General features: G+C 39.7%; 13 protein-coding genes and 1 pseudogene across 17 annotated transcripts; 5 read left to right on the forward strand and 9 right to left on the reverse strand.

Annotated features, from left to right (window-relative positions):
• Positions 1–16,540: 16,540 nt before the first annotated feature.
• On the forward strand, positions 16,541–19,770 carry LOC131334094 (14-3-3-like protein C). Its single transcript, XM_058368970.1, has 4 exons — positions 16,541–17,036; positions 18,458–18,580; positions 18,831–18,947; positions 19,520–19,770. Exons 1-4 carry the CDS (start codon positions 16,563–16,565, stop codon positions 19,571–19,573), a joined length of 768 nt encoding a protein of 255 aa, XP_058224953.1. The 5' UTR covers positions 16,541–16,562; the 3' UTR covers positions 19,574–19,770.
• Positions 19,771–21,686: 1,916 nt separating this feature from the next.
• Positions 21,687–25,530, forward strand: LOC131334095 (cytochrome c oxidase subunit 6b-1-like). The gene is made up of 5 exons (XM_058368971.1): positions 21,687–21,941; positions 23,696–24,034; positions 24,528–24,610; positions 24,704–24,785; positions 25,142–25,530. Exons 1-5 carry the CDS (start codon positions 21,900–21,902, stop codon positions 25,193–25,195), a joined length of 600 nt encoding a protein of 199 aa, XP_058224954.1. The 5' UTR covers positions 21,687–21,899; the 3' UTR covers positions 25,196–25,530.
• Positions 25,531–26,535: 1,005 nt separating this feature from the next.
• On the reverse strand, positions 26,536–40,274 carry LOC131333357 (histone H3.3-like). Its single transcript, XM_058367832.1, has 5 exons — positions 40,075–40,274; positions 39,536–39,616; positions 39,121–39,200; positions 27,193–27,283; positions 26,536–26,856 (listed from the first exon to the last, which is right to left on the reverse strand). The coding sequence occupies exons 2-5, from the start codon at positions 39,605–39,607 to the stop codon at positions 26,680–26,682; spliced, it is 420 nt and encodes a 139-aa protein (XP_058223815.1). The 5' UTR covers positions 39,608–39,616; positions 40,075–40,274; the 3' UTR covers positions 26,536–26,679.
• A 6,603-nt stretch (positions 40,275–46,877) lies between these two features.
• On the reverse strand, positions 46,878–48,054 carry LOC131333265 (histone H3.3-like). The gene is made up of 4 exons (XM_058367709.1): positions 47,969–48,054; positions 47,613–47,698; positions 47,430–47,520; positions 46,878–47,181 (listed from the first exon to the last, which is right to left on the reverse strand). Exons 1-4 carry the CDS (start codon positions 48,035–48,037, stop codon positions 47,011–47,013), a joined length of 417 nt encoding a protein of 138 aa, XP_058223692.1. The 5' UTR covers positions 48,038–48,054; the 3' UTR covers positions 46,878–47,010.
• Positions 48,055–51,416: 3,362 nt separating this feature from the next.
• LOC131333264 (probable serine/threonine-protein kinase PIX13) lies at positions 51,417–55,913 on the reverse strand. The gene is made up of 5 exons (XM_058367708.1): positions 55,716–55,913; positions 55,176–55,513; positions 53,064–53,199; positions 52,573–52,709; positions 51,417–52,007 (listed from the first exon to the last, which is right to left on the reverse strand). Exons 1-5 carry the CDS (start codon positions 55,780–55,782, stop codon positions 51,561–51,563), a joined length of 1,125 nt encoding a protein of 374 aa, XP_058223691.1. The 5' UTR covers positions 55,783–55,913; the 3' UTR covers positions 51,417–51,560.
• Positions 55,914–62,176: 6,263 nt separating this feature from the next.
• LOC131333267 (histone H3.3a-like) lies at positions 62,177–64,763 on the reverse strand. 2 transcript variants are annotated; one of them, XM_058367711.1, is made up of 5 exons: positions 64,624–64,735; positions 63,760–63,841; positions 63,387–63,463; positions 63,189–63,279; positions 62,177–62,599 (listed from the first exon to the last, which is right to left on the reverse strand). In XM_058367711.1, the coding sequence occupies exons 2-5, from the start codon at positions 63,829–63,831 to the stop codon at positions 62,429–62,431; spliced, it is 411 nt and encodes a 136-aa protein (XP_058223694.1). In that variant the 5' UTR covers positions 63,832–63,841; positions 64,624–64,735; the 3' UTR covers positions 62,177–62,428. The 2 variants fall into 2 exon arrangements, with proteins under 2 accessions (XP_058223694.1, XP_058223693.1); XM_058367710.1 differs by having other exon boundaries at positions 62,182–62,599; positions 63,760–63,838; positions 64,624–64,763.
• Positions 64,764–67,337: 2,574 nt separating this feature from the next.
• On the forward strand, positions 67,338–72,689 carry LOC131332964 (uncharacterized). The gene is made up of 9 exons (XM_058367269.1): positions 67,338–67,472; positions 67,793–67,878; positions 67,974–68,064; positions 68,592–68,761; positions 69,368–69,536; positions 71,306–71,389; positions 71,686–71,771; positions 71,870–71,960; positions 72,264–72,689. The coding sequence occupies exons 1-9, from the start codon at positions 67,401–67,403 to the stop codon at positions 72,432–72,434; spliced, it is 1,020 nt and encodes a 339-aa protein (XP_058223252.1). The 5' UTR covers positions 67,338–67,400; the 3' UTR covers positions 72,435–72,689.
• Positions 72,690–74,340: 1,651 nt separating this feature from the next.
• Positions 74,341–81,481, forward strand: LOC131332041 (serine--tRNA ligase, chloroplastic/mitochondrial-like). 2 transcript variants are annotated; one of them, XM_058366060.1, is made up of 10 exons: positions 74,341–74,562; positions 75,603–75,751; positions 77,013–77,106; positions 77,189–77,337; positions 77,430–77,522; positions 78,221–78,400; positions 78,867–79,033; positions 79,688–79,822; positions 79,930–80,023; positions 80,510–81,481. In XM_058366060.1, the coding sequence occupies exons 1-10, from the start codon at positions 74,364–74,366 to the stop codon at positions 80,780–80,782; spliced, it is 1,533 nt and encodes a 510-aa protein (XP_058222043.1). In that variant the 5' UTR covers positions 74,341–74,363; the 3' UTR covers positions 80,783–81,481. The 2 variants fall into 2 exon arrangements, with proteins under 2 accessions (XP_058222043.1, XP_058222044.1); XM_058366061.1 differs by lacking the exon at positions 74,341–74,562 and having other exon boundaries at positions 75,609–75,751; positions 77,006–77,106.
• LOC131332042 (thylakoid lumenal 29 kDa protein, chloroplastic) lies at positions 81,232–88,338 on the reverse strand. 2 transcript variants are annotated; one of them, XM_058366062.1, is made up of 11 exons: positions 88,100–88,338; positions 87,774–87,869; positions 86,592–86,676; positions 86,469–86,503; positions 86,274–86,339; positions 86,128–86,168; positions 85,558–85,688; positions 84,709–84,815; positions 84,437–84,574; positions 83,559–83,693; positions 81,232–81,795 (listed from the first exon to the last, which is right to left on the reverse strand). In XM_058366062.1, exons 1-11 carry the CDS (start codon positions 88,196–88,198, stop codon positions 81,685–81,687), a joined length of 1,044 nt encoding a protein of 347 aa, XP_058222045.1. In that variant the 5' UTR covers positions 88,199–88,338; the 3' UTR covers positions 81,232–81,684. The 2 variants fall into 2 exon arrangements, with proteins under 2 accessions (XP_058222045.1, XP_058222046.1); XM_058366063.1 differs by lacking the exons at positions 86,469–86,503; positions 86,592–86,676 and having other exon boundaries at positions 88,100–88,322.
• Positions 88,339–89,865: 1,527 nt separating this feature from the next.
• On the reverse strand, positions 89,866–97,811 carry LOC131332040 (O-fucosyltransferase 7-like). Of its 2 annotated transcripts, none has more exons than XM_058366058.1 (12): positions 97,301–97,811; positions 96,390–96,494; positions 95,733–95,841; positions 95,531–95,598; positions 94,369–94,457; positions 94,103–94,283; positions 93,364–93,492; positions 93,141–93,274; positions 92,787–93,000; positions 90,926–91,110; positions 90,724–90,819; positions 89,866–90,412 (listed from the first exon to the last, which is right to left on the reverse strand). In XM_058366058.1, exons 1-12 carry the CDS (start codon positions 97,451–97,453, stop codon positions 90,274–90,276), a joined length of 1,602 nt encoding a protein of 533 aa, XP_058222041.1. In that variant the 5' UTR covers positions 97,454–97,811; the 3' UTR covers positions 89,866–90,273. The 2 variants fall into 2 exon arrangements, with proteins under 2 accessions (XP_058222041.1, XP_058222042.1); XM_058366059.1 differs by having other exon boundaries at positions 95,733–95,832; positions 97,301–97,810.
• A 2,549-nt stretch (positions 97,812–100,360) lies between these two features.
• On the reverse strand, positions 100,361–104,757 carry LOC131334048 (homeobox-leucine zipper protein ATHB-6-like; annotated as a pseudogene).
• Positions 104,758–111,213: 6,456 nt separating this feature from the next.
• On the reverse strand, positions 111,214–112,542 carry LOC131332965 (uncharacterized). Its single transcript, XM_058367270.1, has 3 exons — positions 112,096–112,542; positions 111,772–112,006; positions 111,214–111,668 (listed from the first exon to the last, which is right to left on the reverse strand). Exons 1-3 carry the CDS (start codon positions 112,540–112,542, stop codon positions 111,214–111,216), a joined length of 1,137 nt encoding a protein of 378 aa, XP_058223253.1.
• A 22,146-nt stretch (positions 112,543–134,688) lies between these two features.
• Positions 134,689–135,090, forward strand: LOC131332966 (classical arabinogalactan protein 4-like). The gene has a single exon (XM_058367271.1). It carries the CDS (start codon positions 134,689–134,691, stop codon positions 135,088–135,090), a length of 402 nt encoding a protein of 133 aa, XP_058223254.1.
• A 1,475-nt stretch (positions 135,091–136,565) lies between these two features.
• LOC131332967 (uncharacterized) lies at positions 136,566–137,777 on the reverse strand. The gene is made up of 3 exons (XM_058367272.1): positions 137,706–137,777; positions 137,410–137,586; positions 136,566–136,643 (listed from the first exon to the last, which is right to left on the reverse strand). Exons 1-3 carry the CDS (start codon positions 137,775–137,777, stop codon positions 136,566–136,568), a joined length of 327 nt encoding a protein of 108 aa, XP_058223255.1.
• Positions 137,778–140,908: the final 3,131 nt, after the last annotated feature.

Raw genomic sequence — 140,908 nt, forward strand, 5'->3', positions numbered from 1 at the left:
CCTCTTGCACCCTCCGATAGCGGGTTGGAATCTCTTTCCGAAGAGGATCCATCAAAGGGAAATGCGGTATCCGGACATGGACATAGAAGGCTGGTATGAGTTCATGCAGCAAATGCAGCCTGATGAGATCGCTTGGAGGTGCCCTTGGCTGAACCTTCCGGATATGGCTGTTTCCTTCGATGGATTCGACAGGATGGTGATTGCTGGGCTGTCGAGCTTCACTTTCTACATTCCCGGCCGCGTCCTTCGACAGCTGGGTGCCTCTCAAGAAAACCACCGTGTCAGCATTGGTGATTTCCGTGTCCCGAATTTCAACGCTCAAACACTCAACGGTTATCAGAGGCGCTGGGGCCTTAGAGCCCTCCAGGCTGAGATGCCGGAGTTCACCACAGGGCTAAGGAATCGCTACAGACAGTGGCTGAGAGCAGATGTGAATGCAAGAGAAAATATTAACTGACTCCGGGCCACTTTGCTATGCTTAGAATAAACTGTGAGCCGTTAGGCTTCCTAAGCATTTTGTCCTGTTTTTCATGCTTCAACTGTTTTTTAAGGCTTTTATGCTCAGCTTATGTATTAGAAGTAGTAATTTACAATAAAGTTGAAAGATGATAGGTTTCCCCCTTCTGACCCACTTCAATGCATCCTTGACTCGAGCTCGACCTTCCCAAACTGTGACGTGTGCCCAGAATGCCAAACCTGGATCGAACTCTTGATGGAATGTGACCGAATCTCGAGGTGAGATTGCCTACGTATCCCTTTTCAAGGAATCAGGTCAGAACGTAGTTCAGGCTAAGGTTCGCTCGTGTATTTTACCTCTCCTTTTACGCTCTAACTTTTGCCTAGCGCCGCCTTTTCAGGTTTTCGGCCTAGCGAGCTTTCGACTTGTGCCTATTTATTTTTTGCCTAGAACCGCCTCCTTAGGTTTTCGGTCTAGCAGGCTGCTCTAACTTTTGCTTGGAATCGCCCACCCTTGTGGTTTTCGACCCAACGAGCATCTCTCAGGGATAGTAACGCTTAAGTTGATCCAGGTTGACCAGGGTGCTGAATTCGTTGCCATCGAGGTCAATAAGCTTAGCAGCGCCCCCGAATAGGATGGTCTTGATAATGTAAGGCCCGGATCGCTTCGGCCTGAATTTCCCGCGAGGATCGAACACTAGAGCCCAGATCTCCTTTGTAACCATGTCTCCTTCGACTAAGCCCCTGGACTTCACTTTCTTGTTGAACGCCCGAGCAATTCGACGCTGATACCCCTGAACATGATACAAGGCCCGGAGCCGTCTTTCATCGAACAACATTAGCTCGACAAACCTTCCACTCAACCATTCAGATTCTTCGAGACCGCTTTCGACCATGATTCTCAGTGACGGTATCTCCAGCTCGATGGGAAGTACTGCCTCCATCCCATAGACTAAGGAGAAAGGAGTTGCACCCGTTGACGTGCGGATGGACGTCCGATACCCCCAAAGGGCGAGAGGTAGCTGCTCGTGCCAATCCCTTGTAGACTCGGCAGTCTTCTTGATGATCATCTCGACATTCTTGTTCGCAGCTTCGACCGCTCCATTTGTTTGCGGGCGATAGGTCGTTGAGTGATGGATCTCGATACCGAATTCCTCGAAGAGCTCTAAAACCCTTCCTTTGAAATGACTTCCGTTATCTGATACAAATGCCTGAGGAACCCCGTACCGGTAGATGATATTCTTTCGAATGAACTGAGCAACCTGGACCGTTGTTAGTGTCTTGTAAGATTCAGCTTCGACCCACTTAGTGAAGTAGTCTATCGCTACCAGTATGAACTTGTGACCATTCGAAGCAGACGGCCTGATCATCCTAATAACATCGATGCCCCAGACAGAGAAAGGCCATGGCGAGGTCATGCCATATAGCTTAGATGGAGGGACATGCTGTAGGTTCGCATGGATTTGACACTTGTAGCAGCGCCGCACGTAGTCGATGCATTGTGATTCCATTGTAGACCAGAAGTAACCCTGCCTGAGGATCTTTCTAGCAAGCATGACGCCGCTCATGTGAGGCCCGCAGACTCCTTCGTGAATCTCCTCCATTATTCTCGTTGCTTCGACGCCGCTGACACAGAGCTTGTGCATCCCGCAGTGAGACCTTCGATACAGCTTCCCCCCGCAGATGATGTATTGAGAAGCTAACCTTTGCAAAGCAATCCGATCCTTCTTCGTGGCCTCAGTAGGAAATTCCCCGCGCTCCACAAAGTTCCAAATGTCATGGTACCATGGTAGGCCATCATCGACATCATCAATGGCGTTGATATACTCATAAGCAGGCAAGTCCCTCTGTTCAATCACAATCGGCCGCATCTTGACGCCTATTGGAAGTTCGATCATTGAAGCCAAAGTCGCCAAAGCATCGGCGAACTGATTCTTCAAGCGTGGGACATGGGTGAAAGTCACCTTATTGAAGCGAGGAATCAGTTCTTCCAAGTCTTGGTGATAAGGCTTCAGTTTTTCCTCACGAACCTTCCAATCTCCATTGGCCTGGGAAACCACCAAGTTCGAATCCCCAATTACTTCTAACTTCTCGACGCCTAAGGCAATAGCAGCTTCCATTCCGACGATGCAAGCTTCGTACTCAGCTTGATTGTTGGTGACATCGAAATTCAGCTTGAAAGCGAGCGGAATGTGAGCGCCGGCGGGCGTGATTAGCAACACTCCGATCCCAAATCCCTTCTGGTTAGCAGCCCCATCAAAATAGAGCGTCCATACTTCCTCGGCCACCGTTAGGACCTCCTCGTCGGGGAAAGTAAAATCCACATCTTCCGGGCCGTCGATCGGGTGATCGGCCAGAAATTTGGCCACAGCTCGTCCCTTTATAGACTTCCTCGTGACATGTTGGAGTTCGAACTCAGCCAGCAGAAGCAACCAACGTGCTAGCTTATGGGTGAGCGCAGGCTTCTCGAACAGGTACTTGATAGGATCCATCCGAGAAATCAGTCTCACCGAATAGGCTAGCATGTAGTGTCTAATCTTTCTGGTAGCCCAAACTAGCGCCCAACATGTCTTCTCGAGAGGGGTGTAACGCTCCTCGGATCCTACCATCTTCTTGCTCAGATAGTAAACGGCTTTCTCGACCCCATTGCTTCCTTCCTGTGCTAGCAAGCATCCCATGGCTGTTGAAGAAACGGACAGATAGAGAATCAAAGGTCGACCCGGCGTAGGTGGCATCAGAACCGGCGGGTTCTGCAAGTACCCCTGAATAGACTCGAAGGCGGCTTGACATTTATCTGTCCATTCGAACGGGACCCCCTTTTTGAGTAGACGGAACAACGGTTCGCAGGTGAGAGTTAGCTTGGCGATGAATCTGCTGATAAACTGGACCTTTCCTAAAAAACTTCGCACGCCCTTTTCAGACTTTGGCGGCTCCATCTCGAGGATTGCCTTGATTTTGGAAGGATCCACTTCAATTCCCCTTGCGGTGATCAGAAATCCCAACATTTTTCCTGACGTGACCCCGAACGTGCACTTTTGCGGATTCAGGCGTACATTGTACTTGCGAAGCCTTTCAAGAAACTGCCTGAGCGAGGGGAGATAGTCCTTTTCCTCCTTTGCCTTTACAATCATGTCATCGACGTAGATCTCAACAGTTTTGTGGATAAAATCATGAAACAGGGTCGTCTGAGCCCGTTGGAAAGTGCATCCGGCGTTCTTCAACCCAAACGTTATCTTCACGTAGCAGTAAGTTCCCCATTCCGTGACGAACGTCGTTTTCTCTTGGTCCTTGGGCGCCACAGAGATCTGGTTGTATCCGGAGAATCCGTCGACAAAAGAGAGCAAGGCATGCCCCGCCGTGTTGTCCACAAGCACGTCAATGTGAGGCAAGGGAAAACAATCTTTGGGGCTTGCTTTGTTTAAGTCCCTAAAGTCGACGCAGACTCGGATCTTTCCATCCTTCTTGGGAACAGGCACGATGTTGGCCACCCATTTGGGGTATTCTGCAACCCTGATGAATCCTGCGTCAATCTGCTTTGTAACCTCTTCCTTGATCTTCTGAACCCAATCCGGCCTCATCCTGCGGAGTTTCTGTTTGACGGGGACAGCCCCGGGCTCCAACGGGATTCGGTGTTGTACTATTTCAGGATCAATGCCGGGCATATCCTTGTGAGACCATGCAAAAACCTCGGGAAATTCTTTGAGGAGCTTGATTGTTCCGGCGTGGTTTTCCGGAGACAGATTTGCACCGATTTGCATCATACGGGGGTCATCCTTGTCTTTCAGATTTACACAAATTACTTCTTCTTTTAGAGGCTGAGCACGCCTTTCGTCTTCCTTTTCGATGAGGGAACGCAACTCAGCCGGGATGTCCCCGTCGAAGTCTGTTCCTTCATCGTCAGGGTCGACACAGTTTATATAGAAGCTAGCAAAGTAGTCAGAAGTAGGATCATGCATTTCATAAAACCCAACAGGGTTGCCAAGTACAACAGACTCGAACTCGAAGTAAAAGCTACGACGTGGAGGGCCAAGAGGCATAAACTCCGACTCTGAGCTAGACTTAGACTCGACAGACTCTGTGTCAGATTCAGACTCGTCGTCAATGCATGTTAGACGCGGAGTAAAAATGCAGTTATTAATACTTCCCTGCGCCTTGACTATGAGAGAGGTGGGATCCTCGGGAGCATTTGATGAGTCGGGCCCAAGCATCAGCACTTCAGCTTCCTCGCCCTTGCCAACCAAACCTACTTGGGAGAACAGCATCCCCAGACCCCCTTGATCAAAAGTCCTCAGCCAGTCAAACTCTTCCTTGGTCCGACCCAGCTGTTTCTCGAACTCTTTCCGAGCAAGCTTCTCTTCAGCTGTCTCTTCCTCACCGTCGGACCAGGTGTCCGTAGCAAAGATCTCGAATCCCGGCAGCCAGGTAGAAGTCTCCGGATCCCAAAACGGCTCTATCTGTCTCGAATAAGCAAGGCCTCCTCCTTCTCGCACAAAGTAGCTATCGGGGTTACCAAAAAGGGTTCGAGGCTTTCCCGTGTCTTTCCTCCTTTTGGCATCTTTGGTCGGTGGAGTGTAACCTAGGCCAAAGCGGCCTTCGGTGGAAGGAAAGACAGGGAACTCAGCAATCCCTTGTTGGTTGATCCCGAGTCCTAGGCCAGGCATGAATGACATTTTCCTCATCATTTCGAGGACGGTTGAGCTTATGGTGAAATCGTCATCCATGGCAATGGCGAGGACTGAGCCAGACGTGTCGAAAGAGAATCCTCCAAAGTCCGAGTCTTCCTCCCCGTGCATGATGCCCAAGACAGGCGTTCCATCATCTGTGAGCGGGCGGATTCCAGAATCCCCGCAAATTGTCAAGGTACCAGTAGGCAGCCCCAGCATGACCTTTTGATGAAGAGTTGAAGGCACCGCCATAATGTCGGCCCTATGCAGCCATGGCCTGCCCAGCAGCAGGTTGAAAGTAGCAGGGACATCGACCACATGAAACTCAACGTCCATCTCAAAGCCCTCAGCGTCAAGCTTCAGCATTAGAGTTCCCTCCACTGTACGGCGAGTACTGTCGTACGCCTTGACGGCCAAATTGGAAGGTGTTAGGTCACTCTTGGCGAGCCCCAAGCGGTAGGCAACCCTCATCGGGCAGACATTGATAGCAGAGCCATTGTCGATCAGCACGGTTGGCACCCAATGTCCTCGGCACTTGACGGTGATGTGGAGCGGGCGGTTATGAGCAGTTCCCTCGACAGGCAGATCCTTCTCGGTGAACGTGACAGAGTGCTTAGAGAGGAGTGGCAGCACCAAGGCAATCATGGCCTCGGGGGTGATGTCAATTGGTACTGTAAGCCGGGCCAAAGCAGAGGACAGCTTCTCACGATGCTCCTTTGATGACGATATCAGACCCCAAATAGACACAGCGGCCGGAATCCTTTCAAGCTGCTTCAGAATGGCGTCTTCTTCGGGGACTCCATTTAGAAAGAGCGGGTCGGCCCTTTGAGCAGTGGGAGCGGCGGTCTTCTGAGCAGGCGGATTGGACGAGCTTCCAGCCTGAAGGTTGGCTGGCTGAAACACTCGGCCACTCCTAGTGACGTTGGCCACATCCCACCAAGACGATGTGTCAATGGAATCCCACAGGTCGGCGGGCACTTCCTCCAACTTACGCTTTCCTTTGTCGGTTGCTGCCACCGTTGCAGACGAGTCTGTCTCCAAAGCAGTGTCCCAGTCCAAATCCTCCATTACTAGCCCTTCCTAGAAAGTTGGATCCTGTGCAGCCTCTTCTTCAAAGGGTGCCCCCGGGTTAGTGACGAACGGAACATCCCAGAACCCTCCATCGACCAGAGCAGCGTTTGACGGTCCACACTTCATTCCCCATGTCCAAGTCGACAATGCTATCCACATCCCAAATATCCGTGGGCGGCGGCGTCTTAACGGTTTCCCCTGCGTCCCAAAGGTCGGCGGGAGGTGCATCCAAAACCATGATAGAGCAATCATCTCCGGGAACCGAAACAAAAGGGCGAGGCTGCTCGGCAGAAATGATGTCCTGCGTAGGGTCAAACTCATGTGCGCAGCGGCTGATGGCGCCGTCAATTGAATCCACCAATGGCTGCATGGCGCCAAGCGGGCGGCGGATGTTGGGCACGAGTTCCCCTTCTTGAAATTGGTCCCAATACTCCTCACTGACGTCTCCTTGGTCCGAATCAGTCTTGAGACCTTGGCCCATTTGCCATCCATCGGGCTGCGGATCCCATGCATATTCCTCGACTTCTTGTTCGACTTGGCTAAGTTCGGGCTGGTAAAAGAGTGCGAACAAAGAGAGTCCGTCCAAAGGGTCGGCCTGCGCCGCATTCCATTCTTCGTCCCATTGAGCTAGCCACATCTGATTGACTTGGGGGTGCGCAGGAAACCCCATGTTATACTGTTCGATCCAGTCATTGCAAAGCTCGTCCCATTCTTTGGCTTTGTCCTCCATGGCCCAGCCGGCTGCCATCATGTTAATGCTTGGTTCAGAAGGGAAAGGTACGATCGGTTTAGGGTTGTCGGTTGAGGCAATATGGTCAGTGGGGTTGAATATAGTGGAGCTGATGTTTATCTGGTTCACTTAAGGGTTAGAGTCGTGTTTAGGAAGGGAGTTGGAGATGACGTTGGGCTTGGTAGGTGGAGTTGGAAGAGTACCATTATCCACCAAATCTTGTATCGCATGACGGAGGCGATACCAAGAGTCGGTGTAATGGTCGGGCATTTGGTGGTACGCACAGAAAGCGTTGGGGTTATGGCTAGGGGGTGGATTTTGAGGAAGTGGAGTCGGGGCTAAAGGCCTGAGATGCCCAGTTTTGATTAACTTCTCTAACACCGAGGAAAGTGGTGCCTCGAAATTGGCGAAGTTACGGGGCTGGTTGCGGTTTCGGGGTCTTTGAGGAGTTTGAACTTGGTTTATGTCGGCAATGTGGTTAGAGCTTTGGGCTGAGGGGTTGTTAGTAGAGTTTGCGTTGGCATAGCTGCTGCCACCGAACAAAGCAGTGTTGTTTCCGGTGTATGCACGAGGTTTGGATTTGGAGACTGAGGCAGAGGAGGAGATGTCACTCCTGGGCAGAACACCAGTTTGGAGGGCTTCCTCGATAGCCAGCCCGGAGTCGTAGAACGTTTCAAAGTTTGCCCCTTGAACCAAGACGAGGTTTTTGGCGAAGTCCGGTTGCAGATTACGGGAGATGATACGGATCTGATCCTTCTCGCTCGGGCGATCGGACATGAGAGCGGCCTTGGCTCTCCATCGCTGGATAAAGTCCGCAAAGGACTCCTTTGCTGTCATCTTGGTGGATTCCAATTCCCGAGTGGTCATTTTGAGCTGGGCATTGTAGCTATACTGAGCATTGAAAGCCGTGCCGATGTCCTCCCATGTCCGTCTCTTGGAGATGTCGAGTGATAAGAACCACTGGAAAGCGGGACCGGCAAGAGTTTGTAGAAACAACTGAGCCATAGCATCCTCCCCAACACCATGCAGTTTCATTGCGCCATGATAGGCCAACAAGTGAGTTTTCGGGTCTCCGGTACCGTCAAACTTTGCGAAGTCAGGCATTTTGAACCGATCGGGGAGCCTGGCGTTCGGGAACGGGCAGAGGCGGTCCATGTCTAGTACTCCCGACCCTTTTCTTTTGGATTTGGCAACAGCTTCCTCCAACTTGGCCATCTTGGCGACCAAAGCTGCCATTTCTGGGCTTGGAGCGGGATTTTCGACTAGTGGCTCCTCTTCGAAACCGGCTCCTTGTTCGCGCCTCCCGTTGCCTTCCCCTCCTGCTACAATGGGAAGTCGCTCTTCGATGAGGGTTCGAAGATTAGCCACAGAGGCGTCGGCCTGGTCGGCCCTTTGCTGCATGATGGCCAGGTTGTGCTGCAGATCGGCCAACAGAGTTGCAAGGTTCGGAGGTGGGACATCTGCCATGGTCAGCACTTCCACTTTAACACGCTTTGGAGATGCTGGTGGAGACGGAGAAGACGGAGGAGATTCGTGTGGAGTAGTCGGCGGCGAATCCTCCCGCGACACAGTGCAGGCCAGAGCTTCCGTTGCGGTTGACCGAGAGACGAACCCCAAATCAAACCCTCAAACGGACTCGGCAGACGGTCCCAAGTAGGTTTGGCTCTTGATTGCGGAGATCTGCTTTGATACCGGCATGACAAGACAGCAAAGCACAATAGCTCAATGATAGCCTGCAGTCATTTTATTTGAAAGAACTGACAAAAACGGAAAATGCGCATGCCAACGTCGTCGGTGTCCTCCTAGACTCTAAAACTAGAGGGAGTCTGCCTCACGGCGCTCGGACAATTGCCATGGAATCCTCGGATTTTCCTTTCGACGGTGTATCCTTGATTGAATCGAATGTTACTAAGGGATGCCAAAACAGTCTAAGCCTTTGTCTTTCACCCTTATCGAGGTTTCAAAGTTTTGATTTCGGAACAACTCGGTGTAGATGGCGTGATACCATAACCGGAGTGGCGTAAGCAGCACTGTGCCGGAGCCTGAGCGGTGTAAGTGATTAGCACTTTTAACCTGAGTGGTGTGAGCATCACGACATTCTCTCCGTTGTTCCCAATTTTTCAGTTTGAAACCTCGATCGGGCGTTAGGTAAAGACTTAGAAAGTATTGATTTCCCGAAGTCTCATTGATTAAGGACTTGAAAACTTTTGGTAACGTGCAACATCAAGATGCACGACTCGTCATCGGTCCAAAGCAATGCCGAACGGGCGCGAGACAGACTCGACGAAAGACCATCTAAAAGCCGCCCTAGCATGCTCCTACGCAAAAACGAGCATGGATGTATGTACAAGCATGCGATATGGAAAGCGGTAACACATAGACAGTATATGGGGTTAGAAACAAGTAATCCTACCCTGCGGGTTCCTGTCTTAGGTTGAAAGGTTCTAGTGCTTTGTAAGCGTTGTAGAGGCCGGTTTTGGCTAAAGGGGTTCCTCCGACTAGAGCCGCGATATACCTCCCACTGCGATGCATGGAGCAAAGCAATGGTCGAACGGTAGTACGACTCATCATCGTCCAAGGTTGTTGGGCGTTCGAGGACCCCGGGCGCCAATAAATTGTGCCGGTTACCAAAAACACCTCAACGGGGCTGACCAATCATCGAATACGAGCGGAGAATTGCGGAAAACAATTTGACGAGAGAGAAATGCAACGGTTTTGAAACAAAGTGCCTTTTGAAGCTTGGCTCACCTTTGTTAACTAATACTTGGAGGAAACTACATAAGTGAACAATAGCAAAAGCCCCAGTTCGGATTGGTCGGACGCTGAGATCCTGTTACGTTACCATCCCGTTCTTCAGCAGCGCGAAGCGTACTGTTTTGACAAGCTTTTGAGAATTGTTCAATTATGTATTAATCGCCTAATACCAATTAACGCAATGAGTCCCAGCAGAGTCGCCACTGTGGGCACGCGCCCCGAAAATCGCTCGATCTTGGGTTTAAAGAAAATCGGTGTGCGGCCCTCTTCGAAAAAGCGCGGCGAAACGCCTCGATTCAGAGTCGCCACTCGGGTTTTAGCGGTGGAAACACCCAAGGAACCGAACTCGAAAACGTTTGCCACGTTTGTTTGGATTTGAAAAAGGCGTAGACCAGTCCGTCGTCACCTTCGATATCTGAGGTTCGGGAGCCAGGTCACGAGAGGGTTATGGCACCCCCACTCGCCCAATCCGGAGATCGGTCTCTACTCGGGCATTTTGTAAAAACATTTGCATTTTTCTCTCATTTTATCATTTTTTTGACCAGTTAGGGCGGGGGAACAATTAATGGGGATGAAAGCGGTAACAGATTTCAGTTTGTATGACAAAATGTTTATGGATGATTTGATTGCAATGCTAAGTATAGATTGAGAACAAGCACTGAACAACCCGAGCAAACTGCAGTATGCTTGTCGCAAAGTGACGTGAGCAGATTCTGTCAGCATGCACTGGTCGAGCCACTACATGGAGATCAGACCTGCGCACGCCACCTATAAACTGGCGTACTCCACTTGTTTGATTCCTCAGTCCTTGTTTGCAACCCTCTGGGCTCTGGAAAAGGACCAGCGCACACCCAGGGCAAACCACGCAGTTTAATATAGCAGAATATACATAACCATAGGCAGAATAAATGGCTTTTGGCCATGAAAGAAAGCAGAACACCCCAAAACAGTGTGGGGACGGAAAACAAGCCTAGATTAAACTTAGATGCAAGGGCCAGCCACTGAACCCTGAGGCACACTGCCGTACGCCAGTTCATGAACGCCGTACGCCACTTTGCCTTTGATTTCTGTGTTTGGCTTTGCATCCTCTGGGCTCTGGAACATGACCAGAAGGATCCCAGGGGCCTTTATATTGACATAAATGAACAAGTATGGGACGCTTCCACTAAACAGTTCTAAATACAAAAAGCAGTAAGCTGATTATTAGCATGCAAAGGTGATTGACAGGAATGAAACTAAGTAAAAGGGACAATCCATGATCCCCACGCCAGTATTGCACGTGCTACCATAACTGGCGTACGGCACATAATGACTGGCGTGCGCCATGTGTCACTTCAAACGACTACTGTATTTTATCAGTTTAAGGCCAGGACTAGTATTATCTACTAGCCTGGGCCTTACTGACCCCCCTCAGGAGTTGAAAACAGAAAAGAACTCAAAGGTGGTATACCTCTTCTTATGGAGGTTTGAAGGTGGCTTTGGACTTTGGAGGTTGGAGATGAAGGCTGAGATAATGACTGAATGGTGGTGGGGTGTATGGAAGTGGGTTGCTCTCCTTGCTCTTTCAATGGAGGAAGAGAGATGGAGAGCTTGAAGGAATGAGAGAGAGAGAGAATACCCTTCTTAAATGTGGCTAACCCATTGCAAATGAATGCAAGGGGGGCATTTATAGAGGAGGGAGACTGAGATCAGTTAAGGCCAAAGGGCTGTTTGGCTGGTGGGAAGAGGAGGAGAGCCTTCCATGCATTAAATGCATGGGACTAGGCTTGATGGGGGATGTAGGAGAGAGAGGCAACGCCCCCGCCGAAAGCAATCATCAGGGATACTGTGGGCGACGTCAGGGTGGCACAAAAGTCCCGCCCAAGTGGCTGAATAAAGTTGATTTGACTGGGTTTTACTGGCGTGCGCCACTTATTAACTGGCGTGCGCCAGTGAATGCTGGGCCGATGGTCGATGACTGACACGTGGCAGATTACTGGCGTACGCCTCCAAGGCACTGGCGTATGCCTGTTGGGTTTTGCTGGGGCCGTTTGGCTCTGGTTTGAAGGGCTTGAAAATGGGTTTGAAAGGGGTTTGGGACGCTCAAGGCTTTAAACACACCTTTGTCCTCGATCTGTTTTCGACTATAATCATTATTGGGGAAGCAAAAGATCAACAAATAATGTTATCTGGACAGTCCAGAATGGGGTGTCTACAGAGAGAGATACCTCGTTCAATATTCTTCTTCTTCTCAGTACGTTGGATGTTGGATTCGAGGAGAGACAGAAGAAGAGAAAGATCGAGTGAGAGATACTAGAAATCTTTCTTCTTCGTCGATCGATCGAAGCTGAAAATTTGGAGTTCTCCGTTCTTGGTCTCTGTTCGTTCTTTTCTCTCTCTCTCTCTCTCTCTCTCTCTATGTTTTGACAGGCGTGAAAAGGGGAATATGGGTTTTGAATTTTCAGCTGACCCGCGTGAGGATTTTTACCCGGACCCGTGACCAATCCGGGTCTCATTTAACCCGCGAGTTGGCTTCTTTTTTCTCAGCCCTTGGATGAGATCTAAGGGCCGAAATTAAAAGTCCTTACATAAGCTATATAGGGGATCTCCTATAAGAAGCTAACTATATATATATATATATATATATATATATATATATATATATATATATATATATATATATATATATATATATATATATATATATATATATATGTATGTATATATGTATGTATGTTCAATAGTTACTTTTAGTATTTTTTTTGATTTTATTACTGTCAAATGTGATAACTAAGCGGAGATATATTATTCTCTTATTTGTTATATTTTTAAATAACTTTAAAACATAAAATTTATTTATTAAACCTCATTATCTTGCTGGTACAAAATTAGTATTTGTTCTAATACACATAGGAAAAAAACCCACACAATAAACAAAAAAAAATTAACTTACAATAAATTGTTTTTGACTAAATAATCAAAAATCCATTTATATTCGGACTTGGGTTTGGAAAAATGAGAAGAAATTTACCCATTATAAGCTGAGTTCTAGGTTTCTTTTTATTCTTTTCTATTCGTTTTGTTCGGTATAGGTCTATGAGGATCACTGTGTCTCTTAACTTGTATTAATTTTTTATGTGCAACCTTTCAATAAATTTTGCGGCATAAATTATATGTATTCATGAATAACATGGTAAGTTAATTGTGTAGCAAATAGTACACATTGGCGAAAAAATTAATTTCTTGTAACAAAATTGGCTACGAAATTACTTTTTAATCACCTTTTGGTAACCAAATTGTGACGAAATTACTTTTTCGTCACTTTTGTAACAAATTGGCGACGAAATTATAATTCCGTTTCATTTGGTAACCAAATTGGTGAAGAATTTACAATTTCATCGCCAATTTGTTACAAAAGGGGACGAAAAATAATTTCATCGCCAATTTGGTTACCAAAAAGGAGATGAAATTGTAATTTCGTCACCAATTTTGTTAAAAAAACGACGAAAAATAATTTCATCGCCAATTGGTTACCAAAGGAGTCAAAAATTGTAATTTCGTCACCAATTTTGTTAAAAAGACAACAAAAAACTAATTTCGTCGCCCTATTTGCGACGAAAATCAATTTCGTCACCTATTACCTGATTTCTTGTAGTTTATAATACGTGGAATGATCTGACAATTGCCCCAATCTAAAATTATTTCCTATTTTCTTTGTTCTCATTATGCGTTTGCGATTATTCGCGTTTTTTCTCTTTGAGAAAAGTTGAAAACAATGACATGGGAAAAGGTCGAAAAAGTAGTACTCCATTTGGAGAAATTATTCGTTGCCACAAGGGCAATGACAGGCGTTGCCTCCCATCTTTGTTTTTGTTTTTTTTATTTATCCGTAGGTGCGTCCCACTTAAATATCTATTGACTTGCGTTTTCTTCTTTCCTGTCCCACTAGATATAGCCTTTTCTCTAAAATTAATTGTTTCAAATTTCAATCCGTTTAAATAGGTGAGAAGATTTTATTTTTTTATCATTTAATTCTAAAGAGACATAATTAAATTTTGACTATAGGACTTTTATTGATTAACCCTAAAAAAGTCGTAGAATCAAATATCTCTTAGGACTAACCAACGAGAGCCCTAGAGTCAAAATTTAATTATGACCCTTTAGAATTAAATGATCAGATAAATAAAATCTTCTCACCCATTCAAACATATTGAAATTTGGAACACTTAATTTTTCAACCTTAAGTTTATATATTAAAAAATATGGTTAAAAAATTAAGTGCTTCAAATTTCAATCCATTTGAATGGGTGAGAAGATTTTATTTATCTGATCATTTAATTCTAAAGGGTCATAATTAAATTTTGACTCTAGGGCTCTCGTTGGTTAGTCTTAAGAGATATTTGATTCTACGACTTTCTTAGGGTTAATCAACGAGAGTTCTATAGTCAAAATTAAATTATGACCATTTAGAATTAAATGATAAAAAAATAAAATATTCTTACTCATTTAAACGTATTGAAATTTGAAACACTTAATTTTAGAGAAAAGGCTGTGTCTTGTGGGACAGGAGAGAAGAAAACGCGTGTCAGTAGATATTTAAGTGGGAGGCTCCTGCGGATAAAAAAAAAAAAAAAAAAAACAAAGGTGGGAGGCAACACCTGTCATTGTCCTTGGGGCAACGAAAAATTTCTCGCTTATACGGTGCAGTGGGGCCCACGTTTTGAACCCTCGGTAATAGATACTTTTATATAGTATAGTTGTAAAGAGAGAGAGAAAAAGGATGCTGCCCCAAGTTCTAATGGGACCCTTGCGGGGTGCGGGTATGTATCAGAGTGTTAAATTTATCTAATTTTCACATAACAAATTTGAGATATGAGTGCTGGGTGTGCTGGTATATATCAAAGTGTCAAGTTTATCTAATTTTTTCTTCCGGGAGAATTCCTTAATCTGATCACTATTTCTTAGGACATTGCATAACGTAAGCATTTCCCTCCTTATTGATAGGTTAAAACATAGAATTTAAAAATACGCTTGCTAGCTGAATTATGTCTACCCAGGGTTCATTCCACTTTGCATTCTTTTTTTAAAAGTTTTTTTTTTAATTTTTAAATTCAAATATAATGAAAATGAAAGTAATTTTTTGATTTTTTTGCACCGTATAAAAGATCACAATGAGATCTATCAAATAAGATCCATATTAGTAGAAAACTTATTTGCGTAAATACATGATTTTTGAGCTTGAAATTATCTTCTGTTTTTAAAAAAAATTGAGAATCCGAAACACCCGTCAATATGTTCGAGACGAATCTACTAATTGCACGTACAGGTACTTCAAAGAGCCATTGAAACACAGAATCAAAGGTCTTAGAACAACATAACCACGAAGCTTCACTCGATATGCAAATTAACAACAAAATGGACTAATTAAATACAAAAATGGACTAAGAAAGGAAAGAAAAAGAAGCACAGAGGAGACTCTGAAAAAGACAATAGCATATATAGTAGCTTTCTGACTCTTTGGAGGACTCATACATGCATGTGTATACGAACGTATACTTGGTGGTTAAACTGGAAGTAGGCGCCTTTCCGGCCGGTGTGGTCCACTCGGAAGACCGGCCATGATTTTCTCACGGAGCCAGCTCCACAGCACATCAAGTCTGTGACACATCATTTGTCGATTCGATAACAAGATGTACATAAAATAAAGAAGAAGCCAAACAGAGTCTTGGAGAAGAAGCGAGGCAAGAGATACGGAGAGAAGTGAACCGAACAAACCCATTCCACCACGAACAACTCGGGCATAATAAGCCGGTCTGACGCGGCTCGAGGAAAGTCTCCGTTCACTGTCATATGCCAAGCAGTACAAGAACAAACTAACGACGGCAACCCTCATGGTTTTCGGGTGTGTTTCGAATGGAGAGAAAACCTTCCCCTGGTACTGCAATTGGAGAAAATTAACGAGTACCGGCAAGAGAAAGGCGAGAATAGCGTGGGGCGGAGTGGGAATTGTTGGCATTTGTTGCAAGATGCAGCATCTTATGCTTACAAAATTGATGTTGATTCCTCCATGGATGGTCATACCAGCACTTGGTCTCAACATCTCATGAAAAAACTAGATAGAAAACACCGAGTTAGAATGCGATCATAAATTAAATGTGTAATTGCAAAGCGGAGAGAGAGAGAGAGCGGGGTTGGGGGGTGGGGGTGTTCGTTGGGAAGGAAAACAGAGGAGAAACAGAGAGCTCTGGCTTTCGAGGTTAGAAAACAGAGATGCAGCCAATTTTACTTAGAAAAGGGACTCAAAATGGGTCTGAGAGAGAGAGAGAGAGGGGATTGTGGGAAACATTGAGTCCCATATGGTTGTTTTATAGTAGTTGTAGAGAAAGAGAGAGAAGAAAGCATGCCCCAAGTTCTAGTGGGACCCTTACGGCGTTCCCCACGGAATCCCCCGTCTCCCTCTTATAAAATCCCCGTCCCCCCCCACTCGCTTTCTCATCCCTCTCTTCTCTCTCTAAAACTCTCCTCTCCCTCACCGCAAAAAAGGAAAAAAAAAAATCCACAGATCCGATCAGAGAACCGCACTCCGAATGGCGCGTGAGGAGTACGTGTACATGGCGAAGCTGGCCGAGCGCTACGAGGAGATGGTCGAGTTCATGGAGAAGGTCTCCGCGGCGGCCTCCGACTCCGAATGGCGCGTGAGGAGTACGTGTACATGGCGAAGCTGGCCGAGCAGGCCGAGCGCTACGAGGAGATGGTCGAGTTCATGGAGAAGGTCTCCGCGGCGGCCTCCGACTCCGAATGGCGCGTGAGGAGTACGTGTACATGGCGAAGCTGGCCGAGCAGGCCGAGCGCTACGAGGAGATGGTCGAGTTCATGGAGAAGGTCTCCGCGGCGGCCTCCGACCCCGAATGGCGCGTGAGGAGTACGTGTACATGGCGAAGCTGGCCGAGCAGGCCGAGCGCTACGAGGAGATGGTCGAGTTCATGGAGAAGGTCTCCGCGGCGGCCTCCGACTCCGAGGAGCTCACGGTCGAGGAGCGCAACCACCTCTCCGTCGCCTACAAGAACGTGATCGGGGCGCGCCGGGCCTCGTGGCGCATCATCTCCTCGATCGAGCAGAAGGAGGAGTCGCGCGGGAACGAGGACCACGTGACGGCCATCAAGGGGTACCGGTCCAAGATCGAGTCGGAGCTCTCGTCGATCTGCGACGGGATCCTGAAGTTGCTCGACTCGAGGCTGATACCGGCCGCCGCGGCCGGGGACTCCAAGGTCTTCTACTTGAAGATGAAGGGGGATTACCATAGGTACCTGGCGGAGTTCAAGACCGGGTCGGATCGGAAGGAGGCCGCCGAGAGTACCCTCACAGCTTACAAGGCGGCGCAGGTTTGTGATTTTGTTGCTCTATTTGTTTGATGGGTATGTGTATGTATTTAGATCTGTGTTGTGCGCTTATTAGGCCGGCCATCCACGCCGGAACTAGGGGATTTGAAAGAAATTTCTTTCTTGTGACGCCACCCAAGAATCGAATCCTGTCAATTGCGTGGGAGCAAGCCCACCAACCAACCAGACTAACCCCTTGGGCTTGTTCTGGTCTTTATTAGGGGATGTGTACGTGGATCTGCGCTGTGAGGTTATGTATGTGCGCAATCGGAAGAACATTTAGAGGATTTTTACCTTGTTTTTACTGAGTGTGCTCTGGATTTTACGTGGCTTTAGATCTACTTGATAAGTCTCATTAAATTGATTTTCTGGGGATCATATTAGTTATACTGGTTCAGATCTAACACAAAACGTTAATACAGTCGCGATTTATGATGTTTGTAACACAAGTTCCGAAACATGGGGCTAAACGTTCCGAAATCTGGTGGATTTAGCGCTCGGAAGAAATTGAATGTAATAACCGATAAATGAAAGATATAGAGAAAGTAGATTTTTTTAAAAAAACCCAGGTGTCCAGCTTACGCGTACTTCGACTAATCCTGGAGGCCCAACAATCCCACCGCCCGCATGCCAGGGAACCGTATTGAAGCTGGAGTAATTGCTCCATGTGGCCTGCTCCAAATTAGTTGATAGCACTTTTGTGGTTTTCGATCTTGAGAAGGAGCAAACCCCTAAGTCTCAAGCCTTGACAACCAGGCCAACCCCTTGGGGTTATGACAGAGTAGAGTTTTGGCCAGAGAAAATGTTAGATAATTGGTCTTTGTGCTCCTATGAATTTGTCTTACATTAATGGATTTGTTGTATTATTAGATCTTTTAGCTTAAGAAAAAAGTACATAGTAGTAATATTCATACAACATTTGTGTTAAGTGGAAGACTAATCATATTTTACTACAATATAGGGCTTAAGGCGTACCTGCTGTATCAAACCATTTAAAGATAACTTGGAATTTTTTGCAGTTAAGGTTAGATTGTAATCAAGATGAGGAGCCTAAGGAATTGAAACACTGAAGTTCATGCAACTACAATTCTGCATATACTTCTGAAAGTACTTAAAGAAAATGTTTCTAGTCCAAAGTCTGTTGTACACATTTTAACATTTTGTTGTCCTCCTAGCCTGTGTATTTGTATCTTGCTTGGTTTAGGCACAAGTTGTAACCTTTTCTTTTGTGCATTCGAAAGAAGTTATGGATGGTGGTATAGGAAAAGTATTGGGTCATTCTCGCATTGATAGGACTTGCAATTTGCTTCAAGTCGCAATGGAGTGTGGGATAAGTTGATCCATTCATTGGTTGCTTCTTTGTGTAAATTGTGCCTCTCTTCTTTTTTGTTCGGCATTATATTTATGGAGATCTTTGTTTTCAGGATATTGCGACTGCTGAACTTGCTCCAACGCATCCAATCCGGCTTGGGCTTGCTCTTAACTTTTCTGTATTTTACTATGAGATTCTAAATTCTCCTGACCGTGCTTGCAACCTTGCCAAACAGGTGAGCTCTTTTGAATTTGGCACTTCGTTTTCTTTTTCATAAGCGAGGTGGTGCAGTTTTAACAATGAAATTTGAAAAGATTTCCTTTCTGTATTTTTCTATTAAGATATCCCGAATCTATGCACCCTCTAGAGCCTAGAGGTCAGGAGACTTATTGGTTAACCATTTGTACAATTCCCACTGTTGCATATATCCTCTTATTTAACCATCTGTCGTTGGCTCATATCTGTTTCTATACTGCATTTATCAGGCTTTTGATGAAGCAATTGCTGAATTGGATACCTTGGGAGAGGAGTCTTACAAGGATAGCACCTTGATTATGCAACTTCTTAGGGACAACCTCACTCTGTGGACCTCAGACATGCAGGTTTGGCTCTGCTTCCATGCAATGTGCAATTTTAGCCTTGTGTCCATCTCATTTGTGATGCGCTTCTACCTGTCAATTGTTTTTTCCAACCTTTGTTTCTTGTCCTGTTCCTTTTATTTGTTGGGTAGTTGTTTTTGACTACTTTTGTTTCTTGTCCTGTTCCTTTTGTTTGTTGGGTAGATTTTTTTTTTTCATGCTTGCCTGAGCTGTTATTTTGCTGAGTGGAACATCTTTTTCTCTTTAAGGAAATAAACTAGAAGCCTATGTTTGTTATTTTGCATGGACTCGGATGCCCGTACCTGCCCAACCTCAAATTTCCTAAGCTTAAATCTTAGGGTATTGAGAATCTGAGATATGTATCCAAAAGTTGCATATGGGTATCAGGACAAGTCCTGAATGCTTGTCTGCATTTATCTTTACAGAATATATGCTTGGGCTGTTTGTTGCATATACTATAAAAGCATAGTTGGAAATTCATATACTTAAGGAAATTTTTGGAGTAAATCATTTTCATCGAGCATATTCCAATTTAACATGTTTGGTTAATTTTGAATTTCTGTTTCTTGCCGCAGGAGGACGGGGCAGACGAGATTAAAGAAGCCCCCAAGCCTGACGATGAATCGTAGTGTGGGGCACTCCTAAACTAGGGTCTCACTTCTCCCATGTTTGTTTTTGTTAGGAGAAGATGATTGTTTCTGATTTTCCTGTCATTCTGAAATTTAATCATTCTCGCTTCTAATAGGGATGAAACTCGAAGGTACTGATGTTGTTTACTTTGTTTGGTTATGAAGGGTTTATTTTCTCCAAGGAGATTGGAGCTTTATTTCGGTGGTGTGATAGTATTCCTATTAATTTTCCATATTTGGTTTTACCTTAGAGCAAGTCCATTAGATGAGCTTAAATACATTTTTTGCTATTTTATCTAAGAGAAATATAAAAAAATAGTCTACACTAGATGAGTTAAAAGAGTAGCTAAAATGCATTTATGAATAGTTGTTCTCTATTTTTACCTATGCACTATTCATACTCCTTTTCTTTTTTAATTATTTCTCTCTCTCTCTCCTCCCTCCTTTCTCCTCTTTTTAAACAATATAGATAATAAAAAATAAGTGAAAAATATATATTTTAATTGGAGTAAGATAAAATAGATAGTATTGGTGTAGTGTTGAGGAAGATGTGAATATGTAAAATGAAAAAAGTGCCCTATTGATCAATATTTTTACATTTTTATTGGTGTACATGCTCTTAGCTTCCGATCTCACGCCTGACAACTAGTATATCTGTCATACGGATGTGATAGGGATTGTGTATATCTACTAGCGTGACCTCACAAACTTTTAGTTGGCAGGCTTTTCTTTTCGTTCTTTTTGGGTAAAAAGGTATGCTTGTCCTTGACAGAGATTGGTCGAGAAAAACAGATTCACGTGGCCGACCTCGGTCTGGTTTGGAAAAATAGGCAGGCTTCTTCTTGTTCCTTGCCAAGTGGTGATTTTCGCCAGGTTTGAGTGCGCGTGCCTTGCCATAGTCCACTGTGTCTCGTAATCACCCGGTGTGGTTAAAGGCGTACTTCTAGCATGTTGGGGCAGTCTTCCCAAAGTCTCCTTCCTTCAAATCTCCTCCTTGTGCAAATTGATAGAAGAAAAAGGGTAACAAATGCATGAAGCCCCTGCTGTTACGTTGTTGTTTCTGGGAAGTGTATTTTCATACAGCAGTTGGTTTCTGCCTATGCTGTCGTTGCAAGGTTTTCCTTTTTGAGTGACAGGGTCGGCTTTGGGCATGCGCTGATGATACGCTTGCCTTGGGCCAAATTATTGGCTCGTTTGGACCTTTGAAGAATTTTGACGTCGTGTTTTTTTCCCGGCCTGCCTTTACAGACTCTCATCCCTCCACAATCCAGTCCTAACTTTATTTTTTTCCTTTTTTGGTTTTGTGTTTTTTTAATTTTAATTTTCAATTTTTATTAGATCCGCGCTATATTTGTTTTATCAATCATCGAGTCATCCTCTAAAGGAATCTGAAAAAATAAAAATATTATGAGCAAAATCATAAAAGTTTACGAACGACCAAAACAAATACCACAGCTGTTTTTTCCCCCTAAGGTGATGAACTTTTTAACATCGATCAACATTTATGTATTTTTTTTATTTCTCTTCTCGATATAAATGATTAATTCTAAAATTACGGTTAGAACATAAGCAAAGAGTAATAAAATATTAAAAATATTATCAAAAATATTATACTAGACAACAATATTTTCAGAAGAATGGAGCCTTATTAGATCAATTAGGAAACCAATTAGGGCTAAGCTCAATTGATCAGACTCTTGCACCTCACTAGAAGTTTAGAAGTTTGAATTTTTCACCTTCGTGTGACTGTGTGAGTGCTATTTCTTTAAAGGGATTTTTATTTCTTTCTTTATTTCTTTTCTATGATGTGCTTATTTCTTGTATTGATTAAGTTGTAGAGTTTGGTTATCTTATGAACTCTCATAATTGATGTAATATTTTGGATTTGTGTTTTACAGTTTATATATGATGTAAATGATCGCTTTTATCAATTGAAAAAAAAATAAAAAATTTCAACTAATAACCCAATCAAAAGTCCAACCGTTGGGAACCACTACCGAGTGCAATGGATTGTCTACCGCTCCCTTCCTTTAAGGAGACGGAGGTTCGAGCCCCTCCGTGCACGGTTTGAAATGAAGGTTATGGATAGTCCCAATACTCATTGTACTAACCTAACAAATCTCGCTAACTATACCGTTTGGTTAAAAAAAAAAAAAGGGGAGGGGAAAATGACGGAGTCCAAACTTTGATTAGCCTTTGACTCTTGCCGCTCACCACTGCAGTGGGGGTCGCCGTAAAACCTAACACCTCTCTCTCTCTCTCTCTCTCTCTCTCCCTCCTGTTGTTGGCCGCCTCTCCCAGCTTAAATCTTTCTCTCCTGTCATTCATGGCGGAAGCCGATTCCGCAAAAACCTTAACCTTATCCGAGGTACTATACCTACATTTACCTACATTTTTCTGTATTCATATACTCCTTCTGTACTCACTTACCAATTGGAATTTATTTATTTATGATAAATAAAAAAGGAATTCGTTTCCGTATCTGTTCTTGTCGTATTTATTATTATGCTCGTGGTTCATTGTTTGTAATTGTGAGTATTTCCTGCTTGTTTGAGTGCATTTCAAATTACTTCGAAATTGAGGATCAAACTTGGCTCTTCCTTTCGATCGGCTTTTACTTGAATGGATTGGGCTGCTGTAGATACGTTGATTAAATTGAACCCGAAGAAGGCACTTAGATTTCTGGAATTTTGACAAGACATTTAACAGCCTAAAAGTTGTACATTAGGTGTTAAAACCTAATAAAAGATGTCGGAGTATTGAGATTTTAGACAATACAGAACATTTTATACACCTACAAGGAATGAGAGACATTTGAGTAATATTTGATTCAGTTTAGAAGAATGCAATGTCAATGATAGCTTTTGGTAATTTGAGGGTGTCAATTCCGTTAGAGGTTGCACACAGGCCTGGTATTAGTTTATATTTGAGTTTTACACTACCTTATTCTCCTAAAAAATTATCTCTCTGGACAGTTAGCAGCATCTCAAATAAGATACCCTCCTAATTGTGGTGGTTCGGTAAAGAAATCGAGCCAATTTGTACCATGAAAATTTTGTGATCATGGGGGCCAATATTTATATAGCCCTAGCTCACTCTCAAATAGCTCCATATTCTGGAAGTAAACCCATTGCATTTTTAGGAGTGTTAAAGTATTAAAACGTTGAAAGTGATTCAGGTTCCTAGGAGGAATCTATAAAGGCAAGTTAACTAGTTACAGCTATGGTTGCTCCCCGTGGTTTAATTTCTGGGATCTCCCACCGTCTATGGAAGTATATGGGGTCTATTGCATTGAGATTCTGCGGAAGCTGGCTTGAATTTGGAGGTTTGTATGCTAATGGTTGAGGGGAATTTTTGTCTTTGAGGCTTGCTCATGTATTTATAGAACTGTTTTTGACAACAGACTAGGTTGTTGATCTTTTTTTCCTATATTTCTTTCTCCTATCTTGCTTTTCTATATATTCCTTGTCCTTTGAGTGTCCAGCGTATCTGGACCTTGTTTAGTTATTCAAAGTGTTACCGCTTTGCTTAAATTTTGGGGAAATATGTTTCGCAATCATGTCATATACTCCCAATTCTTTTTAATCTATCTCCTGTTTGATTAGCTCTATCTTGTGTAGGCTTACAAATGCTGTTGGGCCCCTCCCTCTGATTAATCCGTTGGTTTAGGCAGTCCCTTTGCTTTTATTGCAAATAGCTTCTGTCTAGGTTTCTGCTTAGTTCTTATTTAAATTCTTGCACGGAAAACTGCACATTCATTAAGACTGCTCGCATCTCCTGTATTATCTGAATTTTGCAGCTCAAATAAATACTGCCTAGTGGCTCTCGTCAATTATGTTAGGTTATTAGAACCCAGTCCTGTCGTCTAAGATGGTGCTGATACCGACTGGCAGCTGTGGTTAGCTGACGCTAACAAGATGTTTACGCTAACGAGGTCTCTTCGTCTTGGTCTAAGTTCAATCGTGTGCATGTATTGAACTTTATCTTGTACATACCCATATACAGTGTGATAACATGAGATGACCCTGTGCCTCTCAGCACGTGCTCTTTCATCTTTTCCTGTACGTTATCAGTAGTGGTTGCTCGTGGTAAAACCTTGTCTTTTGATGTTCTGAATTGCAGGAGTATATGTTGAAGGAGAAGGAAGAGAAGCTGGATATGGTTACAAAGCCTGCAGAAGAATCTGAGATGAAGAACACTGACAGTGCCGCCGCTGAAGAAGTGTCCAGTTCAATAACTGATGAAACCCCTGTTGTTGGCAGTAGTAACGATGTTGACTCTGCCGCTGCTGATGAAAGCAGTGCAGAATCTAGTGCTGCAGCTGAAGAAAGCAATGAAACCACTCCTAGTGCAGGGGAGGGTGACAGTGAAGCCACAGAGGCTGCTGCTGACAATAGCAGTGGAAATGCTGAACAAGAAGACTCTAGGGATCAAGAAGGTGAAGAGACACCGGAGATTAAGGTAAGCTTGATTGAATCATAATCTTGACTCTTATCCCGTCAGTGTATTCAGTGACGGTTGCATGGATGTCTTTCATTGCTGGAAACTTTTATTATTTTGAATATCATGAACAAGATGTACCATAAGACAACGGGTAGAATCAATGCCTTTTACAGAAGCAACTGAGAAAGGAAGGAGCCGGGTAGAACTATGGCGTACATGAATTTTTGGGTTGAGTAGTAAATAGTTTCTTGGTCTTCTGTTGGGTTGAAGTATTTGTAGTACTGAAAGTCAAGGTATCTTTTTTCTCTGAGCCTATATAAAAGACCCACTACGTACGAGTATTCTTTATTTTTTATGATGGTCAAAGTGTGGGAAACTTTGCTACATAATCTCTTTATTCCCACTTCAAGTTGTCCAAGTGACCTACCTCTCCTATATGTGGAGCACTATTTTCTTCTCCAGTTCGCCTTATGTTTCTCTGTTCCTTGTGTATTTTGTTGTTATCCACCAGCTTGAGACAGCACCAGCAGATTTCCGTTTCCCAACTACAAATCAATCTAGGCATTGCTTTACCCGATACATCGAGTATCATCGGTGAGTCAATCGAAATCCTATATACCTGAAAGTTTGTGTTTCTGAACTTGGGCACTGTTCCTTTTCCTCATAGCTATTTTCTTGGTCTCTCAGTTGTGTAGCTGCAAAAGGGGAAGGTGCTCCTGAATGCGACAAGTTTGCAAAATACTATCGCTCTCTTTGCCCTGGTGAATGGGTACGTACCTTATGTGCTTTTGCATGCCCTTAAGACCTTCTGTGTTGGAATTGTTTCTACCATCTTGCCAATTGATAGGACATTTAACTTGCATCTGCTCCACTCATTTTATTTTGAAAACGGGCAATTGATTCGGCTGTGATATATTACTTTTTTGGGAGCATAAAGGTGAACTTCATTACTAAATATTGAAGGAACAAGAATTAAAGATTCAAATTAACAACCCCATTAAAAGCATCAGGAAGGTTAACTTGAACAGCCAGAGCTAGAAACAAGTCAGTAAACAATGGTCACAATACTATGTAAAAGTCGATGAAAGTACTACTTGACTTCATTATATGGCTTTCCTAACGCAGGTAGATAGATGGAACGAGCAGAGGGAGAATGGTACCTTTCCAGGTCCACTGTAGAGGGTGCCTGCTGAAGAAAGTATATCTATGGTATTCAGATTTCTTGGATCTGTCAGATGAATTTCACAAAATGAGAAGCTCAATAATTTCCGGCAAACCTCTATTTAAAGTGGTTATTTATTTTTTCCGACTTTTCTTGGAACTAGTTTTGAGTACAGAAACACAAATGTTGCACTCGTGACGAAGATGGAACTCTCTTTCCATCAGTCTTTTAAAGTTCGATTTGTTGTGAAAGTTGTGACGACGACATGTCACCGAGAAGCAAATACGTAATCAGTGTCCTACATTTTCTATTCTTCACGTAATAAGAAGTTATTGCCGGCGGGATTATCATAGTCTGGTTTTAATTAGCTTGAGAAGTGGATGTGTGGTGTGTTGAATGACGATGTAGACGCGATGGTGGTATCTTACTTCATGAGTTACCTGGTAGGAAAGTGATGGTTTCAATGCCCGTCTTTGTGACCGTTTCCCTCCCCTGTTTAGGGTGATCCCTTGTTCTCTGTATCTTGTTTCAGCTGGTTTCCGCATTTGTAATGCATTGGAGTTCCCGTTTTTACAAAAAAAAAAAAATGCCCCGAATCAAATCATTGGCCCTGCCAAAAAGTCTTATAAATTCTGAATAGAAAATAAATTACTACTTTCTAATTGGAATTTAATCATGCAATTTTATGGCATCTAGGAGGAGCATTTTCAGTGAAATTTAAACTCTGACACATATTGAAGTTAAATTTGAAGTCTCAACAAACCAAAATTTGAGATTTTGTTACAAAAGTAATTTCACAGTTGCACAAAGAAATATAAATTTTTACCAAATTGCCCGCGTTTTTTGTTCTCCACCATAGATAATCCACATTATTATTATTTTTCTGATATCAGCAAGTTCCATCACTTCCCTTAATAGAATGTTCGATTCATATCATGTGAACTACGCTAGGAGTAATTATTCAACGCTCCTGAAGTATAACAAGGCATTGCCTACATGGTACTTTCAATCATTTACGTTGCGATAAACTATGCGGTAGAGACATTATCATTCACTTTAGTTAGGTGGTTGGGAGACAAGGAACGACCCACATTGTGTGGTGGCAAACTTTTATTCGTAGGCCAATTGGCATTACGCTAGTGCTTAAATCTGTAGAAAAAGAGAACAGAGGCCAACCACATAAGCCTAAACGTAGCATACAATTCCATGGGGCATTGACGAGTTACATCCTGGATTTAATTACCCATAACCACATAAACGAAGTTGAAAGGAAAAAAACCACCCACACAACAGAAAAAAATGTAGAAATACTGTCAAAAACATCAGATAGAGAAAACCCAAATTTTACTTCATAACACCACAATTTTACTTACTACTACTAATAACAATCATCCACCACCATACTACTACTTACTTTCAAAGCATCTAAACAAACCCTAAATCTACTTATGACTACTTCACTAGATTGGCCTCACAAAGCACCCAACCATTTCGGAAAAAACTAAGCCTTCTCAGCCTCACCCCTGATCCTCCTTGCAAGCTGAACATCTTTGGACATGATGGTGACGCGCTTGGCATGAATAGCACAAAGATTAGTATCTTCAAACAGCCCAACGAGGTATGCCTCTGCTGCCTCCTGCAATGCCAACACTGCATGGCTCTGGAACCTCAGATCCGCCTACATGCACCCGAAACACAAATTCAGTAATAACGTATTCGGTTCGAGCAATTTGGTGGGTAAGAAGGGAAAAGAAGGAAAAGTGTCTAAATGTGCGGTTGCTCAATGCGGCAAAATATGGTTTATAAAGGAGAGAAATTGACAAAATTGAACTCTAATGTTTTCAATGGTTCGCATTCTCATCGAAACAAGGCGGGATTTGGCAAGGAACAAAACTGACTCTATTCATTGTAAGACAACGATCTTCTTCATAAACTAACATGATAGAACTGGAGATGGTTTCCACAATTTGCAAACAATGAAACCATAACGAAATATAAAATGAAATCATCTCACCTTGAAGACCTGGGAAATCTCACGAACAAGCCTCTGGAATGGAAGCTTCCTAATCAGGAGATCGGTAGTCTTCTGGTACTTGCGAATTTCGCTGTACATCATACCACCAATATCACAAATTCAGCATGTAGCAGACCGAACCCAACTCTGGCTTCGCCAGGGTTCGGCTTCGCCAAGACACGTCAATCGTCGGCTTTTTCTTCACTTTGCATTCGGCAACAGAAAGAACCATGTCAAGCTCGGCCACCTTTGGGAGGTGGTCCCTTAGACCGTTTTTGCTTGGCTTAAAGTCCTATCAGGCTCGGCTACCCTTTTATGCTCGGCTCCCTTTTATGCTCGGATCCCCTTCAGGTTCGGCTACCCTGCGCGGCCAGTCGGGCTCGGCCACCTGCACACTCACGTGTCGCCCCGCATGTTGAGGCGGTTACGCCAAAGGATAATCATGAGCGCACGTGGGATGTGCCAGCTCATGCCAAACGGTTACCAGATTCGCCCCGGTGACGTCATGACGACGTCGCCTGACCCGTGCAAGGCACATGCCTGTGCTTGGAGAGCAAGTCAAGGAAACTCTATAAATATTGAAGGAGAACGCCTCTGGAGAGGTACGCACTCCCTAACGCGAATACTCACTCAAAACCCTAGTCTCTTTCCTCTCTTCCTACACATACTTATCCTCTCGCCGGAGGGCCTTGCCGGGCAACCCCCGGCCAGGTCTTAGTCGTGCGCTCACTGTGCAGGCGGCGTGGAGAAGGCTAGGTAACCACTGGACCAGCGGAGGAAGGACTCGAGCCAGAAGAGATCACGGGCCACACAATTGGTGAACCCGACGTGAAACTCCTCAGCCTCTGATCCAAACGGCTCAAACGCTCTTTCAAATCACCTTCCTCTCAAAAAGACGAACGAAAACTCAGCGGCGATGGGCGGAGATCCACCAAACGTTTCAGTTTCCGGAGCCAAAGACACCAGTGGAAACGCGATCCTCCCACCGTTTTCAGAAAGGCACATGTCCATCTCCCTACCACCAGAATCTGGGCTCTCGCCGGCCGCAGACGACATAACAACGGCCTACATCCGCCTTCTGCAACGGCGAGACGACGAAAGAGACAACGAACTCGCAGCACTGAGGGCGGAAGTGGCCCAGATGAAGCAACATATGCAGGACGCAACCCCAGCTGCCTCCAGATCCGCCGGAGGCGGACGACGAAAGCGAAGAAACTCTCTTCCCCTTCCTCCTCCTCCTCCTCCTCCGCCGCGGGAACACACCAACGAGGCGGGCCATCGCGTCTCCGTCAAAGACCGCCTAGGGTTTACGCCAGAAAAGGGAGACGCCCGGGAAATTATCCTCTACAAACGACCTGCAACATCTGGTACACACCATTCGAGGCCCCACCACGAGCGGACCCACACCAGGGACACCGAATCATTCACGAGCACGTATTCGACTGGTCGCGCGGAGTTCTCTCGCACAACGGCCTCGCGCCGTAGCCGAGACTCCAGGCGTCACGTCTCTGAACGCCTCGGGGGAATACCACCAGAAAACTTGGATAATGAAAACGACGATCGGCGGAATGGCAAAAGCGTGCGGATCGAAGGGGCGGAGGATGGGAACAAAACCTATTACGATAGAGAGAAGTCGGTTGACCACCCCCGTAGGGAAACAACAGACCTGCGGGACAAGCTTCGCAGCCGTGTACGCGAGAAAACCTCAGAAAGAGAGAAGCACCCAAAGAGGCCGCGGACGGAAGAGCTAGGCAAACCACCGCGCCCTGGATTCGAACGGCAACTAAAAGACCTCGGTATCTCACCCATCACCTCCCACATCATCAACACTATCGCCGAACCAAATTTCCACCTACCAAAATTCACCAAGTTCGACCCAAGCACCTGCGAAGCTTACACTCACCTCATTCACTTTCGCCAAACCATCGAGCTGTGCACTACAAAGGACGAGATTAAATGCAAAGCGTTCCCATCCAGCCTCGGCTCTCTTGGACTCCAGTGGTTCAACAAATTGCCCGCTGGATCCATACGGAACCTGGCTGACCTTGAACGCGCCTTCAATACCCGCTTTATCACCAGTAATAGAACGGCGAAGGAGCCTGAATCCTTGACCCAGATGAGGAAACTCCCAAATGAAACGCTCAGGCACTACGCGGAGCGATACTGGCAACTTTTCAATGAAATTCCCGGAATCGACGAGTATTGGGCCGCGCGCACCTTCAAAAATGGGTTGGAATCTGGGAGCAAAATACTCGACGAACTGGCTATTCGACCTCCACACGGCATGGGAGAATTGATGCGTGTTGTAGAACGATTTTGTGCCCTAGAAGAGTTCTACGCAGACCGGGCCGCTCAGGGGATCCCCAACTCAACAGCCTGTCTTCCAACGACAACCCCTCAGCTGCAGACGCCAATCGCAACTCAACAATCCCATCCAAAGAAGCACGTCAACAACATCAAGGAAGGGAAGAAACGCCAGCCAAAGGAGCACGACTATGTGGCTGAAACCACCCACTTCAAAGAACCCATCTGGTCCTTCCTAAAGGAAATCATGAGGCAACCATGGTTTGAGTGGCCGCAGGGCAAACTGGGCACGGACAACGGCCAGGCGGATCAGAACCCAAGAAAGAAGTGCTCATACCACAATGAGCTCGGCCACTACACAACGGCATGTGCTCCATACAAAGCATTGTTGGAACGACTGGCAGCCCAAGGCCATCTCGACCAATACATTGATCGCGCAAAGACGCCCGCCCACCCACCTGTCGGAAATCCCAACCCCAACGAACCGCGGCCGACGATACATGTCATCCACGGCCCAATGACAAAGGAATCGGAAGCACATCTCAAAGCTGACCTCGATCGCGCCTCCACTTCTACACAGGTGCTTGCGGTAAGACCCGGGTCAAAACGCCCGCGTCCAGACGAAACACCCAAGTGGACCATCACTTTCACGGAGCGCGACCTCGAGTTCGTACAAACCCCGCATTCCGACGCACTTGTCGTTACCGTGCAAATCGGAGTCCATGATGTTAAGCGAATCCTCATTGACCAGGGAAGTTCAGCAGAGGTGATGTACTATGATTTGTTCAAGAAACTCGACCTTCCAGAGTCGGCCCTACAACCCGCCGAAGTCCCTCTCATTGGATTCAACGGAACACCAGTCTGGCCACTCGGACGAATCTACCTTCCAGTCGTAGCAGGTTCAAAAACATTGACCGTCGAGTTCATCGTCGTCAACGTGCCAAGCCCGTACAACGCAATTCTTGGCCGAACCTGGCTTCACAACATGCAAGCAATCGCTTCAACCTACCACCAGGTTGTCCGCTTCATCGGCTCCGGCGGACGACAAGAAGATCTGAGAGGTGACCAAGTAGCCTCCAAAAAATGCTACGTCTCGGCCGTCCACAACTCAACAAAAGCCAAAGAAGTACAGTGGGTAGAGGTCCCCGACATGGCCGTGATCGACGACGTCGGCCAGAAGGCCGAAGACAAAGCAGAGGAGGACCTTGTCGAAATGCCAGTCAACGAGGATGGCTCCCGATTTTTCCTGATCAGCTCTTCCATCAGCGAGACCGACCGCGAAGAAATATTTCAGTATCTCAAGGAAAACATAGAAGTCTTCGCCTGGACCCCCAACGAAATGCCGGGGGTCGATCCAAATTTCATCAGCCACTCTCTCAACATCAAGAAGGACGCAAAACCAGTCGTCCAAAAGGCAAGGCGCTCCGCAGCCGAACACGCCGACGCCGTCATCGAAGAGGTCAAACGTCTGCTGGAAGCAAATGCAATTCAAGAAGTGCAATACCCAACATGGCTGTCCAACACCGTTGTCGTTAAGAAGAAAAACGGCAAATGGCGAGTCTGCGTGGATTATACCAATCTCAACGACGCGTGTCCAAAAGATTGGTTCCCACTTCCAAAGATCGACCAACTCGTGGATGCGACAGCAGGCCATGCTCGGCTAAGCTTTCTGGACGCCTATCGTGGCTACCACCAAATTGCCATGGACCCTGACGACATGGAGAAAACTGCTTTCATCACGCCTTATGGCATCTTCTGTTACCGCGTCATGCCCTTTGGACTCAAGAATTCTGGTGCAACGTTCAACAGAGCAATATTCAAGATGTTGCAAGAACAAATTGGCTACACCGTGGAGGCTTACATCGACGACTTGGTCGTCAAGAGCAAGCAGGAATCCAACCACTTGCGAGACTTGGCGGAAGTCTTCGAAATCCTCAAGCACCACAAGCTTCGACTAAACCCAGAAAAGTGCGCATTCGGAGTAAGCGCAGGAAAGTTCCTCGGGCACCTTGTCACTCGAAGAGGTATTGAAGCCGACCCTAACCAAATCAAGGCTGTTAAAGAATTGCGTCCACCAAGAACAATCAAGGAAGTACAAAGGCTCACCGGGATGGCAGCCGCTTTGAATCGATTCATTAGCAAATCCTCGGACAAGTGCCACACGTTCTTCCATGCCTTGAAAGGAAAAAGCCGGCGCAGCTTCGAATGGACCCCAGATTGCGAATCTGCTCTGACCGAACTCAAAGACTATCTAAATTCCGCCCCGCTGTTGGTGAAACCTAAAGAGTTCGAAACTCTTTATCTCTATCTTGCCGTGTCCGCCCACGCAACAAGTTCCGCGCTCATACGGAGGGAAGGCACCGAAGACGAACCCATCTACTTCACAAGCAAGACGCTCCTTCCAGCTCAAACACGCTACCTACCACTTGAAAAATTGGCACTTGCTCTCGTCACAGCGGCCAGGAAACTTCTGCCTTATTTCCAATCACATCCCATCGTCGTCTTAACGGAGTACCCGCTCAAAGCTATCTTTCGGAAGGCAGATCTCTCCAACCGCGTATCCAAATGGGCTGTCGAACTTGCAAACTTCGACATCAGCTTTGAGCCACGAACAGCAGTCAAGGGCCAGGTCTTGGCCGACTTCATAGCAGAACTCATCCCAGAAGACACAGTGGCACTCAGTGCCCCTACCCCGACGGAAGTTGCAGGTACCAGCCCATCAACCAAACAATGGCACCTTTTTCAAGGAGAAACTTGGCGGCTTAATGTCGATGGGGCTTCCAACAGCAACGGAGCAGGAGCTGGGGTAGTCTTGGTTTCACCTTGTGGAACACTTCATGAAAGCTCACTCACCATCAACTTCCCAGCCACCAACAACGAAGCAGAATATGAGGCACTCCTCGCCGGCTTACGCTCAGCCGTCGCAATGAATGTCACCAGCCTCGCTGTCTACTGCGATTCCCAGCTCATCGTCAATCAAGTACTTGGCGACTATGAAGCTCGGGACCCTCGAATGATGAAATACCAAGCTGCCACAGCCAAGCTCATCTCCCAGTTCCACAATTTCAGCATCGAACAGATCAACCGGGAGCACAACGCTCACGCGGACGCACTTGCAGGCCTCGCCTCGGCATCCACAGCCTCAGAATTCAGAACCATCAATTTTGGCAGCATCGACCGCCCTTCCTTTGAACCCACTTCAGAGGTACTCAATGTCGAACTCGGTCCCAGCTGGATGGATGAGATCGTTGCGTTTCTGAAGCACGACACTCTACCCACAGACAAGAAGGAAGCTTACCGTGTAAAAAATAAGGCCGCCTACTACTGGCTTTCTGAAAGTGGTCAACTTTACAGGAAATCCGTCTCCGGGCCGTACCTCCTCGTTGTACACCCCACCCAAGTACCTGAAATTCTTACAGAACTTCATTCAGGGAGTTACGGCTGTCACTCTGGCGGCCGCTCCCTATGTCAACGCGCCTTGAGCCAAGGCTACTTCTGGAAGAACATGAAGAAAGACTGCGAGGAAGTTGTCCGCAAATGTCGACCGTGCCAGCTGTTTTCACCTATCCCGAAAAAGCCGGCCCAGGACCTCTCACCCATCACCAGTCCTTGGCCTTTTGCCCAATGGGGGCTTGACATCGTGGGAAAGCTGCCTACGGCTCCTGGAGGCTTCAAGTTTCTGATTACGGCAACAGACTACTTCTCCAAATGGGTTGAAGCTGAACCTCTCGTCACAACAACAGAGGCTGATGTTCGACGATTCGTGTGGCGAAACATTGTTACCAGGTTCGGTGTTCCATACGCTATCGTCTCCGATAATGGAACTCAATTCGTCGGAAAGGACCTCACAAACCTGTGTGCGGAATTTGGGATCCGTTTCTTCAACTCCACCCCAGCCTACCCACAAGGAAATGGCCAAGCAGAGGCCACGAACAAAACCGTCTGTGCCGGTATCAAGCGTCGACTGAACTCCAAAAGAGGAAAATGGGCTGAAGAACTGCCACGCGTTCTATGGGCTTACCGATCAACACCAAGGCGATCAACGGGCCAAACACCATTTTCGATGGCATTTGGCATGGAAGCCGTCATCCCACTGGAGTCCAAGTTTCCAACTCTCCGGACAGAAACGTTTGACCCCAAAACAAACGACGACGCCATCGCACAGGAGCAAATTTTGGCAGAAGAGAAGCGTGATGACGCTCGCCTGCACCTTGATAATTACCAGCAACAGGTGGCCAAGGGATATAATCGTGGAGTACGGATCAAAAAGTTCAAGCCGGACGATTTGGTTTGGCGAAAGGTTGTACAAGCCAGCAAGAAAACAAAATTCAAGCCTAACTGGGAGGGACCTTTCCGTATCATCAAGATTGCTGGTGAAGGTGCCTACATGCTGGAGGACATGAATGGGAAAGTTCTCACTAACCCATGGAATGCACAGAATCTCAAAAAGGCGTACATGTAGTTGAAATCCCGAGCAGTGTGCCCCATGTTCGGCAACTGTCTATCCTATTTTCCTTTAAGCTGGCCTCGGCCAAAGTCTTTTTATTTCAACTTGTACTTGCATGATTAAGAAATCCAAGCAATTTTATCTCTGAGTATGTCATTTGCAAACACCAAACCAACTTTTTCTTGTAAAACTTTTTCCTCGGCAAATCTCAGCCGACCACAAACGTTGACCTCGGTCACACCCACAAACGGCTACTCTGCCTCTGCTTCGGCCACTATTACTGCCCAAGGAAGCAAAACGGACATCAGGTCCACCGAGCCCAAAGATCCAGTCTGGCTGGAATTCGGGCTTCGGCTCGGCTTGGCAAGACTTCGAGGTCGGCCAAAGCCTGGTTACACTCACCTTTCGCTGAGTAACCACCCCACACCTCAAGGACACTCAACTCTGATGGCAAACACAACAACATGATCGGCACATTCTCCACCACTCTTAAACTACTTTGGTCCAAGCTCGGCAAAAACCAATCAACCACAGGCATTGAACCAACATCCATATTATTTAGCCGAACATAAACCAAAGTGGAGGCTACGGATATGTAAGCAAAGACGGCCAAAATCTACCAAAGCATGAAGACATTCAAACAAAATCATTGCAAGATGAAACTTCACTTCCATTTCATACAAAGGTAAAGTACACACTTGGAAAAAAAAACACTGAAGGTACGGCCAAAGTTCCTACAACCATTGTACAAACTGAATAAACCCCAAGATCGAAAACCATTCATAACCAAAAAGTCCTTTAAACATCAAAAAACAAGTCAAGCTTGGGGAACATCCTCCTCAGCCATTGGAATGTCAGCCTCGGCAGCAGTCTCTGTTGCTTTCTCCAAATCAGGAGTCGGCTGCTCTGTGTCAACAACCACCTTCCCCCCACCGGAGTCCCCAAGACCACCAGCGTCAGTCTGAGTAAGATCTTCAACTTCATCATCACTATCGGGGAAGTCCTCGGGAGGTAGAGGCTCACACTCCTCGGCAGTATACGGAAGTTCAAGCTCGGGAACGACCGCCGCTGGAATTATAGACAAATCAAGCTCCATTTTCATCGCCTCACCGACGGCCTTCACGCCAGCCTTGTAACCCGCTCGGTATGCGATCGGGACCCTAGCCGTGACTTCATCATTTACCATCGATCTAGCCTCCCTTACGTACTGGAGACCAGCACGGTCGTACCCAGCTTGATAAGCTTTCTCGTCCACCTCCTTCATCCTCCTCTTCTCCCGCCTCTGGACTTGGCCAAGTTCGCGCTCGGCCTTCCTAAGTTTATCAGCCATCTCTTCTTTCTCCTTCTCAAGCTCGGCTATCTGAGCCTTCACCGTCTTAAGACTGCCTTTATAGCTTCGAGATTTCTCGCGCTCGGCTTTGAGATCATCATAAAAGCGACCGCGTTCGGCCGTCAGCAGCTCAGCCCTCTGAGAAGCTCGCAGAATTGCTTGGCCAGCCTGCATAATTTCGGGAAAAACAAACTTAACAAGCATTCTCGAATAACTTAAATAACAGAGGAAAAGATGAGCTCGGATACTAACCTGCACAACATAGGCACTTGCATGGACCAGGCTCGGCATGAGCTCATCTGGAACCTTTGCCATGTCATTTGGCAAAGCAAGGCCTTGGAGCACGGTAGGGGCTAAACCTGGCTCCAGCTTTACACTATCAATCACCGAGATAATCCGCCCCTCGGGCGTCGCATACGAAGGTGCAAATTCAGGCACAATTGCTCGGCCACCTGAACCCCCAGATCTGTCTGCTGTCTTCGACCCACCTGCAGCAGAAGACTCAGTCTGGTCCTTTTCCCTTGTGGTCGGCGTCGGCGGCCTGTTCAGAATTGCTGATGGGACAGTCTTTTGCTTCTTGGAAGCAGGCTCGGCAATAGAAGCTTCCTTTTGCCGAGCCAAGACTCCGTCCCTCAGGTTGATCTTCACAACATTCCTTCTACCCATGTCGTCGGCAAAGTCGGGTATGAGTGTTCGGAGAGGGGGAACGCTGGCGCCTTGTAAATCAAATGGCTGACTGTCTTGGAACCAGAAATCCGCGGATTTCTTCAAAGTTGGAAACTTCACCCTCGGCTCCTTTTTCTTCTTGCTCGGATTGGGAGCAACACCTTTACCTTCTCGTTCACCGGTGGCTGATTTCTTCCCCTTAGCTTTTGTGCTCGGCACTGCCTCTCTCTCCCTTCTCTTCAATTTCCCCTTATACGAAGGTATGTAGCCAAGAAGCGTCGGCGCGTCACGACAAATCTGAGCCTTCAGCGCTTCGATGTTCCCCTCTACAGCGAAGGATTGCTGCCTCTTGGTAATTGCTCGGTGATCTGTAAGGACATAAAGTTAGCCAAATAAAGCATCAATATCGCAGTGAAAGTTAAAATACGCTCGGCAAATGAAGGAGTAGTTAAATTGACCTCGAAAATCTTTTATCTTCGGCACAGAATGCAGCCTCATCGACTGATCGCCGAACTCATAATTTCCACTCACTTCGACGTAAAAATTTGCCCACTTATCAGTGTCGGGAAGTCCGTTTATCAAAGGATCTTTACCACTACGTGTCGACAAATACCTGCGGTCGGTCTTGCCGTGCCTAGACATGATATATGTATGGAAGAGATCGGCGACTGTAAACTCGAGATTATGGAGCTCCTTCAGTTTTATTGCCGACATCACTATCCTATAACTGTTTATGGCAAAAAAATGAGGAACAATACCGAACTTGGCCAGCAGCTCCCTCAGAAATGGGTGAAGAGGAAAACGGAGTCCTGCTTCACATATTGCCATGAGAGGAACCGTTATATGTTCGGGACGGTCTTCCTTCTTATCCCTGATTTTGTTACTGGCCACCTGGCTAATAACGACATCATCGGGAATATTGTACGTTCGGCAGAAGGCGTCGTACTCGTCAGGTTGGCCGCTGAAATAGTGGGCATAAGGACAAACCTGCCCTCGCTCATATAGATCAGCAACCTCCCTGTTCTCTGATGACGTTTCGGCCGGAACAGTTCGTGAAGAAGTTGTAGCCTCGGTCTGTGCTCGGAACCTGGACTCGGCCTCAGGACCGAGTTCATGCTCGGAAACGGACTCCGTACTTGTAGTAAAAGTTATCTCAGGCGCATTGTTGTACCCGCCGTCGTATTCGTAGTCGCGCTTGGCGTTGGAGTCACTAGATCCAGACATATTGGAGGCAATTGAAGAGGCCTGTCGTCGGCTTCTGTACCTCTCCACGTACGCTCGGATCACGAGGTCTGTGGAATCGTCCCCTGAACTTTCAGAGTCGGATGAAATGATGATAATCGAGTGAGCCAGACCTAACCAAGAAAAGAATGAAAATAATGAAAAATCCTCGTCGTCGGCTAGAAGACAGAAACCATCCTACGATCGGCTACCTAAAGCTGGCCCACCCTATTATCACAATCCATAGATCCATATTTGGAAAACAAGGATCCGTGTTGACATGCTCAGCCGAACACGTTGTCGGACAAACTTGTTAGACAGCAACTGAAGTTCGGCCAGACCTTGTCATCGGCCCAGATCTTCAATAACTAGAATTGGGGTTCGGTAAAACATGTTGGGGCTGAAGATGAACAGCTGCCATCTCCAGTAACCCACTGTTTACACGAAACGGGGCTCGGCATGTCTATACTGACAGACAAATCTATATCGATGGGCTCGATAAATCCTAAAGTCGGCTAAGCACAAGAACTCAGAGCAATCTGTGCTCGGAAGAACAGGTTGAAGATGAAGATGAACAGTGCGTTCATCTCCAGCGTTCATACTGCCCACTTAGAACCAGAAAGGCTTCAAAGGCCCAGAAGAACAAAAAGAATGCAGTGAAACCGTAAGAAAAGCATGGAGAAGCAAGGAACGAGTTCATACCTTGAATTTGGGATGAGATTTGGGGCTGAAACTGCTGGAAGACGATGGCAAAAGATGAACGGTTGAAGGAGGAAGCTCTGGCAATGGAATCGTAGAGAGAGAGGGAGCGTAGCTTCTCTCTCCTCGACTCACCCCTTTATATAGATCTAGGGTTTGGGATTTGAAACTCCCGCCCATCATTACACCGCCGAGCTTCTGACCATTCAGCGATTGACACGTGGCAAGAAGAGGACGACCTGCAAAGCCTGCCAACCGTCCTCTCCCTGGCCGTACCTAACCATGATGCGACACCTGGCATCCTTTCACTGAGGTTCTCCATCAACGGCTGATGTTGCTCCCCAAAAAAAAAAAAAAGAGAGGAAAAAATAGGATAAAGCACGGCTGAATCTGCCCGTTGACAAAGAAAAGCGAAGTTCGGTAGTCTTCGTGTTCGGCCAAGTCTTGATTTCAATCCCTACCTCACGCTCGGCATCAGTAGAGATTGAGGGGCTATTGTAGCAGACCGAACCCAACTCTGGCTTCGCCAGGGTTCGGCTTCGCCAAGACACGTCAATCGTCGGCTTTTTCATCACTTTGCATTCGGCAACAGAAAGAACCATGTCAAGCTCGGCCACCTTTGGGAGGTGGTCCCTTAGACCGTTTTTGCTTGGCTTAAAGTCCTATCAGGCTCGGCTACCCTTTTATGCTCGGCTCCCTTTTATGCTCGGATCCCCTTCAGGTTCGGCTACCCTGCGCGGCCAGTCGGGCTCGGCCACCTGCACACTCACGTGTCGCCCCGCATGTTGAGGCGGTTACGCCAAAGGATAATCATGAGCGCACGTGGGATGTGCCAGCTCATGCCAAACGGTTACCAGATTCGCCCCGGTGACGTCATGACGACGTCGCCTGACCCGTGCAAGGCACATGCCTGTGCTTGGAGAGCAAGTCAAGGAAACTCTATAAATATTGAAGGAGAACGCCTCTGGAGAGGTACGCACTCCCTAACGCGAATACTCACTCAAAACCCTAGTCTCTTTCCTCTCTTCCTACACATACTTATCCTCTCGCCGGAGGGCCTTGCCGGGCAACCCCCGGCCAGGTCTTAGTCGTGCGCTCACTGTGCAGGCGGCGTGGAGAAGGCTAGGTAACCACTGGACCAGCGGAGGAAGGACTCGAGCCAGAAGAGATCACGGGCCACACACAGCATTAGGAAACAAATCTACGTTGAATGAATTTATAGATAAAGCAAATTCGTTTGGACAGAAATTCCATCACTTACCGACGAGCAACAGTTCCGGCTCTGTATCGGTGGGGCTTCTTCACTCCTCCAAAAGCCGGCACAGTTTTTTTGCGCATTACCTTCAACCAAAAGAGAAAAAGAAGAAACATAGCATTTTAGGAAACCCAAATGAAGAAAACAAATTTCGGAATTGGCAAGTACAAGAAGCAAGGTTTTAAACATCGGTCCATATGTAAAGGTTTTCGAGCCTTCCAAGTTCCGATGCCATTCCACCGGAATATGTACGGTGAGATGGAAAATCGCCTTGTTATTGGCCGACTGCTTTTACGTATCAGTCCATTTCTGATACTCTCGATATTGTTATACCGCGACGGTTACCATTGACGCGAGAAGAACTAGAACTAGAACCATGTCGAAAACGATAGTTGGATAAACAAGAGAGTAGAATTAGAACCTTGGCCGCAATATGCTTCCTTAGCCGCTTTCCTCCACCAAAAGTGCGACAAGTTTGCTTTGTACGAGCCATCTGAAAATTCTGTTTTTCCATTAAATAAACAAACAAACAAACCACCAAACAGAATTCATGTCATAAAACAGAGCCACCTTAAGTCATCCTAAGGCCCCGTTCCGCTAATTGTAAAATAGCTACTAGTTATTTTTTTTTGGAAAAATGACAGCCAAGGAAGTGTTTAGATAATTAATATCCGCTAACGATATTTTTAGCATTAACAAATGTTCTTAGCATGATTAAACATTCGTTGGCTGCCATAAAACAGAGGTAACTTATAAGTCATCCTAAGGCCCGTTCTGCTAACTGTAAAATAGCTATTTATTTTTTTGAACTGAAGATGATGTATTGTAAGAGAATGACCTGTCTCGTTAAACAGGAAATAAATACTTAAAAAATAAGAACTTTAGCAGAACGGGGCTTAAACGGAGGGAAAATTTGAGCTCTAATGCAAAAAAGGTTTAGCAAATTATGAAATTTGATACCTTGTGTTGGAAGAATTGAAGGAACTCGAGAAAGAAAGAGCGAGAATGTTGCTGCTTCTTTTTTTTTTTTTTTCCCGAGAAACAAACAGAAGGAAGGAAGGAAGAGTGATTATGAAGAAGGTGGTAAGATTAGTGGCAGTATTTATAGGCTTCGTATGAGGCGGTTAGGGGCGGGTTTTTTTCCAGTTAACGTTGTGGTTGAATCGTACAGCCAGTAATGATTTACTTTGTGTTTCCTTGGTTTTAATTTGCAGAAATGATACACCCACCGAACCACACCCACCGCGCTGCCCACCGCACACTCGCCGGGCCCACTCCGGCCACCGGACGGTCGATCCGAACCGTCCAAAAATTCTAAAAAAAAAAACCGAGTGGGTTCGCGCGAGAATTAACGGCATCCGACATGTGTAAGTGCTCGATCTGAACTTCCATTTTTTAATGGCTCGGATCATCTGATTTTTGGAAGTTCAGATCGAGCACTTACACATGTCGGATGCCGTTAATTCTCGCGTAGACCCACTCGGTTTTTTTTTTAGAATTTTTGGACGGTTCGGATCGACCGTCCGATAGCCGGAATGGGTCCGGCGAGTGTGCGGTGGGCGGCGCGGTGGGTGAGGGTTCGGTGGGTGTATCATCTCTCTTTAATTTGACGGTTTGGATGTGTTCCATTAAGTTATTAGAGGATTGTGACACTAAAATTCTTGCTTTCTATTGGTCCATAATTGTGCGTTTCTAGGTAATGTATTTTGGTTTCAACTAAAATAACATTAATCGCTCATATTTTTTCAAAAGTGGTGGAGTCAATGTCGATCGTAGGGTTGACCATTATTCTTGATGTGTTTAATTTTCTGTAGCTTTATTCAACAGCTCGAATTTGCTATTTGAGGTAACTTGCAGATCGTGACACCAAAACTCTTACTTTCTATTGGTCCATAAGCATGCATTTGTATTTCTCTCTTCTTTATTATCTTAATTAAATTACCATAGATCACTCCTAATTTATAAAGTGATCCGAGTAAATCGTACGGTCAATAATTGTTTTCGATGTGCTTTCTGAAGCTTGGTTTATCGGTTTGGATGGTGCTTTCAGAGGACAATTACGGATCATGAGCCTAAAACACTCAGCTTTTTATAGGTCCAGAAGACTCAATACAAAACTCAGAGGCCAAAATAATCAAGTATTTGTATATAGCTTTTATCATAATATCATCAACTAATCCAATCTCCTAACATCCGGAGCAATAGTATGGTCCAAAGTAGTTTATAATGTGTCTTCTCCAACTTGATTTTTTGACGACCCAGATGTCCTTTCTGTTACGAAAAAAATCTAGGATCACAACTCGGGAAGCAATGGATAAAGGGCGGAGGTGCGGCGGTGAGGAGAGGGCCCTAACGGTGAAAGAGGTAAAGGGGTGGAGAGGTGAGAATTCGAGCGGTGGAGATCGGAGAAAAGGAAAAGAGAAATATTAGAATCTCACAAAAGAGATAGACAACCCTCACATTGCTCACAAAGGAGGGAGAAGATCAGTAAGGGGAGGGAGCTATTCAAAGCTGCCCATGCTGTCATAAAATCAAGTTTTTTTTTTTCTAATGTTAAAAAAATTTAACATAAATGTTCTCATCTTCTTCCTCGTACTACTTCCTTGAATCTAACTAATACTCCTATATGAAAGTTTTAATTTGATTAGTTTATAATATATTAATCAAATAGTAGAGTCTCTCTATAAAAAAAATTATGTTGATCAGGCATCGATAACTGAGTGATTAGAGAACATTATTCTTGTGAAAATGCAATGTTCTAAAAATCGCTAGGTGCTAGTCGGGCGGTCGGCTACCTTCGAGGCCTGGTAATCGGCGCATAGTAATTAATAATCGACGATTAATAGGTGCATGGCAATTAGTCAAATTCAGCCGGATAGACCTCCCAAGCGATTAATCGCCGATTAATTCAGATTTTTAGAACACTGTTAAAATGAAAGTGAAAATTTATATTTATATTTGCCTTCATAATATATTATAGTATTCGATTATGAATTGCTTCATAAAATGAATTTTGATTTGGATGTATTACTTGTCAAACTCTAGAATATGAATGGCTTGGATCTAATTTTTGGATCGGAATGAAACGCATATTAAGGGCATGGTAGGACCTGTTGTCCTTAAGTCAAAACTCTGTTAATATGGATGAAAGACATGACTATGCGCAAAAGTCCACAAATCAAAGGGTAGTTAAGTGCAACAAATTGAACGTTAGGGGATGCATCCGCATATAACCTAAACTACTTGAGTATAAATGAAGTTCACTCCCAACTACATATGACATTATAGAGAAGAGAAAATCTTCTTTACCGCTCTTCCGTAAAGAAAAAGTTACGGAGCTCAATTGCAACCATCCAAAGTATTTTTGGATGATCCAGATTGAAAACCAATTATGATCGGTAATAATTGATTGTAATTAACTTTTCTCTGAAGAAGTTATATTAAAATCTGGACCGTCCAAAACCAAAATAGACGCACAAGATTGAACATCACCATGGTAATAGAGTACTTTTGCATCAATCCATACTTCATAACACCACATTTTTACTTACTAATAACAACCATCCACCACCACCACCACCACTACTGCTAACAAAGCAACTAAACAAACCCTTAATCTACTTTAGTATTGTACTACTACTTCACTAGATTTGCCTCACAGAGACCCCAACCATTTCAGAAAAACTAACTAAACCTTCTCAGCCTCACCCCTGATCCTCCTTGCAAGCTGAATATCTTTGGACATGATGGTGACGCGCTTGGCATGAATCGCACAGAGATTAGTATCTTCAAACAGCCCAACAAGGTATGCCTCCGCTGCCTCCTGCAATGCCAACACCGCATGGCTCTGGAACCTCAGATCAGCCTACAAACATGCACCCAAAACACCAATTCAGTAACAACCTATTCTGTTCGAGCAATTTGGTGGGTAGGAAGGGAAAAGAAAGAAAACTGTCTAAATGCGTGGTTTCTCTCTATGCGGCGAAAATGGTTATAAAGGAGAGAAATTGAACTCTAATGTTTTCAATGGTTCGTATTCTTATCGAAACAAGGTGGGATTTGGCAAGGAACAAAACTGTCTCTGTCCATTGTAATAGCGATATCAAAACAGCAAGGAACAAGAGAAAAACAGTAAGAAAGAAAGCTCAAACGTATCGCAATCTCACATTCTTTTCTTTACTCCTCCAAACATTAATAGTATGAGAAAAAACTCAATCTACATGGCAGACCTGCAATTCTTCCGCATCTTTAATCACCTTGTTTACCAAACCGGTAGTAACGGAAACACGTCACAACAACAACAGAACCCACGTAGTTCTCAAAATATTTTCAGTTAGTTATTAGATAATTTGGTCACAAAACAAATTCGATCATCCGTTGATTCACTTGATTGTATTCCAGTAGGATATAAGATCGACAACGATCTTCATAAACTAACACGTTAGAACTGGAGATGGTTTCCACAATTTGCAAACAATGAAACCATAACGAAATATAAAATGAAATCATCTCATGCCTTGAAGACTTGGGAAATCTCACGAACAAGCCTCTGGAATGGAAGCTTCCTAATCAGGAGATCGGTAGTCTTCTGGTACTTTCGGATTTCGCTGCACATCAGACCACCAAAATCACAAATTCAGCATTAGGAAACAAATCTAAGTTGAATGAATATATAGATAAAGCAAATTCATTTGCTCAGAAATTCCATCACTTGCCGAAGAGCAACAGTTCCAGCTCTGTATCGGTGGGGCTTCTTCACTCCTCCGAAAGCCGGCACAGTTTTGCGCACCTTCAACCGAAAATGAAAAAGAAGAAACATGGCACATTTTGGAAACCCAAATGAAGAGAATGAATTTTGGAATTGGCAAGTACAAGAAGCAAAGGTTTTAGACAGATAAATCGGTGAGATGGAAAATCGCCTTGTTGTCGGTCGGCTTTTACATAACCGTAACAGTCCATTTCTGATACTCTCGATACTATTATTCGGCGACGGTTACCATTGACACGAGAAGAACTAGAACTAGAACCATGTTGAAAACGATAGTTGGATAAACAAGAGAGCAGAATTAGAACCTTGATCGCCAAATGCTTCCTTAGCCCCTTTCCTCCGTTCAAGTTGCGAGCAATTTGCTTTGTACGAGCCATCTGAAAATTCTGCTTTTTCCATTAAACAAACAAACCACCAAACAGAATTCATGTCATAAAACTTAGCCAGCCTTATAAGTCAACCTAAGGCCCCGTTCCGCTAACTGTAAAACAACTATTTATTTTTTTAACCAAAGTCATATATTGTGAGAGAGTGATCTGTTTCGTAAAACAGAAAATAAGTATTTAAGTAATAAGAACCATAGCGGAACGAGGTCTAAACAAAGGGAAAATTTGAGCTCTAATGCAAAAAAAGGTTTAGCAAATTGTGAAATTTGATACCTAGGGGTGTTGTGTTGGAAGATTAGAAGGAACTCGAGAAAGAAAGAGCGAGAAAATTGCTTCTTTTTTTCCCGAGAAACAAACGGAAGGAAGGAAGGAAGAGTGATTATGAAGAAGGTGGTGAGATTAGTGGGACGTTGGTGACTCTATTTATAGGTTTCTTATGAGGCGGTTAGGGGCGGGGTTTCCTTTAATGTGGTAAACAATCGTGCGGCCTGCAATTATTTATTTTGTGTTTTCTTGGTTTTAATTTGACGGTTTGGATGTGTTCTATTAAGTAATTAGAGGATTACGACACTAAAATTCTTGCTTTCTATTGGTTCATAATTGTGCCTCTACCGCCCCCGCGATTCTACCTGATCGATGTAGAGATATACCAATCATAAATGGTAAACAAGGAAATAAAATTGGTGAAATTTGGTTATTCTGAATTTTTAAAATTTTGAAATCCTCTTTTGTAATTATCTCTAATAATTATTGTGATTGAATTTCACTAAATTAGGAAATTGTTGAATCCCACTAATTAAGGAAGACAATATAGAGTGCAATACACACACATATGAATATTTTATGGGCAAATTTTCATAGTCGTCTCTCTAGTTTTACGGTTTTCTCAATTTCGTCCCTCTAGTTTCAATTGCTACCAAATAAACCCTGCAGTTTCTTTTACATTTCAAATTGGTAAAATCGTTAACACCATTAATGAAACTAACGGAAAAATATGATTAAAAAATTAAGTACTCCAATTTTCAATCTGGTTGAACTGATGCGAAGATCTTTTTTTTTTTTGGATCATTTTATCCTAGATGGTCGCAATAATTTTTGGCTCCAAAGCCTTTCAACGAGCACCCAAAGACTCTTTATTTAGTTTCAGGGCTCTCTTAGGATGCTTATTGAAAGGCCTTAGAGCCAAAAATCCATTATGACCATTAAAGATAAAAAGATCAGAAAAATAGGATTTTCTCAACAGTTCAAACAGATTAAAAATTGGAACATTTAATTTTTTAACTATATTTTTTAATATATAAACGGTGTAAAAAAATAAGTGTTCCAATTTTCAATCCGATTAAACCGGTGAGAAGATCTTATTTTTTTGATTATTTTATCTTAAATGGTCATAATGGATTTTTGGCTTTAAGACTTTTCAATGAGCACCCTAAGAGAACCCTAAAACTAAATAAGGAGTCTTCGGGTACTCGTTGAAAGGCCTTAAAGCCAAAAATTCATTACGACCATCTAGGATAAAATGATAAAAAAAATAAGATCTTCGCACCGGTTTAATCGGATTGAAAATTGGAGCACCTAATTTTTTAATCATATTTTTCTGTTAGTTCATTAACGTTGTTAACGATTTTACCAATTTGGAACGTAAAATAAAGTATAGGGTTTATTTGGTAGCAATTGAAACTAGACGGACGAAATTGAGACAACCATAAAACTAGATGGACGACTACGAAAATTTGCCCTTATTTTATTAAAACGGTAAGATAGGTAATCCACAATTTAAAAGGATGAAAACATAACCCTAAAAAGTGAACGGGATAAATACTTACGTGAGATAGCTTATTGAGAAGAATATTTAAAAACTACCATGTTTCTTTGTTCTTTTGTGGGTTATAAAAGCTATAATAGGCATATAAGAAAAGCACTCACTTGAAAGTTTATCTCAAATTGAAACAAATGTACCCTCATATTTAAAAAAACGTGATTGAGCTTGGTTTATATTTTTTTTAAATGAGTTTGAACAAGTTAAAAGCCGAGCCGAGCTCGAACTATTTGGTTCGTTTAGCGGTCCTAAGTAAAAGCATTGCTTTTTATAGGCCAAACAAACAAAAAGGAATTTAGAAATCTTTTAGTAGCAGATTTGCTTCCTTGCGCGCATGGTAAAAAGAGAGAGGTTGTTTTTGTCTGGTACTTAATTCCCCTAATGTGTATTTATTCATTAATTGATGTACACTACGATTTCAACCATCTTTTTCATGGCTAGCTGCAGCTTGCTTTGTGATTCACCATAAAACACATTAAAAAAAAAACTTGGAAGGAAGAATTAAACTACCAAACACACCTGCACACAAAAACAAAACTGAAAGTATTTCGCACCAGAGTAATAGAGTACTTTGATCAATCCACACTTCATAGCATCACAACTTTATTAAACAAATGCAATCACTAAAAGAGTACAATCACAAAGATGGGAGAGGATCAAAAGACACATAGGAGAATAACAGTATTATTTTCCCAAGTCTGAGTTTTACATTCAGAGGCCTGTCCTTTTTATAGACCAAAAGAGAAGGATCTATACAGAGCATACGACAAGCACTAACATTATGCAGCCCCTAAATCTTCCATAGGCTACCATAATCAAGAAGTACTACTAGCTTCTGTTTTTTTTTTTTGGTTTTGCAATCACCTACTACTATATGCTACTAGATTTGCTTCACACAGCAGCCCCCCACCATTTAAGAAAAACTAAGCCCTCTCACCCCTGATCCTCCTTGCAAGCTGAATATCTTTGGACATGATGGTGACGCGCTTGGCGTGAATCGCACAGAGATTAGTATCTTCAAACAGCCCAACAAGGTATGCCTCCGCTGCCTCCTGCAATGCCAACACTGCGTGGCTCTGGAACCTCAGATCAGCCTGCGCCCAACATTCAATAAGTACCTAAAACTCAATAATGACCTGTTCGGTTTGATAGCTTTCTCAAGTTTTGTTTGCTGTGTTTGGGTAGATCATGTGGTTAGGAAGGACAGAAAATGAGAAAATATAAGTCTCGTGTTCGGATTCTCAGATTCATATTACGAATTATCGATGTAACACTAACACGCATAACACCAAATAGACCATAACAAAATTTAGTTATTAGAGAGATAAAAAATCAGACCTGCCTTAAAGTCTTGAGCAATCTCCCGAATAAGCCTCTGGAATGGCAGTTTCCTGATCAGGAGATCGGTACTCTTCTGGTACTTGCGAATTTCGCTGTACCACCAAATCACAAACTCAGCATTACGGAAACAAATATGTCATTTGAATTCAGTAAAACCGTCGGAAGAGAAATTAGCAAGACGAACCGTAGAGCAACAGTTCCGGGCTTGAACCGGTGGGGCTTCTTCACTCCCCCAATAGCCGGGACAGATTTGCGAACACATTTAGCAACCTTCAACAAAAATTAAAAAAATTCAGGAAACAAAAACGGATAGGACAAATTCCCTAGTTGAAGAGTAGAAGCAGAATATTGAAAATCGAGAAACGAAACAGCAACGATGATAATAGCCATACATCGGCCAATATTAGAGTATCAATCGAGGTAAATACAGAATCTTGCTACGTAACGACTTAAACGATAAGTAACGACTTCTATCGAAAACCATGAGTTGAAGAACTAGAACCGCGTAAAAAGCGATAAACAAGAGAGTAGAACTAGAACCTTGGCCCCCAGATGCTTCCGAGGCACCATTCCTCCGGACTTGCGAGCAGTTTGCTTCGTACGAGCCATCTGAAAATTTTGCTTCCTTTTTTCCCGAGAAACAAACAGAAGGAAGGAAGATTGATTATGAAGAAGGTGGTGAGATTAGTGGGACGTTGGTGACTCTATTTATAGGTTCCTTGATGAGGCGGTTAGGGGGCGGGGTTTTTTTTCAGTTAACGTGGTGGTTGAATCGTACGGCCAGTAATTATTTACTTTGTGTTTTCTTGGTTTTAATTTGACGGTTTGGATGTGTTCTACTGAGTAATTAGAGGATCGTGACACTAAAATTCTTGCTTTCTATTGTTCCATAATTGTGCGTTTCTAGGTAATGTGTTTTGGTTTCAACTAAAATAATATCCATCGCTACTTTTTTTTCCAAAGTAATTGAGTCAATGTCGATCGTAGGGCTGACCATTATTTTTGATGTGTTTTCTTTAGCTTTGTTTAATGGCTTGGATGTGTTTTTCTAAGGTAACTTGTGGATCGTGACACCAAAACTCTCGCTTTTTATTGGTCCATAATTGTGTGTTTCAAGGTAATGTATTTTGGTGTCAACTTAAATAATTTTAATCTCTCATATATTTTCAAATGTATTGGAGTCAATGTCAATCACAGGGCTGACCATTATTTTTTATGTGTGTTTTTTATTTTATTTTAATATAGCTTTATTTAACGGCTTGGATGTGCTTTTTGGGGTAACTTGCGGATCGTGACACCAAGACTCTCGCTTTCTATTTGTCCATAAGCATGCATTTACATTTCATTTTTCTGTGACCTGAGTGAATTGTAGGGCACTAAATTGTACCGTCAATGCGGATCAAAAAAATTGTACTGTCAATGATTGTTCTGATGTGCTTTGTCAAGGTGTTTTAACGGTTATGATGTGCTTTCCAAAGCAAAATGTGGATTACGAGTCCAAAACACTCGCTTTTAATTGGTCCATATTATAGACCAAATGAAGGGATCCACAAATTAATCAGACTACTTGCAAATGAATTTATGTATGTATATCAGTGTATAGTTATGAAGCACGGGTACTTCAGAAATGTCACCGTACCCGTACCGGGTACGGGTACGGGTACGGCACCGGTACGGCAAAAACGTATCGGGTACGGCAAAATTTGATCGGGTACTTTTGATAATTTTGGGTACGGCATGGGTACGGCAAGGGTACGGCATGGGTACGGCAATGGGTACGTTTTAGCCAAAAATGATTTTTTTTTCAAAATTTCAGGGATTTTTTTGTAAATAATTTAAAATATGGGCTTATTGTGTAATTTTTTTGTCTTTTATATACACATACACGTTTACTGAGTCACTGAGAGAGGCAACGGTCTAGGGCTCCAAACCGGAACAGAAGACGTAAGTTCTCTCTCTTTTATATACACATACACGTTTACACTGAGTCAATGTTTGTAAGTACTGTTGGTATGTAAGGAACAAGGAACTCGTCTAGCTTTGATCTAGGCACGCTGAACTTGATGTATGAACTTCGAACTTTTATCTATGTTACTTTTTGTTGGTAAAATGGGTTTATATTTCATTTAAAGCAATAAAAAAATAGAAAAAAATTATATATCTATTCGCCGTTCCCCCGCCGTACCCGTACCCTACTTTTTTGGGGTTTTGCCGTTTCCCGTACCCGTATCCGTACCGTACCCGTACCGCGTACCGGTACCCGTGCTCCATAGGTGTATAGGGAGTACGTTGTACAACTTTTTTGGGCATTGAATAAATCGGAATCAACATGTACACCGTACCACAGATTTGGAGTAAAACGATATCCCTCTTGAATTCGATAAGACTAAGAGCCCTTATTTACATGAGAAAGCCGATTTGTCAAGCCTGCTTTTGTTCTTGATGGCATTTGGTTTGTTCCAATTGCATGCTGGAAAATTGAATCCTTTTGGTGAGAGGGAGGGGTTATGTTTGTGTCTATGTCTGCACATAATGTGAATATGCATATAGTTAAATTCCACGGACTCTGGTTGTTGTTGCTGTCGGCGATCTAGACGAAGAAGCTGCTGTGGGTGACGGTGGCATAGTGGGTAGAACCGACGGCGGTGAAGCCGAAGGGAGGCGTATAAGCGCGCGTAGTGGTAGTCTAGGTTGTTCTTTCAGTTGAGTTGTTGGAGGGCTATGTTTGTTCTTCTAAAGCAACTATATTTTCAAATGTGGTTGGAGAATATATGGCTAAAGAAATAGTAATACATTTCCCTTTGGTTCCCAACCTTCTAACTTTATCATCATCATCATCATCATTTATCGTAAGGCTATGATCTTTGGAGGATGTACAATCGTATGAGAAAAACGGAGAAATGTGATACCCTGTACATGATTCCACTGTATGGTGTTACTAGGAAATATATAAATGTGGTTTTTAATTACATACCCAAGCAAGAGTCCCTTTTTTCAGTCACTTAAGTGCAGTTTAGTGTGTGTGTGTGTGTGTGTGTGAGTTTTAAATGCAGTTTAACGACTGAAAATGTGCAAGGCAGATCAGTGTGGGTGAGAGTTTGAGGTGCAGTATGTTGAGATATCTTTTCGGAAAAAGGAAAGAAAAACTTGTATTTTTTTCTTCTTTTTTGTATGTTTAGTTGTGATGCCTTGGTGGCTGATTATCAATTTCAAAGGATTTGGAAGTGGTTCGCATTTTTTTCCTATTCTTTTGATGGTTGTTAGACTTACGATTTGATGCATATATAATGGAAAGACGGGAAATCTTTTCTTATTGATGAATATCATTTTTTTTAAAAACTTAGTCGTAGTTAACCGCATTTTTTCAAAATATATAAAATTTGGGGCATGACAGCTGTGGGAGGACCCCCCACCACTTCCATCCTAGTTACAAGTCAAAGTGGATAACGATTCTGACTATACTTATGAGAATTATCTACTCCCTCTGTCCGTCTTTGTTAGTCCGCAAACATACTTTTTTTCGTCCCTAAATGTTTGTCCATATTTGAATGTCAACGAACAAATTGTGTCACTTTTATCATTTACCCTTGTCTTCAAATACTGATTTTTAAAAAATCAAAAGCAATCATGATGTTTGTCATTTACTCCCTCCGTTCCAAAATGACTGACCTTTTTGGGATTCCGTGTCATTTTAAAATGCTTATATCTTCCGATTTATGAAGTTTTATGTTATTTTGAAAACTTTGTTTAATAGAACTAATTAAAATCTATCAAACAAGATCCATATTGCATATTTTTTAACACTCACATTGAAAGATATAAGCAATTGAAAATGACACGCTTTCCCAAAAAGGCCCCTCATTTTGGAACGGAGGGAGTATCATTTAAAAATTGGAATGCTCAATTTTGCAAGGGATCGAGAGTGGCGGCAAATTAAAAAACAAATGACTTTAAGTATTTGAAGGGTAAAACTGGAAAGATAAAAAAATTATTAAAAGCCATCATGATGTCTCCAAAAAACAAAAAATTGGAATCTCCAAAACAGACTAACAAACACGGACGAAGGGAGTAGGTTTTTGGTGGCGGCAATGGGCCACGGGATATTTTTTTGCCTGCTTCAGACTCCTTGGGATCAGTTGGGATTCACCATGATGGAGTTAATCTGTTGTAGTGTCACCAAGACTTCTTCCATGGACGGGCGGTGCTTTTGTTGTAATTTCAGGCATTTTAATACAAGCTTAGCTGCTTGGAATGCAGCTCTTGGAGGGTACTGATTCTCCAGCCTTGGGTCCATGATTTTCTTCAGCTTTCTTTTCTCAGCTAGGGAAGGCTTTGCCCACTCTATCAAGTTAAGAGCTCCATTGGGTCGTCTTACGTCAACCACCCTTAGGCCCGTTAATAGTTCGAGCAACATCACTCCAAAACCGTATACATCGCTCTTCACATACAAATGACCTGTGGCAATGTACTCGGGATCTGCGTAACCGTATGAACCGATAATGCGCGTTGAGACGTGTGATTTGTTGTCAGCAGGACCCAACCTTGCCACCCCAAAATCCGAAAGCTTTGCATTGAAATCCTGCAAAATTCACAGATGGGGTGTAAGAGGTTGGAATCATATATCTGTCCTCACAAATTCCTTTACCCATGTTCTAATGTAAGTATACAACCCTAGCTAGCTAGGACCATGATATGGCATGGGGATATCGAAATCCACAAATCTTGAGGAACAATCACGCTACGAAGAGTGCACTAGAACCAGGCACGATATGTGTGGAGACAGAGAACATCGTTCCAATATTAGATTCCTGTAAATGGCTCCAGAAATGGGACCACTCCACAGGAATGAGGCAGTCTTAGTAACACAGCTATAGGATTCTTTCGGTCCTTAAAAATTCATCAACCCATCGAATGGAAGTATGCAACTGGGTTTCCATTAGAACTCTAGCTTACATCTCTGGAGACGCAAGATCCGGTGCCAAGTTAAAGCCCATGCAAATGGCTGTAGAAACGAGGCCAAGAATCCAATTCCGATCGTATGTTCCATTGCAATTTTAGAGTCTCATTACGCAACTGAAAATCCTATGGGAGAGTGAAAAATATTACTACTAGTCCGCGTGCACAAAGAAAGAGTTAGAGTTTACCTTGTCGAGCAATATATTCGATGCCTTGAAATCACGGAAGATCACTTGATCCTCAGATGTGTGCAAGAAAGTGAGGCCTTGAGCCGTCCCGATCGCTATATTGAGCCTCGTATCCCATGGAATAGGATCTCCACCCTCTGGCGAACGGGCGCAGTAAGTAATTTAATTTTTCTTATTTGTTGAACATGATTTAGGCTTTTGAAAATGAGAAAAACTTTATTACAGATCTTTTCGTGAATAAACGTTTACGGAGCCAGATCGTGTGCATTCAAAGTGTATTGGACGGTCCGGATTTTAAAAAAACTATTCGTGCGAAGAGTTAAATTTTTCCGACGAATAATTTTTTTAAAATTCGGACCGTCCAATACCGAAACGGACGGCTGAGATCATGCAGCTCTACAAACGACTTAATCACGGCTGCTCCGTGAATAAGCAAACCTCTTTGAAAATACAACGCATGTGGTGATGTATGATTTTGGACATGTACTTACTTCTGAAGAGGTGGGTTTCTAAGCTTCCTCCCTCCATATATTCGTAGATTAGGATGAAATATTTCTCTTCCCGACAATAACCCAAGAGTTGAACTAGATTTGGATGGCTAAATTTCCCCAACAAGTCCACCTCCGCCTGCACCCCACAATTCTATGATCCATTAAAGATAATAGTAAATAAATTATCATATCAAAAAAAAGATAATTATAAACAAGGCTAATGCTAGGGTATTCCCTTCTTATGTGGGGATATACCGTATCCCCCTTTAATATAACCACTTGAAAGCATAACATTAAACGAGTTGAAGGCATACCACTTTTCCAAATGACAAAATGACATAACATGTTATGCCATTTGTGTGGATCATTTTTGAAAATGGCATAATATTTTATTATTATTATGATATTAGATCATAAACTTTTTTAAAAATGACACAACATAATTGCTCGAAGACATAACACTTTTTTAAAATGGCATAACGTAACCACACGAAGACATAACATTAAATTTTTGGGAGACATAACTGTGTCCCCTTTGGGTGGGGGACACCATGGTTTTTCCCATTATTCTAATTAGCAGAATCTCTACAATTGAAGCAACCATTACTTGTTCAGATTTTCTCGTGGCAGATGGAAACGAGGATACCAAAAATTTTAAAAATCTTTTGTTTTTTCTCTGCTAATTAGGAGAAATTTTCAACAGAAACATGTATAAATATACTCATCTGTTTAATGATTTGTATAAAATTTAAAATATTTTGTCATAATCAACCATTAACAAACGCTAATAGTAGTAGATGAGAACGGCTATAATAAACACCGTAAAAACTGAAGCAAGATATGCAATTCATATTTTGAGCTACAAAATTTCATATATCACCGCAAAATCTCATAATTGATTACCAAAAAAATTCGTGTATTGAACCACAAAAATTTATAAACACCACCACCAAAACTCATAAACAATAACACATAATCAGATATTTTTGGGCCACCATTTTTGACTTATGCACCGTCCTTTTGGACCAAAAATTTGTATACAATACCAAAATAATTCATTTCCAATACCACACAAATACATATACACCACCACAATAATTCATATATAAACAATCATAAAATCTCATACATTGAACCACAAGTCCACAACGATTCATAAAAGTAAGCCACAAAATTCATAAATGTGTACCGTACACACTTTCGTAAGATGAACTACAAAAATTCATAAAGTAAGCCACAAAAACTCATAAAAATCATCCGCAAAATTCGTATGTGGGGGTGTGTATTGGAGGAGTCATTTCCGTGGTAGATAAACAAGCTTGATCGAGTCAATAAGTGGCCTGTTCAAATTTAATTTTTAAAACTTAAACGAATTCTTAAATAATTTAAATTTTTATAATTAGCCAAACTGGTACGATCACTTGAGCATTAGTCTTAGTCAAGTTGATTATAAGCTGAGTTCGAGTAATTTATTTTATAGAAACTGGTACAACAAAAAATCTGTACCAGTGGGTACAAACCCCTCTTTGGACCCATTTTGGGTCTCAAAAAAATGATTGGAGTCGTTCATTTTGTTTAAAATACTTTGCTTATAGTCTCTATAAAAAATAAGCTTGATCCAGTATCGGTAAGAGTACTTACGAAACATCCAAACTTTGCTCTAAAATTCAATGGAGCAAAGTTTGGATGTTTCATAAATACTCTTTCCGATACCGGATTAAGCTCATTTTTTGCAGGGACCATAAGCAAAGTATTTTAAACAAAATGAGCGACTCTGATTATTTTTTTGAGATACAAAATGGGCCCAAAAAGAGGTTTGTACCTACTGGTACAGATTTTTTGTCTGTACCAGTAGCACCGTTCTTTATTTTATTCTTAAATTAAACAATGGTATAAGCGTACAATCAGATGGTTGAGTTGTTCAAGCTCAACAAATCCTGAAAATTTGTTCAAGATTCCCAAGAGTGACTAGAAATCAAAAATGGCAAAATCAGCTAAAGATTTGACAAAAAAAATTTCTTAAAAATAAAAAATAGTCACTAAACACTAAAGAATACCAACTGAATTAAAAAAAAAAATCATCTAATTTAATCAAAACACATACTAAATTACCTTCCACTCTTGGAGTCCTTGCCAACTATCAAGTTTAGATATCTTGATGGCGACCGGCATTCCGACGCCGGGCTTCGACGGCGCCAAGGTCTCCCTATCCACCCAACCCTTGAATACCGTCCCGAATCCTCCCTCTCCGACCACCGCCTCCGGCCTGAAGTTCCTTGTTGCACTCTGCAGTTCCGCGTAAGTAAAATTTTTCAAGTTCGGAGTTATAATTCTCCCGCTCGGCGGCACCACCGTACCTCCTCCTCCTGCCGCCGCTGAACCTCTGTTTTCAGCTCCGTGTCTGTTGTCACTGCTTTTGCTCTGCTTTATTGCCTTTTCTTTGCCGTCAACTAACAGAAACCAAGACGATGATGAAGTCAATGGATATTGGTCATTCATCGGAAACATGACTAAAGGAATGAATTGATTGGAGAAGAGATTTGGATTTCTGGGAAAGTATTCAAAATGAAAACCTGACGAAACATTCCAGTTCATCTAATTTTTAAATTATATAATAAAACGTATATGTATTGGGTTTAATAATGGTGATACCTGAGGTTGATGGTTGGGTGGCGATTGGGCTATGATTCTCCACCGGAGATGCCAAACAGTTTCCCATCTCTCTCTCTCTAGAAAGTAAGAAAGAAAGAAAGAAGGAAGAAGATTACTATTTTGATGCAGGCGTTGAAAAGGGTTTTCTGTCTCTTCTTGTTAATTCAGCGAAACAGAGGAGCCACAGCAGGGAAACAGTCCAGAGGAAGAAAACTCTTAACACCTACGCAAGATTTAGTCTTTTTCACGGAGGCTCTGTTCAGGAGCGGCACAATTTCAGTCATTTATTCACGCAATCAATAGTCGAAATTCGTTTTTAATTATGACCGATCACAATTAATTCTTTCTCAAATTTTTTTTTATTAATATCTTGACCTTCCAAAACACTCGTGGAAGGTCATTGAGTGCTCCGCGAAGTAGATTTTCTCCCTGCGCAAGAGATATAATGTAGGAAATAGTTGTGTATACTGATGCGGACTGGGTCCACACGTTACCTACCAACCATTCTGTTTTCTTACACACGACTTTTTCTTTTCTTTGTTAGTGCATTTCTCTGTTTTTTCCTCTCGGTGAAACTAGACACTGTTAGCATTGGCATAGCCAGGAACGAAGAGCTCTGGGGGCACTACAGAAACATCACCTTTAAAAAAAAAATTGTAACAAAATGATACGACAATTTATACAAACTTTCTTCGCTAAAAATACTAGCAAAAACCAACATATTCATCAACCCACATAAGAGTTAATAACATGTCTACAAAAACTATTGTAGTCACAAACAAAAGTTTGAAACGGTGGGGACTTGGATCCTCCGTCTGACTGGGCCTGTTCGAGTCCATTGTCCGACTCCTATACAACGTCATTTTGGGTGTTGAAACGGCAAGATAGAAACTTTCTCTTCATTTGGAACTATGGTTCTCTTAGGGCTCTTCAACGAGAGTCCGAGCTAGAAATTAATTATGACCATTCAGGATAAAATAATCAGAAAAATAAGATCTTAGCCCGACTCTATCGGTGGGGTGAGTCTTGGAAACTGGAAAGAGGACAAAAAGATAGGAACAATATTTTCTTAAAAAGTTAAAAGTCAAAATTTAAAATAAAATAAAATAAAATAAAATCCGGAATTTTACAGCAATGGGTACATATGCCCCCACTCATCCCTTCATAAATCCGCCGCTAAGTGTTAGTTGCGGAGATTTTAACTTCAGTCAAATGCATGAAAGTATACAGTGTCTGGAGTGGGCTACTTCCTATGAACTTCCTATGATCACGAACGATTTGGACCAGAAGAGGAAAAACTAGCAAAAGGGCTGAAGATAATGTTGTGTTGTGCCACTGAGCACATGATGTGAGATAATTACTAAAAAAAAAAGACTCCTATTGATTTGCATTCCTCCATTCTCTTTCGATAATGAATGCTGATAAAATGAATTTTCTTTTCATCAAAAGTGAGATGGTTGTATTGATACATTCGGTGGCACTTACAAAACAGAAATCATTATAAAGAATTTGGCAAAACTAACAACTCTCGTAAAATAAGAGACAAAACTCTTACATATCAGATGACAAATCGTTGATCTGGAGAGATGGAAGAAAAAAAAGGAAAAAACAAAGAAAGGGAGGCGGAATAGTACCATGACCTTCTCCTCCCACCGCCACGCATGGGTATGGAACCCATAGGGGGGTTGAGAGAGACAGGGTCGAGAAAAATGATACTATTTAAAATGAATTTCAAAACTACAAAAATGGAGAATAAAAAATGAGAAACTCCAGCTCCCAAACAACCGCGTCATTCGAAGGCCATCACTTTTCTCATGTTCTTTTATTAGGAGTACCAAGGCATGATTAAATTGAGGGATTAGAAAGGTCGTAAAGTGCGGATCAAAAAAAAAAGAAAGGTCGTAAAGTAATTGAGAGAGAGAGAGAGAGAGAGAGAGAGAGAGAGAGAGAGAGAGGACAAGCTGAAGGTTTGACCTGAATTAACTGACCCCATTCCTTCCATTAATAATTTAATATAGGGAAATTTTTAAAAATGGTCCCTCTAGTTTGGACGAGTTCTCATTTTCGTCCCTCTATTATTAATTGTATCAATTTTAACCCTGTAGTTTTCATTTCATCTCAATTTCGTCCTTCGCCCTGACGCCGTCCATGAAACAAACGGAATTGAAGGGCAAAATTGTCATTTTCTTTCACAGAGGGACCAAATTGAAATTTTATACAAACCAGAGGGATTATTTTTAAAATTTTACGTTTTACTTTCGTTTTTTGTAAATAAAATAAAAAAGACCATAAGTAATGTATTTGACAACGGAATTATTTTTTATTGGGTAATCAAACTATATTGAAAAATTTATATTTCATTACACATTACAAAAATATTAGAAAATGCACAAATCAACCCCTTAGCTAATGTCTTTGTATCATGTTCTTATAATCGTCTTATTTTTTCACCCAATAAAAAAAATGTTTAAAATTCGTGTTTATTTGTTATATGAGTGATCTTATGAGTGAATCCCAAAATAAATACACTTATACCCATATTTTAATGTATTTGATCTCTTAATATTTAATAGTGTTTCATTGCTTAATTAAACACAATTATCATAAGGGTTGTTTTTCGAATTTTCTCATATTTTTTGTGATGTATATAATAAAAACTTTACAAAATTTCAACATATTTTTTATTATTCAATATAAAATGAGATGAGAAATATATTATATATGATGTATTTTAAATTTATTTACAAAAACAAAAGTAAAAAATAAAATTATAGAAATAGTCCCTCTAGTTTACATGAAATCTCAATTTAGTCCATCTGTGAGGAGAAATGACAATTTTGTCCTCCAATTCTGTTTGTTTCATTAACGCCGTAAGCGAGAGGGACGAAATTGAGACAGAATGCAAATTATAAGACTAAAAGTAACACAATTGATACTAGAAGGACGAAAATAAAAATTCATACAAATTAGAGGGACCATTTATAAAAATTTCCCTTTAATATAGAGTATATGGACCATATGGTAGCCCCATTTGAAGTCTAACGGTTTTTTTTTCTTAAATAAGTCAATTGATTTTTTTTATTCTTATTCAATTTTTTTATTACATTTGTTAGTTTTTTATTGATTTTTGCGGATTATTTTATTGTCATGACGAGATAAATCTAAAAAATAAAAAAATTACAATCAGAACCCTGGAGAGATTTTGAACCAAAGAATTTAAGAAAGAACAAACGCCTAAGTTTGGGATTTGAAAGAAAGAAAAAAAAAACCTTATAAGTGTTCTGGAGCAAGAGTGTTTTAGAACCCTCCAACATGAGATTTTCAGTGTCAAGTGGGTATCACGTGGTATCTGCTCGGCGCATCAGGACCGTCTATTTAGGTTTTGGACGGCTTAGATTTGGAGAGAGGGTGTGGGGGTAGACCTGGGTAACAGGTCGTGTCGGGTCATGTTCGTGTCGTATCAGTCGGGTTCGTGTCACAAACCACCCAACTCGAACCCGACCCATTTAAAATTCGTGTTTCTCGAGTCGTGTCATTTTCGTGTCAGAAATGCTCAATCCTAACCCGTTAACTTCGTGTCCGATTCGTGTCGTGTTATTGTGTCCGTTGCCCAACTCTATATAGAATTACATATATACCATATTATATATATATATATATATATATATATATATATATATATATATATATATATATTCATGTTAATGGGTGATATAGGTTATTAACCGTGATAATCGTGTCAATTTCGTGTCTCACGTGTTCAGCCCGAACCTAACCCATTTAGAATTCGTATTCTCGAGTTGTGTCATTTTCATGTTTCGTGTAAAAAATGTTCAACCCTAACCCGCTAATTTCGTGTCGTGTTATCGTATTTCGTGTCCGTTACTCAGCTCTATGTGGGGGTGAGAGGAGAGATAGTATTTCAATCTGCGCCATTCAATATACTTTTGGACAGCTCGGATATACCTGTTCGAGCACTACTTCAGCCAGGTAACATAGTACCCACCTGGCATCCAAAAATTTATTATTTATCCTCCAACACCTCGTATTCACCGTTCAGATATAGTAACTGGCCGTCTCGAAGCAGCCTCTCAATTTCATTTTTGGGATTTTAATGCCTTGTTCGTTTTTAAAAAAGAAAAAAGAAAATTCAACTCAAAAAATATTCATTACCCATACTTTTAATCATTACTCTTTACTTATTACCCCTATCTCTAATCATTATTTTCATTTATCTTTCTATCTCTTTTCACTTATTATCCATATTTTCAATCATTATTCTCATAAAAAATTTCTCAAAAACTCATTCAAACACAACATTAAATGCTTTGAAAGTCACGTTAACAAATAGAGGCCTTTAGAGCATCCACAGTGGAATAATCAAAAGTTGCCACATCATCTTTTGGTTATGCATTTAAGAGGTTGCTAAGATTAACAATATAGAGGTCTACAATAGTACAATCAAAATTGAATAACCAAAACTTGCCATATCACTTTTTCAACTTATAAAAATCTAAAAATTGTGACATAAAAAACAAATTTTCCAAAACAGTTTTGAAAAAAAAAAAGTTTTAATAAAAAAACAGTTTTGAAATAAAGTGTTTTTGCAAAAAAAAAACATAGTTTTGGGAAAAACAGTTTTCGCAAAAAAAAAAAAAAACTGTTATTGCAAAAAAAAAAACTTTTTAAAAAACATTTTTCTTAGAAATATGTTGAAAATGGAAGAGAGAGAGAATGTTTTTGTGTAATGATGGTGTATTTGATTGCGGAAACATGGTGACAACTAAATTTGGTTATTGGCAAAAAGTAGCTAGTTTTGATTATCTAAGAGCCAAAATTTGATGAGTTGTTAAGAGGTTGCTAAGTTTGATTATTCCAATGTAAGCTCTTTTTTGAGAAAATGTTGCTAACCTTAACAATATTTTGGTTTTAATTATACCACTGTGGATGCTCTTACAACAGTACTATATTGTGGTTACTTTAACTAGGGTTGGTTAGAGCATCCACAATGTAATAATTAAAAGTGAAAAATCAAAACTTGCCACATCAAATTTTGATTATCTATTTAAAAGTTGTTAAAGTTAACAATATCAAGTCTCACATTGTTTATTTTTTGTCCATAATCAAAATGAGTTGGCAAAAAATCAAATCTAACGGTTAATTTTTTTTCTCAATCTAATAGTCTACATTGAATGACATTCTAGTAAAATAAGTGAAAGTAGAGAGCATTTGTTAAAATTCATAAAGTGACCAATATTGTTAAATATATAATCACTTATCAAAGTGGAGAGTGAGAAGATGTGAGGTCCAATAAATTTGATTATTGGCAAAAACTTGCTAGTTTTGGTTATCCAAATGCCCAAATTTGATGAGTTGCTAAGAGGTTATTAAGTTTGATTATTACAATATGTACTTTTTTGAACACACATTGCTTATTTTAGCAATTTTTTTGTTTTGATTATTACATTGTGAATGCTCTTAATTCTATTACTTTCCCATGTTTTTGAACGATATTCCTTTCCCTTTGTAACCGTTTCACTTAGATTTTTGGACTTTTGTCCTAATTCAATTTTTTTTCCGTATTTGTTAATTTTAAGTCTAATTTTTGTAAATTATTGATTCGTCTCGTCTAGACGAATCGGAAAGAGTAAAAAATTATGACTTTTATCCAAATTTGTTAATTTTAAGTCTAATTTTTGTAAATTATTGATTCATCTCGTTAAGATGAATCGAAAGAGTAAAAATTATGACTTTTATCCAAATTTGTTTTGAAATATTCAATACAAAGCTGGGTCCGGCTCTTTGCACTTTATCTTTAGATATTTTTTAAAATTATTTGAGTAAAAATTATAATTTTTTACTTTTCTAATTCCTTTTGTTGAGATGAATAAATAATTCATGAAAATTTGACATAATAAACAAAGTCGTACTGTTTCTTCCCATTGGAGTGTATGACTCGTAAAGAACACGATACTACAATAACAAATGCTCCCTCCGTCCCTTTTTAAGTGTCCTGCTTCGTAATTTCAACTTATTAAAAAGACATCATCATTATACTTTTCACATCAACTTTTTCTTCCGCTTTCCCTACTTGCCCATCATCATTACACTTTTACTCACTTACTTTTTAAAATAGAATATACTTTTAAGGACAAAATAGACAATTCATCAACTTTTACCAATTAACTTTACAAAATGGACACTTATTAAGAGACAGCCCAAAATGAAATACCGGACTATAAATAAGGGACGGAAGGAGCAACAAATAAACTTCTTTACCAAAAAAAAAAAAAAACTATTGATAATTTCATCAATTCCCACTGGACAATTCTATATGTGAAGAAATGGTTGTAGAAATTTCTTAAGAGAAGTGAGATTGTTTCTCTAAGAGTTGAGTTAGACATAAATTGATCCGAACATCTATTATAAAAATAAAATTAAAACTTGGAAGGAAGAAACCACCAAACAACAACAACAAAAACTAGAAGTATTTTTTTAGAAAAACATCGAAAGAGAATGTATACCAAAATGGAAATATAACACTGCACCAGTGTAACACAGTACTTTGCATCAATCCACAATCATCCACTACTACTAATACTAATAAACTTTCAAAGCAACAACTACTACTAATCCTTTTTTTTTGTTGGTTTTGTAATCAACTACTTGGTACTACTCTGCCTCACAGAATCCCACGCCATTTCAGAAAAAACCTAAGCCCTTTCACCCCTAATCCTCCTTGCAAGCTGAATATCTTTCGGCATGATGGTGACCCGCTTGGCATGAATTGCACAGAGATTGGTATCTTCAAACAGCCCAACAAGGTATGCCTCTGCTGCCTCTTGCAATGCCAACACCGCATGGCTCTGGAACCTCAGATCAGCCTGCACACAAAATTCAACATTCCCATAAGTACCTAAAAAGTCAGCAAACTCCAAAAACTTTACCATGAAAACATCAGTACATCCGTTCATGGGCAAATTTACTGCAAAGGACATATCCATTACCGACCTGTTTGGTTTGGTTTTAGCAATTCGGTGGGTAACCATAAGAAGGGAAAAGAAAGAAAGGTTTCACATGCTTTTGCTGATTTCTTTGGCGAGAAATGGTTAGATATTGAGAAAATCGCAAGGAACAAAACAGTAATCCAAAAACATTACGATGAGAAAAGCACAATCTACATGAGAGACCATTCTTCCTTTCTTTAATCATCTTGTTAAAGAAAATGGTACCAATTGAAGCACGTAATTCCGAACATGTTTTCAGTTACTGTTTCGTGACAAAGCAAGTTCAATAGGATATAAGACAACGATCTTCATAAACTAACATGATAGTATTAGAACTGGAGATGGTTTTCATAATCTCCATTTGTAATAAAACTGAGTAATTACATATTACGCATATAGCACCAAAGACATGATTGAAATATCCACCAAACAGACCATAAACAAAACAGAGCAGATCAGGTCTCACCTTAAAGTCCTGAGCAATCTCACGAACAAGCCTCTGAAATGGCAGTTTCCTGATCAGGAGATCGGTACTCTTTTGGTACTTGCGAATTTCACTGTACATAGTCATCATCATATCAGAAAATCACAAATTCAGAATACGGCAACAAAGCTGAGTTGAATTTAGTATTACTACTATAGAAAAAGAAATTGCGAGACGAACCGAAGAGCAACAGTTCCAGGCCTGAACCGGTGTGGCCTCTTCACTCCTCCAGTAGCCGGCACAGTTTTGCGAACCACCTTCAACCGAAAAAAACACACCAAGAAACACAACACATTTAGGAAACAGAAATGGAGAGAACAAATTCCCTAGTTGACAGAGTAGAAGCAGGGCATAAAAACCGCCGTATCCGCTAAAGTAACGGAATATCGGAGAGTATTGTTCACTAAAAAATGGTATCGGATGTCTAAAATCCCACAACAGCTGATACGATACATAGAATAACCCCGAGTAGAAGAACTAGAACCAACAAGGAGAGAACGGATTCCCCAATTTGAACCTCATCGAAAACGAGTAAACAGAGAAGAATAAGAACCTTGGTCGCCAGATGCTTCCTCGGCGCTTTTCCTCCGGTCGACTTGCGAGCGGTTTGCTTCGTGCGAGCCATCTCAGTTCTGCTTTTCCAAAAAAATAAACAAACGGAACACATGTCATTAAACAGAGCCAACCCTTGTAGGTTCAGTAATTCATTATAATCGCACATCAAAATCAACTTATTCATGAGGATTTCTAAGAATCCAACACGGATTTCGTCTCCACACCCTAACTAATCACCCGTGCTGGAATATTCGGAAAAACCACGTAACAGAATACACGTGACGTGAAAGAGAAAAAAAAAAAAAAACCGAGTCAATCTCATAGGTTCAATATTTCAGTATAAAAACAGAGGAAAATCTCTTGATTCATGAGAATCTCCGAGAATCATACTGATTTCGTTCGAAAACTACAAACCCTAACTAATCACCGGAGTCAGAATAGTATTCGTAAAAACCTCATAACAGAATATACTTGTAAAAACAAACAGAGTCAACTTCATAATTTCAATAATTCAGTATAACAATAGAGGAAAATGTCTTTATTCATGAGAACTCTTCAGAATCCATACAGATTTCATCACAAAACTCAAAACCCTAACTAATCGCTGGAGTCCGAACAGTATTCGTAAAAAACCTCACAGCCAGAAGGAAGAAAAATCCATCCAAACAGAAAACATGTAAAAGCAGAAACAACACAAAAACATCCTTTTATTCACGATAATTTCTCCGAGAATCCATACTTAGAGTCTTAGACTGAATGGCATTTCGTTAGAAAACTGAAGAAAAACCCTAAGTAGAACCGCCAGACTTGCAATGCTAATTGAGAAAACCTCATAACAAAAATATCGTTTCATTCACGATACCTTGGTGCGTCGGAAGGATTTGGAGGAAGTTGAGAGAGAAAGAGCGAGAAAGCTGTAATTTTCTCGAGAAACAAACAGGGAGGAGGGAAGGGAAGAAATGGTTATGGAGAACGTGGAGGGAAGTGGTAGTGGGAACGTTGTGAGTGGTTTTTATAGGTTTTTGTGATGAGGCGGTTAGGGGACGTGGTTTCAGTTAAAACGTGGGGGTTTTAATCGGACGGCGAGTAATTATTCTTGTTGTGTTTTCTTGGTTTAAATTTTGACGGTTTGGATGCGTTGTATGATGTAATTAGAGGATTGTGAAACTCAAATTCTGGCTTTCTATTGGTCCATAACACCATGTGAGATTAAAAAGAGAGAGAGAGAGAGAGAGCGAGAGAAAAAACTAAACTACTTATTTTCCAAAAAATGATTTCGAATGTGTTTTCTTGACCAATTTATTTAACGGCTTGGATGTGCTTTATGATGTGTTTTATGAGATAATTGGAGGATCATGACATTGAAATTCTTGCTTACCATTGGATGATGAACATGCATTTTTTTTTTAAGATTACAGACAATTTTATTGCTCAAAAATAACAGAAAACTGTCCGAAGGCTACAAAATCTCATAATCCAGAGCCTATCGTTGGGTACAAAGACCTTAACGACTGGGTTATCCAAGGACGAATCCACAAGGCATTGGGAGGGTACTCACCTGTGCACATGAAAATAAGCTCCACATGGGGATAATACGCGAACGGTAATGAGGACGGCAACAGTAATTTAACCACATGCACTATATTTCGTTTTTTGAATTTAAAGTTTTTAGCGGATCGTACCACTAAAATTCTCGCTCTTTTATTGGTCGAAGGTTGTGCATTTGTGTGTATTTTTTGTTCTAATTAAAAAACCATAAATCACTTTATATTTAATTTCAAAAATGTTTGGGTAGATCCAGCGGTTCATAATTATTTTCAATTTGCTTTTCTCAAGTTTATTAATTTAACGGCTTGAATGTGCTTTCTGAAGTAACTTGTGGATCGTGATATTGAACCTCTCACTTTCTATTGGTCCATAAGCATGCATTTGTATTTTGTTTTAACTTGAGTTTCATAAATCACTCCTACTTTATACAGTGATCCAAGTAAATTGTTTTGTCTATAATTAGTTCTGATGAATTTTTTTTTTTTAAAACTTGATTGAACGGCTTAGATGTGCTTTTCAAGATAAATTACGGATCATGGACCAATGTGAGCGTATAACTTGGGAGATTAATGGTTTCCACCATCCATTGTAGGTTCTATGGTGCGATCATTGTAATAATTTGAATAGTTCAGTGAGCTCTACAACATAAACAATTTAGATTACTGCTGTTAACGCACGGTGAAACCCACAAATGGTGGTGATGAAAACAGTGGGGAAGCAGCTCCTCTCTAGTAATGGGCGAGGAGATTACTCTTTAGTTCTGCCTTTTCTGGGCCCATACCGAGCCTACATTGATGATCGGAATCGTACATTATATAGATCTCGTCGAGTACTTCAACCATGCAAAATTTGATGTTGATCGAATGCCGTTCAAAGCCTCAGTTCTTTCTTGGAGAAAATTTAGTGGACACGCTGGATCGAAAATCACTTTCTGATGATTCAATGTGTCCATTACATTTTTTCCAAGAATAATGCTTTCTAATGAGGTATTGAACGGCATCCGATCAACACCAAATTTTGCATGGTTGAACTACTCGACAAGATCTACATAATGTACGATTCCGATCATCAATGTCGGCCCGGTGTGAGCCGAAAAAGACAGAACTATACGGGAAGCTCCCCTCCCATACCTCCTCTCTCCCATTACTGGAGAGGAGCTGCTTCCAAACTGTGGAATTTTTCCATCTAAGGTACTGTTATATGTAAGTAACTTCTGAAAGGACATCTAGCTAGGTCGTCAAAAAATCAAGTTGGATAAAACACATTATAAACAAATATGGACCATACGATTGCTGTAAATGTTAATTAGGAGATAGGATAAGTTGATGGTATTATGATAAAAGCAATACACAAATACTTGATTATTTTGGCCTCTCGCCGGGTTTTATGATATTTCATATGGAGTATGGCCCAATAAAAAACGAGTGTTTTAGACTCATGATCCGTATTTTGTTTTGGGAAGCATATCTAAACCGTTAAATCAAGCTTTAGAAAGCATGCATGTCAGAAACAATCACTGACCGTACAATTTACTCGGACCACTTTATAAATTAGGAGTGATTTTACGGTATTTCTATTAAAATTAAAAAAGAGAAATACAAATGCATGCTTACGGACCAATAGAAAGCGAGGGATTTAGTGTCACGATCCGCAACGCGTCAAAAAGCACATCCAAACTGTCAAATAAAGCTGGACAAAGCACATCAGAAGTAATAACTAACCGTACGATCCACTTTAACTTTTTTGAAAATACGAGCGATTATTATTATTTTAGTTGAAACCAAAATATATTGCCTACAATTGCACAATTATGGACCAATAGAAAGCAAGAATTTTAGTGTCGCAATCCTCTAATTACTTAATGGAACACATTCAAACCGTCAAATTAAAACCAAGAAAACACAAAATAAATAATTGCTGGCCGCACGATTAAACCACCACATTAACCGAAACCCCGCCCCTAACCGCCTCATAAGAAGCCTATAAATACTGTCACCAACGTGCCACTTCTCTCACCACCTTAATCATATCACTCTCTTCCTTCCTTTTCTGTTTGTTTCTTGAGAAAAAAAAAAAGAAGCAAAATTTCAGATGGCTCGTACGAAGCAAACTGCTCGCAAGTCCCACGGGGGAAAGGCACCAAGGAAGCATCTGGCGGTCAAGGTTCTCAATTCTACTCTCTTGTTTATCACTTTTTACGTGCGTCGTTCTAGTTCTTCTACTCACGGTTTTTAATAAAAGCCGGTACTTATTGTAACGCCATTACATAACAAGATTCTGTACCTCTCTAATACTGTTATTTACCTTGATTGATAGTCTAATATTGGCCGATATATATATGGCTATATCACCGTTACTGTTACGTTTTTCGATTTTTAATATGCTAGCTGCTTCTGCTCTTGAAGTAGGGAATTGGTTCTCTCCATTCTTGTTTCCTAAACGTGTGTTGTGTTTTATGCTTTTATTTTTTATTTTTGTTGAAGGTTGCTCAATGTGTTCGCAAATCGGTCCCGACTACTGGGGGAGTGAAGAAGCCCCACCGATTCAAGCCCGGAACTGTTGCTCTACGGTTCGTCCTGCTAATTTCTGTTCCGACAGTTTTACTCATGAATTCAAATACTAATACTTGTTTCCGTATGCTGAATTTGTGATTTGGTGGTACAGCGAAATTCGCAAGTACCAGAAGAGTACCGATCTCCTGATCCGGAAACTGCCATTCCAGAGGCTCATTCGTGAGATTGCTCAGGACTTTAAGGTCAGATTTTTGATCTACTAAAGTTTGTTATGGTCTATTTGGCGTTATGCCTGTTGTGTCTAATTTTCCATCTTATTTGTATAAGAATGTAAGATTCGGATACGTCTGAGCATAATTTCTTTTTGGTTCCTTACTGTTTTGATCTCACTATTACGGGAAAGACTACGATATACACCATTTATTTGAGTTAGTATCATATGCACCCCCAAAATGTTATGAATTATAGTGAAAATATTACGAATCGTATTGCTAAAAAGTTACAAATCGCATTTGAACCCTTTTAAGGGATGTGTATTGTAAACTTTCCCCACCATTACAGTTAATCCAATCCGTTTGTTCCCTGCCAAATCTCACCATCTTTCAAGTTTCACCGAGAAACAAACACGAGACTTCTATTTTCTCATTTTGTGTCCTTTCTAACCACATCTCCCCCAACACAGCAACCAAACTTGAGAAAGTTGCTCAAACCGAACAGGTCATTACCGAGTTTTAGGTACTTATGGAAGTGTATTGAATGTTGGGTGCAGGCTGATCTGAGGTTCCAGAGCCACGCAGTCTTGGCATTGCAGGAGGCAGCAGAAGCATACCTTGTTGGGCTGTTTGAAGATACTAATCTCTGTGCTATTCACGCCAAGCGTGTCACCATCATGCCTAAAGATATTCAGCTCGCAAGGAGGATTAGGAGTGAGAGGGCTTAGTTTTTCTTAAATGGTGCCATGGGGGGGCTACCATGTGAAGCAAATGTAGTCGTGCTTCTTGATGATGGTAGCCTATGGAAAATTCAGGGGTTTGTTTAGTTGCTTTGAAAGCTATTAGTAGTAATAAAACTGTGGTGCTATGAAGTATGGATTGATGCAAAGTACTCTTACTCTGGTGCAATGTTATGTTTCCATCTGGTTTTTTCAATTTCTGATGTTTTTAGAAATACTTAGTTTTGTTTTTCTGATGTTTAACGCTTGCGCAGTTTATCTTGTTTGGCTATGTCCTCTTTTTCTGCCATTAAAAGAACATGGGAAACGGAATTTTAAGAAGGCCGGACTTGAGGATATTAACTGAAGTTCAATTATTAATAGGCCGGGCTTGGGCCTGGGTATGTACCAATTGTTATTATCTAGTATAAGCTGAGAATATTAAATGAAATCCAATTATTAATTGGCCGGGCATGGACATGCACCAGTGTCATTATTATATAGTATAAGCCAGACCCCGACCCAGCCCGTGTATGTGCACCCCTAAGTACAATGCTCAATGGCCAAACCAAGCAATGGGGCTTCCCTATGTGGAGGTTGAATCTGATAACAAGCAAAGGTACGAGTGCATCTGAATTGATGCCTCTCCAGTCTCCGCCAGAGGTCTCAGCTCTGGTGTTTGACATTCGGGATCCCATTAGCGAGGGGAATTTCAAACTTTCGTGGGTTAGAAAATCGGCCAACATGGTGGATCAGGCTCAGGCTCACCAAGTTGCAGTTATGGTAGCCAAAGGAATTATCTCTAGATTGGATTTCTTCCGGTCCCCCTAGAGTCTTGTTGATTTTGGATTTAGTTTCTTAGGCTCAAGCATCTGCATTTTTTTCAGATCTAAAATAAAGGGAAAATCATAGCGGATTGTTGTCTACGTGATTTCTTAGGTTTTATTTAACAATTTGAATGTATTTTTGTTTAGTGACTTGAGAATCGGGAAATTCAGATGCGTAAATCATATTTATTCCGTATTTTTCATAAAATTTGGGAGCCAAAAGAATCAAGAATTTTTTTATTTCATACTTTATTTGAAGTACGATGATTTAATCCAATTTCTTAAATCAAATTACCGGGAACAATGATAATTATTTGAGTTTTTTTTTTCCGGACTTGATGTAACAGTTTGGATGTACTTTTATAAGTAAATTGTGAATGGTGACACTGAAACATAAGCTTTCTATTGGTCAAGATTATCCCTGAAAATTAGAAGTCAAAATTATCTCACCTTTTAATGTGTTTAGCTGAAGTACCATCAAGAACAATCAATTATCGATTTGAGTTATGAGCGAAATGCACATAGAAACCAATGCCATTTTTCCACGGGAAGGAATATTCGTAGTTAGGAAAACCTAAGGTCTGTTTATGAAATTTGTCCAAAAAAGGAAAAATTATCAAAACCATCCCCAAGGTTTCTAAAAATTGTAGATTACCCCCTCTCGTTTAGAAAATTATTAAATACCCCTTATCTCATAAGAGTCATAACAAACTACGCCCTTTACGTGATGTAGACACTAGAAAATTCGAACAAATTTGTCTGAAATCATCAAATTCTAATTACAGCAGACCAAAATATCTTTTTTAGAATGTGAAAGGCTATTTTCACGCTTTTGCAGCCTTTCAAAGGCTACAAACAAAAGGACAATGTGGTCTATTGTTACTGGAATCTGATGATGCCAGACAGATTCTGTTGCATTTCTAGTGGCTCCATGACAACAGCCGAGCAATTTGTCGAGGGACGAGGGATTTTGTATTTCCCAAACGAGAGGGGGTGAATGATTCAGTGTCACAAATACTTGATTAATTATTTTGGCTTCTGGGTTTTGTGATATTTTAATATGGAGTATGGACCAATAAAAACCGAGTGTTTTAGACTCATGATCCAATTTTGCCTTGGGAAGCACATCTAAACTGTTTAATCAAGCTTCAAAAAACACATCAGAAACAATCACTTATTGTACAATTTACTTGGATCACGTTATAAATTAGGAGTGATTTTATGGTATTTCTGTTAAAATTAAAAAAGAAGAATACAAATGCATGGTTATGGACCAATAGAAAGCAAGGGATTCAGCGTCACGATCCGCAAGTCGCCTCAAAAAGTGCATCCAAGCCGTCAAATAAAGTTGAACAAAGCACATTAGAAAAAGTTATTGACCGTACCATCCACTCTAACTTTTCCAAAACATGAGCAATTAGTATTATTTTAGCTGAAACCAAAATACATATTACCTACAAACTCACAATTATGGACCAATAGAAAGCAAGAATTTTAGTGTCTCAATCCTCTAATTACTTAATGGAGCACATCAAACTGTCAAATTAAAACCAAGAAAACACAAAATAAATAATTACTGGCCGCACGATTAAACCACCACATTAAAACTGAAAATCCCGCCCCTAACCGCCTCATAAGAAGCCTATAAATACTGCCACTAATCTTACCACCTTCTTCATAATCACTCTTCCTTCCTTCTGTTTGTTTCTCGGGAAAAAAAGCTAGCAAGATTTTCAGATGGCTCGTACGAAGCAAACTGCTCGCAAGTCCCACGGAGGAAAGGCGCCGCGGAAGCATCTGGCGGTCATGGTTCTAAATTCTACCTCTCTTGTTTATCACTTTTTACGTGCATGGTTCTAGTTCTTCTACTCATGGTTTTCAATAAAAAGCAAGTACTTATCGTATAAGCCGTTACGTAACAAGATTCTGTACCTCTGGGATACTGTTATTTACCTCGATTGATACTCTGATATTGGCCGATATATGGCTGTATTACCGTTACTGTTACGTTTTTTGGATTTTAATATTCTGCTTCTACTTTTCTTTGTTCTCTCCATTTTTGTTTCCTAAACGTGATGTGTTTTATGCTTTTATTTTTGTTGAAGGTTGGTCTAGGTGTTCGCAAATCAGTCCCGGCTACTGGGGGAGTGAAGAAGCCCCATCGATTCAAGCCTGGAACGGTTGCTCTTCGGTTCGTTGTGTTAATTTCTGCTCCTAAAGTTATACTAAATTCAAATTATTTTTTTGTTTCCGTATGCTGAGTTTGTGATTTGTTGGTATGATGTACAGCGAAATTCGCAAGTACCAGAAAAGTACCGATCTCCTGATCAGGAAACTGCCGTTCCAGAGGCTCATTCGTGAGATAGCTCAGGACTTTAAGGTCAGATTTTTGATATGTTAAATTTTGTTACGGTCTATTTGGTGTCCAGCGTGTTACTGTCTGTTTCGATCTCACGATTACCTTAAATCGAGTAGGGCTTTTTTCCTCGCGAAATCACACCATCTTTGAATGAGGATCCGATCCATAGAAAACACGAGACTTCTATTCTCTCTCCTTTCTAACCATATCTCCCCAAACACAGCAAACCAAACATGAGAAAGTTATCAAAGCGAACAGGTCATTAGACTCGTTACTACTAAAATTTAGGTACTTATGGAAGTGTTGAATTTTGGTTGCGTGCAGGCTGATCTGAGGTTCCAGAGCCATGCAGTGTTGGCATTGCAGGAGGCAGCAGAGGCATACCTTGTTGGACTGTTCGAAGATACCAATCTCTGTGCAATTCACGCCAAGCGTGTCACCATCATGCCCAAAGACATTCAGCTTGCAAGGAGGATTAGGAGTGAGAGGGCTTAGTTTTTGCTCATGAGCGTCTAGGCCGACTAGTCAGCGCCTCGAGATTAGTCGGTTTTTCATATTTTTTTTTTCCAAGTATTTTCCCGTTCCCCAAAGTTAGTAGTAGTAGTAGATGATTGTTCGTAATAAGCCAAACTTTGGTGCTATGAAGTATTGATTGACGCAAAAGTACTTTTCTACTCTGGTGTAGTGTTGTGTTAATTTCCATCTGGTTTTTTCTGTCTGATTTATAAAGTACTCCTTCCGTCCCAATTTGTTTGTTCACATTTCAACTTTCAAGTGTCCGAAAACATTTGTCCATTTGACTTCTAATGGAATCAGAGCACTACTTCTTCTTTTTTCCCTCGTGAGTGGTGGTTTCTTCCTTCGAAGTTTTTATAAGTGTTTTATGTTGAATTAAATCCAGGATGCAACTTTGTCAATGCCTCGTGGAACCGTATGCTAAACTCTCTCTGGCGGTATATAAATAGCTTATGCCTTCTAATTTTGATTCATAATTTAGCGCTGAAATACCCACAACGACTTTTATCTTTTGGAAAAATAAAAAATGAAGATCGATGCCTTGCTAGGTCGGGGGAACATACCAGAATATGTTGGACACCCAATAACTAATCTAACTCAAAATATACTGCATGTACGTCCGTAGATGATAACAAAGAACATTATGGAGATTTACAATCCGAAGGTTGTACGGAGATCCCAAGAAGCACAGGTATCTTAAACACTCAACAATATAATCTCTGTTAGAATACTTAGATTTTCTAGTTAATTATCATGAACAAATGACCAATGACCTTTATATAGTGGTCTAAAATCATCAAGAACATGGTGGCTCACCAAGTTGGAGTTATGGTAGCAAAAGGAAGTTCATCTCCAGATTGGATTTCTGTTCCTAGCTCTCCTGGCTTAGAGTCTTCGCTGATTTCGGATTTAGTTTCTTCTTCATATCCTTTTGGCATTTTTCTCTGATACAAAATAAAAAAGGTACTAAATGATATGGCCAACTGTGGTCTATGTGATTTCTTCGGTTTCATTTAACAATTTGAACGTGTTCTTGTTGACTTGGGAATCGTGAAAGTCAAACACTCGATTCATATTGTTCCGCATTTTTCATAAAATTTACGAGCCAAAAAAGTGAAGATTTTTATTTTATTTTATACTGTATATTTGAAGTACAATGATTTACTCCAATCTATTAAATCAAATTATATTGAGCAATGATAATCTTTTGGATGTATTTTCCGGTTTGATGTAATGGTTTGGATGTGCTTTTGAAAGTAAATTGTGAATTGTAACACTAAAACACAAGCTTCCTATTGTTCAAGATTGTCCCCGAAAATTTGAAGTCAAAATTATCTCACCGTTGAATTTATTTTTTCTATTTAATGTGTTTAGCTGAAGTACCATCAAGAACAATCAAATCAATCGTCGATTTGAGTTATCGGCGAAACGCACATAAAAATCAATGCCATCTTTCACACGTACGTAAAGAAATTTGTCAAAAAAAGAGAAGGGAAAATTACCAAAATCACCCCAAGGTTTCGCGATGTAGCCGCTAGAAAATTCGAATAAATTTGTCTAAAGTTATCAGATCCTAGTTACAGTAGGCCAAACTGTTTATTTTTCAATAGGTGAAAGGCTATTTTCATGCTTCCGCGGCCTTTCACAAGCTCCAAAGGACAATGTGATCTATTGTAATTAGAATTACTTTGTGTTTGACAGATTCTGTTGAATTTTCTAACGGCTACATCACGACAGGCGAGTAATTTGTCGTGAGACAGATGATATTTTATAATTTCCCAAACGTGAGGGAGAAATCTATATAATTTGCAGAGACATTGGGGGTAATTTCGGTAATTTACCCAAAACTGAGAGGATAAATTGGTTGAAGGTGGTGAAACAGCCTCTCTCTCTCCTCTCACTGAAGCTATGGGCTCGCAATGTTGCTTCGGAGGCCTCAAACTCGCTTCTTCCTCCATTCTCACACCCCTCCCCAGAACCCTAACCCTAGCCCTCCTCCTCCTCCATCGCCACCGCCCGTCCCGTAGACCCCCACTTCCACTCACCGTCAGAGCTCTCTCCTCTCCGGCTATCCAAACTGCTCCCTCCATGTTCCCCGACGAAAAAGGTCGCCCAAATTTCTCTCCAAATTCTGCGTTTGTATTGTTTTTTATTTGTTTTTCCGAGCAATTAAACCAAGGTTCTTGCTAATTGCCGCCCACTAGGCGATTGACGATTGACAATATGCATATAATTATAATGTCAAACAAATTACTCATTCATTCCAATTTGTTATTTGCTCATTACGGGAATTCTTCCTTTTATTGACCAAAAAGTTTTTGGATTGGAAAATGTTTAAATTTCCCTGAATACCCTTTTGCTTTTCTTTTTTTTTTTAAACTTAGTATTTCCTTCACCACAAAACTAAAGGGGTAAAATTGCTACTTTAGCCTTTTGGTGGTTGCTAATTTTGGAAAATTGCAAATAATTTGGGACAACTCAAAAAAGAAATATGAGCAAACAAAAAGGGATGGAGGGGGTAAAATTTTAAAATACATCTCACATATATCAAGGCACATTCAAACGGATATCAAAACACTTTTCTCGGATATCAATACACCTTTTGCACATTATCCACGGCTCAAAAAACTTTGGTGGGCATTTTCGTTAGACCAGAGTAGTTGTTATTGTTTGTTTGGGGCTTGACTTGGGGTTAGTGTTGGTGGCTATGATGCACGGACACGGACGCGGGGGACACGAGAATTCTAAAATAATGGGGATACGGACACTGCAGGAAACACGCTACGTGTATATTTTATTTATTTTTATTTTCAATTTTTTCAAGTTTAAATGGCAAAATGTGAACAAAACGAAAAATCCATAGTTCCAATACCATTCAAACAAAACAAGATATCCATAAGTTCAATACAACCCTATTGAAAAATTACACTTTGACCCCCGCTGTGTCCCCATCGATGTCTCCCCGTTTTCCCAGCCGTGTCCCTCTCAAAAATTTAAATTAAATTATGGGACACGCCACGTGGTGTGTCCCATACGTGTCCCCGTGTGTCCCCGCCGTGTCCCCGTGTCTGACACTGCAATACGTCGACCTCTAGAGGTGTCGGTGCTTCATAGGTTGGTGGTGTTTTTGTTGTTGTGTGGATGCAGTTGTTAAGCCTCAATGGAAAGCGTCGATAGATTTCAAGTGGATACGGGACAACAAGGTGGCGATGGCAGCCAACATTGAGAACCGGAATTCCAGTGCTAATTTGGAACTTGTTCTTGAACTCTATGAGAAAGTGCTAACTGTTCAGAAGGTTAGTGTTCTGTTATACCTATCGTCTCGAGGATATAGTATTCGCTACGTTGTTTGCTATGTTGATTCCTGCTGAATATCAATTCAGTGGTTAAAAATGTGGACTTGTGTGCTTGGAACAGAGAAATTGTTGAGAAAAGCGTCAATTTATCTTAGTGTTGCCAATGGGGTCTTGGGGAGCCAATTTTTTTTAGAAATTTTGAATTGTGCATTGTAGGTTATATTAGATTTTCAGATTATAATGAGAATCCTAAAAGTATTTTGATGATATGAGCAGAATAGATTTTATCGAAGGGTTTTATGAGTGAAAGTATAATCAGAATCTAAAAAGCTCCTCCAGTGGTGATTCTTAGATTCTGCATTCTTTAGTTCCTTCATTTTTTAGAATGCATTTTGACGTAATATATAATACATTCCTGAAATGTCAGCCAAACACCCACGAATGTGTTAATTCAAAGTAGAAAATTCAAAAGTTTGATTGCCAAACCCCTAAGTGGTTTAGAATGCAGAAGTTTTCTTTTATGAGGGGATTGGTCAGGAGTTGTTAAAGGTGCTAATGAGTAATCGCTTACGGGATGGGTTATGTAAGGTGCAAAGATTATTTGTTTGTTTGTTTGTTTTTTTTTTTGTAAATTCCAACTTTTATCACTTGATATGGGAGTTCAAGTCCATGCCTATGGAAATAAAATTTATTTTGTCAATGGGTAATAGTTTGTATAAGTTAATATATGCAGAATTTATTTCACATTGTGCATGAGTTATGAGACTCTGAGCATTACAAATTGACGGTACTATCCTTTCTTAAGCCTGCAATTGTTTTATAAACTTCAAAGAGGTCCAGCCTAATTTGCGCCTCCAAATCTCGAAATTATGTTTTAAATGCTGTACAATGAACACTGAAACCTAGTGCTTGGTCAATAAGAAGGGAACGGTGCTCTGTCTCTTCCCCCCACCTCCCCCCCTCCTTCCACCACCGCCACCACCAATCCCATCCCATCCCCGTCAGCATCGCCACATGCATGCGTGTTGTTCTGGTAGCCTTAGAAATGAAATATGAAGAAGAAATTCATGTTTTGGATTAGTTGCCTCAAGTGGATTGTGACACTGAATCTAAGAAAAGCATGTGGCCTTTTCAGTTGCAAGAGGATAATTCTCTTAAAAGAAGCAATGCTTTAGTTTAAATGATTTTGGTTTAACGCACCAATACCATAGAAAGTCTGGTTTATTGTCAAACATTGCTAACAATCACTCACAGATAGCAGGAAGTTGAACAGCTTCGTGCTGAAAGGAATGTGGTTGCAAATAAGATGAAAGGAAAACTGGAACCTGCTGAGCGTCAAAAGCTAATAGAAGAAGGTCTGGCAATTACTGTTGGCATTGTGCTTTCATCCATTTGGTTTAGTTTGTCTTATTCTTTCCTTTGATACACTTTTTCCAGGAAAGAATTTGAAGGACAGACTTGTTTCTGTAGAAGAAGACTTGCTTAAACTTACAGATAAGCTTCAGCAGGAAGCACAGCGAATACCAAATATGAGCCATCCAGACGTTCCAGTAGGAGGGGAGGATTGTTTTGTGTTAAGAAAAATGGTAATGCTTCATCCCTCTCCCTATCGCTCTCTGTTGCCCGAGATGAGTGTGTTCTTATGGATTTATTTTCCATTCTACTTGTACATTTGAAGGTTGGTAGCCCTCGGGTGTATCACTTCCCTATTAAAGATCACCTTCAACTTGGGAAGGACCTTGATCTCATGGACTTTGATACTGCTGCAGAGGTATTTCTTCTATTTTGATGCAACAAAGTTTGGATTGTCTTTGTGGAGGCTTGAAAGTTGTTGTGAATTCTGTACTTTATGTATTAGTATCTCCCTATGAGTTGGCAATAGTGTTGCTCCATCGAAATGACGTGTCAGGTTCCCTTGGTGATAATCTACAAGCACCACAACATTAAGACTTTGTTTGGTTTTGGTTTTGGTTTTGAGGGAGGTTTTTGGGGTAACGAGTGGAGAGAGATAAAGATAGACATGAGACTAATAATAATAGGACAGAAACTTATTGGGGACTGTGCGCAGAGAGAGGGGTTGGTTTTAGAGACCCAAAAGCGAACACAGTTATAAACTTGACTACTTGAGTACAAGCACCACAAGTTTTCTCTCCTGATCTTACATCTTGATCCCTATGGTTGATAATGTATGCTTTCACAACATATAATGCCTATTGCTGACAGGTGGTTGTGCGGCCTTGAAACATGTCGAAAATCAAGTTGGATAATTTTGTGCCTCATTATTTACCCTCATACCTCTCCTAAGTAGTTTTGCTATAGCTCATGATATCGGATCGCTCTCTTTAGTCTTTACGACAAATTTTATTTGAGTCGGTTCAGGCCATGGTTTCCTTCCATATCAATGGAAATATACTGCTCTGGCTCCTACCTTATATAATTATATTTGATTTTGCTTCTTCATCGGTACAGGTCAGTGGGTCAAAATTTTACTACCTCAAGAATGCAGCAGTTCTACTAGAGATGGCCCTTGTCAACTGGACAATCTCGCAACTCATGCGAAGGGGATTTACACCTCTGACAACCCCAGAAATTGTGAGATCTTCCATTGTTGAAAAATGTGGCTTCCAGCCTCGTGGAGAAAATACCCAGGTTTGTTGGTATCTTACTATTTTCTCTTTCTCCCTGAGACGTAGGTTTGTCGAGATCATTCTCTGGTTAGTAACTGCCTCTTCTGAACATGAACTTGAGAGAATGGCTGTAGTTCATTTTTTATTCCATTTGTCATATTTTGTCTTTCACTTAAACTAATACTGGATTAATATTGTTCTGCTGATGGTGGATTAGACTCTTCAATTTTGTTCTGTATTTGAGTTTTTGTGTCTCAGAATGAGATCGGAATGAGAGTCCTTGAACTTTCAACCATGATATTCGAAATCCTTTTGATTGTGATATTTGGGCTTTTCCTCCCTCTACTATACTTTTTTGGATTGGCAAATGGGTTGGTTTTGGGATTAATACTTTGCATGAAGTTATTTGTTGTTTCAAGAACATTGGACAACCTAAGCTGATAGTGATTGGGTTAGCTCTTTCTTGATATTTTTACCAAACACTACAGGTTTATTCTATAGAGGGTAGTGATCAATGCCTCATTGGCACTGCAGAGATTCCGGTGGGAGGAATTCATATGGATTCTATTCTTGCAGAGACGTCATTACCTTTAAAGTATGTGGCTTTATCCCATTGCTTTCGTACTGAAGCTGGTGCTGCAGGCACAGCGACAAGGTAAATCAAACTGCAATTAATCATGTCTATGGAAGCTACTTGAATTTCATCTATTCCGTTTGTATGGGTGTCTCTATGTTCGAATTCCAATGCACTTGAACAATGGAAATCCTCTACAATAGGGTTTTCCTGTTGATGGATAAGGTTGAGCACTTGAACCTTTTCCAGAGTTTTCTAATCTTTCATGCTTCCTTTCCATTTTTTTCCAATTCTCCTGTTTATGGGGATACATGTAATTGCCCTTATGGTACATTGATCTGCAATTGCTACATATCTTTCGGGTAACTATATTGCTCAGAAATGCTTTATATACCTCTTGCATTGATCCGTGCCACAATGCCACATATAGGAATTATTAAACATCTTATATTGGGCCTATATACTGAAGGGTCACCCATCACTAAGCAGAGGCCATTTTTCCCTTTTAGGGTGGACTAATCTTTGATGTGTTATTTTTGTATTCACTTGCTAGTTGTTCCCTCAAAGACTGCTGATAGTCCTAAACTGAAAATGATTAAAGAAGTGACAACAATGAGAAAATTGAAAAAAAAGAAGCAGCATTTAATCCTAATGATAGTTATCAGTTACTATTTCTGTTTCTGCTTACTTTTGGTTCTCTTCCATATTGATATATTGGCCACCATCCTGGAGCAGGGGTCTTTATCGAGTCCACCAGTTCACCAAGGTAGAGATGTTTATCCTTTGCCGGCCTGAGGAAAGTGAATCTTACCATGAGGAGTTAATTGGAATTGAAGAGGACCTCTTCTCGTCACTAGGCTTCCATTTCAAGTAAGTATTCACACCCCTCTTACCACGTTTGTAATATTTAAATGGTCACCAGTAGCTTTGTTTTGGATCGATGCATTCATTGGCTGTAATGTTGAGCCTTCGGGCAGAACTTTGGATATGGCTTCAGGAGATTTAGGTGCACCTGCTTATCGAAAGTTTGATGTGGAGGCATGGATGCCGGGATTAGGACGTTTTGGTGAGGTATGAAGCAGTAATTTTTGTGTATTTGGGGGGGGGGGGGGGGGGTTGTATATATGCATATCCCTGTATCCTTTGCTAATACACCTTTTTAAACGTGAATTCTTGTATTCTCATTATCCAGATTGTTTTGCAATTCAAGCATTACGTCACATCAAAATAGGCAAAAACAGTTTTGAATTTGTTGGTTGCGTCTGTTAACAAATTGCATGAATCATAACTATGTAATAGAATAGTGAATCGTAAGCTACTTCACGATTCTGTTCCATAAAGATTCTGCTGTAGATTCTATTAATTTTGCATGAATTATGGATGGTGCGATTTTGATGACTATGATGTAGAGCATGTTGTAGGGTTGTTGCGGGTCCAACAAGAGTTGATACCTTTTAACTATGTTGCGTAAGCAGTTACACAAACATTTCCCCACATCACGACGTTTTGGTTCAGTAAATCTTCTTATCTCATTTGTCGTATTATTTTTTGGAACAGATATCAAGTGCATCAAACTGTACAGACTACCAAAGTCGCAGACTTGGGATACGGTACCGTCCAGAAGCCATGTCAACAAATCCCAAAAAGGGTAAAGGCAATCTTCCTCCACCGGAGTTTGTGCATGCGTTAAATGCCACAGCCTGTGCTGTCCCGCGGATGATTGTATGTTTGCTCGAGAACTATCAAGAAGAAGATGGTTCTGTTGTTATCCCCGAGCCATTGAGGCCCTTTATGGGTGGGCTTGAGGTCATTAGGCCGAAGTCCCGATAGGGAAATCTGATACAAGATGCATTTTTAAAAAAAAAAAAGAGACTGAATTTGCGTTGTTACTTGAATGATTAGTTTTGGCAAATTCATGTGACTTAGTTCATCAAAGGGTTGCAGTTGGTGGGAAGTTGAGTTTGTTTACTGAATCACACATTGCTTTCAAATTTTGAGTTAAATTCAGTTGTCTTTTTCTTTTCCTTTGGGGGGTTTCTCGGATCTTGACATGAGCATGGACCGAATTTGTTAGATTTTATGAGAAATAGGGAACTAAGGATCAAAGGATTTTAAGAACCGAAGTACTAAACTGTAAAACCTATACGACTGTATAACCTATACGACTAACCAATCCAAACTTGTAGATAACAGTTCAGTTCCAACCTTTGAATTCCGGTTCTTTTTTCTAGTAAAGAAACTTGAACTTGGTTACAAACAAATCAAATTTGTGTAGAATCGAAAGAGAACTTATTTTATAGGGTTATCCCAGTTGAAATATAAAATCTGCTTACATCAAGATAACTGCAGCTCGGACGGATTCCAAATCGAAACTGTGCCATAAATTCGCTAACTAGACTGTTCAATTCGGTTCTCTCAATTTCTGGACTGGAATCAGATGGGACTACTAAAAAGCAAAAAAAAAAACGCAGTTTCAACGGTGTTTTGCTCACCTGTTCATGAATCTCAATACATTCCTTCTTTCTTTTTTTTGAAGAAAATACAGTAACACTTGGCTGTACCATAAGAAGATACTATTACTTGCCTTTAGAAACGATAACAAAACTAAAATCCTGAATGCTGTAACACTTGGATTTGATGCCGAATGCACTTATCTAAACCTTAAGAACTCCAAAGGGAAAACTCACATGAATGGTATAGAGTTGTTACTTCATGGGTACATGGTTTCATCTCTATAGTTTCAACTTGCTCAGATCAACTCTCTGAACAGGATATGTGTATGCCTCATAATCGATTTGTTGGCCCAAGGAACTCATCTTTGTAAGGGCAGTTATTAGATCAACCTGAAAAGAAAATAACCAAATCCGCTAGCATAATTAGATAACAGCAATGCAGCAGAAAAGAACATCATATCCTTAATTTAAAATTCGTGTATTACGCATTGAAAATTAGCTGTTTGATTATTCTACATGTCTGCCCGGTAGAACGGTTTTGGCAGAAGTTGATGCCAAAAATGGGCTGAAAGTAACATCAAAATTTTTTGAAATACCTATGTGTTAGTTGGTGAAGTTGAAGTCACTTGTTTTATTGTCTAAATATTGTTTTCAGAAAATGTCAAAAGTCTAAACAGGCATATGTTTAATAACTGCGCTCATTCAAAAAAATTTCAAAATTTGTCGAAACGAAAAAGGTGGTTTCCCTTGTTTTCAAATAAAGCTTTCTTATCTCCTCCTTTATCCACCACCTTCGGCCACCCCCACTTCTTGCTACCACCCCCAGCCACAGCCTTTGGCTACCCCACATCCAGCCAGGGTCGGCCCCGATTTTTGGGTTGCCCAAGCCTGACCCCTAGCTTGGTTGCCCACTTACTATTAAGTCATAAAAAATAAAGACATACAAGTAAAACGAAAATAAAATTAAGGTTACACTACTTTTAGCTTGAATTATGTCAAAAATACCACAATTTTTAATGTTGTTATCGTACTTTAACTTATTCAAGAAATCATTTTTAATTGAGATTATAGATAGTCAATCCATGCTTAATCTCTCTCGTGGCAACGTAGTATGAAGGTAAGTTTTTATCAATTTCATCTTAGAAAACTCCAATCCGCAAAGCAATTGTAATGGGCAGTGCGGCCTTAACATTTTTAGGGGCCTGAAGCAAACTCTTTGTATTGGGCTCCCTCCATCTTCAAGAGTTCTTTTAAGAAAATTAGAAAAATTCAAGCTAAAAGGATACAACTATAAAAGATAAAATAAACTCAAAAAGATATGATTGTAATATTTTTGTTTTTTAAGAACATAAGAAAGTATCCTCAAAATTTAACTATGATTTGGGTGAAAAAACTAATTAAACATGTTAGCTCACTTGATTCTTTTCAATTTTCACTATTGGGATTTTCTTTTTAATCAAATGTAAGAACATATCACTTGTACAATCGTAATATTATTGATTGCGAAGGCGAAAAAATGTAGCCAGAAATAACAAAAATAGAGAGAAAAAAAGGGAAAGAAGGGCTTGTTGAGAGAGAGAAAAAAGAGAGGAAAAGTGGGCGGCTGCCTGGGAGTCAAACTCGGTTCACTCAAAACTTAGCAAGCAGGCGCTGACAACCAAACCAAAATAACTCTTCGAATTACTTGTGGAAACTTTTTATTTATTTATACATAACATACGTTTCTTTTCTTTTTCTTTTTCTTTTTCTTTTTCTTGTTCGGCGGTTGCCCAGCCCGGAAGCCCGGGGGCTTGCTGGGCTTACCTCTGGGCCGGCCCTGCATCCAGCCACCACCTACGGCCACTGGCTGCAACCTCCCGCTTCCGCATCCGGCTGCTCTTCATCAACCATGTCAAGCCAATCACCTCCGTCCACCCCCAATTGATTTCGGCACAAGTCTTTCAACGTGGCATTTTTCTTTTTGAGAAAAACAAAAGAAAGCTTGATTCTGTTTTTTGTACATGTAAAATTTAAACTGAAAATTTTACCGATCCCACATAAAATCCCTTTCCATTGTGCACAAAATTGTTAGTTTTATTTCCTTGTCCATTTCTTTATCCATCTCACCTATGCTTCACAAAAGCAGAAAAGAGAAATGGTGGCATGGTATTAACCTCGTAGTCAGTTTCGGAGACTGTTTCTCGGCTTCGTTGGTATTTCGTAACCCATGGAGCAACAGCTGGATCGGCAGCCAATAATGCCTCAGTGGCTAGTTGATCAGGACCCAAGAATGCAGACATAACAGCAAGCTGCCCAGCCAAAAAATTGCACAAGTAAAAGGAAAGCACAAGGTTAGTGAGATGCACAACCGAAAGTTAGAAATAACCGAAAGTTAAAAACCGGATATGCTGAAATGATATTCTTCTTGATTATGCCTTTTTAAGAAACTAGCTAGATTGTACTACTTACAACCATTCTGAAATGATATTCTTCTTGATTATGCCTTTTTAAGAAACTAGCTAGATTGTACTACTTACAACCATTGCTACAAAATGGTAAAATCAACCATTTTTGGTATAAACCAATTTTGATAGACAAAACTGATCAATAGAAATCTTCAACACTAAGGACAAAAATTGGTTTATTAAAAGTTGGTTTATCCCAACATGCAGTTTAGAATCATTTTTCTCCTCTTCTTTGAACTTTCTTCAGCTTACACTAAAAAATTCTTACTTTTCTCGTTTGCCTTGACTAGAGGAACTAGAAAACAGAAAAATACGTTAACCAAATTCGTAAAAGGCCACTAATGACAAAAATAAGTTGTGATATTAGTGACAAATTTTGTACCGAAACAAGGCCATACCATGCTAGTTTGACGTCACTGTAACTAAAAGGGTAGGGGATCTATCCAGTACGTATCTGAGATAGTCCAAAGGCATGTGAGAAAAGTTGTGGGTCTGAGGGGCCAACAATGGGATCTGTGACCTGTCACACATTTTTCTACCGTTCCCGATGCTTACAGCAGAGAATCCATTTCCTACTTGCAAAATACCTGACGAGGACCGAAGCCAACGGCTGCAAATTTGTCTTTCATTTCCTGAACGCTTGCTTTCTCCCACTGGGGAACCCTCCCCTCTGGATCTGCGTCTGGGGCATCTGACCTCCCAAACTGCCTATCAAACAAGCCCCACTGTTGGCACACACACACACACACACACACACACAAAATTTGTATGCATTAAATCAATAGCTCCACCATATTCTTTTGTAAGTGAGGTAAAGATGTATTAATCCCACAGAGAATTGGATGTACAAGGAACTAACCTGCCCATTTGAACCATATGCTGTGTATAGTAAGTTTCCTTTCTCTTCATTCCCACCACATTTACGAATTGCAGAAGCTAGAAAGGTAGACTTTACGGCACTTTGTGCTGCATTGAACGAAGCAAATTGGGTCAGGAGCTCTCAAATGCCAAATGCAAACAAAAGCATTCGCCGTCTTTCACAGACATTACTTTCCGCAACAGAAGCTAAATGAGGTCATCGTAGCTTTATAATTTATCACATTCACATTTTCATTTGATGTACCATGTTCGGATTTGGATCCACATGAAAAAAGAGCAACATTTGTGACCTGGTCTGTCATCGTTTCTCAGCATCTGAAAAGTCCTTTGAAATACAACGATGTTTCGATGATATCATTTCAACCTAATACTAAAAGGGTGTCCCCAGATGTCGTTTCAGAAAAATGGTGATAGATGTGCACAGGACATGCAGGGTTGAATTTTGCATCCTAGGCCCTAGCCTATAGATTGGTCTCCATAAATCCTGTGAAATTGTGAATTGATCGGAAACTCATTAGTCATCATTACTAATTAGTTAACAGTGAACCACCTCTCAGATAAGACACTACGCTTCTAGGGATTATTCCAGATACAGTCATTAATTAAATCTTATTGTAGTTTCATTTACGATAATCAGTTTAATAAATTTCTGTTAGTTTGGGTTGATTTTTGGTGAATTATCTATTTTCAGTAATGATTTTTCATCAATGGATTCCTGTAAACATATGGATGATATATATGCCCACACCAAATGCATCAACCGAACTAGACCAATTTCATCCCTGAAATATAGGTACTGTATAGGAAATCTTGGAGATTAGTATCGGACCTGCACATTGGATGAGATCCGCATATGAAACAGGACCACCCTTTGAATACGAATCTATTTCCTTCTTTGCATCGTCTAACAAGTACAACGCGGCAGTGAGCACCTTATTCTCCGGTCTGTTAATCTCTGAGCTTCAAGCAAGAAAGGATAAAGGACACGAGGAATAAAAATCGAGGTAGCATTTGAGCGAGGAGTTAAAACTTAGCAAGAAACATTAAACAAAATAACATGGAGCTCAAACTGTTAAGCCAAAGGATGCAATTATAAAAACTTAAAGGAAAATCTGGCTCCTCAACCAAACTAAGTCCATCATCCGAACTGACAATTCATTACAAGTTCATAACCTCAACTGTTTTCTCATCCACATTGAATACAACCAAACTGAAACTGTTGGATTGTTTTGGAATTGGCATTTACCGGCCCTAAAGCCATCTGGATCAAGGATTTAAAACATATCAACACTAAGCTTGTGCATGAAATGCTGGCAAAGGCAGGTAGAATGCACAGTTCCATGATTTTATTTAGTCAAATACATTGGAGAATGCACGGAAATGCTGAATTGACAAGTACCTGAACCGTATGGATCCATTTGGGCCCCCAGATTTTGTAGCCTACAAACTTAATGAGAACCAGATCAGCTTGCTAAATCAATATAGGGAAAAAAAAAAACTAATTCTATTTAAAGCTTGGATTTCCAACAGGTAAAACTCTCTCACCTTATCATAGGTCATGATATCATTCAATGCTAAAGTCAGTAAGGATGGAATAAGATATTGGTTTTCCTGAAATAGACACATCAAGTAAGAGCACTTTTGAGGTTGAAATCCCGATGAATTTAATCAACTCTACATAAATGGGCGATTACGCAACAGATCAAGACCAATATAACTAAGCATTACGGTTGGTTTTACCTTTATAGCTGTATAAAGCGTATTCTTGATACTTGCTGTCAAAAAAATTATGTTAGTTCAATTCACTTGACAACAAGTACTCTTAGTGTCCAAAAGAAGTCGAGTGTATGGAGGAGACCTTACACTGAAACTCAGAACGCTGTCTGCGCTGTATCAGATCAGCAGCATTAGCTTCTTTAACAAACGAGCTGGAGCTTGCTATTATTTCCTATGGAGAGACAACAACTGGTAAAAACTCGCCATTACATCACTTCCACTCATGACCAAGATATGGATCTATGAATAACACATCCGTTTACATGGCACTGGTTTGAATGAGTGAAAGAGCATATGTTGTACTCAACCCATCGGGTTTTTTTTCTTCTTCGTATTACTAGGTTTTGGCAGGAATCTTGTTCCAAATCTTTGTGAGTCTACGTAGTTCACTATAATCGTCATAAGAAGGATTTCTTTAGGAATATTAAATCTCAATGTGCATTAAGAATTGGTAAGTTAAGTAACAATAGTAAAGTAAAAATACGGGCATCTAGCGTTGTGGGATGTCTTGGAATCGCGGAAATTAGTCACTCCACAAAAAGGACAGACTGTTTAACTACCATCTCTCATAAATCCCATTGTCTTTTGAAAGTAGGAGATAAGTACACTAGGTAAGACGTGGTATCCAATGTTCAAGCTACACATTGACCTTACCTATCTTGGATTTAGTTTTCATACAAATAGTACAATATCCTAATATAGATAAACTTGGTAGATAGTAATTTCGAGTTCATTTTTGCCGTGTACTTATAATGCCACTCTAGGACTAAAATATGTAACCTTTGTGAGTGATCTATTTATTTCTCGTACATGAATTCAATTAGTTTGCAATTTGGATTATATCATCTAGTTATTCAATTAGCTATTGGGGGTGATCGGTATTCAATCCGAGGCAACAAATGTGATTAGCGGGCGAGTTGTTGTCACTTCCAAGTGGTTTGTGTAGGTTGTTTCGTTTATTGTGGTCGGTTCCCAGGGTAGTCAGAGGCATGTGATTAGCGGGCGGGTTGGGTATTGATTGGGATGCGTTTCGTTCGTTATGATGCCTTGTACTTTCTATCCTTTTAATCATAGTAATTTTACTCTGGTAAATAAAATATTCTCTGTGGTTCGAAAAAAAAGAATATAGCCATCATGTTCAATAAATAACCTAAAAGTCCTAATTGCATAATGGGAAATACTAACAGCATCTTTCACAGGTATTAAGAGGCCAAAAAGTGTAAAAAAGAAAGGGGAAAAAAGAGAGAGAAAGGAATGAATTGGTCTTACCATGCCAATGGTAGCCCCAAAGCATTTAAGAATGTCCCTTCTACCAAATTGATCTTCACTATCATTATCAGCTTCAATCTTGCAGCAAATTTTACTCTGATTACACGAGAGAAATACAGAAAATCATTACCCATTGCCCATTTTCTCGAGAATTAAAAAAAATAAAAAAATAAAAACTCCCGTATGAGTTGGTGGGACAGTATTTTAAAAAAAAAAAAAAAATTGATCGAACAAGAACCAGAAACAAGTTATTTAACATATAAACAATGGTACCCAGAACTTCAAACATATGTATCTACGTTTGAAGCTAAAGACAATGGACTTACAGAAGGAATTGGGTATCTGGAGATAGCAGGAGAAGTGGTGGCGGGAGCTGGGAGAGGAAGCAGAGAAGGGATTGTTGAGATGAAAGAGACCATCCCCATTTCCTCTGCTTCTTGAAAATTAGAGAGAGAGAGAGAGAGAGAGAGAGAGAGTGATCTTTGTGTGTGGGGTGTGGAGATGATGAGCAGGTGATTTGTGTTATCCAATTCCTATCTCAAACCAAAAGTTGGTTTGTTCAAAGAGAGAAACTTACTGTATTTACGTGTTTTGCAGTAGCAATCAATCGTGATCGTGATTGTCCAAAAGTATTGTAAATGGTTCAGATTTTAATGAAACTCTAGGAAAAGTTCAACTCTTTTTCAAAATAATTTTATTTACATCTAAATCGTTCAATATAATTTTGGACGGCAAAAATTGAGTGCTGCAAACGTTTACAACACCTTTGTAAACAAGATTTCCTCTCGTCAGAAAGTTCAAAATAGGTCCCATTTAATGGGTTCTTGAGACTTCAATTGGATTTTTGCACCCGACACAAGAAGACATCCATTTTAAGGCTGTCCACAGTTTGAATTGGATCGAATTCCTATGAATCCAATCATAATTCGTGAGTCACGGATTTTAAAAAATGCAATCCATGTCCGAACGAAAAGTCCTACAGTTCGATTCCAATCTAATTCGTAAGTCACGGTTCGATCTCGATTTTATTCACGATTACCTTCCAAAAAGATAAAATGATGCTACTACCATCCCATTACATATCGCATTCCAACTAGAAATACAAACACTAAATCCCATAAACATCCATAACAATTACATCAAGTCATTAGCAACCAACAAATGCAACCTTACTGCCATTAGTTAAGCAAGGCAGCAAGTCATCAGCAAATATTCCGGATTGCATTCCATAAAAACCAAACATTTTGTAGAGCAAATTAGTTTCTCAAATTACTAATTACATTCCCTAATAAGTTTTATATATTATCACATTATTGTAAAATTGTTAAAAAAACCTTCATATCAATTAGTAAAATTATACTTACTTATAAATATTACACACACATATATATTTTTATTTTTTTAAATATCTCACGGTCCGATTTGGTTAATCCATAGTTTTGAAATCCTAATCGTGTCTCACGATTTTTTAATTTTTGAATCTGTGTCCGGACCATTAATCCAATGACAAAATTCGAAAGGCACGGATCGGTTCGATTCGGTTTGGTCCGGACCGATTTCACGATTTTTCTTGGACGGCCCTAATCCATTTGGAATTTTGGATGAAGCGTTTTTACCGGCAGAAATTGAGTGTTGCAAACGTTTACAACACCTTTGTAAACAAGATTTCCACTTGCAGAAAGCTTCAAAATGGGTCCCATTTAACGGGTTCTTGAGACTTCAATTGGATTTTTGCACACGACACTAGAAGACATCCATTTGGAATTTTGGATAACTCGAACTTCAACACTTCTAAGACTTGGTCACATAAATCCTTCAAAATGTCATGCTCTTCCGCTTCTGCTTGTGCTTTCAATCCTCGCTCTCGTGAATTTTGGGAATGCATTTCAAAGACACTTTCACGCTCGAGCTCCATGCACGCGCACGCTGATTATGTGACTTAGATCGATTCGATTAAAAATAAACAGTCCGATCACATCTTTTAAGTTGCTTTCAAAAGTCGCAATCACCCACCATTCGATTTGTCTCCATTTAAAACTCGATCTACTTCGAATATACAACTGAGTTTACCAGAAAAAGGTAAGATCACGGAAGGCGAAAAAATGGAGTCTCACTCTCTTCTATTTATTAAAATGCACATGAATGGAATGGAATTGGATACACGAACAAAGCTATAACAAAACTACAAATACAGTATCGTATCCCCCTTCCCAAAACTTGACCAATTTCCAGGCGACAATCCCACCTTCATAGTTGAAGGGGAAGCCTCGCATCAGTCAACCGTCTTCCCCAGCATGATCCCTAAACTTTTTCAGCAAAATATATACATGAAGCCAGCAATCTATTCTCTGGATTCCAACAATTGCAACCGTAGCTCAGATAGTGGCAGCACCAACTTAATAAATGAAGCATGCCATCGATCAACTGGCCTGGAGGCATTTTCCCACAAGGATTTGTACCGGCAGTGCTACTCTAACCTACCTAATAATGACAGAGGTGTTCACAGAATTACAGTCGATGTTTCCTTTTGACATAAACAATCGGGTAAAGGATTGACATAAAACGCTTCTTCTGATCGAAACCTATCTGTGCCCTTTGTTCCTGAAATGGGGCCTTTTCTCTTCCTTGGGGACCCTTGCCTGAACAACCAACAAAAGAAAAAATCAAACGCGGATATAGCAACGATCCAAAATAAAACCTCTCAATAGAACTAGACGTAACTTGCCCAAAAACAATTTTCCCAAGAAATGACAATTAGAACATTACACCTTCAGTGTTTGGATCAAGGTCAAGGCTTTGGGTACCGTCTAAACCTGTTCCTTCAACTTTTGCAGTTCCTTTCCCTTATCCTTAACAAAATACTTTTGCAAATACAGCTTGAAGAACCATGTGTAATCGGCGTATATTATGCAAAGTACATTAAACACACAGCACAATGATAATCACATACCGTCTTTTGTGGATTTCAGCAACACGAGTTGAAACTTTTTTGCCTTCTTTCAAAGTTCCCCGCTGTATTTTGTCAACAAGATGGACAAGGGCTTTCCTGAAGATGAAGAAATAAAAAAGAAGTGCTTTCAGAACTGTTTATTGGAATGAACAGAAGTTACTGAAACCCAGATGTGCTGTGAAAGATCAATTAGTTCTCTTGCCTGTCAGGAGAAATGGTCTTCCTATGTCCCAGAAACCGACGATGACCTTCAACGGCCCTTGCCATGTTTCCAGAGTATGAGGGAATGAATATATCACTCTCAACTGACACTATGAAGTCCAGTGCTGCCATTTGAGATGCGTGATTGATAAAAGGCTCTAGCTCCTCTGCGGATGCCAGTTTTTCCTGCAGAATCAACCATCATCAGAATAAACACAATAGCCAACTATCAAAAACATCTAGAACTTCTGATTTCATTAGGCCTCACTTCATAAACCTCAAATCTCACAAACAGAAACAATAAACTGATAAATATTATGACACACTGCCAAAATGGGCGCTCGTGGAGAGAGAGAGAGAGAGAGAGAGAGAGAGAGAGAGAGAGAGAGAGAGAGAGAGAGAGAGAGAGAGTGGCAGTACTTGTTACTTATAAAAGGTTGCCTTTTAACTTCAATCTGCCATTCTGCCCTATTCAAAAGTTAAAAAGAAGCTTCTAACTAGAGAGAGAGAGAGAGAGAGATGGATGGCAGTACTTATTACTTATAAAAGGTTGCCTTTTAACTTCAATCTGCCATTCTGCCCTATTCAAAAATTAAAAAGAAGCTTCTAACTGCATTTCAAGTAACAGAGTCCCAAAAGTTCAACTGGTTGTCATCCTAATGATTGGGATCTCGTCATTGACTCTTATTCTGTTTGGCATTTGGACAAGGGAAATGATATTGGCACTCCAAAAATTGATGGAGGCACTCCAAAAAAACAAAGGAAATTGGCTTTGGAATTACACTGATTTTGGAGTGCCTGCATCAATTTTTGGAGTGCCAATATCATTTTCCTTTGGACAATTGAACTTTTGGCTTGTATGTTTAGAAACAATGAAGTACTTTAGGGGCACTTCGCAATTTGCATGGTTAATGACCAATCATCTATTCATTGAAGTGAAAATTTTATTTGCAGAATTTAACGAAGAATTACTCATTTTCAACCCACACTCAAAAAGGACACACAATGAAATGACAAAGAAAACTAGGAACACATTTTGCACCAATCCCTCCATTATGGAAGAACCCAAGATCCAAACATAGCCTAATATGTTACCTAGGCGATCCAAGTGAAATGTCTGACACAAATGGCATGGCCCTATGCAAGTGATGAGTGTTGGACGTGGGTACTTCACACATTTAAAAGAGTTCATGTCATGGGTACTTCACACATTTAAAAGAGTTCATGTCACATAGCTGACAGATCCTGTGTTCTACTTGTCCCACATACAAGATTCCAGAGCATATCTTGACCTACAAACCATAGATTGAGCATATTTGATGTAGCATGCTGCAGGTATTCATGTAACTTAATCATAAGACCACAACTGCCCAATTCTTTGACCTACGAACCACATCCTGTAAGGCATAGGATATGCAACTCCATCCAACTAAAAGGGACGGAATTAAAAGTACCACATCCCCAACTGTATTGTATAATATCTCATGAATTTGAGGGATTTTACATCCAGCTGAAATGTCGGATCTGTGGTGCCCTTGGATAAAAGTCTAAGTCGGTGTACAAATCCAGGCAAACAAAGGGGCCCGGAGTTGGTACCAGAGATGGTTCAGGGTGTACATACTGCCAACAGATACCACAAAGTGCCAACATATGACATCACTAATATTGTGTAAGTCAGTCAAACAGTAACTTTATGCAACCGTCCGCACAATGTGCTTCTCTTTAATACTGAAACGCACGAGGCCATTTCCCGAAGTTGAATAATTTCATTGGAGGTAAGGAGATTCTTTGTAACAGCAAGATAATGTCTCTACTAGTGAAATGAAAAGAATCATCAAACAAGAGGGTGATTCACAGGATACCTTGTTCATTAACAAGGGATAGCGTGATTGCAGATCCACCACACGAGAATCCCCACCATATATCTCTCCAGCAGCAATATATATAGGGGTTTTTGACGGGAATCTCAGAGCAGTGAGAAATATTCCAATCTCCTTTGGAGTCAAAGGGCAATATCCTTTGGCTCTTTGTTCTGTGGAATTTATGTCCTTCACCTTCCAATAAGCAGTGTTCTCCCTACAAGTTGAAATAAAAAATGATAAAACAATTCATTGACAGGAAGCATACCGCTACAGGCTGTACAGTGAAATAAGTGTATAATGCAGAAAACAATACAATACTGGTTATCATACAAAAACTTAGAGGACATCACCCACCTGATTGTCTTTAGTTCATCGGCTTCCTCAGGGGATAAATCATGTGTGCACCCACTGAAGGCAAGCATGTCCTTTTCATATCGTAAATGCAAAGCAATGTATGGACCATAAGACCTCATCCGATCCACCAACAACTAAAAAATCAACAAAGAAACGGTGCTGCATTAGCCCCAACAAATTGTATTCTTACTTAAAAAGTCAAGACTGGCATTTGAGATGTTACTTTTCCCATTGCTTCAATGCACGGTGAAAAGCGAAGGGCTTCATAACAAGCACGACAGCGCAGCTTCTGAATTTCTGGAGGCAGATCATTGTTTGCCAGTCGAGAATCAGACTTAGCTGCTCGAATAACCTATGGAAAGATGGGAAAATTGAAATTTATCATCATATCTTAGTACAATATTACATTTAACAAGTGAAATACATTCAAAAGGAACGTTCCTGCCAAGCACGGACACTCCTATAGTTTGCTGCATCCGTGTCTGACATCCCGGAAACACGGGACATGCCATGGGGGAAACAGCAAAAAACATATGGGAAACGTCATGTGTCCATTAAGTTTTGACCAAAACTTTTCAACAAGGCACGGGGAGACACATATGGGGATACAACATAGGTTAAAATATGCAATTGCTAAAACTTTTGGGGGGTAAATTTGCATTACTTCAAATATTTAGGGTTACATGCATATTGATACTTCATGGCTCCTGCATATGAGTCTATGACCATGTTTCCACCGTTGTATAATAAAATTGTATATTTATTTGTTTATTTTCGTGGTGTCTCCTGCTGTGTCCCCATTTTCTAAAAGTTCTGGTATCCATGTCTGTATCTTTGATACATAGGTTCCTACTTATGACCCAACAGAAAGATGGGAAAATCGAAACATTCATATTGTTTCAGTTCAGAATTACATATGCAAAATTGAGTAACATTCCCAAGGAACGTTCCGGACCATATACCTGATAATCCGCCCACATGCTCGCAATCTCATCCTGGTAATAGTCAATGCCAGACCAACTTCTGAAGTGCTTAACCGCTCTAGTAGCATTTGCCAATTCCTTAGGAAGCTTTTTTATTATACTTACGTCATTGGCCAAGGAACTGATAAAATGATCTTCGTCAAATACATCAGAAAAATTGCTGCAGTTTAAACAAATGATATCAACAATAGTTTTGCAGATACACGAACTTTTACACAAATACCCGAATATGAAAAAAATGGCACCTAGTGTCCTGCCAAAATGAGCGTTTATCAAGCTCTGGAATCACAAGAGTAGCATTAATAAGGCGGGCAACAGCAACCATGTCACATATCTGCAAGTTGAAACTTGGAAGTAAGAGTGTGAGACATCTTCAGGACATCGTCATAGTAATAAAATGTATAAGGTCACCTTGGCAGCTTTACTGCTGAATGGCTGTTGTTACTTGTTAATACTTGGAAATTGTTCCGAACAACAGAAGTTCAATAAGTTAAGTCAAAAGTTTCTTATGATATGCAATCACAATAGACAGGAAAAGGAAAAGAACTCGTTATTAGACTCCTAATACAATGCAACCGTAGGCCAACTAATTTGTGAGGGCTAGACTATACTATCAAGATGAAAAAAGTAAGAACAGTGGATCAAACTGCGTCTTTTACACCTAGGAAACTGATTCAGAAAACATCATATTAAGCCAACTATATCAAAGGTGGTAATTACCATTCATAAGCTGAGTGGTCCCAAGTCAAATAGTCCAAAACCTACATGGTCTATCTTGATTGGCTAATCGCTCATATCTACACTTCTAAACATATAAAAGGTAAGCACCCTGAATACATTGCAACCCTTATAATGATTTATTGAGATAGTATAGTACCCTGTGGTAACCTAAATGCCTAAAACATATTGATATACAATTTCTTCATGAAAGAACTTTTTAAGTCCTCTATTTCATAGCTGAGAAGGGAACTACTCCATTCAGTCCATTGAGCTCTATGTTTTAACTATTACACCACCAAAATCCTATTCAGTACTTTCTTTCCACCTGAAAAAACTGTAATAAATAAGTCTCTTGAACTTAAATTATGTAAGATCATTTCCACCATGTTTCTACCATCTGGCGGTATTAGAAAGAGCATTTTGCCGATGAAACTTAAAGTCTCATAACAGGGTATGGCTGGAGTGGTCATAATGCCTTTTCAGGTCTAACTTATTCCCCAACTTATCGATGTGCAACACATGAGGCCAAAAAAAGAAAGATCTAATTTTACATGCTACGACCAGGATGGCTTGACAAGAGGTACAAGTAAAAGTTGGCCAAATAAAGGTTTTGCATGAGAGAGAGAGAGAGAGAGAGAGAGAGAGAGAGAGAGAGAGAGAGAGAGAGAGAGAGAGAGAGAGATGTACCCCAGCTCGCATCTGATTCAGCCCGCCATTTGTGTGGACAAGAAGGTAACCTCGAGGCTCTTCAGTTACTGATGGAACAACAACGAAATAAATAAACATATATAGCAGTAACGAATGAATTTCTTTCTTTTTTTTGGTAAATCGGAAATGAGTAATGAATGAATTTCATACATACAATGGATGCAAAAACAGAACTTCTTACATGTGTAGGTTCGACTTGGCTCAACACACGGAACATAATCTCGATTTGGTGGTGGCTTCCACAGCTTGTCTAACTCCAAAACAGCAGCTGCACCATCCAACTGTAAAATCTAAAAGAGTGAAAACGTGATAGAACAAGATTATTTTGCATCAATACACATATACACAGTTATGTATTTATAGATGTATCACAGTATCGGCATTCTTCTTGGTCAGCACCTAGCTACTGTAGCTACATATACTTTTCAAAAATGTATGAGGTACAAATGTTGGAAACTGCAACACTTGGTTAAGGGTATGAGACACATGTTCGACAAATTTCAATTTAAAAATTCACCTAGGAAGCATATTTAGCGTTCATGGCCTCATGGGTACTTTTAGCTTAATACAAGAACTGGGTTATGCCACCCTGTATGCATAATTTCCACCAGAAAAATGAACTCATGACTATGAATATTTTGCAGTGTTCTCAGTGTCTTGGCATGACAATTAGACAAATCCAACATTAAGACAAACACACAATACCCTAATTCATGTGATAAAGAGCAGTACCAAATAAAAACACCAGAAACTAAACATCAAATCGCCTAAAAAGGACACAAAAATAATGAAATCAGAGGCCAAAAAATAAGCAAATGTACCAAGAGAAGCAGAAAACCTTGCAAGCGGGTAGAGGAGTTCTTGACAAATGGGGTGGCAGTGGCACCAATTCAATCTTCAGGCTTCGTTCTCCTCCCAGTTTTTCGTATCCAATTTCTTGTTGCTATAAAATCAAGTCATCTCAAATCAGCAAACAATTATTAGGCCCCATTTTCTTATTTTTTAAGTACATATTTCTTGTTTGTCATTCTCTCACAATACATCACCTTTACGAACCAAGAAAGATGATACCACATTGTAACGAATTAGTCTAATGAACCAAGAAAGATAATTTAAAACCCTAACCCAAGAAAGTAGAGTGGTAATTGTTTCCAATAAAAACTAATTAACATACACCACATTCTATGCAAGAATGAACCAAGAAAGATGATCTCTCACGTAACCGAAAAACACGGCGGCTGTATGATTGTATATTTATTTAAAAGGAGCCTTGTGTTTTGAAAAACATTCGGAAAAAGTTTATATGCTAAAACAGCAACCAAACCAAATAGTTCATCTTTGACGCATTTCGAAAAAATCATTGTCAATGAATTTTCTTGAAAAAAGAACTGATCTTTGAAAAAAAATATGATTATTTTCCAAAACCCATTTCATAAAAAGCCACAAAAAAAAAAAAAAGTGCAGAAACCCAGAATTTTTCGGTTTTCAAAAATAGTTTCCTAAGCGCATAATTGAAAAGTCATTCTGATACAGAAACTGAAGTTGCAACCGTTAGGTACAACGTTCACAAACTTTTAAAATCAGAAAAAAAAAAAATCAGACAAACTATATGCTAAGAATTCATCAAATGGAAATTCATGTGTTTGAGGAACTTGAAACCCTAGAATTGAAAACTATTTCAAACAATCTGAAAAAGAGAAAGGAGAAGAAGACAGTAGAAATTGGTGATTAGAGAGAGAGAGAGAGTACCACGGGGAGCTTGTAAGAGTCAGGTAAGTTGGCCACTTGGGAGGAAGGGGACACGCCTACATGGGCATAGAGCAGAGCTAGTAGGCCTATTGCACCTATTGCGCACAACAGCAACCTCCTCACTAGTCCCAACGTACACCTTCGCCTATGCATCTCTCTCTGTCTCTCTCGCTCTCAAACACCCACATTCAAATACGACCCTCTCCACTACTCCATTTAAGAGTGATTCTTGTTGTTTTCTTGTTTATGAGGGGTTTAGCAATGCTTTGTTCAGTTTTCTTCAAAAGGCAAAACGAAGAGGCATCCCAAGTATTAATTGCTCAGCAAACAGTAGTAAAAGGGGGAGGGAGGAGAGAGAGGAATTCGATCAATTGGGTTGAGATTTGTTCAGAATGCCAGAGGAAAGAGAAGTGGGAAATAAAGTTTTTCCTTTGTTCGCTAATCAAACGGGGAAAAGAAAAGCTGAATTCCAGGGGAAGCTTTTTGTAGAGAGAGATTTACGGAAATATTCGAAAACAAGAATTACTCAAAAGTTATGATTTCAAGCTATACTCCCTCGTCCAAATTCAATGCCTATCATTTCTACCGTTGGTTCTATATTCTATTTACTTTACTAAACTTATATTTACTTGTGAAGAATCGCTTTTTAAAAAAACATTTCATCTTTTATTTAAAAAAAAAAAACCAATATTTTGAAACATCAAGAGTGAAATAATGGATTAGCAATTAGGAACAGAGAGAGGACGTTCCAAAATGGAACTATGTAGCTGGAACTTTATCCAAAACATTACTGAGAAATGGAAGGATGTTCCAAAATGTTGATCTTTTCTACTGCTAATTCTTACCTTTCGATTAAATAAGGATTTTGACCACACAGCCAATTGGAACTAGTTTTGCTGACATTTTTGTACAATCTGAACTCAGAGGTTAATGTTTATATATATATATATATATATATATAAGAATTTTCAAGTGAGAGATCGAGACTTTCATTTTCCGATCAAATTTTGAAAATTCAAACCGTTCAATGTGTGGAGAACGTAATTTTAAGTGTTCTTGCGAGAAATCAGCAAAAAAAATGACCGGAAAGGGCTTCATCCGAGCAGTTTTTTTTAACCGTTTAATGAAAACTGCTCGGATGAAGCCCTTCTCGGTCATTTTTTTTGCTGATTTCACACGGGATCCCTTAAAATCACGTTCTGATCACTTTGAGCGGCTCGGATCATCGAAATTCAATTGGGAAGGGGAGTCCCGCATTTTAATAAAATGAGGGATCCCTCACTGGAACTTAACTCATATATATATATATATATATATATATATATATATCCACTTGCCATGCGAGACTCTCTTTTTCCGAGCAAATTGCGACGATCCGAGCTGCTCAATATGTTCACAATATACAGAATATATCCACTTGCCGTGCGAGACTCCCCTTTCCCAAGCAAATTACGACGATCCGAGTCGCTCAATATATATTGTTGTGTGTGTGTGTGTGTGTGTGTGTGTGTGTGGGGGGGGGGGGGGGTGGAGTTGTGGTAAATATATAAACCGTTTCTTGAAATTTCTTTGAGAATATATAAACCGTTTCATAGAATTTCTTTGAGAACAAAACTTTCGGGCCCACCTGTTATATTTTTCAGAGTTTTTTTCTTTTATATTCCTCCAACTATCCACTATTTTTCTACTTAGCTCTCAAACTATTAAAACCGTTTACTTAGTCCTCCAACTATTGAATTGCAGTCTATGTAGTCCAAAAGTTAAACTTTTCTCACGGAAATTCCATATTTAATTTGTTATACTGTTTATATATATATATATATATATATATATATATATATATATATATATATATATATAGAGTCAGTCTCAAATAAGGGAGTCCTTATTTTAGTTAAAATATGAACCTCCTCATTTCTCCCATTTTCTGATCAAATTTCAATGATCCGAGCCGCTCAATGTGTTTAGAACGTGATTTTAAGGGTACCCGTGAGAAATTAGCCAAAAAAATGACCGGGAAGGGCTTTATCCGAGCAGTTTTTGATTGAACCGTTTGATAAAAAACAAACAAAAACTGCTCGGATGAAGTCCTTCCCGGTCATTTTTTTGGCTAATTTCTCACGGGTACCCTTAAAATCACGTTCTGAACACATTGAGCGGCTCGGATCATCGAAATTCAATCGAGAAAGAGAGGTCCGCATTTTATTAAAATGAGGTGGTCCTTACATATATATATATATATATATATATATATATATATATATATATATATATATATATATATATATATATTTATTTATTTAAAAAATATGATAAAAAACTAAATGCTCCAATTTTTAATCCGTTTGAACCTGTGCAAAGATCTTATTATTTTGATCATATTATTCTAAAGGGTCATAAATAATTTTTGTTATAGGGCTTTCATTTAGGATCCTATGAAGCAAATATTTGATTATTAAAGATCTACAGATAAAATTAAATTATGACCCTTTAGAATTATAGGATTAGAATAATAAGATCTTCGCAACGATTCAAGCGGATTGAAAATTGGAGTATTTAATTTTTGATACTATTTATATATTAAAAATGGTTTAAAAATCCGTTTAAATTAGCACGAAGATCTTATTATTCTGATCATATTATTTTAAATGGTCATAATTAATTTTTGTCTCTAAAATTTTCATAATCAAGTCTATACTCTACAGGATCCCAATAAGAATCAAGTCTATGCTTTACAAGATCTCTAATACCCCTAATAAGAGCCTTAGAGACAAAAATTAATTATGATATTTAGAATAATAAGATTTTCATATTGATTTAAACGGATTGAAAATCAGAGCCATTTATTAAATATAGGATTTTCCGTGAGAAAAATTAACAGAAGTTAACTTTTGGACTACATAGACTGCAGCCATTTATTAAATATAGGATTTTCCGTGAGAAAAATTAACAGAAGTTAACTTTTGGACTACATAGACTGCAATTGAATAGTTGGAAGACTAAGTAAACGTTTTTAATAGTTTGAGAACTAAGTAGAAAAATAGTGGATAGTTGGAGGGATATAAACGGAAAAAAACTCTATTTTTAACCTATGTAGTAATGACAACTCACATAATATCATAAACACAATCACCAAAGATGATCACCATAGCAGCTAAAATACCCAAACGGATTGGTTGCGTGTGACTTACTCGTGTACAGAAAGTAGAGTGTAGAGTTTATATTGAGAAAATTCCAAGCATGGAGACCAAAAGCGAAATCTAACTAAAGTTATAGGGACTGCTAGTGCAGTTAACCCATTAAAAAAAACTATTCACTAAAATAATAAAAAGCTTCACATTTTGCAAAAGCTCCATCATTATTTCTGCCATGGACGGTGCCACTAGACTTCTTCAGTGGTGCAAGTGGAGGGTTGGTTCTTGATCAGCTGAGAAAATATTGCTGGTGGAAGTCCTCTGTACTAAACAGAGTACTCTGTTCTTCAACCTTCACAAACTGGTGTTGGTAGTACCCTTTTGCTCTTGATTCCAATAACTGAAAATAACTCATCCACGGGGAAGACATAGAAGAGGAACACCCCTCATATATTACGGAAGACGGAGTCGACGGCGGTGTCAATAGTTGAGGATTTAGGGCATTTTCTTCATTCAAGAGTAGAGTGCAATTCATCAGAGACAACCCATCCCTGATCTCTAATGAATTTGCATTTCCTGGGATTTCATCACTTGGGTTGGTTTGCTTAGGTTTAGGACAGATTCTATGCTCTGAAATATTGTTGTCTGATTCCAAAAGTGGAGTTGCTTCTTGAACAGAGTGATTGCTCTTTGTGTTATCATCCTCTCCAAGCTTTGCTCTCAACTCTTTTACCTGCAATGAAGATACCCAAACTACAGTACAAAATATGATTTTATACTTTTGTCCATTCGTTTTGCGCAAATCTATTTTGCTAATGCAGCTATTGATGTTCGATGAATATAATTTTAACCTGAATAACTTAAATTACTTGACGAGTTTTTCAAAATAATTAATTTCGATTACTGTCCCACAATGATTCCAAATTAGGCTTGACTGGGCACTAAAGAAACTAGATGGGAACTTCCGCTTCATAGACCACACGCTAGGATGATGAACCTAGACGTGACAAGTGGGTTAAAAAAATCCCTTGTAATATTATTATGACATATTATTCGTCAAATTATATAACTTCATCCCATTATGGTCCTCCTAAACATTTGCTCTCTCCATTCCATTTCGTTCGCTTTAAACGGAAAACCTAACATTTTAAAGGAACATATAAGTATGTAACTAATGCCTATTTTTTAAGAAAATTTATTGACATTTTCAAGATTTTCGACATTACCTTTTGTTTTCCACCTTTAAAACTAATTTTGATCATTTATGGTTTTTTTTTTTTCTCCAAGGAGAACAAATAATTTGGGAACATTTCAAAATAGCATACTATGAGCAAACCAAAAAGATATAGGGAGATTGGAGCTTCAATAAATATTCAGTATCTCGTTTCTTTTTTGTTTTCATTTTCAGTATTTTTTTTGAAAACAAAGACATAGTACCATACCTCTGCAACTAAACCCTCTTTCTCCTTCCCAAGCTCATCAAACTTGACCTTCAGAGCTTCATAACTGGCTTTAAGAACGCCGTAATCTCTTTCCAATCGCTTCGCCTTCCAGCGGGCTCTTCGATTCTGAAACCAAATCGTGACTTGTCGCGGTTGGAGCCCCAATTCTTGTGCTACTTTCACCTTCTGCTCTGCCTCAAGCTTGTTGTCTTCCTCAAATACCTTCTCCAATGCTTTCACCTGATCCAAACTCAATCTCCTTTTCTTCTCTCCATTTCTGCTGCTTTCCTCTGTACAATCCTCGTTCTCTAAATTATCCAGCATTGCCTGGAACTCTGTACTGTATTCGAAACTGTGCCCATTATGCTGGTTCTTCTCTGTTTTTGCAAGAAGCATGTCATCTTTTCTTTTCTTTTTTCATTTTGTTAGACCTAATTTAGATGTTTAAATTGATAAGAAAAAAGGTGAAAACATTGAACAAGAAAGCACATTATGTTCTTCTTCTTTTTTTACCCCGGAAATAGGCACAACTTTTCGAATCAAGATCCTAAGTTCCTCTCGTGTGATCATCATGTGACATAAGATGAGCCTCATTACGATTTTTCTTGATGATTCAATCAGGTTGATTAGACATTAATAAGGAGCTGACCGAATTGTATTCGTCATTAAATAAATTGTGAGACACTGACGTTCCATTTCTCTTGTGACAATTATGCTTCATTCAAGTGGATGGTGATATCCACTCAATTTGATGCTTACATAGAAGAGGAACAGAATGAGGCCAGGCCAACGAAATAAATGGCTCGGAGTGTCAAGTGAGACCGCCGTTGACCCTATTTTTTTCATCACGTGAGAGGATCATCATCTAGGAGAATTCCACTTCGATTTCCGAAACATACTAGAATTACGAGAGAGAAAAGGAAAGGGAGTCACAACAAAAAAGGAAAAAAAAAGCGTGAAACAATCGAACAAAGCCGGAATTGAGAGATAAATTGAGAAATGAGAGTAACAAGCGGAGATAAATTTTATTGAAAAACCGCGCAGAATTTTGGGGTGGTTCTGGAAAATCCAAGTGAACAAAGCTTCCTGTCAAGTAATTGAGGAAGGCAAGGGAATCAATTCGATTCCTTTCGTTTTGTTTTGTCAACGAGAAAATTCAGAGCAATTAAAGAATGGGAAAATTTCAAAATGGCACCTGAACTTTCACTCTAATGTCACCGAAACATCTGAACTTCACTTTATTTCAATTAAACACCTGGACTTTCAAAATCCCCAAATTAAGGCACTTGTCGTTAGCCTCCATCCACTTTCTTCACAAATCGACTGATATGGCTCATTTCTGGCGTTAAAGGGCCCCACTAGAGATGTTAGAAAGTGAACTCAACGCACAATCACAACCCATGCCAACCCTACTTCACTTTTGGGTTGTGATTGTATGCATTGAATTCACTTTCTAACATCTCTAGTGAGGCCCTTTAACGCCAGAAATGAGTCACATCAGCCAATTTGTGAAGGAAGTGGATGGAGGCTAATGGCAGGTGCTTCAATTTGAAGATTTTGAAAGTCCAAGTGTTTAATTGAAATAAAGTAAAGTTCAGGTGTTTCGGTGACATTGGAGTGAAAGTTCAGGTGCCATTTTGAAATTTCCCTTTAAAGAATTGCTAAACAATTGAGTGTACGGGGGGGAAATTGATTCTTCTCCGTTTCAACAAGAGACAGAGATTGAATCCTTCTGTTTGGTTAGCAAGAAAATAGTATCCAAAGGACTAAAGAAGTTCCAGTAAAATGAATAACGCAAAGGATGTTGATTTCTTCAGTTTTGGTTAACTAGAAATAAAGAATGTGAAAAAAAAAAAGTCTCTGAATTTCCAACGGTGCCAGGAATTCTGTACTGTGAACGAAATAGTTCTTTTTAATTCTTTTTTTTTTCCCTCTTTCTGATTGAAAAAGAAAATATATAGAAGGAAAAGAGGAATGTGACGAGTCTCTCAGAATTTCCCTTCAAAATACCGAGACCCAAGACAGGTAGGAATTTGTAATTAAATGCACTTGGATTTCTATGGAATTTGTAATTTGAAAGAATCTGAAACAAATTTCTATGGAATTTCCTGCGAAAACAAGACACAATTGGATTGTGTTTGGATCACAATTGCGAGGAAGGTTTTTTTTCTTTGGGGGGAGGGAAGAAAAGGTAAAGAACAGCTCCGAGGGTTATTTCAGTTGGTCGGTCGGTTTGCTTCTGCACAATTAAATAGGGTTGGGCTCAGAGCGAAAGAACATAGTAATTTGTCACAAATTCCCTAAATTTAGGCGTGGATGTCCTGGCCTACCTTCAATCAGACCGAGGAGATAACTAGTTGAGGTTTGCGTAAGCTGAATCAGACACACCTAACTGTCTAACCAAAAAAAGACAAGGTAAAGAACAGAGACATTTTGAATTACATTCATTTTCCCCCTCAAGAATGTGAAACAGAAGTCTCCGGACATTTCCCATGAAAACAAGACCCATTGGACTGTAAAGAAAAGACACATTAATTTGTGAGGAGGAAAATCCCTTACCTTGAAATGGGTAAATCATGGCGTCCAAAGTTTCTGTGCTACTGAACCGTTTCATAGCTGAATTAAGCTTTCAGAGGGTGGGGAGATCTTGGATTTCTCTTCTTCTCATAGAATGGTTCTGTTCTGAAACTGCAATTGCCAAAATAAAATTACTCTCTCTTTCTAATTGCTAATTGCTAATAAGTCCAAGTCAGCTTTCAATAAAGCAGATGTGAAGGACTAGTTGGAAACAGAGGGAACACAAAACCCTTTCCCTGCAGCAACGCTAAACCATGAGAGAGAGAGAGAGAGAGAGAGAGAGAGAGAGAGAGAGAGAGAGAGAAGCTTCCTAGCGTATAAGATTCATGAGGCAAGATTATATATACTACTGTACATCCTAACTTATGAGGTGGGGCAAAAAATTAGAGGACGGGGATGCAGAATTTTCATTTTTCTTGCCTCCAAGAAACAAAAGAATTTACGGTTTTTTCAACGGATAATATGCAGTGGAATACTATTTAAATGCTAAGTAGAACCGATAAATTTTTTTTTTTTTGAAAAGCTAATTAGAACCGATAAAGACACACAATATGACTAGAATTTATTTTGTGCTCACCACCACGTGATGACCCAGCACTCCTTAACACTATCCATTTGTGTGGGATCTTCTATTGAGTATATGGACCTTAAGTGAATGCATGTAGTGTTGACACGATGCCAAAGTCTACCGAATAATCTTTTTGACACGATGCAGAGAATGTAGAAATTTTATGTCCATCTCAAAACCAATTGGTAATAAGTGGAAAGGTCTCAAATGTTATTAAGTGATCACCCGTTCCACTCCCAAGCAACGTGAGATTCATTTCCTTAACATCCCTCCTCACGTGCAGCCGCGTTTGAGGTCTGTCACGTGTGGCCACTTTTGGGTCCTATCATCGTGCAACCTTTTTGCTGGTCTGTCATCGTGGGGTGTGGATTGTGAATTTTTAAAATGTGGGGTGGAACGGACTCTGCTCTGATACCATGTAGAAACTTTATGTCCATCTCAAAACCAATTGGCAATGAGTGGAAATATCACAAATGTTATTAAGTGATCACTCATTCCACCCCCAAGTAATGTGAGATTCATTTCCTTTAACTTTATGTCCATCTATTGAAGATGCTGTACATGGAAAAAGTTGATAAAAAGTAGAATACATTGAGGCTCCATTTGTTTCGACGTAAAATGTTTTCCGATAAAATATTTTACCTATTTTTCGATGTCTGATTGTTTAAAAAATGAGAAAAATACTTTCCATCAACTGAATAAAAATAACTTATCCTTAAATCTTCCATAAGTTATTTTTCGAAATGAACATGTTGCATTCTACTGTAATTCTCACTGCTTAGTTTTCTCGATCGTCGAATCCTGAGATCCGGGGACTGTGCTGCGTAGCTCCGTGCACCGGTGTGGCCTTGCCGGCCTTGGTCCAACGATCGGAGACGTCCATTGAGTATAGCTTGTTGATTACTACAAGTATACCAAAAATCAACTCGATCAAATATCGTTAAGTGTATCATCGGATTACATATAACTCAAAAAAAAAAAAATGAATCCTAATGGATATGAAACACTGGATCAAAACTATTGAATCCATTTTTTTCAAGTTATATGTGTTCCGATGACGCACTTAACGATATTTGATCGAGTTGATTTTTGGGACACTTGTAGTACTCGACGAACTCTACGTAGTGGACGTCTCCGATCGTTGGAACGAAGCCGGCAGCTGCTCAGCACAGTCCCCGGATCCAAAATCCTGATTCATATTCAATTCCAATAATCTCCACTGTTTAAGCCCCCTCTCTCTATATTATTTTGTTGATTTCTGAAAATATTTTCAAGTGCCAACCAAATATCGAAAAATAAAAAATTTTAAATTTATTTTCTAAAAAAATATTTTATATAGTAAAATATTTTACATCGAAACAAACGGAGCCAGAATTTGAGTGTTAAGACGTATGTTTGATAAGCGTCTGTCGTCACCAATACGAGATCTCCGACAAAATACCCGTGCTACATAAATACTACTGATATACTCCAACAATCTATGCGTTCCTTATTGCTGGTTCAATGGGTGTTCAGTATTATTATTTACTTCTCTCCCCGTACCAAGGCAACAAATAATTATATGGTGTCCCCGGTCATTTTGAGGATATCGTAATTTTTGGCATAACAAAATCATTATGAGTATAACCAAAATTCATTATAAGCATAACAGAACCATAACAAAGCATAACCAAAACCACAGTAAGACATAGCTTGTTTGTTATACCTTAGTTGGGTTTGGTTATGCCTTGGTTGGTTTTTTGAATATTCCTTAATTATGCCTTATTTGAGTTCTGTTATACTTGTAATGGGTTTTAGTTATACTCATAATGGTAAAGTTATGCCAAAAATTACGGTGTCCCCAAAATGACCAGGGACACCACAGCATCATCCTAATAATAATACTACTTTAAATCTTTACAACTTTTTGTTTTTATTGTTGATCAAATTTTACTTTGATTTTTTCGATTTGTGTGTGCATGTGTCCTCACTTATAGGGTGGGAATAGGAGATATATCCGCGTAGAGCGGTCTCATCTCTTGGTAATCGACGGCTTGAATCTTAACCAAGAATGGACAATTCAAATTTGTATACTTTCAAATTCAATCTGAGCTGTGTCTCTGCTGAGATGAACGGTCGAATCGATCACTCTGCATCCGCTTGGCAACATCTTGGATACCACTTATGACTACATTCATCTCGCTTAAAAGGAATTAGGAAAATTCATGTTAAAAAGCCTTAGTTTGTATATATAAACCCTAGGATAAGCAACTCTTGCTCTCTTGCATGCACCAAATGCATGAGAGTACAAGGTTAATTATTCCTTGCATTGTACACACACACAAAAGTGAAAAACAACTCTTGCATGCACAAATTTAAGTGTAAGCCTTTGCTTTAGAGTTGATTAAAACCAATAAATGGAAATACTGTAAAGTATTATTCAAACTATATTTTACATTCAAAATAAATTATTACTCCATATAAAATGTCAATTTGTGCCTATTTTGTAACTTCAAGGTGCAATTTGCTCAATACGGACTCGATCAAATTCTTCCTTTTATGATTCGAGCAATTCATAATCCGAGGCTCGTAAATATATAGTATTCACATAAAAAATAAAAAATAAAAGGTTAACGAGACACTCGCAACAATTTAAAAACGCTTCTTCAAATGGAAGCGTAGATGAGCTGCATGTTGTCCTATTCTATCCTTTTAAAAAATGATTTTTTTATTAGTTTGTTAATAATGTCATATTCAACAGTTGACGTCCTATCACAGGCTGGTTATACATTAAAATGAGGACTTGTTCGGCTGTTACCTTCTTTACTTTTTTGAATTGTCCATTTTTTAAATTCAGAGTGTTTGAGAGCCAATACATGGATCAATTTTTCAAAACACAGTAATTGAAATGATCTTGAGAATACAGAATTGAAAAAAAAAAATCAATTACAAGGAAGCTTTTTGGATTTCCATCATAAGTTTTTTTTTTTTTTTTTCACAGAAAGAGATAAGGATTTTATTAAGAGGAAAGATGGCCCGAAGACCGCACATCATCAAGGACAAGGTTAGCCAAAAAATGGGGACAGGACCCCCACCCAATTCTCTAACCTAACACCTAATAGAGATTGTTTAGCCAATGAATGGGCTACCCTATTGAAAGAACGCTTAACATATTTAAAAAAACACATGCAAGAGGAAAACAAATGAGGCCCCGTTCCAGAAACCTTCTTAAAAAATAAGTAGCTTATTTCACATTTTCAAACTCAAAAATAATGTAAATGAAAAATATATTTTCAATTTTTTTTTGCAGCGTATAAAAGATCTCGATGAGTTCTTTCAAACAAGATCCATATTGCATATTTTTAGATTTCAACAAGTCCATAATATTTGAATTTGAAATTGTCTTCTTAAAAAATAAGAACTTTTTTTGCGTTCTGAAACGGGCTCTGAATAAGCTCTAAACAATCAGAAAGAAATAGAGCTACAATCGGAGAAAGATTTTTCAACTAGAGTAATATAAGAGCTTGCACAAATTGAATAGAATCACCTTCGACAATAATACTAGAGAAACCTTTGTTCGCTACAGTAACCAACGCTTCACGAAAGCCCAGTGCTTCCGCAGTTCTCGGGCAGGGCCGGCCAGGGGGTAAGCCCTGCAAGCCGGCCTGCTCGGGCAACCCCCCAGCAAGGGGCAACAAAAAAAAAAAAATTGTATGCATACAAAAAAAAATAGAAATCCAGCAAAAAATATATTTAGGGGCATCATCCAAAAAATTTTGTACAAAGTTTTTTAAAAAAGTAAATATGTATGGTTTCCACATACTTTAAAAAATTATGATACTTGAGAAAATTAGGAGGGTAAAAGAGATGTTTTTACATACTTGGGGTAAATAACAGATAAAAAAAAAATAGGAGGGCTATCAGATAAGAAGAAAAAAAGAAAAAGGGACGCTATAGCCAAATCGAGAAGGGACGGATGATGTAATTCAAGCTAAATGGATAATATAATCTTATTTTTATCCCTTTTTTTTGTTGTTGCTTGTTTGACTTTTTTTTATACTTAACACTAGTGGGCAACGAGCCATATTATTCGCAATAAAGATTTGCAGACAACCACATAAGGAAAAACTCGTTTAGGTCCATTCCAGGTCCCACAAAAATCTAGAAAAATATCCATAAAATTTTTAATATTATTTTATGGGGCCCTATAAAAAATCAGCTCTAACGGACATCAGTAAGTGTTACTTTTGAATTCATATGGGCGAATTGAGCAGTTTTGCTCCAACGAATCCAAAAGTAATACTTACCGATCGATATCCCTTGGAGCCAATTTTTTATAGGGCCCCATAAAATAATATTCAAATTTTTTTGGATATTTTTCTAGATTTTTGTGAGACCCGGAATGAACCCAAACACATTTTTCCTTGCGTGGTTCCCTGCAAATCTTCTTTGTGATTAGAATTTTCGAGTGGGCAACCAAGCGGAAGGTCGGGCTTGGGCAACCCAAATGTTGGGACCGGCACTGTTCTCAGGGAGAATAAAACAGGAAAAGGAAAGGATGTCGTTCCCAAAATTTGCCCTACATGATCTTGTGCTACTATCCCAACACCAACTAGACCACCACTCTTATCCACAGCACCATCAACATTAAGTTTAATGATACCAAGAGAGGGGAGACACCAATTAATAGGAGGGGAAGGAGTAGCATTATTAGAGGAAACACAAGTAGGAGCATTTGCATCCTTGAATTCAGAACAGATCACAAAACTTTCTTCCAAGATTCTGGAGCTATTCCATTTTTGATTTTCAAAGTGGGTTTTATTGCGAGCCTTCCATAAGAACCAGCAAATCAACGCAAGAAGTGCCCCATATCAGTACCACCAGCATATGACTAGGAGATGATAGCAAGACTAAACCACCAATTAATCTAAAAAATGAGTCGAATCCCAGGAACTAGAAACAGTATGAGCAAAGGGGGATTGACACCACACATCTCTCAAAAATTTACATTGAAAGAGCATATGTTCCAATGTTTCATGCTTGGAGTTGCACCTTTGACAATATGGGAAAATATCTATGTTCTTCCGATTTAAATTATTGAGAACCGCAACTGCATTATGGGAACAATGCCATAAAAACATATTAATTTTGTTTAGAACAGGTAAAGACCATAAAGCTTTCCAAAAAGAATCTGTAGGGTTACTTGAGCTAGGTCCCCCACATTCACGAGAATGGTTCGGAGCAGTACACTTTCTAGCCAGGTGGTAGGCCGACTTGACAGTAAAAGTCCCATTACCAGTAGAGTGCCATATTCCTTTATCACCAACACCTTGGGAGCTAATAGGGATTGAGACGAGAGATTCCTCATCAATCTTCAAGAAAAACGATTTAAGGAGAGGGATATTCCAGCTTATGGGTATTGCCATCATAAGTTCGCAGACTACTTTTCCGAAAAATCTATTCTGCACCTTATCATTTAAGCCCTTTAACGGATTCTGATTATGGGGGTGTTTGGGAGCCTACTTTTTGGCTTTTCATTTTCTGCTTTTTGGCTTTTTGACTTTTTGGATTATGGCCAGAATGTATTTTAAGTATGGTAGAGTGTTTGAGAGATTTGTGCAGAATGTATTTTGAAACTGTAGTAGTGTTTGGTAGATGATTGTTGAGAATGAATTATGGGTTGCATTTTTACCATATTGCCCTTTGTCTTCTTATAATAGGTCACTTCCGTTTTTTTGTTAATTTTTTTTTTACTTTATTATTGAATATTTTTTATGAGCTGTTTATTGAAGTCTATTATTCTAAAGTAATGTTATGTTTGCTTCTTCTTTTTTTTTCCCCCAGATATGCTGTTTGCCTATCGGCGTTATATTATTGTGGTAAAATAATTATTTTTGATGTGTAATTTTTTTCCTTTTTTAATTTAATGAAAACATTCGGTATTTTTATTTTGGTATTTTGAGACATAAAAAAATAAGACCAATGTTACAAGTAACACTTTAATTTAACGACAAACACATAACATAAATATGAAGAACAATAAAACAAACACAAACACTTTATTAATATTATAAGTCTGAAGCCAAAAAAAAAACTCCCCACACACACACACGCAAACCACACCTACAAGCAGAATGAAAAAAAAAAGCACAGCAAAAAAAATAAACACACAGGTTCAACAACATTACACAACCTCCAAAGTGTCGAGGTGACCTAACGTATATTGTTTTCCACAATGAAATCTCGCATAGATGCCCTTACAGTGTCCATGTTACGATCATCACGTTGGACCCTACTGCCATGGTTGCCATTAGGTGCTGTAGTTTCTACTCCTCGATCTGAAGGCAAGAAATTTGGTCGCCTATCATAGAAACCAAAAGGAATGTCAGGAAAGTTGTTCCTTCTCATAAAATTATGAATTGCCATCGTTGCGGACACAAGAGCTACTTGTGTTGTCATTGTGAAGCCAACAGGCATGTCACAAATCAGAGGCCAACGAGCTTTCCAAACGCCATATGTCCTTTCAATGGTGCACCGAAGAGAGGAGTGTATTTTGTTAAACCTTTCAAAGTTTGTCCTTGGTGCGCCTCCGTCATGCCATTCAGGAGGGTGATATCTACAACCTCTGTATGGTGCTAGATAACCACGAGTGTTTGGGTACCCGGCATCTACCAAATAAAATTGATCTGTACTGATTGTCCAATACGTTAGTTGTAAAATTTTAGTACAATTAGGGTGTAATATAAGTAAAGGAGAAATCGCAGGACTAACCTCCTTGTGGTGTTGGAAAATTTAACGCAGGATTCCTTATACAATCATAAAAAATTCTTGTGTCGTGCGCACTTCCTTCCCATCCCGATAACACAAACGTGAAGCACATATCAAAGTCACATACGGCCATAATATTTTGTGTTGGATATCCTTTCCGACCAATCCATTTCTGTATAGGGTCATCCGTAGGTGGGTGGACTTTTATGTGAGTGCCATCAATAGCCCCAATGCAGTCCTACATATAGAAAATTGAATGGTTAAAAGCCCCAAAGCTACGAATTGGCTGGGTACTCATAAAACGAATAAATCAATTACAAAAAATACCTTGAAATGTGGATAATATCTTGGATTGTTAGCTATTTTGCTATGCACTCCTTGTTGAGGCCATGGTCTAACCCAATCGATAGTCATGGCATTAAGGGCGTTTAGCACATTATGAAACTGCCTTGATATAGTCTCCCCCGAATGTTGAAAACGTTCTTGGGCATTTCTATTATTAGCTCGTTGGCCCATTATACAGAGAAAGATAGCTACTTGCTCAGCAACCGAGATTCGCTCGGATACTTGCAACCCATAATTATGCTCAAGTTGGTAAACAAGTGAAAAGAAATTCATCTTACTCATACGAAATGATTGATATATACGCTTTGGGTTTCCCTCTTCTAGCTCGGTGACCCAAGCTTGACCAGTTAAGGCGGAGGTACGACACGGTTCCTTGCACATGTACATATCATGGTGGATGTTACATATCCCAACAGCAGCTCGTCTCATTCTTGCATTTGCCCGACGAGGCGTAGGATGACTTGACCCTTCCCCGGTATCGTACGGATCTCCATCGTATGGATCTCCGCCATACGGATCGTCGTTGTCCCAATTTTCTTCATCGTAATATCATGATTGTAATCATCCGGATTGGTATAATTTGCCATACGGATTTGTAGGGATAAACATGCACAGTGGTAGAATATGGGCGGTTTTGTTGCAAATGGAGCTTTGTTTCATGTTTTAAAAAACACAGCCAAGTGTATGGGTATTTATACACATTCTTTGTTATTGTTTTGTAAAGCAAACCCCCCTAGCCAAGTTGCCGACAGATTTTCAAAAGTATTGGCACGATTCAAATTTTGTTGGGAACTAAAAATCAGTATTCACATTTGGAGCTATTTCATGCATTATTGGACTTTTTTCCATAAATGTAACTTGTCCATCATGCATTATTGTCCTCCCCCATTTGCCAAACAAATACACAGCCAAAGTGTCAGGAAAGTTGGAAATTCAGAATCTGCAAGGACTCGTGAAGTGCATTATTGCCCGCTTGAAAGCAAGAAAGCTTTGAATTATTGGGCTCCATCTGACTGCTAAAAGCTTTGAATTATTGCCCACAACCTTTCACTTTGCATTTAGAGATTGCAATAGTTATATAGAGATGGGAATTTATGGAAGGAAAAGAGAAAAAGGGAAACATAGTAGTAGTAGTTTTTTTCGCCGTTATACTTTCGCTCTCTCTATAACTCGTGGGGCGTGAGAAAAGGGAAGAGAAAATAATTAAGAACAAAAAATGTGGAAAAAAAAATGAAGCAAATTCTTTTTGTTTACTGTTTTTAGTGTTCCATTTTGCCATTTACACTTCACTTCTATCTCAGATCAAACAAGACGAGGGAAAGACTTTTAAACTTTCCATCCTCCCTCCTTTTTCTATTCTGTTCCCCTATTCCAAACAAACCCTTTGCTTGATTAGAAAAAGAAGAGACTAATGAATAAACGTCCATTTCAACTAAAAGAGTAAACAAGTAGAGTCTAAGGAAACTTCACTTCAGATAGAGGGAGGAAATGGTTGCTGCAATTTAATGACCAATGCGGCAATACGAGTTGTAATTGAAGAGAAGAAAAAGAATTTGGATGAGGAAGAAAAAAAAACAACTACTGGCGCATAACTGCAAGCCCTTTTCTTTGTTTTTTACAAAAACAATTCTCATTGATTTCAACAGCATAATATTTCCAAAGTCTGCACATACATATTAATATGAGTTAGTCGTTCATATGACACATCACAGAAAAGCAAAATTTGGTAAATAAAAAAAGAATCAACACAGGCAATGACAATACACAAGTTCTAAGAAACTGCCTAAACAGACGAAAAAGCCATCGTTTTTGTTCGTATGGCATACCGAACTTCGAATCAATTCGACTTCCAGTGCAGCAGCTTATCTGAGCCACAAATCATTCAACTTTTGTCAAGCTTGCAAACACCCTCAAACTCATGGCAACATTTTTCTGTTTTGCGTGGAACCTCAAAAATTAACCATTTAACTCCAAAAACAAACATCAATAACTCCAAATAGTACCATTAACTTCAAATACTACCATTAGTTCAGTAGTCCACCAGACACAAGGATCATCAGTCTAAAAGTACTACAATCACAGTCATACAAACACAGTCATACAAGTCTAATAAAGTCTCATCGAAAACCACACAAATAAAAAACACGCAAGTCTAGTAAACACCGCTTGAAAGAGGGCAAGACATGAACTGAGGTCGCCAGCCAGAAACTTACCGATTGTTGAACCAATTGCCACCACCCATTTTCTGCAACTCAGCTGCTTCCACCCTTTGCAATTCTTGGGTTATGAAGTGGTACCTCATAATTTCGTCTGGGCAAGTCATGAAAAGCGTTTGGGTCCTTGCATCTCTGAAAAGGTTATGGGCTTTTGCCCACAATGTTGGATCTATGTCAAACTCAGGTAGTAGCAATAGCTTCTCACCGCATTCTTTTATCGTTGGAATGTCAGAGGCAGCACGGTGGACGGAGGAGGGAGAACTTGCACTGTCAGTTGAGTCGCATATTTGTTGCATGCAAGCTTCAAGTCTTGAGCCCATGGTACCCTTTTTGCCTTTGCCTTTCTTCGTAGCCGATCCATCAACACGCCTCTTCTTGGAGACATCTTCCAATGGGTGCACCAATTCTTGAACCTCATCATCATTATCCAACAATGCATCAATGTCATCCACCTCCAAATTTATAGTACACTCTTTCGGGGCAGCTGGAATTGAGCCTGAACTAGGTGTGTGCATGTGCTCACCAGTAGTTGTGTTACTACTAAAAAGGATGCGCATTTCCTCCTCAAGTGGCAAAAGCTTTTCCTTGAACTTGATGCAATCAGGATGGCGCTGCAAATAAACATATCATTTAAGGAAATGATTTAAAAATAACCTCTGTATTTTGGCGAAAGAAAAATAAATTCAGAAGGCACAATACAGTGCTTGAAAGAAATTGGGAGGAAGGAATACCATCAGCTTGAGATCCCACCACTCCTCTGATGCTGTAAGAAATTGGGAGGAAGGAATACCATCAGCTTGAGATCCCACCACTCCTCTGATGCTGTAATAGCACCCGTGTCCTCTGATGCTGTAATAGCACCCGTGTCCGGATCCCTACCTAGTCCGGTTTCACCTAAAACCAAGTGTTGCCATAGCTGCCACTCCTTTTCAAAACACCCCATTGATTCTTCAGTTGGCTTCTGTCATAATCCTTTCCCCTTCGTTCATTAAACTTCTTCAGAACATTGGCCCACCCAATCTTGGTAAGTTGGGTTCCTTCTTTGTATCCAGCACCTCCCAACTCTTCCACACATGCTTGGATGAAGCACTCTTTGGACTGTGCATCCCAAACTGCTTTCGTAGCTGCAGTTGCCACTTTTTTTCCTCTCGAAGATGTTGTTTGAGTGGAAGACATGTCTACAGTAGTGGAAAAACATAATTATACGTTCTGAATTAAAGGAAAGTACAACTGTCCACCAATCGAAACGTCCAACCAAATGATTCCTTCAATGACCACCAATGACAAAAAGAAGTGCAATTGGAAGCAACCTATGCGAATATTACATATCTGTGCGCATGTATTACTTCTTTCATCTACTATTTCACATAGTATTGCAGGTAGACAACATTCATATACTATCATCGCAAATAATTGCCTTACAACAATTCCAGGTAACGAAAATGGTACTCAGGTTCAACACATAGGTCATAAGTACGACTAAACAAGCCAACATTTATACTCCGAATTAAATTAACTACAATAAGGTTCTGCTACATCTTGCCAATTCCCAATACAACATAACAATGACAAAAAGTTGGGAAATTACAAAATAACATGGGCATCAGTACTTGGCTAACACATAGCCATACTAGAATCTGAATTTAATAACATCTCCCATATTCATTTGAACACGATGACCCCCATCACGATAACGAGACATATGGCCAAAAACTTTGTCAACATCTTTGAATACTCCAATTGTTGTCGAATGATCATAACCTCTTTCTCAAGTGCTACAACTTCATCAATGACCTTGGTAGCACAGACATTGAAAGCACAGACATTGGTATATTCAGTTGATCTCTAACCGCCAATTTGACTACTGCTTGTCCATTCCACAGGGAGGCACCAGTCAAAGAACCCACACCGAGCTGCCCTCTCCTTACGACATATAAAATACAATTCTCCTTTCGACTTCTCACTCTTTTCAACAACCTTAATTTCAGCCCTTGTCCCACAATAATAATTTCTTGGCTTATACAGAAGTTTGGGGGTGTTGGTAACCCCTTTCTTGGTCTCACTCTCCGCTCGGTAATAACTACTGCTCGATGACATTTGCCTTTAACAAACAGGTATATTACTACAGATTAGTGCAAAATAATTACTATAGATTTTCTTTTTTAAGAACTGAACGCAAGGTAGAATTTTTTTCAACAAAATCTGCAAACATTAACCAGTACCGTAAACCCTAAATGTTGATGAACTAAAACAGTAGGACATTCTTTCATCTTCTTCTTCCCCTAAAGAATAAACTGGGGATGCTTTGGTAACTAATAACTGTAATTTACTTTGCTGTTGAGACTGGAACTCAGATATAAAATTTGCTGCTCCAATAGTTAGAATCAACTGCAGGCATTGAGAGTGGGTTTGGAAGGATTTGTCGTAGTGGACATAACCCAACCTCAAAGCTCATTCCTGTTTGTATTTTTTTTTTTTTTCGGCCTGTTTAATTGGGGGTTTAAGATTAGATCTTGTTGACGGATATTAGCTACTATTATCAAGGTTAACGGATATACCATGCAATATCTAAAACAAAAGGGGAATTATGAACATCCTAATACAAGCAAAGATCTGCTTGGGCTATTGCCTAATCAAAGAATAATTCCTTGTCAAAACAAATTATACTAGTTGCATTCTACTCTTGACGGAAAACTGAACAGTTGCATTTTAAAAAACTAGGAATTAATGTTTGGAACTAATGAAATCACAAAACAGTAGTACAAAAGAAGTTTTGACAGAGAGAACTGCTGCTGATGCCCAGGTCACTTATCTTGTTCAATCACAAGAGGGTGATCTACTTTTGGTGGAAAGGTTTTGGCTAAAACCTGATTGTGAAACCTGGAAAACTTGGAGATTCATGGTTTTTAAGTTGCTACACTCCACTGGGGAGACAGGCGCTACATGGGTACCAATTAAGAGCTTAGGCAGTCAAGCCTTATTTCTGGGCGACAATCATTCTGCTTGTGTTTCAACATTAGAGTTTCCCGAGTGCCTACCCAACTGCATATACTACACGGCACAATATCACATCGATGTTCCACCATACGTTTGTCAGGGGATCGATGAGGACTCGAGCATGGAGGGATTATATTACTGGGACACAGAACAAGAGAGAGAAAGGACTCAATACTCTGTAAAATCGGAAAAAATAAAATCCTTGTCAAATCTCTCTCTCACTTGCTCTAATCTAACAGATCTTTCAACCTACACACAGAAACCCTAACCTCAAGCCGAAGAACAATCCTTAGCCGAAGAACAAGAAGAATACCTGAAGATTGGGTACAAAAAGTTGATGAAAGGTGTGGTGTAGATTTGCTCCGGTTGCCTAACCGTGTACGACGACGACCGTTCTTCTCGTTTCTCCTCTCTGCTCTTCTTTCTCTGGTCTCTCTCTCTCTTCTCTCTTTTCTCTGGGTGACCTGACGGTTGTGTGGTGAGCAGATGAGATGGGAGTGGATAAGGAGAAGGGGCAAATTTGGTAAAATGAGGGAGTATTATGGGTATATTTGTAATAGACACTCAAAATCCGAAAATGAGAATCCAAAAAACTCCTCAAACCCAGATTTTAGTTTTTGGCTCCTAAACCCAAAATCCAAAAACCTATTCTCCCAAAATCCATTCTCAACTTCAGTTGCCAAACACTCAAAATCTGAAAATGAGAATCCAAAAATCCAAAAATTTGCTTGCCAAACACCCCCTATAACTAAAACAATTACAATAACTTAGGCCCCATTTCCACCAACGAATTAAAATCACTAAAAACTTAACGCATTTTATCATTTCGTTTCTGCAAACAAAAAACTTTCAAACATTTTATCATCTCGTTTTCACTAATAAAAAAGTTATCAACAAACATTGATTTTGCTACATTAACTCTATTGATCATAAACCTATCAACAACTTATTCACTACCGAAAACAACTTGAGATTTCTCAATAACTTATTCACTACCTAAAATACCTAACAACTTCTCGACCATAAATAAAAATCAACAAATTTTTCACTACCGAAAACACCCCTTAGCGATCTAAAATTCTGAGTTGTGTTTTCAAAAAAATTAGCTGTCAAAGAGACAAAGACCCCTAATCGCCTAAACAGAGGGCTTGCATCTGAATGGCTTTGATCAACCAAACTTTGTGTGTGTGTATGAGAGAGAGAGAGAGAGAGAGAGAGAGTGGAAAAAAGAGAGTGGTGGAAGCTGAGTCCAGGCTGTAGGCAGTAGAGAGCCGGTGGGTGAGAACAGAAGACAAACGTAAACATAGTGAAAACGTTACAGTTACCTAATCCACATGTTGTGCTACGACATTTGATATCTGCATATGTACAATGTATTCGTCTTCATTTCCTTAATTTCCAACTTTAGATTGATCACCATAGTGGACGTCCCCCGCACGTGTTTTGTCAGTGTAGTTTACTTACCTACAACTGAATCTAAACACAGTGCCGAGGAAACTGCGTGTTTCCTTTGATATGGATTTTGACTTTTGACAGAGGTTTTTAGAGTAATAAAAAGAGATGGATGGATTGAGAAATGAAAATAATATAATAACTGAAAGAAAATTTTATTAGGAATCGTGTGCATGTTTTTAGCTTGGTGTGTGTGTATATATATATATATTACTTGATTTGAAAAACAAAAAAAAAAGGTGGTGTTACTTGTTGTGGTATAAAAAAAAAAAAACAATTTTACGTACGAATTCCTCTCATGAAAGAATTGTAAGTTAGCACACGGGTTAATTAGTTCAGAGGGTTGGTAGGTTTGCATTCTACACAATTGACCAGAGTTCAATCTTGAGATCTGATCGCAATAAAAAAATTTCTTTGTGATCATTCTTTAGTCCCGGCATGAATGACCCGTTTGACCAAACTGTGGAGGGCATTAGTCGAGAACCCGAAATGCGTGTAAGTTAGTCCGAACACCCCTGACTGTCAAAACAAAAAAGGGAAGAAGAATTGTAAACGTTTGCCGATACAAAATAAAAAAAATTATGAAGACAAATAAATCTTTCCATTTCCACATTAGACAATCTAAAATGTTTGGACAGTTTAGATTAAAGTGGAGTATTTTTAACGACAACAGATACTTTTGGTGCTGGTGAATTTCTTTTACCTTTTCTTTAAAATATTCGAGATCAATTACTGTCTCGAGATAAAAGATCATTAAAATATTAAGAAGAAATTAAATAGGCATCCAATATGGAAGACTTATTTAGGTGTCCATCCATATAAGTTTGGATAGTTAAGTTGAAAAAAATCAAAGTTGAAATAAAAAAACAGAAAAGACGAACAAATGTTCTAATTTTTTCGCCTTTAATTAAGTTTTTGTAACTCCTTATTCCACATCGGAAGTTTGCATCAGTGATTTTGGGTATATAAGGAACCGTAGCTACTACGTTCTAGTAACTTGGGCTTAAGTATTTAAGGAAAGGATTCATGCTCTAAATGACTTGGAGGAAGAGTTTGTTTCGGAGGAAGAAGTTGATTTCGAGGATGGTGCCTCTCTTTATATGGTTTTTTAATATCTAGGTTTGGTGGTTTTGGGTTGTAGTCCTAGTTTCGGTTTGCTCCCTTGAGTTTTCAGATTTTTTCTTTTGGTCTTAGGTGTTCTGGCTGTTTTGGGTTTTTTCAGCGGTTGTTTCGGATTTGTTTTTTGTAGGGTTTTGGTTGGCTCCTTGACTTCTTTTAGGTTTGGTTCTCGGGTGGTGTTTCGCCGGTGTGCACTTGATCCGTTAAATCTTTATAATCCTTTTCAAAGACTTATAAATTTATTTTTTGCTGATCAAAAAAAATTTGACTTAAGTATATTGGATAATGTGGTTAGACACTCCAATAAGTTACTGGGTCAATGGTCTCCATGAGGTGTTACATATTTTTTATTTTGCTTTTAGTCATAATATTTCCCTAAAGGAAAAAGATATTAACGGAATTTAAGGTCGAGTTCAACCTTAACCTAATGATCGTTAACCTTAAATTTTTTTCTTCCATTTCCCCTCGTATTTTACGAACCCGGGGATGGTGTTGTGCAGGTGGTGCACAGTATTGTGCTGTGCACCTTCCGAGCCGTCCGTTTGACAATCTAATAATCCAGATCTCATCTCAGCAATAAACGACTCGAATTGCCGAACGGACGGCTCGAATGACACAGCACGGTGCTGTGCACCACCAGCATAGCACCATCAAACATGCATGCTTTGAGTAGAAGATTGGTCCCAATTCTGATAGGGGGCTCTGTACCAAACAATTGACTTATCAAGACCTGTGCTCTCACTCTCTCTCTCTCTCACTTTCCATTTTCCAATAATGGCTTCCCTTTCTTGAATCCCAACAAACAGAGATCTCACATCACGTGAAACACAATTGAACAAAAGTAGCCATTCCTTGACTTGAAGAATGCTTAAATTTCCTCCTTTTTCGGCTCATATTGGACTTTAATGCACGTACTCATGCATGACTCCTCCCATCACACACGTTATGAATGGATATGTCTTGCCTTTAGTGACCACATAATCAATGCGGGTGCGTGAACACAAACCAAAGCGAGAGCGGGAGTTGGAGCGTGAAATATGATTAGTGTTGATAAAAAAAAGATAAGATGATAAGTGGGCCATCGCGTGCATGGTGATTACTGATTAATTAGGGTATTTTATTTTCCTAAAGGAGGAGACAGAGATATCAAGCTCTGTAGATGTCTCAAATGAGGAGAAAAGGGCAAGAGAAAACTTGCACGCAACCATTGCCTATAAAGTTGGAACTAAGGGCACGTTTGGATGGGTTATTAGGTTTGGAGGTATTATGTAAGAATGAGAAATTGGATAGTAAAGGATATTATGTAAGAAGGGTGGATCCACATTGATGTGACGGGGAATTAAATAATACTTGATTTGAAATGAGGTATAAAATGAGGGAATAAGGTTATTTTATAGTTGAATGAAGAGAGTTGAAATATTATAATGGGGATTCCACATTGCCGGCTCCCACCCTAGCCATGTGTAAGCCCTCCTCATGGGGGGGGGGTGTTATGGAAGAGGAGGTATTAAGATATCCCCAATTATTGGCTTACCAAACCAATCCATAGATGAGGGCCCACGTATTAGAAGGATGTATATTATAATACCCCTTTTTATTGTGGCATCCAAACAGGCCCTAAAGGCAAAAAGTGATCGGCTAAATTCGTCTTCGGTTTAGCCTCCTAGCTAGGCTCCTACTCTCCGATATTTCCAAACTATATGTTTTATTTTTTTTATGGTAAAAAATGTGCTTCGGAAGCCAATTCCAATGAGGTGTTTGGGTTTCGGCCCTTTTTAATTGTTTGGTTTTTGGCCCACCAGGTATTTCATCTAATCGTTGGTTAGATTCTCCTTCCCTCTCTCCTAACTTAATATATTCTTTGTCAAATTTTTTCTAATAAAATGTTACTTTTGCCAATTAATAAAAAACACCAATTCCAATGAGGAAACTCAAGAAATGATTACGGTCCTAGTTCATGGTTCACATCTAAATCACGTAATATGCGTGCATGCACATTAACGTGACTAAAAGTGGGGGCAAGAGCATGAAAATATACTTTAAAAATTCCTTTAAATTACTGCAACATATGTTTTTTTTTTCTCTGAGTAAAAAACGTGGGTCGGAACCCAATTCCAATGAGGGAACCCGAGAGAAATGATTACGGTCCTAGTTCATGGTTAACGTCTAAGTCGCCGTAATGCGTGAAAGTGACTAAAAGATGGGGCGAAAGCATAAAAACGTATTTCAAAAATATCTTAAACTACTAAATTGATGAAAGCGAGAATTAAAAAAATGAACGAAAAGAGCGAGAATTAGGAATAAGAGCATATATTCACAGCGAAGGATTATCCATACATGTATATGACCTAGATTCAACATTTTTGAGGTTGAGAATAATTAAGAGCAAATATTCCCAGCGAAGGATTGTTCATCCAATTTTTATAATCATATTTTATTACAGAACAAGTCGGTCTTGTACAGATATACGATCTCTTAGTCACAACTAGACTACTAGTATGTTAATATTGTTCAGATTTCATCTTTATTTCTAATAAAAACCGCACGGATTTCCTCAAAAAGACTTCTAATGTAGTAATGTGCATTAGATTATTTTTTCAAGGAGTGCTTTTTTTTTTTGGAAATTTCAATAGGGTTCTAAAAGTAAAAGTGATGATAAGGCCGGTTCCTTTTGAAAGGGGAGTGGCAAACCTTTGTTAATGTCATTCCCCTTTGTGTCTTAATTAGATTATTTGTTTTATGAGAGAAGGGGAGTGACATTAACAAAAAAGAGAGTGACAAAATTAATTCATTTTTAAAATTCTAAATATAATTAATATTATTAAAGATTGCCGAAAGAAGGAAAGGACAGCAGGATGAGAGAACTGTTGAAGATGAAATTTTTCAGAAATTTTTTTCTACTCTTTTTAAAATAAGGAAACACGAAGTGTCCTTCTTGTGCTTATTGTATAGTATATATGGACAGATAAATGTTTGATTGGATTCTTAAATTTGGCATAGCGTGAGCTATTTATTGGTCCACGTTGATATGGCCCAAGGAAAAATAAACTGGGCCCCATGCCTACACTTTTTTTATTTTTTTTGGGAACAAAACCCATATGTTTAGACTTAATCTCCATAAATTATAATTTGATATTATTGAATATGCTCACTTTGATAATATTAAATCTCTGGGTATATTTTTAAATTTCTGTTTTTTAGGTTAGGTCATTTGAACCAGAGAGGTTTTTTTATTTGGTAATCGATGTCTTTGACAATAGCCTTTTCTTCAGTAGGCCGTTAAAAGGCCGTAACAATTGCTTTAAGCCCAGAAAGATGGGTCCTTCAAAAAATTGGGCCCTTTAGCCATAGGCCTAAATGACAGGTTAGACAGCCCATGGGCCAAACGGCCCAGACCCAGCGTAAATATGTACTACACATTGACCTACTTGTGTTCGTTGTGTTCATAGCATTGCTGGCTCAGAGCATGTACAACAATTTATTTTAAATAGTCGGGAAAAGTATTTTATGTTGGAAAAATGGAATTTTAACCGAAGAGAATTTGGTGGGACCCACACCGCACGAGGTGGGCCCAAGTGGGTTTTAAATACTCCTTGCCGAGGAGTTTAAACCAGTGAAAGAATGAACAAATTCCGTTAAGAGATGAATGAGAAATTGTCCTTCAAAGTGGGTTTCGGACGAACAACAATGCACAGTTGGATGGTCAAAGCTGAGTTGATTACCCAGAGTTATTACCCATGATTGCGTATTCAATTTCAGAAATAATAACTGTATCAGTTTTATTTCAGAGTTGAATTGCAAAATCAATTCCCCTATTGATTGAGAGGCTCTTCCATCATTGCAGCATTCATTGCAGAGGCTCCTCCTTCAGCTATAAAAGGAGACCTCTTCCTTTGGTTTCAACACACCAAAACCACACCGAAAATCCAAAGCTCTTCGGCTTCTGCAATATCGTACTTCCTTTGAGTGAAAGAGTACAAAGACAAGTTGGTTCGACGGGCAGTCTACGGCGGTGCTCCGGCGGTTGAGTGATAACCGAGTCAACCTAGGAGACGAACACCGACACAACCTCCAGCATCGGTGAGGCGGCGAATTTGTCTTAAGGGCACCGTTGTACAAAACGGGTCTCGGTTTGGAATTGCCAATACTCTTTTTTTACAGTTTATGTTTACATTTCATATTCTGTAATTTTGTGATTCATGTTCATGTTATAATTTCCAGAAATTAGTAAAATCATTTATTGTTTTCCACACTATTTTCCTACATTTTATAATTTAGCTAGTCACTTCTCTTTAAAACTCTATCAGTATTATCCATTTTACGTAAACTTTCTTCGGAAAACGAGATGCTCTCGACTAGGTCAATGAAAAACCAATTCATGTAGTCGATCCCTAACAATTAAAACTCTGTTTGGTTTCTTTTTTTTCCCTCTCTTTTTAGATATTAAATTCACGTGATATTAAATATAGCACAAATGCATACATACATGTATAAGGTAAACCACATAAATCATCACGTAAAGCATCATCCCTCATAACACGGGTTGTAACGCTCCATAACCAAGGAAAAGACTCAGGTTGAGGCCATGGTGACCCAAGGGAAAAGACCCAGGTAAAATTGTGGTGACCTTAGTCACGTCTTACGAGTCTCGCATCGCTTGGTGAATGATAAATTCAATGCTATATATAATAGTCCATATTTTGTATAAGACATTTTAAAGCCATGAGAACGTCAACTTATTGAAACTTTACAGTTAAGTGTGCTCGTCTTGGAATAATCCTGGGATAGGTGACCTGAGAAGTTCATGGAGTTTGAACGATTATAGCTGACAATATTGTACAAGATAGGGGTGAATAGCTGAATGGGTTGGCCGTAAGAAGCTGCTTGTTGGATTTGGCAGTGTGCCCGAAGATAAAGTTGGAACAACAGTTGCTATTTTTTCCACTGTTAGGGCTTCACGGGATATTTGACTCCTCCCGTTGGAGGACCCGAGAAACTAAAAATATCTGAAATTTAAGCTAATTTCCGAACATTGAATGAAAATTGGGAAAACTGATCGCATAGTTTAGTATCAATGAATACGTACCCTTTTGCAGTGGCCCAGAATAAACGGGCTTGGGTCGACTCGGAGGCACTTGCTTTTGCACACCCCAGGGTTGGTCTCTAGCGCCTGCTAGTGCATAGCTCCGAGCAATGTCTCAAGAGAACTCGAACAGTCGATGAGGAGTAGCTTGGTATATCTCGGAGCGACAATGTGCTGCGCTTCGGACGTAACCCTCATCTTCGGGCATGTGTGTCATCATGACGAAGACTGAGACGGTTACAGCAAGAGGATCATCATTAGAGCTGATCTGGCCATGTGTTCCGTAACCGCCTTATCCTGTGCGTTGCCTATGGCGTCACCCGAGATATTTACCCGAGCGTATCCTCTACGCGCTTGCTTGGAGGCTAAGCAAACAAGGTCTATAAAAGCAAAGAGACTCTAACCTAAAGAGGTGTGCCCTTCTAGCCTAACCTTAGATCTATACACTTTTCCTTAGATCTAACTTGATTGTCGGAGGGTCACTGGGCTTTCATAGCCCTAATGATTGGTTGCAAGTCCGGCGGTGGACACGTGGAGCAGCGGCAGAAGGTACCGGAACCAATAAACCGACCCCCCACACCTTTCATTGTTATTTCAGCATTACTTTTAAATTCATGACCAAAGAGTACAGAAGTTTATGTACATGAATTTGAATACAGGTGCCTGAAATCCTTGAAATGCACGTGGGCTCCGCATCATTTTAACGGGCTCCGCATCATTTCAACAATGACATACTCCCTCCGTTCCAATTTGTTTATCCAATTATCGAAATTCGCGTCTTTTAAAAATATACTTATATCTTACATTTTATAATGTTTTTGAAAATTTTGTATAATAAAACTAATTGAGATCTACCAAACAAAAAATATATTGCATATTAAAAATATTACGAATTGATAATTATAGACAATTTTTTTAGAGGTCAAACACTCTCAAAAAATCAAAAAAGGAATAAACAAATCGGAACGTATAGAATATTACTTAGTGTTGTACTACTATTTCTGAGAAAAAGAGAGCAGACTATGCACATAATCCCACAAAACTCCCTAGACCACCATGACAGCCAAAGTTTTCGGAGTATGAAAACAAATTTTTTTTGTCAACAAAAGAAATTTATTAATCTTTGAAAAGATACAAAGATTAAAAATATAAGGACACCCGAAAAAAAATTACTAATAAAGCTACCCGAGACTACCGAAAAATCATATCCATCCGTTCCAATTTGTTAACTTTTTAAGGGAGAGTAATTATTGCATGCACAGTTTTTTAACTTTTCAATTTTGTCCCTCAAAATTTTTAAAATAGCTTTCGTACCAATTTAAATTGAAACTGGTTGTTTCCTTGAAAAATTACCAAATCCCGAGATTTTAGACAACAAAGTTGGCGGGCATTCCAAAATTCAACTCATAAATTCAAAATTGAGGTCTCGTTCAGCTAAGATTCTTATTTTTATAAGTATTTATTTTCCACTTCGTAAGACAAACTATTCTCTCATAATACATCATCTTTAATTTAACAATTCTTTAGCGAAATGGGGCCTGTAATTTACATTAACAAAAAAAGTTGAACCATCAAATACTTCATCCGTCTCAAATTGCTGGTCCTTATTCACTTTTGAAAGTCCCAAAATGAATGTCCATTTTGAAAAATCAACATAAGAAATTATGCAACATTACGCTTTTATCTTTTCTAGATTAAAGTGTCATGTAAATAAAACATAAGGTAGGAGCAAATTAGAAAAGTCAATACCAATAATATTTTTTATTATTCTACTTATAAAAATTCATTTTTTTTCAAAGGACAAGTAAATTAGAGCGGGAGGAGTAATAACGGTGGAGTATGATATGGAGTAATCTACAAAATTTGAGACTGTGATCGGTAATTTGCCCGTTGGCGTTGTCATCATTCTTTGGAAGAGACTAATAATATTGTACCTGCCAATCATAACGGTACCCCAGAATTTTTAAAAGATCCAACGGTACAAAGAATCTTAGTATCTCCTCAATCAACGGTCGACCTTGACTTAGCCTGGGCCGTCAGATCAATAAAAAGCATGTGCTCCCAAATTGGCAGAGAATAGAACTAGTTGAACGGTTAAGATTGGTTGTTATTACCACGTGGACGTTCAGGATGCTATGACGCGGAAAGAAAAGTCCGAGGTCTTGAAGGAACAGAGGCGGGTACCCTCTGTAGCTTAGTTGTCGGCCAATTATCAGCAGTATGGACAGGAGGATATTATTTGTGGTTAATTGCGACGTTCGTCCTTGTACTCTGGTAAGATTTCAATATAATCGTTGTACTTCTATTGGTATTTCAAATGCAAAACTTCTCGGCTTCACATGGCTAATGTATTAATGAATTTTAGTAGGTTTTTCACAAACCCAAAGGAAAAAGATATTTCATCTTCATTTGAATCTGTTTGGTTTTGATAAATTGAATTTTGTTGTTTACTTATTGACTTTTGATTGTTATAAAGTGATGGTTGAAAAATAGCTAAGAGAAACTTGGCTCGACAGTATCAGGAGTGCACTTAAGTGTTCAACTGCTCTTTCCAATGTGCTAATTTTTACCTATTTGAACAATATTGATTTTTACCAACAAAAAAGTAATATTTGAAAATTTTGAGCATTACAAATGCATTGTTTATGTCATAAAAAAATTTCAATTCTACTAATGCACAACTAAACTCTGGAGGAAGGAATTTACATGATTGGCTTTGTTGCATTTTTATGCTCGTCTTTCTAATCAAGGTTTTACCATATTCTTTGTCTCTCTAGTTTTAAACATGCCTTATTTTTGCTTGAATGATTTGTTTATTGCATCAAATACTTATAATGTACTATATAATTAATTACATAAAATAAATAATATACAATAACTATTATTAGTCCAAGAACTATTAATCCATTAGGATAATAGTCTTACGAACTTATATATCCTTTTACTATTAGTCCCCTCAACCAAACAGATGGTAAATGTTTAATGGAAGTAGGAGGAGGGACTACATTGACACACAAATGAAAAATTCCGAGCTCAAACTAACAAAACAAAACTATGGGAACTCAGAAATCTACATCAAATTCTAAGGACCAATAATATAATTCACTACGTTTTTTAATTCGAAAGTAGTTCTCATCAAACCGAGTTAAACCCTTACTCGCTCTCCCCCGCTCCTATAAATACCGCCTTTCTCCGTCTCCATACATAACTCTCTCTCTCTCTCTCTCTCTCTCTCTCCAACAGCTTATTGCTTTCTCTCTCCGAACTTTTACAACTCTGTTTCTCAAAGTTCGATTTAGAGAGACAGATAGAGCTAGATAACATTATTCGTACTCCTACAAACAATGGCTCGCTCCAGCGCAATGTTGTTCATGCTACTCGTCCTTGTCCCCTTCTCCGCCTTCGCCCAGTCTCCAAGTTCATCTCCAGCCTATTCGCCAACACAATCGCCCGTGCCGCCTCCACCTCCACCTCCTCCCGCTGCTCCTTCTCCTAGTCCACTCGCCTCTCCAACCACCTCGCCAAAATCCTCTCCCACCCCCTCTCCTTCAATCGCTTCCGTGCCCTCTCCTGCAACAGCTCCCGTGCCCTCTCCTGCGACAGCTCCCGTGCCCTCTCCCGCCGCCATGACTCCTTCCTCGATCTCCTCCGCCCCTGCGCACTCTCCAGGACCTTCCACCGCTCCTGAAAGCGCCGCCGCGTTGAACAGAGTCGCCGCTGCCGGATCCGCAGCCATTGTTTTCTTCGCTGCGACTTTGTTGCTTTAGATCTGATGATCTCCTCGCGAAAACTTTTTTAGTTTTGGTTTTGATTGAGATTGATTTATTTATTTATATTTATTTGGACTTACAGTGCCAGTTGGTTATGGCGGTGGTGTAGGTGAAAACCAATTGACCTTGTTTACCGTTGACTTGATTGTTTTTATTGTTTGATAATGGAATTCTTTGTTGTTATTATCCTTGGCTTTTTTTTCTTGAATGTTTGGGTATATTATTTTTTGGATCGGATACAAAGTCAATGTCTGGGTATAAAATTCGATTGATCTCTGATGTTTTGTTTGAATTGAAGCATACGTTTTTTATTTGAAAATAACTTATTCATGGCTCCTAAGTTATTTACGCAGGCGCACTCTCACTTGTCCGTCTTAGCAATCAATGGTTGAGATATATTTTTAAACTTTGACCGATAATTTAATATCTCTGGCTGGTAATAGTTTTTAATCCGGATAGTCCAAAAACACTTTTGGACTTGCAAGATTGAGTTCCATAAAATTTATTCATGGCTCCTCCATGAATAAGTTATTCTCTTTTTATTTATTTATTTATTTTTATTATTATTATTATCTTCATCATAGATTGCAGTATATATATGTTGAATGACTTAAGGGTAGAAGATTATTCCATGGGAAACCGACATGTGTTGCCTCGTACCATTTTCAACCACATTAAATGGAATCTACACATTTATTTTGAATCCTACAACAAAATGTGTGGTGAAGTCTTGGGGCACCACGTGCTGGTGGGGGTGCCCCAGTGACATTGAATAATTTTTTCGTTATAGAAGCTTTTTTCCCAAGACAACTTTCCAAAAAGGAAAATACTAACCACTGAGAAAATAAAAGGTGCATTGATATCTGAGAAAAATGTATTGATAGTTTTAAAAATGTATTAATATCCGTGATATGTGTATTAATATCCAAACTTCTTTAGAATTATTGAGATATTATCTTCTGTCTAGTGGGGGAGGCTAGCAAGACCGTTCCAAAATATTGTTGTTCCCGAAAAAAGTTTTCCACAAATTCAATGATGTGCTTATATATGACTATTTGATAGACCAAACAAAATTTTGTAGTTCCCCTATCCAAATTTTTGGTCTCAGTTATCACTTTTTGTTAGAGATGTAATTTTGGCATTCCACTTTTAACTAATGGCACTCCACTTTTTGTTTTGTTTTCTCACATAATCAAGACACAAAATAAAATGTTAGTGGCTAAAATTGAAATGCCAAAATCAATTCTCTTTTGTTATTCTTCAAATATTGTACTATAGTTAAAAAGTAATTGGAAAAAAAGTACACATGAATGATGATGTTTTGAAAGCAAAAAAAAGAAAATTTTGACGAGTACAATAATGATGTTCCCTAATAAATTGGGTTCGATGGAGGGAGGGAGTAGTATATCTTAGATTTATAGAACAACTGTGCTATTCACAAAGACAAAAATGACACAGATCGTATACAAATTTTTTATGGGATCCACTACGGGTCTCACACAAACGATTCGAGTCATTCATTCAATGTAAAATACTTTTTCAAGAGCTCCCGCAAAACAGCTCAATCCAATGCTTATATTTTTTAATTCAATCATCTAGCTTTTCATTATCTTGAAATCCGAATGAAAAATTAAATGATTGAATGAAGCACCTATTAGTATTGGATTGAGCTGATTTTTCCCGAAAGCCCTTAAAAAAGTATTTTACATTTATTGAACGGTTTGAATCGTTTGTGTGAAATCTGTAATGTGCCCCACACAAAATCTGTGCGTGATTTGTTTTCAATTTATCTATGTTAACAGACTTATTGTTTATAGAATGACATTCATTGAATTGGAAAGTGATAGTGCAACTGTTCTATTTTACGGAACGACATTAATTGAATTGGAAAGTGAGAGTTTATCTTTTAAATAACAATGCAAACGCAACTTATATTAATAAAATTACATACAAATCGTGCAGCCCACAGGCCTACAAAATTATTTTGTGAATTTTTATTATTTATGCTCACTTATTTTGGAATCTAGAATATATTTTCTCAATAAAAAAAAGGAGTGTGGCAGGGTTGGTAAACCCGGTATCCCATAGGGACGTGGGTATCCATACATTGCCCAATCGAGTTTCGGGGCTAAACTTTCTAGTCGGGTAGAGCAAAACCCGCCCCGACCACATAATTATTTCTTCATCCTAAAAAAAGTTGAGTGGCACCGATTTTTGGAGTTGAGTCTTGTTCACTCTCTTAAAGGGTGAATATTTCTCTCTTTCTTATTAGTTGAAATGGTATCGATTCCACTATAAAAGTGTATGGATCTCACCATAAAGTGATATCATGTTTATTAAAAAATATATTGCACGAATGAGACCTACTCTATATCAATCAATATGAGGAAAAATAATATTCACCCGAGGGTAAACAAAATTGTACTCGAATTTTTGTGTGAGTTCTCTAAATGGATCCCACAAAAGGTGGTGTGTACCTATAGTTTTAGGGAAATAATATTGGTACTCCAAAAATTGATGCAGACACTTTAAAATCAATGTTATTTTCAAAGCCATTTTCTTTTGTTTTTAGAATGCCTACATTAATTTTTGGAGTGCCAATATCATTTCCCTAGTTTTATTGCATTGGTAGAGAGAGTCCAACAGAGAAATGTACCTGCCAATCATAACGGTACCCTAGAATGTTTGTACTGTAATTAAATTAAAGATCCAACGGTGCAAAGAATCTTAGTATCACCTCAATCAACGGTCGACCTTGACTTAACCTGGGCCGTCAGATCAATAAAAGCATGTACAGTACCAAATTGGCAAAGAATAGAACTAGTTGAACGGCTGAGATTGGTTATTATTACGACGTGGACGTTCAGGATGCTATGACGCGGAAAGAAAAGTCCGAGGTCTTGAAGGAACAGACACGGCTAATTTTTACCCTCTGTAGTTGTCGGCCATTTACCAGCTGGATGGACAGGAGGATACTATTGGGGTTTTTATTTTTTATTTTTTATATATATGACAGAAACTATTGGTATTTTATTTCAAATGCAAGACTTCTCGGCTTCACCTGACTATTGTTTTAATGGATTTTAGGTGTTTTACAAACCCAAGGGAAAATGAATATTTCATCTTCATTTCAATCCATGGAAAATGAATATTTCATCTTCATTTCAATCCGTTTGTTTTTCAGAAACTAAATTTTGTTGTTCACTTATTGACTTTGAATTGTTATAAAGTAAACATAGAAAAACAACAAAGATAAATTTAGCCCAACGGCATCAAGAGTGTATTTAGGTGTTAGAGAAAAAGAGATCAAGAATTCTACTGCTCTTCCAATGTGTTTATTTATCTATCTGAACAATATTGACTTTTAGTAACGAAAAAGAAACGTTTGAAAAATTGAAGCACTACAAGTGCAATGATTATGTGTGTTATTAAAAATTCGAATCTAATAATGTAGAACTGAATTGTGCGGAGGAAGGAAGTTTCCTGAGTGGCTTCGTTGTATTTTTATGCTCTGTTTTCAAATCAAAGTTTCAACATATTTTTCTTTGTCTCTCTAGTTTTTAAACATGCCTAACTTTTTTTTTCAATGGTTTTTTATTTCATTGAATACTTATTGAACTATATTATTTACATAAAATGAATAATATACCTGTTTCTTCCGAAAAATGTAAAAATTGGCCTAGGAACAGCGAGTAGGGCAGTTCTAGGCCTAATGCGGGCGTGCCAGGACTGGATTGCAGTCCAAATTCGTATCAAGGCCTGGATGCCTCATACCAGGACTCAATTGCAGTCCAAATTCGTGCTAAGGCCTGAATGCCCCAGATTTGACTTCGTATTGAGCGATTGCGTATGACCTAAGGGGTGAGGCCGTATGTGGTTCGTGGTTTGCCTTGTCGGGATAAGGACTTAGTATTTCCTAACCGTGTGAAAAATGGAAAGAAAAAGAAAACAGGACTGAACGATAAGGTAAATGAGCTTCATTAACGGTTTAACAAAGTTTAGGTACAATGAAATGAAAGGAAATAAAATCTAGGCTGGGCTAGATTGGGCTGAAAGATAAAATGCTTTGCGGGAAAGTAAAGATAATTGAAGTAATGCTTGAAAGAAATGAAAATGTAGGTGCATAAGCCGGGGGCTTGATGGTCGGGGACCATTGCCAAGGCCTTCAATTCTGGTATTTATAAGCAATGCTTCCAGGCCTTGAGCTGCTTCAACAGGCCTTCATGCATGGCTGCCATATGGCCTTCTAGCAGAGGCTTAGGCTTGAGCAGCTTCGAAATGCTCCAATGAAGGGTTGTTCTTTGACCAAAACGTGCTCTTCACTCCAAGAAAATGGCCAAAGCCTGAAAAATCCTCATTTTCTGCATAAAATTGAGTGAGTTGCTTGTGTGCAGCTTGCTAAGGTCTGCATGAGTCATTCACCAATAGCTCCAAGGGCTGCATGTACGCCACCTGTCCCTGGCCTTGCATCATGCTGAAGAATGGGGTCCCACTAGTTCAGACCTTGAGCTGCTGGTAAGCAACTTACCTAGATCTGCCAAACAAGAACATTCTAGGCCTTTGAGCTGCTTGTGAGCAGCTTGAGGCCTTTGAGCTGCTTGTGAGCATGGATGTTTATAAAAAAGGGATATTTGGGCCCACCAAGGCCAAAAACGCAAGCCTAGTTGAGCTGCTTGTGAGCAGCTTATGTGATGTTAGATAGAGGCCTTTGAGCTGCTTGTCCAGGCCTAAGCTGCTTGTGAGCTGCTTGGGATGTCTCCATGCATGGTTGCCACGTGTCCCAAGCCTTGCTTCATGCTAAAGGATAGTAAAGACTCAGACCTTGAGCTGCTTGTAAGTAGCTTACCTAGATTTGCCCAACAAGAACATTCTAGGCCTTTGAGCTGCTTGTGAGCAGCTTGAGACCTTTTCCCTGCCAACTGAAGGCCATAGGTGACGTTTTCTTTAAGAAGTAGGTCCATCTATTACTTGGGCCTGAACTTGAGGAGCATCATAGGACTCTTCTCTTTGTAAGCCATGCGAGCCCAAGTTTGGAAAGAAAACTTGGGCTTTAACTGATTTAGGCCCACTTAGAAGGCCTTATTATTTCTAAGAACTGGCATAGGCTTGGATAAAACACTCAGATCTAGTGGGTCAACCCAAGTCTTCGGCCAATCTTGGGCTTGGGCTTGTGATAACGAAATCTTAGGCATAATTTGGCCCAGGCCTTTGAAAACTCAACTCGATCAGTGGCGTTCAAATCGGCCCGATTTCGTGGATGATCGATCATGAGGCTTTTTAGCGCCTGAGACCTTCATTCAAGGCCTTCTTCTAACCACAAATTGATTTTTTGAATTTTGACCAAAAATGAGTGTAAACAATTCCATAAGACAGAGGATATGGTATTAATAGTCCAAGAACTATTCATCCATTACGATAATAGCTTTACGAACTTATATAGTATTCTTTTACTATTAGTCACCTCAAACAAATAGATGCAAAATGTTAACGGAAGGTGGAGTAGGGACTTCATTGACACGCAAACAAAAAACTCAGAGCTCAAATTAATGAAACAAACACTATAGAAACTCAGAAATCCACACAAAATTTCAAGGACCAATGTCATAATTTACTACTTTATTTAATTCCAAATTAGTTGTCATCAAACCGAGTTAAAAACCCTTACTCGCTTTCCCCCGCTCCTATAAATTAAACGTTAAGGACCAATTCAGCAATTTATTAGACTATTTAATTCAAAAATAGTTGTCACCAAACCGAGTCAAACCCTTACTCGCTTTCCTCCCCTATTATAAATACTGTGGTTCTCAACCTCTTCTCTCCAACTGCTTCTCTCTCTCTCTCTCTCTCTCTCTCTCTCTCTCTCTAAAACACGCAGTTGATTGTTTTTGATTCAGGGAGAGAGTAACACATTATACATACTCCTAAGTCCTGACAAAAAATGGCTCGCTCCGGTAGCGCAATCTTGTTCGTGCTACTCGCTCTGGTTCCCTTGTCCGCCTTCGCCCAGTCTCCAAGTTCATCTCCAGCCTCTTCGCCAACACAATCCACCAGGCCGGTGCCCCCTCCTCCTCCTCCTCCTCCTCATGCTCCTGATCCCCCGCCGCTCGCCTCTCCAACCGCCTCGCCAATATCCTCTCCCACCCCCTCTCCTGCAACGGCTCCCGTACCGGCTCCTGCAACGACTTCCGTGCCCCCTCCCGCCGCCATGACTCCGTCCTCCATCTCCGCCCCTGCACTCTCTCCCACTCCTCCTGCCAGCGGCGCCACGTTGAACAGAGTCACCGTCGCTGGATCTGCTGCTGCCGCCGTTGTTTTTTTCGCTGCGACTCTGTTGCTTTAGATCTGATATCGAGTTTCCAAGCTAATTCTTTATCTTTTAAATTTTGATTGATTGATTTATTTATTTGGATATGTGCCTGTTGGTTATGACGGTGTCACGGTGGTGTTGGTGATTACAACTGCATTGTCTTGTTTACAGTCGACTTGATTAATTTTATTGTTTGATTATGGAATGTATTCTCTGTCATCATCATCCTTGGCTTTTTTCTTGAATGGTTCGGTATCTTCGATTCGTACTTACATAAATGTCTGGCGCGTAAACTTAAACCATTAAAATTTTTTATTTTTTTTAAAAAGAATCAAATTTTTTTCACAGATTAATAAATATCAATGGATTTTTTTAAGTTGTGAAACGTTATTACCGTTGTCATAAAGAACACAAGCGAGTGTAACGCTGACTGTGATTTGACAAGTACCGAATGAAGATCGAATTCATGATTTTGAAATAGTGGTTTAAATATGATGAAATTTGTCCCTTTTTTTTAGAGTATACTGCGATAGAAGACAAGTCATATAATTCGTGTGCGAGTGAAAGTATTTTTAAAACACATTTCAAACTACTAAAATTTGCAAGAATGAGGATTATGTAACTAAAGATAGAAGACTTAAAGAGAGTATAAAGAAGTTCTATTTGAAATGTTTTTTTTTTTAAATTTAGATTTTAGATTTTAAATATCCTAAAAATTGAATTTTTTTTTTGCAATAAAAAATATCAACTTAGATAATCTAATACTAAAATCTAAAATTTATTGCAATATCTATAATTATCGCGAGCACTCTCTGAATGGCATCATATTGGATGTAACCCCAATTAATAGCCCCATTAAATGAACAAATACGTAAACACAACTCACTTGGAAAGAAATGATCAATGTTTTGCTTTTGAGAGAAATTGACTTCCATGATCCCTCGTTTAGAAGTGTACAAAGGTGACTAACTGAGAAAGTGTATAAAACTTCGTGTATGGATTTTAGGAGCTTTTTCTCCAAGACAACTTCCCAAAAATTCTGGTCATTGTTTTTCCCGAAAAAGTTTTTCCACACATTCATTGAATGACATTGGATCAAACAAAATTTTATAGAATGACATTCATTGAATTGGTAAGTGAGAGTGCAATTGTTCTATTTTATAGAATGACATTCATTGAATTGAAAAGTGATAGTTGAAACCTCCTAACTAGTGCTATCAATTTTTTAGGTCTAATAAAAAACAGAGTATCTTAGGACGCCCAAAATACAGTAATAAAAATGGAGGGATCCTATGTTCTTAGGATTTGTTTGGAACCTATAGAAAAAAGAAGAAAGGAAGAGAAAATCATTTTTTTTCCTTGTTTGGTTCGAAAGATAATAGAAAAGAAAGTAACAAAACAAAGAATTAAGCAAAAAAAAATTTGGTTTGTCACATGGTTCACAGCTGTTCCATGTGAAATTGCATCAGAAACATTGTTTATTGGACATATTAATTTGTGGGGAAAAATTATGATAGGAGGAATTCTGTAAGGTACGCAACGGGTTTTATTTTGAAGATTCGAATGATTTTAATTAGCTTCTGGATCTGAAGCAATGAAAATGATCACAGAAGTAAGATTCGAGTTCATCTTGCACGTCCCAATTATTTTATCGTCCATGTAGAAAAATCACGTTAATTGAAGATCAATTAAGACTTGGTCAAGAACGAAAATTTGTTTAGAACGAATTGTCTGATCAATGCTCATGTCAGATCAACTTAATTTTTTAATAATAAGCACATCGAGACTGGTACAATGAAAAGGATAGCTTAAATTGTCATATAGGACTAAAGTGGTTATAGTTTTGAACACGAGGGTAAATTAATTGATGCATAAAAATCACGCTAATTGACCATCCGCTAATTGAACATAAGACTTGGTCTAGTCATATTTGTCTAAGACGAAGTAAATGGTCTGATCGATGCTCGTGTCCGGTACAATGATTTTATCATCCATGCATAAAAATTACGTTAATTGAACATCAGTTAAGACTTAGTCTAGTCATACGTGTCTAAAACAAAGTGAATTGTCTAATCGGTGCTCATGTCTTGTCAGTTTGATTTTTTACGTGAACAATAAATACATCGAGACTAGTAACATGAATAACTTAAATTGTCACATAAGACTAAAGTGGTTCTAGTACGAAACCGAGTATATTGGATCAGTGCTATTCCCAAACCAAGTACTCGATCAATCATCCATATGCCCATATAATGTAAATTACAAACATCTTTTAAATGGTCATGAGAGAGAGAGAGAGAACTTTACAAGACAACAAATTTATACAATGCGACCCAAGTCACCCTGACTCACCCAAGTACACATCATTGCAACAAAAGGAGAGAGAACCCCTGAGGAAGATGGTGCCGGAACAGAGCTAGGTGGCTCGGTAAAAGTCGTCGGGTGGTGGTACCGGTGGGCGGCGGAGATCCGGAGGGCGCGGCCGTGGATCCTCTTACGGCGGTGGCAGTGACAAACAGCTTCATTCCGCTGCCGCAGTGGCCAATGATGCTACAAATGTAGTAATGGGTTCCCGATCGGGAACTGTAGTCTCACTCTTGAGAGATACGTTGGTGGACCCACTGTTGTCTGCGCTGATCGGATTCTACAGTGCAGTTGTTGTAGTCGCTTTCACTGATTTCATCCACCGTGTGACCACTTCCATAATTGAACACTACCATGGGCCCCGAAATAAGAAACCGAGGAAGGATCAAATCAACACTTCGTAATTATCAATGAAAACTATAATGCAAACATTTTCAAATATTCGTTTTACGTTCATCCAACGAAGGAGATCAGTATGTGGATAACGGTAATCCTATATCGAAAGGGGAAAAAAAAAAAACCATGAGCATCTCGTTGAATGTCAAGTAATTGAAGTAGGCCTGTAAATTATTTTGTGAATTTTTTTTATTTTGCAAACTTTTTTATTTGTGCTCACTTATTTTTAAGTCTAGATATATTTTCTCAATAAAAAAAGGAGTGGGCGGGGCTAGTAAACCCGATATCCCATACGGGCTGAGATACCTACATTACCCAGTAGGGGTTTCGGGGCTAAACTTTCGGGTCGGGATAGGGCAAAACCCGCCCTGCCGTCGACCCACATAATTAGTCTTCATACTAAAAAAGTTAAGCGACTCTGATTTTTTGTGTCAGATCTCTAAATGGATCCCATAAAAAATGGTGTACATTTAATGTTCAACGGCGACAATGGCGGTGTCTGCAACGGCTTCAACATTCAGTCTACGGCGGGGTCATCTAGGAGAGTTTGCTCTATGTCCATACCTCGCCACTCCAGTCTTGACCTCTCCAACCCCCTTCTTGAATGTGATCGACAAGTCCGACTCCAGCGTCTTGGCTTCAGGAGGCTTTTCTTTTTGTTTTGTTTATTGTATTTTGTTTTTGCTTGTTGTTTTTTCTATTTTCGAACCGATAGTGTCCACTCCACTTTTATTGTACTGTGCTTTTCTTATATATAATATTTGAAATGATCTTGTTCGCAAAAAAAAATAACTCTAGTGACACTGCACCAAAATATTGTACCTGCCAATCATCCTCTCCAAACCTCTCTCTCCACACATCTGCCAAACCTTTTCTTGTAGAGCTGACAGCTCATTAATGAAAGTATGGGACGGTTTAGATCACGCTAGCTATGGGACGGTTTAGATCACGCTAGCTATGCAGCTTCCAAATCCTAAAATCGTACGACGTCGTTTTTCTATTTTGTTCCAAACGGCAGATTAACACTCCGTTGGCCGTTAGGCCCGTTACCACCATCTATTTACAACAGTCAAAAAAGTGAGAAACACTAGAGCTTTCTTCGTCCACGAAGACGCTCTCCACTGTCCACTTTGCCCAATCAATCCGGCGTGCTACGGCGACGGTGACCCTGACTCCGCGATCCGTCTGTAAGTTATTGAGAGAGATCTCTCTCGGCTCTGTAGTTGATTAGGTTTTTTCCATAAAAGGGTAGTAGATCTTCTTGATACTGAAATCTAGTCTGGTTTTGTTTTCATTTTTGGTAAATGGACTTGACTTTGTTTCGATTTTGCAGCAACAACTAAAGAGAAGGATTTGTTTCGGATTACACCAGATTTTGATAAATTTTAACAGTGAAGTTGATCAATTCAATGACAATCTGAATCTATGAAAGACAAATTCTTCCTTTGAACAGATTGAATTAAACTTTGAAGGAATCAGAGCAACAGAGAGAGAGAGAGATGGCTGTGAATGGACGAAAGGAGGTGGGTTGGGAGGAGGAATTGGGATTTAGGGCAAAATTAACCTGGAGTTCGAAATAGAAAAACGGAGTGCAAAACTGCCGTTTGGAAGAAAATAGCAAAACAACGTCGTACGACTTTAAGATTTGGAAGCTGCATAGCTGGCGTAATCTAAACCGTCCCTTACTTTTATTAATGAGCTGTCAGCTCTACAATAAAAGGTTTGGAAGATGCGTGGAGAGAGAGGTTTGGAGAGGATCTGAGTCCCCAATCATAACGGTGCGCTGGAATTTTTGTTACTTTAATTAAAGATCCAACGGTACAAAGAATCTTAGTATCACTTCAATCAACGGTCGACCTTGACTTAACCTGAGCCGTCAGACCAAAAGAAGCATGTACAGTACCAAATTGGCAGAGAATAGAACTAGTTGAACGGCTGAGATTGGTTATTATTACCACGTGGACGTTCAGGATGCTATGACGCGGAAGGAAAAGTCTGAGGTCTTGAAGGAACAGACACGGCTAATTTGTTTTTACCCTCTGTAGTTGTCGGCCAATTATCAGCCGGATGGACAGGAGGATATTATTATTTATTTGTGGTAAATTGCGACATTCGTCCGTGTACTCTCGTGAGATTTCAATATAATCCTTGCACTTCTATTGGTATTTCAAATGCAAGACTTCTCGGCTTCGCGTGACTAATTGTTTTAATGGAATTTAGGCTTTTCACAAACCCAAGGGAAAAATAATAGTATTTCATCTTCATTTCAATTTGTTTGGTTTTGAGAAACTAGATTTTATTGTTCACTTTGAATTATTATAAAGTAAACATAGAAAAATAGCCAAGATAAATTTGGCTCAACGGTATCAAGAGTACACTTAGGTGTCAAAAAAAAAAGAAGATCAAGAGTTCTACTACTCTTCCAATGTGTTTATCTATCTATTTGAACAATAATGACTTTTACTAACAAAAAAAGTAACGTCTGAAAATTTGAAGCACTACAAGTGCAATGATATGTGTGTTAAAAAAATTTTCAAATCTACTAATGCACAACTGAATTGTACGGAGGAAGGAACATTCATGAGTGGCTTTGTTGGGTTTTTATGCTCCCTTTTTTAACCAATATTTCACCTTTTTTCTCTCTAGTTTAAACAAGCCTTAGTATTATTTACATAAAATGAATAATATTCAATACCACGGAGGACGTGGTTATTAATAGTCCAAGAACTATTAATCCATTAGAATAATAGTTTTACGAACTTATATAATCCTTTAACATTAGTCGCCTCAAACAAACAGAAGCAAAATGTTAACGACAGATGGAATAGGGCCTACATTGACACACAAATAAAACATTCAGAGCTCAAATTAATGAAACAAACACTATATAGAAATTCAGAAATTTAAACATAAAATTTTAAGGACCAATGTTATAGTAATTTACTACTTTATTTAATTCCAATATAGTTGTCATCAAACCGAGTTAATTAGTTGTCATCAAACCGAGTCAAAACCCTTACTCGCTTTCCTCCCCTATTATAAATACTGCGTTTCTCTTCCTCTTCTCTTCATAACCCTCTCTCTCTCTCTC

The sequence above is a fragment of the Rhododendron vialii genome, chromosome 7a, assembly GCF_030253575.1.
Source record: "Rhododendron vialii isolate Sample 1 chromosome 7a, ASM3025357v1".
NCBI classification, from domain to species: Eukaryota; Viridiplantae; Streptophyta; class Magnoliopsida; order Ericales; family Ericaceae; genus Rhododendron; species Rhododendron vialii.

Coding starts and splice junctions, on each gene's coding strand:
- LOC131334094 (XM_058368970.1), top strand. CDS start 16,563: ATGGCGCGTGAGGAGTACGTGTACATGGCGAAGCTGGCCGAGCAGGCC. Junction 17,037..18,457: donor CAGCTTACAAGGCGGCGCAG/GTTTGTGATTTT, acceptor CTTTGTTTTCAG/GATATTGCGACTGCTGAACT. Junction 18,948..19,519: donor TGTGGACCTCAGACATGCAG/GTTTGGCTCTGC, acceptor TTCTTGCCGCAG/GAGGACGGGGCAGACGAGAT.
- LOC131334095 (XM_058368971.1), top strand. CDS start 21,900: ATGGCGGAAGCCGATTCCGCAAAAACCTTAACCTTATCCGAG. Junction 24,035..24,527: donor AAGAGACACCGGAGATTAAG/GTAAGCTTGATT, acceptor GTTATCCACCAG/CTTGAGACAGCACCAGCAGA. Junction 24,611..24,703: donor CGATACATCGAGTATCATCG/GTGAGTCAATCG, acceptor TTGGTCTCTCAG/TTGTGTAGCTGCAAAAGGGG.
- LOC131333357 (XM_058367832.1), bottom strand. CDS start 39,607: ATGGCTCGTACAAAGCAAACTTGTCGCACTTTTGGTGGAGGAAAGCGG. Junction 39,201..39,535: donor GGAAGCATATTGCGGCCAAG/GTTCTAATTCTA, acceptor TTTTGGTTGAAG/GTAATGCGCAAAAAAACTGT. Junction 27,284..39,120: donor GCCGGAACTGTTGCTCGTCG/GTAAGTGATGGA, acceptor TATGATGTACAG/CGAAATTCGCAAGTACCAGA.
- LOC131333265 (XM_058367709.1), bottom strand. CDS start 48,037: ATGGCTCGTACGAAGCAAACTGCTCGCAAGTCCGGAGGAATGGTGCCT. Junction 47,521..47,612: donor CCCGGAACTGTTGCTCTACG/GTTCGTCTTGCT, acceptor TTGGTGGTACAG/CGAAATTCGCAAGTACCAGA. Junction 47,182..47,429: donor AGATTGCTCAAGACTTTAAG/GCAGGTCTGATT, acceptor TGTTGGGCGCAG/GCTGATCTGAGGTTCCAGAG.
- LOC131333264 (XM_058367708.1), bottom strand. CDS start 55,782: ATGGGAAACTGTTTGGCATCTCCGGTGGAGAATCATAGCCCAATCGCC. Junction 55,514..55,715: donor CACCCAACCATCAACCTCAG/GTATCACCATTA, acceptor GGTTTCTGTTAG/TTGACGGCAAAGAAAAGGCA. Junction 52,008..52,572: donor CGAATATATTGCTCGACAAG/GTAAACTCTAAC, acceptor TGAATTTTGCAG/GATTTCAATGCAAAGCTTTC.
- LOC131333267 (XM_058367711.1), bottom strand. CDS start 63,831: ATGGCTCGCACGAAGCAAACCGCTCGCAAGTCGACCGGAGGAAAAGCG. Junction 63,464..63,759: donor GGAAGCATCTGGCGACCAAG/GTTCTTATTCTT, acceptor TTTCGGTTGAAG/GTGGTTCGCAAAACTGTGCC. Junction 62,600..63,188: donor AGATTGCTCAGGACTTTAAG/GTGAGACCTGAT, acceptor TTTTGTGTGCAG/GCTGATCTGAGGTTCCAGAG.
- LOC131332964 (XM_058367269.1), top strand. CDS start 67,401: ATGGCTCGTACGAAGCAAACTGCTCGCAAGTCCCACGGGGGAAAGGCA. Junction 67,473..67,792: donor GGAAGCATCTGGCGGTCAAG/GTTCTCAATTCT, acceptor TTTTTGTTGAAG/GTTGCTCAATGTGTTCGCAA. Junction 68,762..69,367: donor ATTAGGAGTGAGAGGGCTTA/GTTTTTCTTAAA, acceptor TCTGATAACAAG/CAAAGGTACGAGTGCATCTG.
- LOC131332041 (XM_058366060.1), top strand. CDS start 74,364: ATGGGCTCGCAATGTTGCTTCGGAGGCCTCAAACTCGCTTCTTCCTCC. Junction 75,752..77,012: donor AAGTGCTAACTGTTCAGAAG/GTTAGTGTTCTG, acceptor CACAGATAGCAG/GAAGTTGAACAGCTTCGTGC. Junction 77,338..77,429: donor GTTTTGTGTTAAGAAAAATG/GTAATGCTTCAT, acceptor GTACATTTGAAG/GTTGGTAGCCCTCGGGTGTA.
- LOC131332042 (XM_058366062.1), bottom strand. CDS start 88,198: ATGGGGATGGTCTCTTTCATCTCAACAATCCCTTCTCTGCTTCCTCTC. Junction 86,340..86,468: donor CGCTTTATACAGCTATAAAG/GTAAAACCAACC, acceptor TGTCTATTTCAG/GAAAACCAATATCTTATTCC. Junction 84,575..84,708: donor CATATGGTTCAAATGGGCAG/GTTAGTTCCTTG, acceptor GTGTGCCAACAG/TGGGGCTTGTTTGATAGGCA.
- LOC131332040 (XM_058366058.1), bottom strand. CDS start 97,453: ATGCATAGGCGAAGGTGTACGTTGGGACTAGTGAGGAGGTTGCTGTTG. Junction 93,001..93,140: donor GATGAACTAAAGACAATCAG/GTGGGTGATGTC, acceptor TTCAACTTGTAG/GGAGAACACTGCTTATTGGA. Junction 90,820..90,925: donor AAGACCATTTCTCCTGACAG/GCAAGAGAACTA, acceptor CTTCATCTTCAG/GAAAGCCCTTGTCCATCTTG.
- LOC131332965 (XM_058367270.1), bottom strand. CDS start 112,542: ATGAGACGAGCTGCTGTTGGGATATGTAACATCCACCATGATATGTAC. Junction 112,007..112,095: donor GATATTATCCACATTTCAAG/GTATTTTTTGTA, acceptor TTCTATATGTAG/GACTGCATTGGGGCTATTGA. Junction 111,669..111,771: donor TTTTCCAACACCACAAGGAG/GTTAGTCCTGCG, acceptor TTTATTTGGTAG/ATGCCGGGTACCCAAACACT.
- LOC131332966 (XM_058367271.1), top strand. CDS start 134,689: ATGGCTCGCTCCGGTAGCGCAATCTTGTTCGTGCTACTCGCTCTGGTT.
- LOC131332967 (XM_058367272.1), bottom strand. CDS start 137,777: ATGGTAGTGTTCAATTATGGAAGTGGTCACACGGTGGATGAAATCAGT. Junction 137,587..137,705: donor GCGACTACAACAACTGCACT/GTAGAATCCGAT, acceptor CCACTGCGGCAG/CGGAATGAAGCTGTTTGTCA. Junction 136,644..137,409: donor TTGCAATGATGTGTACTTGG/GTGAGTCAGGGT, acceptor TCATTGCTTCAG/ATCCAGAAGCTAATTAAAAT.